General features: G+C 44.2%; 2 protein-coding genes and 2 long non-coding RNA genes across 23 annotated transcripts in view; 1 reads left to right on the plus strand and 3 right to left on the minus strand.

The window, feature by feature from the left end:
- The first annotated feature begins 7,490 nt into the window (after window positions 1–7,490).
- On the plus strand, window positions 7,491–29,549 carry LOC118169630. Its single transcript, XR_004752205.1, has 3 exons — window positions 7,491–7,501; window positions 14,207–14,228; window positions 29,427–29,549. It is a non-coding gene; the product is annotated as an uncharacterized LOC118169630 (long non-coding RNA).
- On the minus strand, window positions 26,665–120,108 carry BIN1 (bridging integrator 1). Of its 18 annotated transcripts, none has more exons than XM_035331039.1 (20): window positions 119,903–120,108; window positions 82,477–82,557; window positions 75,098–75,152; window positions 74,601–74,695; window positions 72,530–72,625; window positions 68,405–68,512; window positions 66,053–66,145; window positions 61,886–61,971; window positions 60,127–60,202; window positions 58,268–58,350; window positions 55,564–55,614; window positions 50,336–50,486; window positions 46,188–46,316; window positions 43,287–43,394; window positions 41,586–41,609; window positions 37,673–37,765; window positions 36,770–36,880; window positions 35,917–36,018; window positions 34,655–34,705; window positions 26,665–32,004 (listed from the first exon to the last, which is right to left on the minus strand). In XM_035331039.1, the coding sequence occupies exons 1-20, from the start codon at window positions 119,984–119,986 to the stop codon at window positions 31,897–31,899; spliced, it is 1,785 nt and encodes a 594-aa protein (XP_035186930.1). In that variant the 5' UTR covers window positions 119,987–120,108; the 3' UTR covers window positions 26,665–31,896. The 18 variants fall into 18 exon arrangements, with proteins under 18 accessions (XP_035186930.1, XP_035186931.1, XP_035186932.1 ...); XM_035331040.1 differs by having other exon boundaries at window positions 55,570–55,614; window positions 119,903–120,106; XM_035331041.1 differs by lacking the exon at window positions 41,586–41,609.
- Window positions 95,296–98,383, minus strand: LOC118169629. Its single transcript, XR_004752204.1, has 2 exons — window positions 97,153–98,383; window positions 95,296–96,564 (listed from the first exon to the last, which is right to left on the minus strand). It is a non-coding gene; the product is annotated as an uncharacterized LOC118169629 (long non-coding RNA).
- A 16,093-nt stretch (window positions 120,109–136,201) lies between the features above and the next one.
- LOC118170322 (cytochrome P450 27C1) overlaps window positions 136,202–144,179 on the minus strand; it is a 17,881-nt gene continuing 9,903 nt past the window's right edge. For all 3 annotated transcript variants that reach the window (XM_035332444.1, XM_035332443.1, XM_035332445.1), the window contains 4 exons: window positions 142,049–142,215; window positions 141,178–141,256; window positions 140,073–140,276; window positions 136,202–138,503 (listed from right to left, as the gene is read on the minus strand). In XM_035332444.1, the coding sequence (XP_035188335.1) occupies window positions 138,387–138,503; window positions 140,073–140,276; window positions 141,178–141,256; window positions 142,049–142,215 (567 nt within the window). In that variant the 3' untranslated portion in view covers window positions 136,202–138,386. The remainder of the gene's footprint in view (window positions 138,504–140,072; window positions 140,277–141,177; window positions 141,257–142,048; window positions 142,216–144,179) is intronic.

The following is a 144,179-nucleotide window of genomic DNA, read 5'->3' on the forward strand; positions in this document are numbered from 1 at the left end:
TAGGTCAGGGCAGCAGTAGCCATGGGAAGAAAATGGCAGGTTTCTGTCAATGTCCAGTTAGAGGATTATCACAGCTCTGTGGGATCCTCTTCCTAAAATAGGCCAGGTAATGATGTCCTGCCTCTGAGGCTGACTGAGCTTCTGTGCAAGGATGCTGCCAGTTGCAATTGGAAGCAAACAGTTACAATGAGGTTTTTTAGCTAAATTAAGATCCCTTCCTTTTGTCCAGCAGTGGATTCTCATTTTCTCATCCTCTCAAAGAAACACCTACATTGGATTTCTAAAGGACCAGCTTTGTGTTCTGCTACAGTGTTCCTGCAGAGACTATTTTTGTTCATTATGTCCCAGTTACCCAGGCTCTCATACCCTTCCATGTGAAAAAGTACTGAGTCAGGACAGCAAGGAAATAGATACTTCATGGAAAGTCCTCCACAAGCTTAACTAAAATACAGTGAGCTGTGAACCTACCCAAGGAACACTCAATCCTAATCACACTCAAAGCTCAGGCTCAACATCAGGTTGGAGCAGAACATCAATTCTGTGATTCTGTGATCAAGCTGCTGATCAGTGCGTTATTACAAAGCAGCTGTGCTATGGTAACTGTCCGCATGCTCCTCCTTAGCCTGCACTAACATCCCAGATAATAGAGCATAGATTGTCACCAAGGGGAAAAAATATAAAAAAAAATAATTTAAAAAAAGTTACATCATGCCACACCGTTCACAGGCTTAAAAAACATGAGCAGAGGGGCAGTCACTAGTGCCTGTCTGCCTCCCAGTCACAGGCTGAGCTGCTTTAATTTGGAAAACGTCCAAGCCCCGTATTTCACAGTATCTGTTTTTAATATATACACTGGAGGCTGTTTCTGATGTTAGGCTCTGTAGTTTAGGGCTCTTTTGCGGTCTTTAGTGGAGCACAGTGTACTATGTTTCCTGAGAGCACCCTTTGCAGGTACGGGGGAGGATCACAGTGCCTGGCATTACTCTCCATGCCTGGAAGACATGCACTGCTCCTCTCAGGCCATTCCCAGACTCTCCAATTGCACAGAAGTGATCCCTATGCTGGTTTATACATTTCAAAGTCTCATTACTACTGACACTTACATTAGTGTAAGTTTCTTATTCTTATTAAAAGGGACATTTAACTCTGAGGTCCTCAAAGAAGAATATGCACATGCTGTAGCCACCAGAAGACCTTCACATATTTCCTATGTGCTGAGACAAATGAATCACTTCCACTGGCCACCCACCTTCATCTTTGTGAGAGTACAGGCTGCCTGTTGAAGGCAAGGCACTGAGGAAAGCCAGAGACACATAGACACTGACTGACTTCTTCTGTACCTGCACCAAGTCGGTACAGACAGACATATTGTCCTTAATCTTCATTAGCACAGAGCTCTGCATCTGAAAGGGAAAATCAAACACTGGAAAAAGACAAGGAAAGCCTGACAAAATGAACACGGCCATCTTCCTACCCCTTTCTTAACATAAGAGAAAAGGATACTGTGATTTAGACTGTAAAAGGAGCCCCCCTTTGAGAGAGATGTCTAAATGAGCTATTCTTCCCTATGCTCCATCTCTCACAGATGCCACTAAATGATAGTAATGGAGAGGTAAGCTGCCATCCTTTTCCTGGGGTGACTTCCAATTACTTTGGCTACATGTCTGGTTTTGGTCAAATTCTGTTTTGTTAAGTGACCTCAAAACCTCTTACAAAGGTGAAACGTACCAGTAACTTTCTTTCAGAGAAAAGAAGAGAAACTGAGACATATCATGGTATGGTATCTTGCTGATGGTTTCAGGGATTAGGAATAGCTGGAGCTGATTTTACAGCCACAGAGTAATTCAGACTATATCATTCAGGCTGGTGCTGGGTAGCTGCAGTTAGCTTTTGTTACTGCAAGGAAACAATTCATTGATCAAGGGATTTCTCATACGCATATATCTTGCATGCACACATGGAATTAATTATAACTGCCTTCAATCTAAGCTACATGAAGTCATTAAAATTCATTCCAATTAATGGCAATGAGCTGAAAACAAGCCCAACACCTGCAAGCCATGGAAGAATCAGCAGTTACAGTAGTTTACATATGCTGCCCCACAGTGGAAACTCTTCAGGAGCTTTAATGTGCAGATTGTGCACTGAAAATAAGGATTTCTCTGCTCAGAGAGATCTTCCCACCTAAGGAAGCAGTGAGATTAGAGGAGCCGATGCCCAGTTAACCTTGCTGTAGCACACTGCATGGCATGGTCCTGAAGCACCTGACCAGGCGACTTTGGAAAACCTCTTATCCTACAGCCAAGGAAAGTGAAGCAGAGAAGGAAAAGCTTGCTTGCAGTTGCTGTTGTATCTGAGTCCCACCTTGAGAAGAGTGTGCACACAATTATTTGCCTGATTAGGGTTGGAGCAAGCAGGCAGAGTCTGCAGTCACAGTAGCCTACGCTGCTTTAGCAGAGAGTTGAGAAATAGGAATAACCTAAAAACCAGGATGCTGATAGCAGGCAGTGCTGGTGGTGAGAACAGCCCAACAAGCTGCTGAGGTCCAGTTGCAGCTCCCAACCTCTGCTTGAGACGTCTATTTATCAACTATAGCTGAAAGCATGAGAGTACACAGATTATTTGCCCACAACACAGCAGCCTCTCCCAGCACTGCACCAGCCTCTGAACTAGAGGGGTAGAGCTGAATACTCTCCACACAACCATTTTCCTTCCCAAGGATCTCCCAAGCCAGCTCTGGACATGTTAGCTCCTTGGGACTTCGCATTATTCTCACCCACAATGAATATGCAAACTGCTATAAAACCACCTTTGCTTTGTGTCACTCCATCATCCATAACCTGGGTTCATGGAGCTTTTGGGGAAGGAAGAAGGAAAAAAAAAGATGAGAGAAAAACTGAAATTCATATGAACTACTGCCTGTGCTTTTGTAACACAGCAGCACTTCAGAGACAGAAGTGCACATTGTGTTTGCTCCCTCTCCTATCTGCAGCATTGATATTTGCTTTAATGATCTTTTTTTTCATTTTTTCACTGAGTGTTCATTGGGAATCATCTGCATCTCTGTTCCCCTACCAGGAGTGAATGAACCACAAGTGCGTTTTGTATTCAACTTAACAGGCTGATTGACTTTAGACTAAGTTTCACTATTTCCCATCTGACTTTCATTACCTAGAATAAGATGGTAAGTCAACCTGAACTGAAAGTAATTAAGGGAGCTTTGGAGGGGAAAAAGAAAAAGAAAAGAAGAAAAAAGCATTCTTTCTTCAAACACATAATTGTATGAAAATAACACAAAATGCAAATGACTTATAGATGCGCCAATCTGACTCTTTTATTGTCACATTGAAGTCAGCAACTACAAAGGGCTAATATTTGTAATCTGCAGACACAGTACTAACACACGTTATTTAGCACCTTCCAAAAACATCTCCTGGGTTTGTCTAACAGTATCTGAAGCAAAGTTAAAAACTCTTTCCCATTTAGACCCCAAAACGATGAAACAAGCAAGATGTGGCGCAGATTCACACAGCTTAAAACCCCCCATCTTGTACTTCACACAAAGTAAAGTAAAGCCTCTTTGTCACCATGACTGGCTGCACAGTCAAATGCAAGTGGCTTTAAAAGTTGTGTCCAAGGCCAAAATATTTTAAATGTACTTTCTGCAAACTGACGGAGGTTTATGGGACAGTATGCATCAGCTGGGTGTTTAAGAGTGCTGAGGGAATGGATGGATGCATGTATGGTTGTATGGATGTCTTATGTTTTACTTACTGTTTGGCTTTTTTCTGTTAATGACATGTATGATCTGCCTCCAGCCCAAAATGAATTGAGCTCCTTCAAAAAAAACCTTATCGTGATTTACCTAGACATTATGTTGCTTAAACCACAAGGTCTCCAAGAAGAGATAACAGGCTCCATATACAGCCCATCACTCGTGAACAAGTGAGAGGTTAGGCAGAAAAGGCAAGGAGTAATGACAGCAAATCCCCAGGAACAAGGCAAGGACTGGCAGCACAAGAGGAGACCTACACAGTACCAACTTGTTTGAATCTTAGTGCAAACACCTGATAAATTCCCACCATTGAGTCAGCTTTGGGTCACTCTTCTGAATAGCACTTCCCATGAAGGAGGAGGCTTCAGCAGACAGGAAAAGCTAAGCTCTGACATTAAAGCCTGCCTTAATTTCAGCAGCAGAACAGATTGAGGATAGAATTTGGGTCAGGGCTTTTCATCAGGGCAGGACAAAGCACAGAGGTTGTCCTCCCCCAAAAATGTGCAAAGTAAACAACAGCCATGGGGCTGGTGCAGCTGTTGTGAGATGTCCATGAAATCAACAGATTTCTGCCCAGTGTTTTGCTCACAATGCATCAACTGGAACCACCGTTGAATGTGCATCCATAGCCTTTGGGGGCTTGCTTTTGGATAACTTAATACGAAAAAACATTTTCTGTCTTGTTTCCAGGCAAGTCTATGTTGCTGGGGATTTATCCTCTAAGCAAGCTCCTCTGTCACATTAAAAATAGTCAAACCTCTTGTATCTTATTACAAAGAAGAATGCGTCTTTAGATAGTGTGTTTAAGCATCCAACATAATGAAAGAGGATAATTTATACATCAAATAATAAGCTGCCACTTTGTTCTGTGATGTTGAATGGTGTGAAATTCATCTCTTGTGATACCTCGCAGCAGGAACTGTAGGGAATATGGATGTGAGAAGAGTGCCCTGGGTAGCAAAAGTCTGCAAAACAGCATCATCCACCAGTTTTCTGTCAGGCTATGAGGCTCCAGCACCTCCTTTAGAGATTTCCCAGCAAGAATTTCTATATATAAGATACAGTCAGGGGATGCATGCTTAGGGTTGTCTGTTCGCTTGGTTTGTTTGTAGGTTCTTAGTCTGTGTTTTTTGCTGGCACCTATGTGCCTTTCTGCCAGGTAGAAGTAATATGACAAACCTCTCATATGCTGGGTCTTTCAGCTGTGCTTAGGAAGGGAACATATTGGAACAAGTCTTACTTGGTCAGGAATGTGTTTTCTTCTGTTTTATCAGGAGAGCAAGATCTTGTTCATCAAAGCTGTTGCAAGGCACCATAAGGGCAAGAACATCTTCTCTTTGAAGAGCATATCAGAGGATATCTCTGGAAATCAAGACTCTCCATTATGTGGATGACCCTGTTAGTCTCATTTTGTGGGAGAATCAAATGCACAGGACTTAAGGTTTTTTTTTTTCGATACAGGAAATCTCTAGCAGCACTGAGAACAGAAGTGGGATCTGTTCACTCTTTGTCACTGTAATGCTCACATATAACAAAGCAAATAAAAACAGTTCATCTTAAACCCTGCCCATCAATACCAGAATTATCTATTTCTCTATTATCCACTGTGAAATGTCCTCCCTGTCTTCAGAATCTTTCTATGTAACAACTTTGGCTCCGCCTTACGTGACACAAACAATCTTCAGACAGCATGCCCTTGATACAACACTGCTTATCCTATGTGGCATGACAATGGCCAAGCAGCTTTTTACCATTCTCTGCTAATTTCTAGTGATGCCAGGTCCAGCTGAGCAAAAATGGTATCAACTTTTCAGAGTTCTGGGTGCAGTGGGGCCACGAGTTGATGTTTTTAGCAGTTACTGCCACGTCCTCCTAACCCTACTGTAGTCTTGTGACCCAAAGGAAAAGCTTAGAAGATTTTTTTTTCACAGTTTGTTTTTGAACTCATTTAGTTCCCTGACCCTGGTCACAGCACTTTTGCACAAGCAGTGGTGGCTGTGCAGCAAAGATAAGGGCAGGAAAAAACAGCAAAGGGAATGGAGGGGATTGAATACCTGACGCAGAATCATCATGAAAGATTGTCTTGGGAAATCAAACCTCAGTGTTCCCACCTGCTTCTGAGATTTTAACAACCCTTTCCTCTCTAATTGTTTAACTGATTCCTGTAATTAAATCAAAGTAGGACAATTGTGTCTAATGTTTATTTACCTGAAACTTTGCAGCTTCTATTTCAGGCCCAAAGAAAGGCTGTTATGCCTACAAGCTTCTTTGATTATATGTATATATATATATATATACATATTTGCTCAATGTGGATCTTGATTTAATAATAAGAAAATATTATCCCTCTCTGCCAATCTTGTCTGGACTATTTATGATGATTATGCTACTAGGTGCTGTAGAGTTACTTATTTGTCAATATCTACTCACTAATTTATTTGTTTGTAATATTTTTCTTAATTTACCTGCAAGGCTGATTTTCCTCCATCTCTATTTCTGTAAAGCAACAGATCTTCCCTTATGAAGAATGGGGGCAGACTCAAGGCCTTTGGGATGACATTGGAGGTTCTGGGTAGGTCTTTTCCCAGAGCTGCTAGGAATCTCAAGACATTATGCAAATCTTATGCAGTAAGATACTGAAAAATAAGCTTTACAAAGGATTAGTCAAAAGATCTTCCTCCACCTTCACACCTCAGTGATATCTGTGCCACACAAGGAACTCATGGGGCTTTCACAGGCCAGGGCAGGGCCTCTGTCTGGAAACAGAAAACACAGGAGGGAGGGGAAAACAATTCTTTCAGGTTACCTAAATTGTTCTTGAGGCAAGTACATACCTCTCAACTGCAGTGAGTTTTATCATCCGTTCACTCCATTGAGTCCCCAGCAGCTGGCTCTCCCTGCTTGTTCCTCCTCCACTCGTCCTGGTTTTCAGCCCAATGGCCAGCTTGGCCATTCAATTATTTTTCAGTGCCCTTTCTGGTCCTGCCACCTGATATAAGAGAGGATTTTAGACAAAAACAGTTTAGTGGAAATACTGTCCTCTGTATTTTTTCAGGCACAAAACCAGAAGCCCCCAAAACCTTTGATTTGGGTTTGCTTTCAGAGGACATTTGCATGTCTGTAAAATGCTGCTTGAATGGCAGGGTGGAGTAGAATAAATCCACATGTTGGGCAATTACCCAACTGTTAATTTTGATAAAAAGACCAGCGTTTCATTTGAAATGCACTGAAAGCATGGGAGTCGCCAGCCACATTCAGCATGTACCAGAGCAGTCATTCCTTTAACTTTAGAGGAGCTGTTTTATCTCAGCACCCCAGCAGTGAGCAAGTGGAGGAGCCATGTCAAATGTGAAATAAAAATGAGCAATGCCTATAAAAGAGAGATATCATGAGAATCTGCCACTTGGGAATAATGAAAGGCTCGAGCAGGTTGCGCTGATTGTGCAACCTACTAGAGGCCTGTCAGCTTTGATAACAATGGCAGCCATCAATTCCTGTAAAAATGGCAACAGCATGAATTGGAAATTGTGAAGCACCATTTAGGGTCGAAATGAGATTTTCTTCAGAATGCATTTGTCTGCGTGTTCCTACTCACTTGAAAAGCTCTGGACAGATCAGAAGGAACGTGAAGTAGCCAGGGTTGCAAGGTTGTTGTTTTGTTTTTTTTTTATTCCTCCTTCATACAAAACAGTTTTAAATGCCAAGAGCTTTCACAAAACAACAGCAGTTTCAAATCTGCCAAAGGGCAATTTAAAAGTGAAAGGTATTCTCTTTAAATTACCTTGGAAAATGATACATGTTATGAAAGGGGTTTACTTTTTGGAGTGTTAAAGAGATACCAAAAATCCAATTTTATTGTCAGATTACTGAGGCAGGCAGTGGCGGCGAAAGAGCTGCGTAAAATTGCCTGAGCTCCTCTTTATACTCCACATACGCTTACTTGCCTTTCACGGAGACCTACACGGATGTAGCACGCCGGCTTGAAATAAAGATGTGCTGTGACTGTTTGGAAAGTCTTTTTTTCTTTTCCTTTTTTTTTTTCGATTATTCAAAAAAGAGGTCAAAACTTCCATGAATGGTACATATTAATAATGGTGAGAGCACACAGCTTGAGACAATGCTGGTCAAACTTTCTGGAGAGGCAGCAGTCATGAGCAATTTTTGTATTGTCTAAAGGAAAGTTGAGCCAGAAGAAGAAAGTCAGTCTGTGAGTTTTCATGCCTGGTTCTGGCTACAGTATTTAGGATGTGGATTTTTGCATGTTTTATATCCCCCCCCAACCCTTTGGCATAATGAAAGGGTTCTTTTAGCTTTCATTTTTCTAAACACCTTCACACCTATTGTTCCCCATGGGAAAGAGCAAATCAAGTTGGCCTCTCAAATGTATCTCTTTTAAGATTGGCTGGATGGAAAATAACAGCACAGGCCCTAAATAAAATAAAATAAAAAATAAAATAAAACAAAGTAATAAAAATAAAATAAAGTAAAATAAAATAAAATAAAATAAAATAAAAAATAAATTAAATTAAACTGAATTTTAAAATAAAATAAAACAAAATAATTAAAATAAAATAAAATAAATACAATACAATAGAGCCTAGAATCTAAACAGGATGAACATAATTGTTGCATTCAGTGCAAACCTCGGGACTGATTTTCTCCCAAGACAAGCAGTGAAATGTAAACCAAGGGATGGGATCATTCATATGCACTTTATATGCAATAGAGGCTCTTTGCTTATAACTCCCAAACCTATTTTCTTTCTTTTCTTTGTTCTTGAATCTCTTTTGATCTGTCAGAGAAAGAAGAATTGGTAAAAGGAGGTTACATCCTGAAGAGCCTCGCACACTTACTGTCCAGCCGGCAGACTTTTCTCCCTCGGAAACTGCAGAAGGCTTCTGCCTTTTCTTCCAGGCCAGAATAGCCTGTGACAGCTTTGTCCCTGTGGCTGGAGATGACGTTCATCCACCCCAACCTGAATGTGACAGCAATGGATGTTGCCCTTATCCAGTTTCTAAGAGACAAATTCTAACTCAAGGAAAGCCGAGCGGTCAGATCTAGCTCCCTTGGTGCTCTGCTCACTGATGTTAGTCCTGCAGCGAGCACCAAGTTATCACAGATGTAGAACTGGGAAGCCTTTTCCATCTTTCCATCCAAACTTCTTGAAAACAGAATGCCACAAGGCACCCTTCCTCTCAGAAAGTCCCTCCTCAGGTAGGATCAGATCTCATGGCGTTTTCCTATAGGACCGCCCCCTGTGTTCCCCACCTCTGGCCTTGGACCTGTGCAAAGTCACAAGGTCTGCTGGAAGTTTTCAAAGCAGAAGGGCAAAAGTTGGCTTTGTGAGTTCTTCAAGCTCCAAGACTTGCCTTCAAGGGACAGAGACTGCGGCACTACCCTGTGTGAAACACCCTGTGTCCTTATAATCTGGGATATTACCAATAATCGTTATGAAAAAACAGCTTCAGACAGCAACTCGCTGCTGGCTTTTAACTTGTGTTTTCCTTGCCAGCTTAGGTTTATACAGACGCACTGGCCTTTACCAGAGAATCTTAAATCAGAAAGACTGACAAGAGAAAATATATATATATATTTTATTATTAATAGGTTTTTTTTTTTTCACTTCCCCTTGTTTCTTGCTTGCTTTGCTATTTGAACTGCAAAATTCTTTCATCAAGTAGGCTGCAAACCTGTGTTTTCAAAGTATGAGGTGGACATAGACACACATACAAAGTTTGAGTCCACTGCATCTCTCAGCTGCAGTGGGCTTTTTTCTCCTGTGTTCTTTGGAGATGGCTGGGGACTGTGTTCTCCAGCCTCCGGAGAAGTAAGCAGTGATGTAGCTGAGATAACATATTCAGCCTAAGGGGGACTGAAAACTTGTTTAGGAATTTATCACATTAGAAAACAGTGTTAAGAGAATGGAAAATTTAAAAAGCCAAACACGCCAAAATAAGGCATTATGTCCTTCTTAAATCCTAATTTGCCATCATATTGAGAATAAGGACGCACTTTCTAATTCTGGGACTGCATAAAGGTCTTCTCTTCACAGGACCCAAGTCTCATTACAAACGTAAAATGAACAGTGCTCCTGGAGTGCTCAGTAGTGGTACATATCTAAGGAATATCTGTACACACACATATGCACTTGAGTATCTTCCCACCACCAGACACTCTGATTGTATCTGCTCTTTGAAAACAAAGTTTGTCAAGAGAAGTTTCCAAGGATAAACACAGCTCACTGCAGGAAAATGGCATTCATGATTCATATCAGTGGCAAAATTGCTTCAGCTTGAGGGGCTGGGGGCACAGAGGGGCCATTTCCTCATGGGATAGTGAAAAGCAAGATATTTGACTATTTGTGGCTTGCCGGGGACTTTATTTTTGAGGGCCTGAGGGCTCTCAGCCTCCCTGATTACTTGCTGTTCCTGGCCTGCAGCTGCAGCTGAAGCAATATTTTTCCCATATTGTTTTATCTTCAGATGCTGGCTTGTCAGTCATACCATGTGTAGGTAACAGATGTTTCTCTTTGTTATGAAGAATATGTTTGGCCAGGTAGAGAGGGCAGCCTTGGAGGAAAGATCAGCGTCTCTTCCAAACAGAGCTCTCGGGGAGCATTTGGGGCCAGCTGGAGCCTGGGTACCCACCTTATGGAAAAGCCCAGAGAGGCTCAAATGGCAGAGATGGGTCTAGGTGAATTCACACAAGTGAATGCATTGGGCTGTAACAGGGGCTGTCAGCACAGCAGTGATGGCAAGACATTGGCAGAAGCTAGGGACACATGCTTGTGCTGCTCTGGTTGTTGTTGCATATTGCAGCCTTTCCCCAACACATCTCAATATACCCTGGATGTCCTGTGGTGTGCTTCAGTTGTCCCTTTCGGGTCACAGAGTGATGCAGATTCAGCTCCCTTCCTCTGCCAAGAGATTTCTATTAATTTTCATCAACTCCATGAGCCATATTTTGGTGATTCATTCCCACTAGAATCAAAGGGTTTAAGTTTCCCTTCGGCCCTCGCTTCCTCATTTATCAGCCTGCAGTGGCACTGTGATAATGAACGCATTAGAGGCTGGGAGAAGTTCACACTCTTGCTGGATGCAGAAGGCTGGCAAAAGCTAATTTTGACAGGCTGGGAAACAAAAGCCTTGAGAACAGCTTCAGGCTCAGTGTGTGCTTCCACAACAATGAGGGCACGTGGTACACTGCTCACCCATCTTTGATATTCCACTTCCATCATCGTCACAAAGAAGTAATCGATTAAAAATTAATACTCCAGCTCCAAGGTAGCAGTATTATTTCCCAATAAGTTTCTTGCCAGCCACTGCAAGGCAGTAAATCTGACATGACATGGTCATAAGAAAAAAAAAATACATATATATTAAATTTCACCTTTTTTTTTTTTAATGTCTGCTCAGAATTCACCCCCATGCTCTTGGAAGTTTCCTAGTGTGGAGAATCTTGCCCATCCTTTTTAAGCGATGCAAGGAGCACTAGTGAACAACAGCTAATTGCAATATTTGGCCTGATGAAGCCTTTGCAGTGTTTGGCAACACTCACATCATTAGAGACCCCTCTTTCCTCTAGGGCACTTAAGCCTGTTCATCACATCACCACCTACCCACCTCCTTAGAACTTTTGTGCTAAGCTCTGACTGCTTTAGAAGGCTAAATCTGAAGTGGAGAAAGATCTCATACCTGGGGTTACCAGCAGGTTCCCTGTTCAAACACTCTTACTCAAAATTTCCTTGCCAACACCATTCATAATCTGTAACATAATTTCACCCCGCTGTTTCTCCTCCCTAATGTCTCATCCTTCCCACAGAAAAATGATGCTGGGAGCTGATATGTTCTCACCCCAAAAGCTTGGTGCTGACAGCTACATCAGTGTTTATCTCTTACTAATCCTGCACCACCCCCAAATTTAACCTCCGCAGTACTTGGATGGACTGACTTACCTGCCACGGACCCAGTGACCCAGCGCTTGGCATCTTTAAGCCATTTGCCAAGTGTGAGCAGACTCTGACCAACAAAGGGCATTTCTAGCTGGAGAGGGGATTTAGCAATGCAAGGAAGAAACAGCTGCAGTCAAATAAAGAAAATATCAATGTCCATTATGAGCTGACAAGTCTAACCATAACCAATAAAGTTCTTCTCCCCAGCCTAAAATATCTGGTTTTAGGTTTAACTCATAGCTAGTCAACCTTTTTGCCTTCATCCCTTTAATGTTTAATACAAGATAGTAAAACAGAAAGCAACACCCGCAGCTCTTTTTCAAGAAACACTGTTAGGTAAAGTATGTCATAATGTGTCTCTTGATCTTTTCACCAAGGGAAGCTTTCCTCTCTTTCCTTCAGAAACTTTCCTGGTAAACTTGTACTGCCGATGACTTCCTGCTCTCTTTATCATTTTCTTCGTGTAATTATTATTTTTGCCATGGCCTTTGTGCTCTGAGGTTCAGCCCCAAAACTTCTTACAACCAACAAATACCTGTGTGTGCAGTTCCTTTCTGAAGAAAAGTGCTGGAGATCTTTGTTCAGCTCCAATACCAGGCAGAGAATAAGCTGGAAGAGGAGAAACCATCCACAGCTTTTGGGAGAGCCCTGCCCCTCGCGTGAGTGCATGCACACACATCTGGTGAACTCCTTCATCCAACAGCACCGTGGGCTCCTCCCTGGCTCCTGTTCCATGCTGGAAAGTGGCAAAGCTGAAAGCAAAGACAACCAAGGGCAACTCAAGCACCCAGCTTCCCAAGCGACAGCTGAGCTGCAGCAAGGCAGCACGCCAAGCACAGGGCCCCCGTCACTCAGCCTTCTACCTAAACCACAGCGCTATTAAGCTAATAGGCATTAGTGTATGATTTTTCCCACAGGAACATTTATTTCCTTGTGTGGTTAACAGCTCCGTCTTGTATTTCTCACTGCCATTGCTGTGTTGGCATTCTGCAAATCTCCTTATTTGTTGTTCTTTGCCCTTTCCTCTTGGGTTTCTGTCTGCTCTGGGATTGAGGTAGACGGAGGCTTATTTCCTCTTGCCTGCTGCAGTAATGATGTTTGCCATGAGAGAAAGGGTTTGATCAGGGAAAAGGAGGGGGGAGGATTTAGAAGGAGAAAAGCAGCAAAAGGAACATGAAGGAAATGCAGCTCAGACAGAGAGGAGAGATTGAAAATGTTGATTTGACATCTGATGCTTCAGAGAAATTCTTGGCCATGTCTACTAAACAGGAGCCTTTGTGCTCCCTCTCCAGCAGCAGCAGAAGCAACACAGCAGCAGAGCTGTTCTGCAGAAAGTCTGCAGAATCCCTCATCCTCAAAAAAAAAAAAAAAGCAAATCTTATCTCTACGCTGAAGGATAAAATGCCCTGCATGGATTTTGCAGGATTGCAAATCCTACAAAACTGCTTGGCTCCATTTTACACATTGCTAGTTCTCCTCATTCTTTGTGCTCTGCCTTTTTTTTAATTTCAAACCAGAGAGTCTCCAGTGCCTAGACAAAATATCCCTGCTGGTTTATGCTTAGGTGAGGTGAATACAGAAACAGAAAGTGAGTCTTCTCTCTGATGGTGTCTTTTCCCCTTGGGCAACACCAGGTTTGGCTCCTCATAGCCACAGGGTTGTAGAAAACAGGTCTGGGAACAGGTGAAGATGGTCGTCCACCACCATGACCAGCTCTGCCTGGGCACTGCTGACATTCTGCTTTATAAGCACACTGCTTCACCCCCTTATGGCTCACGGTTGTTACCCCACAGTTCAAAGAGGAAATGCAAGGGGAAAGCAGGTGGCAGGGGAAGCCTCTGGCTGGCTGAAGAGTAAAAGTCGTGATTCAAAAACCAACTAGCTGTCTCGGGCATTGTGAAGGCCTGGGGAAAGCCCCATGTTGCCTAGTGGAGATGTTTTTCTTCCCAAATCAACAGAGATTCATGGATATTTCAGGCCTTAAATCTGTCATTGCACCAGAATAGGATATTGCCTTTGAGACTGGAATAATCCTGAGTGATGCATTACAGAGGGGAAGCAGGCAGCTCTATATACATACTCACTCACACACCATACCACACAGCAGGATGCCTGCAACAGGACACCTTCCTGAAGTTCCCTGCTACAAAACTGACAGCCACTGTAAATGGGGATGTGTTTGGATTTATGATTCATATATAGACATATAAATTTATTTCTATATCTCTTTATATATCCTGAGGGCTGCATTATTTCCATCTGGGAGCCCCAGGACAAATACACATGCTTTTAAGTGCACGGGCCACAGGTTCCACATAAACTGCACAGAGCATGCACACAACAAATCTGCTGTTCATGGGAAATGGAACTGTATAACACAGGCACTGTAGGTCAGACCACACTGAAAATCGAGGAAAAATACGGCAAATTCTGAAAATCAACCTGGATGATGATTTCTGGACAGAAGTGGACAAGCCTAGGAAAAAAAAAAAAAAAAAAAACGTGGTGTCCCATGGCCTTCTTCCCTGTCTATACAACTGTATCTAACTAGCTAGGAAGGTAGATAATATTAGATAGATAAATAAATCGCATAGATAATAAATTGCACAGGAAAATAAATTGAACATATTTAGCAGGCAGATTTTGCATCTGTACCTCATCTGTTTGAAGTTTCTTAAATGCATGAAGCACTGGCTGTCATCCCTGGGAGACAGGACAATACTGAGAGCACAGGTGAACCAGCAACCAGTGCACCAAACAGCTGGGTCCATACAGACACTTGTGCCACCGCCATCTCCCAGCCAGGTGATGCAGAGTGTCCCTCAAAGGCTGTTCTTTCCTTTGAGAAAGCTAACGACTGGTGGCTTGGCTTTTTATCCTGCTCCTTTCTGATGCTTCCTACAGCTGTAATAAATTTTTCCTCTCTATCAGTTGTAGCGGAAACGTGTGTTTGGCATGTGCAGGCACTCCAAACACAGAAAACAGAAACAGCCATCTCTTCCTACAGGGCAGTGATTTTATATTGCCAGATGTGCGCCCAAACTCAGCCTTGCCATAAAGCCACTTGAATTCCAACACACTGTGACTGCAGAGAGGTGTTACCCAACAGGGACTTTATCAGTGTGCCCTTAATTAAACCCAGCATGGCAGGGCACAGCTTTCTGCAGTTTGCATCTGTGTCTTTTTCACGTGAAACCCCTGATGCTCACTCTAGGGATACAACTCTGTGCATCAGCAAGAAACAGATATCAACCCAGGGAATGGTTCAAACCACAAGGCAGCACTGCCACCCTGAGCTGTTCCTGCAGATCTGCAGACCTGAAAGGTGGAGCTGTTTGGCTGACAGCAAGAAATTTATCAGCATAAGGCAACAGGATCTTTGTGTTTCCTGGCTTTGGCAGCAGCTCCTGTAGCCATAAAGAAAGCTGTCAAACTCCTTCTGGCTTTCCTCTCCACATCACCTTTGGATTACACCGCAGATGGTGTGAGACCCCAGGAATGATGCCTCAGTCCCCATGTACTTTCAGCAATGTGGATGTACTCAATGGCCTGGCTACTCACAAATTGCAGACTCTTACGCATCTATGTCTGTAGGTTGGGTTGTTTCAGAGTCCTGAGCAGGGATTGTGCCCCTCTTTGTATATCCCTCTCATTCAAAGTCATCCCAATACCATGCATCTAATACTGATGTGGCTGGTCTCCTTCCCTCTGAGGGTACATGTGTATGACATGCTCAAGCATGTGTACGTACGCGATATTTCAGTTGAATAGATCATGTGGCTGAACAGGAATGCAAACTGCGTGATTAGAGGTCACTTTTCTCCACTGATATCAAAGAGAGCTGAAGGGGAACAGGTCTAAATCTGTTTAGAACTGGATGGATCTGACAAATCTAACTTCTGCTTTGGTCCTGTGCCCACAAATGTAGTGTGACTGCTCTCCTGTTTTGTGCAAATACATGGACTTAAGAGGGCATGGAGGTGTCATCTGAACATGGGAGACTTCAAATCTCCTTTAAGATCGTGGAACAACTCAAACAATTTGTGTCGAGATATGGTACAATTTTGCACCCCACACTTAACCCAGCCCACCTTGCTTTATCTGTGCTAACTGGCTCACTTTTTCTTCTGTCAGTGAGGACAATGTTATCAGGTCTACACCAGACATCTACCACCAGACAAAAGGTATTTTAACATACAGGTTCCTACCCCCCCCCCCCCCCCCCCCCGTGCACTGGACTGCTAGGTTTAGCTGTAGACGTCTTCTAAAATAAGTTTCTAAGGTGAATTAGATGTACGTCATTCCTAACATCCAAGTCATATGTCAACCAGACATTGCACCCATATCTGCGCTGTCTGAACAGAGCTGTCAGGTGTCAGCTGTAACACCAGTCCATCAGTCCAGATTCCCTGGTTGCTCTGCACAGGCAGAAAGTGAAGAGGAATTGGAAATTTGGCAGAGATTTGTGCAATACCCAGTACACTGGACATTTAGGAATTCAGGAGCAAAAAGAACGATATTCTTTAAAATGCACAGGTCACTGCCATAAATTTGTCCTTTTATACATGCCTGATTTGATCAGCGCCTTTGCTATCTTTCACAGCATGGCTATAACCAGTCTTGTGGCTTTCACTCACCACAGGGTTTTGCAAATGGACTACATTGGACCAGCAGCCCAGGCACTTTTACACCACTGAAATTTGTTTTGTCACAGAGTCCATTAAGAGGAAATGGTGCTGCGCTGCAAAGCAACTCTTTTGTACCCCTGTAAAATCATATAAATCCACCAATCTCACTGCCGGGAACGACTGCAAACAGGCTAAGGGACTTCTGCAGGAAGCCAAGGCTATTAAGTGCTACCGACTGGACTTTAAAACACAGGCCACTGCTGGTTCTTTTAAACTCTGTGTTAATGACTGCAACATACTCTTCCCAGCTCCTCATCTCCCTCCTTTTCATTGGAAAAAAGTAACCTTGTCTTCTATCTTTTTCTGTAAAACCAGCCCAGCTATCATTATCTCCTGCCCTCCGTCATCTGACGGCCAGGCCACACTCCTGGGGCTGACCCAGCCTCAAATAGCAAAACTTTTATCCTCTGAGGTGCAGGCATCACAACTTGCTTCCTTGAAGTATGAAAGCAGGAGTGAAAACACAAAACTGGCAGCTGTAGGGCTTTATCCTAATTGCAGAGCTCATTTCCCTGGCTGAGATGAGGCCTGTTAGCTTTCTTCCATCCCAGCACATAGACCAGTAACACCTGCAAGACAATTTCCAGCCACAGCATGAGGCTGAATGTGAGGACTGTGCCTTTTACTGGGGCTCTGCATCCTCCCTCCTACTCTGGTGGTTTTTTTCCCCGAAGCCCAGAGCTGGGCTGAGACACTGAAAGCTGAAAGCTGCATGGGACACTTGTATTGAAGAAAGACAGCCATGACATGGCAGCAGCTCCAGGATCATAGCAAAACCCCCAAAGGCAGTAGTTTTAAGTCCTACACGAGCTGCAAAAGAACTGCCTGTAAATGAGGACTCATCTTTGTCAAAGCCCAGCTCTCAATTCAGCTATGTCCATGGCTGTAGGAAGAGAAGAGCGAGATCTAAATGTTGGAAGCAAGAATCAAGTCTGAAAGATGCCAGAAGAGGAGGATGCCGCTAGTTCTCTGTGTCTGACAGCTGAAGACCCTGTAACGTCATAGCATAAGAAGTGAGGTCAGATAATGCTGTCTCTGGTAATGCTAAAAGACATTTTATCCTTTCTGCAATGTCATTTACTAGAGATGCATGGTTCTTCCAGCCTGGCCTGAAAGGAAGATGAACCCCTAGGAGATTTCCATTAGCCTAGCATGACAGTGGGCCTTGTGACAGGTTTTCTGCTGAGAAAACATGGACAGTATCACTTCTGGAAAGTAAAAGAAACCCATCTCACCCCACCAGAGGCCCTTGGCTACCGCACAATGACAGCCATCAAGAAAGCAGGGTAATCATCGCCCTGCAACTGGCACCCACAGCAGAAGAGGCCAGTTACACCACATCCACCTGAATTAAAAAAAATAATAATAATAAAAAAAAATTAATGCCACATGGGGCCATTGTGGAGGTACGTGACCATCGAGGGCAGGTTTTTCACGTGCCTAGTCAAGCCGAGTCCTGACAAGGGGCTGGGCTTTCCCCTGCAGACATGAGGAACGGGACAGGTGTAAAATCTTCCATAACAGAAAAACCACATTTTATCCAAGCATCTAAAGGAGACCGCTGTGTTACTAACTCTTGATGGAAAACAGACGCAGTGGCAGTCAAAACCTTTCTAGGGACTAAAGAGCACTTCAGGTCAGAAAGCTTTAAGCCAGCATCAGCCAGCACCAGGCCCCCTCAAGGGCCTGGGCCTCCAAAATTTCCTGTCACCACACAGCCAGTCTGGGGGACGGTGAAGACCAAAGTCAGCTGTCCTCAAGATTGCTTCAGCTGAACTTTCCTTCCTGATCCATCTACCCTTGCTTGTAGATGATCTCTAAGACTTCAGAGGCATCTGATCCAAATCCCTTTTCAATGGCATGGCGCTCATCAGGTTATACATTTATTTTTTTACTCTGCCTTAGCATGAAATATTTTTGTAGTTGCCAGCTCTCCATGAGAGACCAGGTATATTACCAATGTTTCTTCTTACAAATGAGGCTTTCCAGAAACATCTCAGCAGCATACCAAAATGCCCATTGATTTCAGTAAGATTTAGATATGGAGGCTTCTCAGGCATTGTCAGTCCCCTTAGGCACTTATCTGAATCTTCCAGCACGTAAGCACCTTTGAAAATCCAATCCAAACACCACACTGCAGCCTCTCACTAGGATGTCTGAATTGTTTCATAATCGGCATGAAAAACCGGCAGCCTCCATGCAATTATCCAGCTGACAGCTGCTTCCACTACAGCAGTGCTAACATTTGCATGACTGAGTATCAAAGTGGGACAGCTTTTGTGCATCAGTACAGGAATATTTGGCCAAAAGACGACTAGGCAGCCTATGAAAGCTGATGCATGTCACAACACAGATAAAAGAAGGTGGTTTCCAAGTATGATGCAATGGATTCCTTCACCCTTTTTTCCCCTATTTTCTTTGGCTTTTTTTTTCTTTTCCATTTTTTTTCCACTTGAACAATTGCTTAGAGACAATCTCATACCTGAAAGCAGGCAAAGCAGAAGTGCTTTAGGACTGCTGTTGCTGTGGGACCCTGCATGCTGTGAGAAGCAGTGGTATCTCAAAGACTTACCATCGCTGCCTTTCCTGTAGAGAAAGGCTGCTGAAAAATTGCTACCATTGTGCCTTTAGCCACAGAGAGCCTCACCTTTAGCCACAGAGAGCATAACTTTGACATCTACAGTTTAAGATCTTTCTGCTGAGCAAGTAGGATGGTTTTCACTAGTCCTGACCATAAAAATAGCTCCTCAGTTTTAAAAATTAGACTGAGTCTACATCCTCTGCTCTGCTGGGTTTTTGAAATATTCGAGTTCCTGGTCACACCATGTCTCTGGTCCCATGTAAAAGTTTCTTAGATATAAAATAGCAGCATTCACAGGTGTATGGAGAGCAGAAGCAGGAATGTCTCAATGCCATCTGTGCATGGTGCATCATGCATACACAGAGAGGAAGCACTGGAATCACTACAGCTTCTGTACAGAACACTGCACCCACTAAAGCTAATAGTTTAGGACTCACTTTATTCCTTCAGTGACAGCATCACTTACACACACACACATTAATAAAATGAGGGCTATGGGAAGAAACCATTCCTCTGCTTGTACCAGTGCTTTCACTGGTCCCAGATAAGGCCTTCCAGGAGTTAAAAGAGCAACAAAACAGCAGAAAGTTCAAGTGGGAATGAAGAAAAGTCATTACAGATTTAACTGGCTGTGTAAAACCCCCAAAGCTTAGAATTAAAAGCTTTTAAAAAGCTTTGGCAAGACTCACTGAATCATCAAAATTTAAAGGCAGAAATATCGCTGAGGAGATGTTACCCAGACCTTTAACTCAATAATGGAGAAAGAAGTGGGGCAGGAGGGGATTTTAAAAAAATAAATAAATAAAAGAGAAAAATCCCTTCAAAGCCACTGATAGACTTGGGCTAGTCCAGTTACTGCTAACAGTATTTCTGAATGGCTGTAAATCCCACACTTAATGTGCAGTGTGGAGTATGAGGGAAATGTACAACTGGAAATTACACAGGAAGTCACTTGGACCACCACACAGTCCCCTTCCAAGCAGCTTATCTTATTATTAAGATAATCACACATTTTCCTCCCACCAAATGCCCATTCCTTTCTTCTTCAACGTCTCTTATTCCATTTCTCCAGGTACTCTGTGCCTACTCACAGTCCTCATGTATCTTGTTGGTGTTTGTATGCAAAGCCACCTGTGGTTTGGGCTCCAAACTTTGGCTCCTACCTTTCATAAAAAAATAAACTTTTCTTATAGGAAAAACACTGCTCTGACCATCCCCCTGTAAACTGGAGATTTCCACATTCTTGCTAATTTCTGCACATCAGAAAAACAGAGGATTAAAAATAATATACTTTATTTTCATGCTCCAGCTATTAACAATAAAATCATGAACAAATTTGTGCAGCATTTAAAACCATCTATGGGCTTAACCCAAACGCAGCTGGAATCAAACAGATCCTATTATCCTATTTGGTTTGGATCACTTCTTTAATCCAAGGGCCAAAGGCAGCTGTGGACACTGGAGGCTGAGAAGGCCTGCCTGGTTGTAGTTGTGGCTCTGAACACTGGTTTACATTAATTTTTCCCTGTCCTTTCTTGTTATTTAGCCTAGTAAACATAAGTATTACTGCATTTCAGGTCTGGGTATATCCTTTGTGAAATTAAGAAACAAGCCTCAAAGAGAAGCAGAGGTACAAACAGCCCCAGTTTTGCCACCTGAAAAGTCTCCATAGGAAACTTTGTCTTTGGGGCATCCTAATCCTTATTAAAACGTCAAGGTTTGGTCATTTCTTTTTCTGGCTATTTTAATATGATCACATTTAACTGAGCAGACAATTGCACTTTCTTTCCCTTTGGATTTCTGTACTCTTGCTAGGCCCTGCAGGGTTCCCTCCTGCTGATGGAGGTAAAAATGGTGCAGGCCTGGAGGCCTTCTCCTGAGGAGTGCTCCTCTCACAAGCCAAGGAAAGCTGCTCAGCACTCCTCCAACTGCATCACCTTATGTCAAAACATGTTGATTCAACAGAATTTTAAATTTTTGTATAACTTTACCAACTTTGCTGAGAATTTTTGTAGTAAAGATGTTATGGTCTGTAGCGTTTGGGGTACAGTACAAGTTTCACTTCCACAATAGCATCATGTAACTAAAGTAAGGTAACAGACATAATAAAATGGAAGAGATAAAACAGGAAAATAAAGAAAATAGGAGTTTAGTGTTTGGCAGAATGATATTTTGTATCAGTTCATTGAAACTGAATTTTAACTTTTCATCTCAGTTTGCGTTTAACACAAATTTGGAAGGATCAGGCTAGCCCACAAGTAGAAAACTGCTTTCTGTTGTCTCCAAACCATATCCACTCCTGCAACACCTTCATCACTCAGAATTCTTCCAATCCAGACAATAATGGCAGGGAAAGACCCCAGTTTTGGCTTTTCCCCAAGCTTCCAGCGTTAACAGACAATTCTTATGGATTGAGAAAGTTGCAGTTCCTGCAAAGGGACTTGGAAAATACACACACAGCTTTCTGAGTCTGCTCCTGAGGCTTCTTCACATAATTTACATCCTTTGGCTTGCAACGTGCCCTTATGCAGATCTCATGCAAAGCCCAAATAAGATGATGTTTGTGAAAAGCTTCAGCACCAATGTGAATACAATCAAGTAACAGCACAGGAATCACACCTGAAGGGAGGAAGCCAGCAACTTGGTCTAGTTTCAGGCAGAGAAGACTTCCCGGCTGTCCCGCACAGCCATCAGGAAGCCATTTGTTTATGCATTATTATTATTTATGATAAATGAAGTGTGCTGTAAACCTATGGCCAGAAGAGGCTGTGCAGATGGAATAAGATGCTCCTCAGATGGCTGCTCTGGGGAGACTGAAATGTTTTTGCAGAGCTAATTGCCTCATAAATTGGTTTTATTCTCCTGGCTGAGTCTAATGTCTTCTTTTAAAGTTAATAAAAAGAACTCAATTTGCTGATTGTTCTGGACTCAGTACTAGCAAAAAGAGTACTCAGGGACTCTGGAAGGACCCAGACAATTCCTCAAAGCCATTGCAGCCTGGATGCTAAGTGGTGACAAGCAAGGTGTTCCCTGCTGCTCCTTAATCTGCTTTCCAGGGACACTGACACACTGGGTGCCATGGGTATCCCCACAAATGTCTGTAGGGGAGAGATCACAATTGGCAGTCTCCTGCAACAGACCCCAGGGCTTGAGGAGTAAGAGAGCAGAGCACACAGGTGTGCCAAAACACTATCAGCAGGCATGAGAGAAGCTGCAGTTTCACAGCAGCACTAAAGTCCCAGCCTAGCCTCACGCAGCTTGGTGCACAGCATCGTGGCCTCCTCACACGCTTCCGTTTCAGTCAGATAACTAGCACCCCAGCTGGCAGCGTGCCCCTCAGATAACTAGTACACCAGTTAGAGATCGATGCCCAAGCAACTCTACAACAATTTGTCAAATGGGGCCCATAGAGTTACGCATACAACCAGTGCTCACTGACAGAAACCCACACGCAGAGGCCAGGAAAGCGGAAACACCAGCATCCACTTTGTGGCCCTGGTTGGGTGGGACAGAGTGAGCTGCACCCAGTGTCTGGTCCGTACCCTGAAATACAGAGCGTGAGCCCCTCACAGCACAAACTCCCTGCCGTTATAGCCAGAAAGAAAATTAACTCCTTACCCAACACATGCTTGAATGAAATACCCGGTGAGATGTCATGATCCAGACTTTAAAATCTGTGAACCTTTCACTTGTTTCCAGTATTTCTTCTTTTCTGGTGAACAAAACTTAGTTGGGGGAAAAGAAGTGCCAAAACCCTCTGTCACAGCAATACTTTCAGCAATAACACAAACTGGTTCAGAGCAGGGTCATCTTCTGAGGGGACACCAGGTCAATTGTCAGCACTGCCAGGGCTTTCCTCTTGCTTTAGATGCCCAGATTTCACCCAAATGCAAGCATTGACAGTAGGGAACAGTGACTAACAGTTAAGTTAACCTTAAATTAAATGATTTCAATAGTACATTAACAGTAGGAGAGTTTGGTTAGTGATGGGGCAGAAAAGTTTCCAACGGGCATCTATGAGAAGGGAGATTGCCCTCCCGCTCCCCCCTGCCCCAAACATTGGAAGGGTCAATTCCTCTCCTAGTGCTGAATACAGAGAATTCAGTCTGATGCTGAGCTTAATTAAATAGAAATATGAAGTAAGAAAGAAAGGCTAATTAGATAGAAATGCAGAGTTACAGGATGTGAATGCTGATTAACCTAATAATAGACAATAATGCTGTTAAAGGGAGTTAAATGGTTTGTTCAATGGATGGAATGATCTATAATATATAATATATAAAGTACTTAAGAATAAACATTTAATTGCCAACTTCAGTTGCATTTTTCTTTACTGTGCAGAATAGTGTTTCATATAAGATTACTGGATAGGAACAATTCACAGCCCTGCAAAAAGACAATGTCTGTATCACATGGGAAAGAGCAACAGCATCTGCTTTGCAGAAAGCCTGAGACACAGCTAGCAATACTGGAAGCTGCCAGATAAGGGAGGGAAAAAAAAAAAATAATAAAATAAAATAGCTGTCCTCCTGCCCTGGAACATCACTGCCTCTGTGGGCAGGACATGCAGCCTTCCCCACATGCCTGCCCATGGGAAGGAGGGCTTGGGAGGCAGAAGATGAGCGCTTCCACACTTCACAAGATGGCTCCAGGAGCAACTTGCTGAGGCTTTAGGAAGGCGACCATTTGTCACAGAGAGGCAAAACCAGCCTCTGGTGTGGGTTATGGGGAAAGCTCTTACAGGGCTGAAGGCATCTCTGATTAGTGTGAGCCTTCATGTGACCAGTGAGAGAGAAGCTGTGGCCCAGTGGATAAAACGCCCTGCCTGCTCCCATCATGGATGCTTTCAGCATGAGATTTCCTCAGATTTCTTAAGAGGGGACAGATATTTTGTATGCTTACAGTGTTCATCAGGTGTCCAGGATGTTTTCTATTGAGGTGGGGGACTCAGATTTATTGAGTGCCTTTGTGCAGTAGGATTGCTGCATAGCTAGCGACAGCATCACCTTCAGTGGCAAACACACCATATTCTGCAAAATCAATAGTCAGGACTTTTCTGGCAGCCTCTAATAGAATTGAACTGTGGATGTAAGAGAGGGGGAGTCACACCAGCAGGCCAGCAAATAAACAGTCATCTTTGATCTCAGAGGCTCACACATATCTCTGAATTGGAGATAGGAAAAAAAGGCTAGCATAGGATGCAAGGCAACAGGCTTGCACTGCTGCTCTCACTGGCACACAGGCAACACTGGTCCCATCACATTCATTTCACACCCCAGACTGTGTCACATGGAGCAAACGATGTGAGTGTGTGCAGTTTAATACCTTGCACTCCTGCTAGAGCTCTTCTTTCTGCCACCACACTGCATGCAGCTGGGAGGAGATCATCTGTACGTGGTGGAGCTCAGCCCCTGCCTGAAATGGTCACCCGTGGAGGGGATTGATTCACCCCACTTGGATATCCAAAACCAGTCTCACTCACATATGCTCGTTACTGCATGGCTTTACCCCCCCAGGTACCTGGCACCTGCTTTGCTGTGTGAATTCATGAGGAAGAGCCCAGGCAAGCAGAGTGCACGCAAAGAAACTGCTCAGCCTTGGGAAGTGTGTGTGCTCACAAACGCAGGCAGGACATGGGATAAAGCCACTGCCAGGGAAAGAGAAGCTGGTACATGACCATGCCCTGGCCAGAGAGCGGTGCAGTAGTTAGGCTTGGAAAAAAATCACCTCTGACTGATTTCTGTGCCCCTGTGATTGTGACCTTCAGTTTTTCGCTGTTTTCCATGGCACCATGTTGTTTACCAACTGCTGGGGGCCTTCATGCTGACCACCCTCCTCTCCCCTGCTCAGACATCAGACCTCCAGCTTAGATGCACCTGTAGTCAAGCGACAGATAGGAATTTCCAAAAACAAACAGTGGAGAGAGTTGGGTACCTGGCTTCAATAACTAGCAACCCCCCAACAGATCTATCCCCCGGATATGGAGAAAAAAAAAAAAAAAAAAACTCATAAAATGCCCATCAGCCACACACTGAAACAGCTTGCAGATCCTCCCCACTGCTCCTGGCAGCTGGCTGCCTCCCAGCCCAGCGATGAGCGATGCCAACTCCATTACCTGCACCACAGGGCCAAGGGGAGCAGGCCGGCCATTAGCTGCCCGTGATGAGCTAATTAATCACGAGCACTTGCTGAATTCCTGCTCCTGCACCGTTATTAATGGCCCTGTGGATTGGGGCAGGCAGCAGAGGGTCCCCCACCTGCTGAAGCAGCAGTCCTGCTCTGCGAAGGGCACCGCTGCACCCAGCCAGCAAAGAGGAGACATTGTGGAGAGTGGCCCCAAACGCACATCTCCCCCTTGGGTCAGGGAGGGGCTCCCAGCTCCTCTCCGGAGCACCTGGGCTCAAACTCCCTGCCACAAAGTCCCCGTGGGCAGTGTGGGACATCACAAGGCTGAAGGATGGCCCTGGTGGCAACTTCTCCCTTCACACGGAGACACCATGGAGCAGCTGCATGCTGTGGGTTTGGGCACTGGCACCCCAACCCTTTTCCATGCATTCCCACCAGGCCTGGCAGCACCCAGGCACCCAGCCACACCTCCTGCCTCCTCCATCTGTAGAGGCTCCTGGGGTGAAGCCCAGCTCTCCTGCAGTGTGGTGAGGGCTCTCAGGGCTGACCAGGGGCTCACAAGCCGGTTCCTGCCCCAGCACGCTGCCAAGGCTCATACAGCTGCAGCCTGCACGCGGCCACCAGCCGCAGCAGCAGTTTCAGGGGCACAGCCTGCCTCTTCCCTTGCGCCTGCTGCAGGGTTCAATTCGGGTCCATCTGAGTGCCACAGAGGTGAGGTTAAAGGCACTAAAACCCTCCATGCTGTCTGGAAACGAAGGAACCACACAAACACAGTCTGGCCCACTCCCCGTGCTGGCTCCGAGGTTTGTGCGCCTGCATGCTAAAGCAGAGCCTGGCAGTTCATTCATCAAAGCGCTAATTGGCACCGGTGTGCATCAGATCATATTCCAACCTTTGGCCAGCGCTGGCTGTTTACACGCCATGCCCTGCATGCTGCTGCACTGAGCCTGTCTGGAACCAAGTACCTGAGAGAACGGCCCCAAAACAGTCAGCTCTAAGAGTAAATCCCTCTAATCCCTTCCCTCAGAGGATCCCAAAGCCCCCAGGTTGAAGGACGGAATCACCCCCTTTCTACATATGAAGAAATCACCCCAATAAAGAGCAGGCCCTAAAGCAAGCCTGGAAACTAAGAGCTACCCCAAGAGTGCCAACGGGCAGAAGGGAGCTGGGACATACTTGGCCATATGGGGTAGGACACCCACTTGGCGTCACACTCCTATCGAGGATGAAAATCACATCATGCCGGGGTTAGTAACTATAAAAAGCAAACATCTCCTATCCTTCCCTAAGTTGAATTCATTTGGTGCCTGTCCTTCCAACAGACAAACAGATTACTGCTGGAGTAGTTTCTTCTGCTGTTGAACTCCTTCAGGGGAGGACCAGCAGCACCCTTTCCATCCCACATGTTTGTACATCTCCCAGCATCAATAGCACCCGGACAAACCCAGCTCTTTAAGGTTACTCACCTCTTTCAGGACAAAGAAGTCTTGAATTGTTCTGATTTTTTTCAGGTGAGGAAAATAGAGAGAAGCCGACACAGGACTTAGGATGACACAAATTGTATTTCTGAACATTGCCAAGAAACAAAATGGGACAAATCCATCTAGTACTTGTCACTGGAACTGGGCATCACAGCTCTGAATACAATGGGAATTGTTCAGCGTTGTTTAAACAAAACAAGAATTAAAATAATTAAAAAAAAAAAAATACAACACCCAAAATCCAAACATTTCTCACATCATGGTGGTTAAACCCAGACACTGAATTAACAGAAGGAAAAGAGATTGCCAGCACATTGCCAAAGTCGTTGCAATTTGATTCAGTTAAAGAGAAGCAATAAGCCCAGAACTGCATCTGGCAAGTTTCATGTACGGACGGACCATCTAGGTGAAATGCAGACTAGAGACAGGAACAGCAGAATACACTGTAAAAAACAAGTGAAGGAATTATAGCCAGAAGACACATCAAAATACAAACTCATACAGATCAGTCTTAACAGCTGTAGTTTCTCCGCTTAGTTTCATAAATAATTTCTGAAATGGCCTTCTAATTCTCAGCCTCTATGTGCCAGCACCTGTGCCAGCTTACAAAGGCTGGTGGCACAGCACCCTTCTCTGTCAGGAGTTTGCTACTCAGAGGTGCCTGCACCAGCACCAGCTGTGATAGTACCTATGTGGCATGAAACAGCTTCCTTTGGCAGCCCAGAGAAAAGCTTTTGCTTGTTTTCCTGCTATCAGCATTATCAAGCTGCACTATGCAGGATTTGCTGATAGACACAAGTCTGTGCATCTTCCAGCTTCAGGCTGGTGGAGGGTGCCCTATGTTAACTTCAACCTCAAAGAGCATGGAAGAGGTTGGGAAGCAGTCTGAAAGACACAGAGGCTCCTGAAGTCAAGAGGACCTTAGGCACCCCACTATTTGTGGAATTTTTGCTCTCACCTATTTTGTAGTATCTCTGGTAACTGCACCTCAAGGTCAGACTCTGAGTGGAGCCAACAGCCACGCTAAGGGAACAGAAAAAAAATGCCTTGGGCCCTTTCCTTTCAAAAGGCTGATGCAAAACTGAGCTGACACCCTGATTCCAGGCAGAATATTACAACCTGCTCTTACAACCTGCTCCAGGCTATAAAAGACCCCTCTGACTTGGGGCTGTCTTTGGATAGCGCAATAGGACAGGGTCCTGCTGCTGCGACCAGGGAACATGGAGCCAGTGGTTCCATGAAGTGTGGCAAACAGACCACAAAGCTGGACTACTCTGAGTACCTGGAATGAAGCCTGCACAATCCCTTTTGCTCCATGACCTCCACAGCCAAGAAGTGCAAAGGTGGTAAAAGCAGACAGCTGAGTACTGCCCATGGAAAGCAACACAGAGCATGAGGGAGTCTGGAACAGCGCATTCATCTTCACCCTGGGACCTCTTTCCCTGACTCCACCTAGTAAAGATACATTACTGACATTGCTAAGACAGAGATAAAAAGGGAGAAAGAACAACGCCTTATTTCTCTCATCACTTGGGCAAATGATAATTCCTGCTGCACAATGGGATTAGGCTCAAATAGGAGAAGTGTCATATCTACAGCCATAAATCCATGACCAAACTGAGATTGATAATGAATGTCTAAGTCAGGCTAAAAACCAGTCAATAGCAAGGGCTGAGATGCTTTTATTGTTCACCCAGTAAAACAATCCAGTAGAATATGGGGAAACAGCAGCTTTGCTGGCTTTAGATACCAGGTAATCCTTGAAATGCATCCAGTGTACCTGTCAGTGGAGCAGAACCGGGCAACAGGCTTCTTTGGGTTCTCTTCAGTGGATAATGGATTCACCAAAAAATGCAGTTTGGGGTTAACTGAAACTATTCATCGTACTAAGAAAAAAAGGCAAAGGCAAAAAGACTATTAACCATAAAACATTTTCTTTCAGCATTTGCAGAACAGGTTTCACATTTGCGCTTCAAAGCAACTTTTTATAGCCCAAGTCCTAATGGTTTTAAAAAAGTGAAAAAGCAACCCTAAAAATGAAATGTTTTGTTTTTCTTTTAAAGTATTGTTTTATGTTTTGATTTTTCCCTTTTTAATTTCACTGACAAAATGAAAAAAAAAAAAAATGTCTCAAGGTTACCCTTACAACTTTTTTTTCCCCAGGTTTTTCAGTTCAGCCTGCAAACTGAAAAAACAGTGGGCACAGCCTACCTGGGACTTTACTGCCCCTCTTTCTATTTGAATCAGTCCTAAGCCAAAGAAAATGGGAATTTTATTTCACCAGGTAATACCAACCAGAATCGAGGTATTTAGTAGATGAAAAAATACTGAAAATCAGAGGAGTTGTGCCTGTGATGGGCTGAACATAATCCAGGAGATAAGAGACATCCTGGCTCCAAAGAACACTGCCATCTACAAGCTTCCTGCCATGCCATCCTACTCTCACGTAAGGCAATTTACACAGTGCGGGCCTGATCCTGCATTTTTACAATCTGTGATGTGACGTGCACCAATTTGTGAGCAATGCAAAATCTAGGTAACCCAAGCTACCTGCTCTAAGCAAGGGCTTTTGGGGGCTGAGATGTTGGGGTTGGGGGGAAGCAAACGGGGAAAGATGCAACATCAACCCCACTAGCAATATTTGAGCATCAACTATGTGACCTGAAAACAACATCCCTTTTTTGCAGAGCGTTACCACTTCTGCAGGGATAATACAGTACTGGATAGTTGCTTTGCAAGCTCAGTTAAATGAAAAGGCCTTGCAAGGATTTCTGTTGGGACAGTCATCTGGTTTAAACACAGCAGAAGACAACATCAACAACAGAAAAAAAAAAAAGAAAAAAAAAAAACAATAAATTAGGTATCAGCACAGCTTTCTAAATGTTCTAGAACAATTACTTGCAAGACAAAAAATCACAGCTCTGGTACTTAGAATCTTGTCTTTTTTTAAAAAACAATAATCCACAGGTTTTGCATAAAAATAAACATTTTAAGCTGACAGCATTATGTTCATTGGATTCAACCCGCTTTTTAATATATATATATTTCTATGTATATTTAAATGCATATTTTTCTATGAATATTCTTTAAAGGAGTAATGGGAGTCACAAACGCATAAAAATAGATATTTTGGAAAGAAAAAGTAATAATAAAGACAACCATGGTGAAAAAAAAAAGAAAAGCAATCTAACAGGGCAGTATTCTAAAGCAATGGCTCACCATACTATAATGCGTGGAGTCCAGTCCTTCTGTATTGTGAGCAATCACTCCTAATACTATTGGGGTTTTTAACAGTGATGTACAATACAATTTCCTGCAAGTTTATTAAAAAAAAAAAAAAAAAGGTGGGGGGAGGAAGGGGTAATACAGGACAGATTTTGACACTTGTTATATTGCTGTAAATAACTAACACAGGTCTTCTTCCAAGATGAAAGCGGGAGGAACTCCAACACTTCTTGCATTTACAACAATATACTTTTTCATCAAAATCTGACCCTTCTCTCTGAACTAAAATTAAAAAATAAAAATAAAATCCACATTTGCCCTATTTTTTTTTTCCTGTTGTCATACAAGTAATCAAAGCAGATCAGAAAAGGTGGGATTTTCAGTAGTGTGTGTCAGCATTCCGTGCTTCTTTGACAAAAGCCAGCTCCTAACAGATATAGGAAGATTATTTCCAAGAGTGATCCTGTCCCTTTACAGCAGGAGGCAACCTCACTGTTAAAAATCCCTTCAAGGCAAAAAAAAAAAGATCATGGGGTCAAAGGTGGGAAGCCACTAAAAAAATAATAATAGCCTGACCTGCTTGCCAGCTGCATCAGTATTCAAGTAAAGTTTAAAGTACCTTTGCGGGACTTCACAGAGTCTTGGAGGGTCAGTCCGGCTTATTTTAACAACTGTAATACGCACTTTGAAACAGCTTTGTCATCTGCTTGTTTAAACTTTAAAAAAAAAAACACAACAACAAAAAACAAAACAAAACAAAAAAAACACAGGAGCAAAGAAAAGGTCTAGGAAAGGTCTCAGCATCAGTATTGGACTGCGCAGTGTCTTCTTGACACTGACACTCTGATATTCTTCCTTCCTCTTCTAATGCATTAAAACATTGAGAAGTCATGCAGCCGTTTTAAATGAGTACGTTTTAAATGAGTCCAGTTTTCTTAGAGGTTAACTTGATCACCAGCACAGCACTGGAGAAAGCTGATCTAACAATATTTCACTTACAGAAGTCTTCAAAGGAAAATAAGAAATATTATTCCACAAAAAAAAAAAAAGAGCCAATTAAAAACACAGACAGCAAATTGTTTTTTTCTCAGTGTTTTTTTCTTAGACATTCTTTCAGAAGAAAAGTTTTCTTCCCTTGTCCTTCTTTAAAAGCACATTTTCTAACCAGCCAGGTTTGAGAGCTACCTTCCATCTATGTGAATCTAAGCTTTTCTGAAACTGCCTACAGGGCTTGGGAGGCAGGGGATTCCCTCTCCTAAATTTAAGAGCCATCTAAAATGGCATCTGCTCATTCTGTCTTGTTTATTTAATTTGTTCATTCTCCTTAGCATTTTCCAGGCCAATACACTACCGTGAGAACGTAGGCGCTTGCATTTGAAAGAACTTTGGACTGAGCACAGCTTCACACATTTCACCTCCATGCCCTTACTGTGTAGATTCTTCTGTCTTTACTTGTATAAAATCAGTTTGTGTAACATTGTTTTAAAGGAGTAAAATAAAATGCACACGCACACACACATACATTGTATTGGTGAACACTATACACTAAATATTTTTTTTCAACAGCATTAACAGAAAGTTTGGCCTACTATAGGTTGAACACGTGGGGAAGGCTGATTTTTTATGGTTGCCATGCAAGCCACCTTCAAGACAAAACAGATGAACCCACCCAAGAGCAAATGCAGCTTCTACTCTCTTTTTAGACAAATGCTGCCTTTCCAGGGATCAGACTGACATCTCACCAATTCAGTCAATGCAGTATTTACAGAACCACACCGAGTTGCTCCTGTGTCAGTTCTCTGAATCCTAATGCTGTTAAACCAAAGGGGGAAGAAGGTAATTGATTTGCCTTAGTAGTAGTAGTATTCATATATATTGATAATGCTTTGAATTACAATTTACTTCTGAAACCTTGCCCTTTGAAAAGCACACACCCTTTAAGTTGACAATTTTTTCAGGCTTCTGTTCTGTTAAAATTCTCTTCTTTTCATTTTGCTGCTCTTTTTCAATTCTCTACCAGAAAATTTGCTTTTTCTTCCAGCAGAAATGTGTCTGGTGGGCTTGGGCTCTCACTGCACCCGCTCTGTGAAATTCTCAGGGAAAACCCCTCGGCATTGGTCAAGTTCCTTATGCTGGATCCAGTCAGACTCCTTCACACCCATCAGCCATCCTTCGTCCTAGGGGAAAAGACAGAGATCAGATGCTGAGGAATAAACATGAGTGGGGATTTTTCAAAGAGTGCAGGCCAAGGAGATGTCAAGGCATGTCAAAGCCATGCTCATAGCTGGCTTGGAGATGATCCAGGTAGAGGATGGGGGAGAAGGAGAAGAATGATTTTGTTTTCTTTAAAAAGTGAGAAGGCCACTTCCCCACCAGAGTCAATACCAAAACTCATCTGACCCAGTGTCTGGAGGCAGGCAGTGAAATGTTGTAAACAATCAGCAAGTGCAATAGAAACATGTCATAATTTATACCCAGTAAAGCAGGAGAAGTTCTCTGGGACAATGGGATGGGAATCACCTGCCCTACTTTTCACTACCTAAATATAATCATAGAATAGTTTGGGCTGGAAGGGACCTTAAAGATCATCTAATTCCCCCCCTTGCCATGGGCAGGGACACCTCCCACCAGACCAGGTTGCTTAAAGCCCCAACCGGCCTAGCCTTGAATGCCTACAGGGATGGGGCATCCACAGCTTCTCTGGGTAACCTGGTCCAGTGCCTCACCACTGCAGAGTAAAGAATTTCTTTCCAATATCTAATCTAAATCTACCCTTTTTTAGTTTAAAACCATCACCCCTTGTCCTATCACTACACTCCCTGACAAAGCGTCACTCCCCAGCTTTCCTGTAGGCCCCCTTTAGGTACTGGAAGGCCACTGTAAGGTCTCCCAGGAGTGTTCCTCTTCTCCAGGCTGAACAACCCCAGCTCCTTCAGCCTGTCTTCATAGGAGAGGTGCTCCAGCCCCTTGATCACCTTTGTGGCCCTCCGCTGGAATCACTCTAATACTCCCATGTCCATCTTGTGCTGGGTGGTGGTGGTGGCATTCTCCATCATCAGAAAAGAGATGGGCACCTCCACAGGGCAATTCATTCCACTCATCTTGGGCATGGGTCTTTGGAAAGGATGAATTGTTCCCTGGGAGTGCTCACCCTCGTTCTGGTGAGGGCACATGGATATTTATCATTTTATTGAGCTTACACAGCCAAAATGAGTCTTGTGTGCTATGCTGAAAGTCTAGTCTAAGAGAAATGGGAGCTGAGGAGCTCAAGCCCTTTTCCCCAGACCCAGCAGGCTGTTGGGCTTGACGCACAAGGTGGATAGCAGAACTTTGCAGTCTCAAGTGTCCTCCCTAGCCGCTAATCCCCCAGATCCATAAGCAGGGATCAATCTTCACTGAGGCAAAGCGAGCTCTTCCTGGTAGGACCTGCTCAGAAGGAGAGCCAGGACTTCCCACGATCTCCCTGCTCTCTGCAGTGTGCCCAGCACCAAGATTTCTGCTCAGCATAGGAGAGAGACGAGATATTCGAGGCAGGAAGGCTGCACTGTTTGTAGCTCAGGTGTGTGGCTGCCCTCTTGTCTGCATGCCTAGGAGCTTGCAGATTCCACAGTGCCACCCCTGCAGCTTGCAAGTACCCACTCATGTCAGCCTTTTGCAGTGGGGCAGCCTGTGGGGCAGGACTGCAGCACGAGGCAATGGAGCTGCATGGGGGACCACTGCCTCCAAGCTTAACAGCTTGCTCTGCATCTGCTCCTCTGAGCAAAGTATATACCAGTCTCATTTAGAGATACATCAACACATTTAGCTACATAACTTGCCAGGGCAGAAACGCTCAGGCAACCAGATGCTCTAAGCCATGGAGATACGGGGCATGCATGTGTGCAGCTCAAACAGTTGTTCTCACACTTCTCCTTTGCTGGAACTGGCAGGAGTTACCTGTGAATTTACCCAAGGACAAGCAATGCCTCCCTTGAAACATATTCTTTAAAAACATACCTGCACGGTGCAGGAGTGAAGCAGCCCTCACACCAGGGATGATCCATGGGGCATGCATGGCTTTCCACTGCCATTTTATAGCTTCTGCCCTCTTGTCCTGTTTTCTGTACATTTCACATGGCAGCAGCTCAGACCAGCCACCGTACAGAGCTCCCTGTTCCATGCAGGCTGCACTGGGTGCCTGAGGCTCAGTCAGCCCTTGCTGCTGCCTCAGAGTTGAACATTCAGGGGATGGCATGGGAATGGTGTGAGACAGGAGCCCATCTGCAGCAGCCAATTGCAGGGGCTGCAGAAGGACTGACGTGCCATATATCAGGAAGACAAACAACTAGGTGGCAGGTGCTGGGCTCAAGTGCCTGGAAGGCATCTTCCAGCTAACAGCACAGCAAGCACAAAAGCTCATCCATTTGCACGTAGCATCTGTGCCATACAGCATGCATCACTCCCACAGCATCCTGCTACCAAGGGTCTCCTCAGCTGGAGGGATCAGGCACCAGGACCCAGACTGACCCCTGCCTATTTTGAACAATGTCACTTAAGTGCCAGCTTAGAAGCACTGCCGCCTTTAACTCCTTCTATCAAGAAGAAATAAATCCAGGCCTGCCTGATGAGCACTGACACCTAAGCTGCAAGACAGAGACCCAGATCACAGCCTATTATCCTAAGCTTCCTCCACTCACGTGCACAGCTCATGCACATGTTAACAGCCAACACTGGCTGGCTGGGTATGGTCAGGGTTAGGAAAATGAGCTGTAGCACACAGTACACTATAGGAGGGTTAGAGGGCTTCAGTGCAGCTACAGCATCATGTTAGCAACACTCAGAGCTCACCCTCTGCAGCTTGGAGAGTCTCGAGTTCATGGCTGTTGCACCCACATCCAGCTAGAGTGCAAACATAGGGCATTGAAAAACTCCACTCCACAAATGCCATCTCCTACCACTGAAAGGGAGCTGCCCCTCATTTCCTATCCAGAAAGCTTTCTGAGAAGGAAATGCTCACAAATGTTTATGCAGGGCAGTCCCACCCAGTGAAGAGTTGTCTCCAGAAGGAATCACTGCTTCTTCCCCATACAACCCTTCCCCCCAGAGCATCAGCTCTGTGGGAACTGCCGGCATATCACAGCTCCCATTTCACAAGCATCAGCAAGATCTGTCCCCATAGTTCACAAAGGCAAAAGCTGAGCCACAGAGGATCCACATGTCCTGTGGCCAGTGAACTACACCTTCCCTTCACACCCCTTGTGGTATTCAGATTTTGTCTGGACTTGGCCAAAACCAAAGAGCTGTTGACTTCTGAATCAATTTGGAGAATTCCATTCCTTTTCCAAATAAAAACCTGGAGACTTGAGAATGAATGTTACACAATCACCACCTCTCCCAGGCAAAATAGTAAAGCTGCAGCAGTCTCTATCAGCTGGAAGCCCTCAGACATAGCAAGTGAGGAGGATTTACTCAAGGCTTTCAGAAATAACTAAGATTAAAGAAAAACACTGCCAGTTAAATCCACGTTGAAGATGGACAGGGGAAGTGTTCCGTGGAGCTGGGCATCCTGCTCACATCTTTGGCTCTGCTGCCATCTCCTGACCAAACACAAACTTTTAGAAACAGGCATTGCTATGCTGAAGTGTAGCACACCAACCCTAAGTAAGCTTCTTTCTCAGAGCTTCAGCATTTCTTAAAAGGGGAGAAAAACATCATCACAGGCTGTGGTTGGCTCCGGGCCAATGGCACAGTCTGCACTGCAGTGGTCACAGAAAATGTTCATCAAGATTAGGAGCTAGGTATGGGCTCTGTAGGGTTCCTGGTCAAGAAAGCCATTGCCTTGACTCAAATGCCCTTCTAAGGGCAGAAAGCCACAGCTACTTCACATGCTATATGCAGAATAAGGTCTCCACTTTCGATTCACAAGTAGAGTCCACCTCTGTTGCAGGAAGCAAGGACAAGGACAAGGACAACCGGCTCTCCAGCCAGCTCCCAGCCACAAACTGATGGCTCTGCACCCAGCCAGCAGACTGTTAGTGGAGGAAGAAGCAGCTCCAGAAATCCCTTTGGCTTATCCCAGCCCAGGCACACATCCCGCCTTCTCTGCTCACCTGCTCCTCAGGGTTCTCAAATGGAATCACAAGAACCACGTCTCCAGCCTTCAGCTGCAGCTCATCACTGTCCGTGGCTGTGTAATCATGCATGGCCTGGACCTGCAGAGAAAGGAGAGGAGAGCCACATGCTTGTTAACACAGCCCAGCATACAGTTTGCCACAAAGGCACCCTGGTGACTCACATTCAACTAGTTAGTTATACATCAACACTTCTGTGTCCTTTCCTTCGGAAGGTTGTGTTTCCGTATCGTGGGCCCTGAAGCCTCACAGGACAGAAAGTCTGTATTCACTCAAATGGTGTCCTGTATTGTTTTTGCAGCTGGACTTCAAGAGTATTAGTGATTATAGCCTCCCAACTCTAAGCAGGGAGAGGAAACATAGGTAAGAGCATCAGTTCAAATCTTCAAGTGATTGTATCTTGTCTTGTTGTTTGTTTGTTTTTTTTTTGTATTCATCTTATCTCCTATCAACATCTGTATTACAGCCTTTCTACTTCAAGCCACAACCCTTCGCTTCAATTACTACAGTCTATAATGCTGCCTGTAACCTGTCTGAATTTGATGAGCCTCCTATTGTTCCTCAAAGTTTTGCAACCCTCCTGCTTTCAGCGGATTTCCCTGAAAAAGCAATACATGGACATAACTAAGCAGAAGAAAAGAAATCCTACAGCAGGTTAGGCAAACAAAAAAGGAGAGTGCCATACCTCATGCTCAGGACATGATGCATCTGTGCTGTCTTGCTACCAAGGCCCTTCAATGTGACATAGCCCATGGCCATGCTGAGTGAAAGTAGTTAACTTGTTACAAGAAAATAATGTCAGAAACTCAGTGTCCCATCAGCATGCACTCACCTTGAACAGAAATCCTGGGGGCATGTCAGCTCTTTCAGAGGAAGCACCTCCTTCCACGGTGCCATTGACAGTAGCAGGGAAAGTTTCCACAACAACAGCAGGCAGAGAGCTCTGAAAGGCAGCAGCCAGGGAAGGCAAAACATCATTGAGAAAGGAAAATCCCAAATTGCAGCTCCTAGACCCACCCTGGAGGATACACATCAAAACCATAACCTATCTGGGACTCCCAACACTATCCAAGGATTCAGTGGGTTTTCCCAGCACACTAAGCAGTGACGAAAGCAACCCAAAGGACAGCAAAGGCAGCAGTGAGAAGGAAGGAGAGGTGACCACTGCCCTCCTGTGCATAAGGCTGCAGAAGGGCAGGGGGGATTCAGAGCATTTTTCTGGGACCACACTGCAGGCCATTTCCCATTTACTGCAGTCCTTGTAAAGCCCATTGCAGAACTGACAACTCACATGTGACAGTCAATAGGAACCAAGCAACCAGGAGGTGGGTCCTACTCCAGCCCCTAAGAACGTTGATAGTGTCAGAAGAAGAGAGGAAACCTGGCTAGTCAGGGGTTATAGGCAGAGCCCACAAAACAAATAGTAAATGGTGGGCAAGAAGGGGCCAGACAGAAAACACACGCTTAGTGCAGCACAGGTCATGGGCTGCCTTCATGGCATGGGTGAAGAGACAGTTCTTTTGGGGGATCTTCCAGCTGAGCTTCTCCCTAAGTACCACACAGGGAAAACACAACGGCTATGTCTGGCCTCTGAATAAGACCACTGTAGCTGCTGCAGTGGCAGGGATGTGTTTTCCCAAGCCATCACACACGTCTTTTGTCAGCCCAGCTTCATGTCTGCTGTAAAACAAAAGGACATGATGGAGAAAAGGGACTGCTTTATCTTGAGGCTTACCGATCCTGAATCAGCTTCAGTTTTAGATGCTTCAGCTCCAGCTGCGGCTTCAGATCCAGCTGTTTCAGCTCCTGCGTGGGCTGCTTCTGCGGGCTGCAATACAAAAGCCGTCCAGGTGGAGAGTTACACTCATTACAGCTACGTGTGTGTGCAGAAAGTACAGCTCACTCTGTCCAAGTGCTCTACACGGTTGACTGCTGCCATCTGCTGACAAACGTGTGAGGAACTTCAGGTTCTCACCATGTCTGTCTCCTTAGTTCTCTGCAAAGCCTGCATTTCCTCCCTTCAGCCACACAGCAGGCAGCACTCCGGAAGAAATCAATGCAACCTGCAAAACCTGTATGCCTCCTTCTCTTCAGGACCTAACTTACAGACCTACTCACACATGCACAGTATCTATACTACATCTAGGTTTCCACTTGTATGTGAATACATGGGTCTGCTTACGTGCCAAGGGACAAGATCTCTCCATACGCTATTTCCAAGGATCAAGGAATATTTAAGCCTTTGCATACTCCCAGTAATACAGAGCGTGCTAATGACATGTACAGATCTGCAACTTCATCTGGACCAAGCATGCTTATGACATTATCATTGAATCAAGCAACGGAGAAACGTGACTTTTTTTAATCCAATTAGGTTTTGGGCAGGCCCAAAGAGTCGTGAATTTGGATTCTGTGTAAGAATTTGCTATGACTATCCTGCACAGTGTCTGCAAGGTGGGGAGGGGAGAGTCTAGCACACAAAAGCTACCACCACCAGGGAGAAACATTCTGCATCATCTACAAACCACTGCCTGACAGAGATTTCTACTGGAAGCACGCTTCCAAAACTTCAAGCTTTTGGTCTTTTTCACCTGAAGTCGGGCTAGCTCTGTTCTAACACAAAATTAAAGAGGTTCAATTGCTGCTCCCAGAAATTGCAGCAACACAGGAAATAAATTGGATCTAGTAGCATTAATGCTTCCAGCCAGGCATCATCTGGGCAAACTCCTGACAAGAATCTCAGGGGTCAAGTAAGGGAATGTCTTCATGGCCAATCTATATTTGTTCTCTACAGGTATCACAAGCACCTCTTTGTATAATCTGCGAGATTCCTACTCTATGCAGCACAATAGAGATTGCTACACAGACATCTTCCATTTTTAACACGTGAATAAACAAGTTTTGGCATGCCTACACACCTCACACATTTGGTAAACACATGTGCCCCTGAACACAACCGCACGAGGCATTGTCCTGATTTCTTCATGTTGTAATTCTCATAGTCCCAGCCCTACAGAAGCATTTTGGCCCAGGTTCAACTGATCAGTGAAACCCTCAACTTCCACCTCTTTCCCTGGGAACCCAGGTAATTTGGTTGAACCTGGGTTCTGCAGATGTTCCAAGCCATCTCACAGTGACTGAAGCCCAGACACTTGGTCTGTGGACTGATCCCAAACAGCTCCCTCAAACTCATCTCTTCCCCTGATGAGAACACTGCCCAACAGGACGATGCGCAGATCTACCAGGTTTTAAGCCATGCTCTGCATGAGCACATTCTTCCATCATATCTGGGCTGACAGCAAGCCAAGATATGGGTCTGTTCCTACACCTGAGCAGATGCAAAGCACCAGTCAGGAACTCCAGCACCTCCTGGGTTAACCTGGCCAGGCCAGAGGACACACACTGTGTAAAGCAGCAGCCACAGTAACCCTCAACTCCACACCTGTCTGGCTACTAGCCACACACCCTCCAAGTGGTTTTCTAATAACAACAGAAACAAGCAAGAAATAAACACCTTGATTTAACAAAAGGCCATTACATGGCCTTCAGCTGTTCCAACAGTGCCATTTAACACATGCCTTCCTTTCCTGTCACCTCCTTCCTCATGTCCCCCCATCACTGCGCCCACAGGCCTATGCTGCCAGCAGGTATTATACATAGCAGAGCTGTTCCCATCCTGCAGATGATTCCCAGAGCAGCTTTGGCAGTACTAAGGTAAAGGTAGCATATGAAATGCTACCATGGCTTCTCCTGTTTAATTAGATTTGTTCCCAGGTTGCTTTCTATATGGATTCAGTGAGACTGGAACAGATGCCAACCCAACTCTATCTGATTGAGCATGGTTTTTATATGGACAAGTGAAAAGGAGTTCACATTTAGCCATGGATTTCTTAAATCAGCTGATTTGCAAAAACAGTATTTAATAACCAAAGAAATGGAACCTCAATTAATTCCCGGGATTTCACAGGGCATTTCCATGTCAGCTACTTATTTTTCTATTTTCTGTACCCGTGGGCATGCCAAAGTCTATGAAAGTATTTACAATCATGGGAAGATACTACAGGGAGAAGAGGGGCAATTGCTCACTGCTGTTGCCAGGTTTGAAAGCTTTATTTATTCCAACAGCAGCATCATACACAACAGACGCAAGTTTACTGGTCTGCAGAACTAAGCAGGTTCTCCAAGTTTCTACGCAGTTGTTAACCCCACAGCATATGGGGCTGTGTACCCAGGCAACAAAATCTCTCATCAACAGCTAGAAATAACATTAGAGCAAAAACACTTCTGAATGCTTGAGGAGCAAGAAGGAGGATTCCCCAGCTATGGGGAGCTCTGCCCTTTAACACTGTATGGGTTGTCAAGGTGAGAACTGGAATGGTGAGAGCATCTTGCCTAGTACCATTCCCCAGTTACACTGTCCTTCAGGTTTCCAGAATGGGAGAAATGGCCCCAAACTGGACTGTAAGCACAGTTCAATCACACACAGTCATACATCACGCGCTGCCTGTCCACATGAAAGGCATGATGAGATCTTTCCTTGCTAAAACACAGACTTTTCTTTCATTTTAAGACAGACTGACAATGCACATAAAATGAAGTGACAGATGTTAAACACTGATGGCTGATAAAGCACACAAGGGCAACATCTTTCAACAGGACCCAGACTAGTGTGAAGGAAAGCACTGGCCACAGTGAGTCCTTGGGCCAGGCTCTCAGAAAATGTAAAGCTGTTTCCTCCTATGCACTGACTCTAGGTGCTGATCTGGCCTTTGAGAATGGAAAGGTTGGCAAGACTCAGTCCCCTGGTGTAAGCCAAGGACACATTGCTTCCATCTACACCATGGATTACAGCCAGCTCAAGTCACAGGCTTGAGTGCCCAGACCAAGTGTTTTCTGTGCACACTGCTAGCTGTGCAGAGGGGCTCAAAAGCAGCTGTGCTTCGTTTATCTCCACATGGGCTCAACTGCAGCACTCTGAGACCTTCCCAGGCCTGATTTATCTAGAGGGCATAAATGAGCGCCCAGCTTAGGTTCAAGATGCAGAGCGTGTGTAGAGTCTCCCTTGCCAGCAAGCTCCAAAGCTGGGGTTGTGGCAGGTGACAGGCAGCTCTTAGGCCTGCTCTAAACATTTTGCTTAGACACAGGCTGGTCTATTTCACATCAGCCTGACAGGGATGGTCAATGAACAGCAAGCACTGCAGAAAATCCCAAACATGTTTGCATACCCAATGGTACAGGTAGTAAGGACCAGGGGCACCCGAGACGTTTATGCATCACACACAAGACCAACAGGACATACAGAGATTAGGAAACACTGGCGGGATGGAGGGTGAGGATGATGCCGCAGTGGGATTAAGTCTGGGGAGAAAGTCACAGCATCATGCCATGGGAAAGATAAGTGAGTTAGCAATGGAGTGGTTTGGTGCTGGAGGCATTAAGTTAAAGTGCCAGACCTGATTTGCAAACATGGCTGCCCCCAGGGCTTCACAGAAGGTGCAAAAGTGGGTTCAGCATTACACGGAGCAACTTTGGTTTGGGGGATGCATGGAAGAAAAGCAGTGAGGGAAATGGAACAGATATGCACAAAGAGATGGCACTGGCACATGCACAGTACATGATGAGAGATGAAAGCCATATGAAGTTCTTACCTCCCATAAATCCCAAGGTAAAGACTATGCATGTCAAAGAGCAACAAAAACAAAACATGTTTATATGTGATTATTTCAGTGAGTACAAACATTACAGACACTGATCAGTCTGAAGCAGGCATATGCATTCAACAGCACTTACCTCTGCATGTTTTAAAAATATTTTTTAATGCCTGAATGTATACACTCCTCCCCATAGCATATCTAGATTAAATCCCAAGGCATTTGAGTGAGGGTTATTCCTACGTTTGGAATGAAAGGAAACAGACAAGCCACATTCAATTGTAAGTGGCAGACCACACAGCCAGAAAAAAATCATGAGTTTGTGGTCTATTAGAGCTGAATATGCACCCTTATCTCCCCAGACAACACAGTTAAGAATGATTTCGGATCAAGACTTCAGCTGGTGTCTTTGGATCAGCAGTGAAATATTTTAACCTCCCTGCCATACTGTCTGCCCCACAGGAAACAAATTTGACTCCTTTGAAAACTGAGTGGTTTGTGCTAGGTTTTAATACTATGGTTACCATTACAATTATTAATTTCAGACTCTTTAATGACTTCTGAAGCTAACAATAAATATATTAGAACACCAAATAATCTATTGTTGAGCAGTTTTGAAAATCCTACTCAGTGTAATATTTGTTGCTTGCTGGAAGGGTAACAAATAATACGTTTTTTAAGTCAAATTTCTACTAATACCTAATATCAATATACCTGATTATCCACGTTATAACTGGTGATTCAGACCAAAAAAAAATTCCAGTAAAGGAAAAATAAGCGTACTCTGGGGTATGTAGTTTGTTCAGTCAGGCATGCAGTCAGGAAACGCCACTCTGCCCCAAGTTAGAAAAACTGGCAGTTTGGCACAATGAGGTGTATTAAATTATGATAATAACTAGCATTTTGTAATGTAGTATTTTAATTTAGAAGACTCAAATGCCTAACAGAGATCTTATTGCTACAAAAATTTGTTTCAAACAGGTCTCTTTGACATTGTGATAATGGAAAAATATAGTAAACATCCCAATTATGTTATTACCAACTTTAATGGAAAACATTGGAAAAAAATACCCATTTCATACATATGAAGTGGAACGTCTGGGTGAAAGACAACAGCCAAATTCAGGTGCCCTTCACAGCCTCCAGCCATTTAGAAAGAAAATGAAGCATGGTCCTCCTGGGACAGTAAGCAGGTACAGGCCAGAGCAGAATTAGGCATCTTCCTTTTTAATACTTCACCGTGTTAACAGTATGTTCAGGGAAGAAGCTAGTACTTTACTATGAACGGAGGCTGTTATACCCAGAAAAAAAAAAAAAAAAAAGCGCACTTCATGTTACTTGAGTATCTGTCTACAGCTTTATTCATCTTAAGTAACTGCTATCAAAGAGCCTGCTTATAAAAAATCCCTTTGAGAGCAATTTATAGCAGGCACACAGGGCGTAGATTGAATGCCTATCCACAGGGTAATGGTTTAAGTCCATACAGCACACGGTGGATGCCAATCTACAGATGGATGAGTTGAGTGAGTTGTCAATCAGTAGATCCTCAGAGCAAAGCACAGGCACCTAGTGCCAGCCTGTGGCCTAGCTAACAGCCACCTCCCTCTCACTGGACTTACAGATCCAGCAGAGAAGATCAAGGTGACCCTTGGCAAGAAGTCAGTTTTGCACTGAGAGGGAATGGTGATATGAACCAACCTGGGAGGCAGGTGTGGGGGTCTTCCCCACAGTGGCATCTGGTTTAATGGGATCAAAATCCAGATCCAACAGGCTGGCTCCCTCCTGGAAGGGCCCAGGGGCATCAAACTTGGCAGCAGTGAGGAAGAAAAGCAGGACGAGCATTAGACACACACACACATGTGCACAGTATATGGTACGCGATATCCAGGAGCTAAGGCTGTAAGCACAGAGATGTTGCGGGGATGCAGACACCTGACGTGACTCCTGACTGCTTTGTGCCTGTAACTGCGGGCAGGAAGCATGCCTTTGCTATCAGCCAAACCTGGGCTTTTTCCATGATTTTTTTCTCATCTTCTCACCTGACCAAACAAGCTCACATGGCATAAGCACCTGACCTGCTACAGGCAAAAGGATCACCACCACTGCCAACTCGGGTGGCCTTCTATGTATAGCTGTTCCTCACAGCTCATCCAGCTGCCTTTGTGCAGAAGGCCCAGGACAAGCCCCCAGCCACATGCATAGGAGCTGCCATCCTCACCACTTATCTCAGGAACAGGGATCTAGGCAGAAGAACAATGACACTTCTGGAAGACAAGTCTGAGGGACCTGATTGCTCTTAAATCCCTCCAGAAACAGAAATACAGAATATGGCAGCTCACCCTAGCTAAGGGATCTGAATCATTTCCCACTCCAAAAAGCTGCTTCCAATGCCTTCCATTTCAGGACATCCCATCAACATGCACACACAAGACTTCTAAAACATCTGAGAGGCTTAGCTACTGTCTTCAAAGTCAGCAGAATACCTTTCTTTGATTAATGCACTAGCTAAAGATGATGATGACACATTCACTGATTACCACTAATAAAACAGTCACGAAGGAATCATTAGTACTCAAAACAACTACCATCACATCTGGTTGTCAGATTTAGCCTAACCACAACAGCCTTCCTATTCAGCTTCAGAGGAAGCTGCAGTCCAGGAGGATTTCACCCCACTTCCACTGATCTTCCAAGCTTGCTTGCCCTACCCCTTCAGCTACCTGTCCAACAACACACCAAGGCTGGCAGCTTGGTCTTCATTTACATCACAGCCCCAACATGGAAGAACTTGTGGAAAGAAGCGAGACACAATATAAGAGAAAGCCTTCTGCATGCAACACATACCACCATCATCTTCACCTTCTCTAATTTCCTCTTACACCTATGCTCTTTTAGATTTTTCCCTCCCTTATGAACATCCTCTCTTTTTAATATCCCCGGTTCCAGGAAGGCAAGGAACCAAGTTCACCCATTCTCACAACAATAAGCTAAAACCAACTGGCATTCTAGTACACTCCCCCAGCACGCTGAGGCCATTGGAAAAGTTCAAACCCTAATCTGTAGCTTTTTTTTTTTTTCGGTGGTTGGACACCAAAGGGTCCGGTCATGGAAGAATCTTACCTGACATTCAAAACTTACATGCAAGGCCTAGCACCCTTTGCCTTTACCCAGGTCTCCCAAAAGAAAGCTCACTGGAGCCAAGCCTTCTGACAGGAACAGCCCTGGGCAATGCACTGAACAATAGTGGCTGCTGGGTGCTTCAGTGAAGATTGTTCTGGCAACCATAATCCTCCCTCAGAAATCCCATCCAATTGCATGTCACAGCAGATCCCATCCTGGGTCAGGGCACTGATGAGGTGGAGAAGAGTATGTCTGGCTAAAGGCAGGCATTCACATGGCAATATATGATACAAACCACAGGGCAAAGTTGTCCAGTATGATAAAGGAGAAGACACAGAGAATGAAAGAGTTGCTCAGCTGCCTGTGGTCTCCCCCTTCCAATACTGCAGTCAGATCATCTCTCTGCTCTGCAGACTTAAATCTATTGCAATGCATGATCTGACATTGACATCCTTCCCTCCCCACTCCACCTTGGCTCCTCACCAGCTGGGTGGAAGGTGGCAAACCAGAGGCAAAGGAGCAGCATGATACAAAGAAAAGTTAGCAAGGGAGTCACAGATGAACACTGATAGACACATTACTTGTGCTTTAACAAGCATTTAGGAAAAATATATATATTGTATACATGTATATATATAAAAAAATAGAGATGCATGTGTCTCATGATGCAGCCAGAAATCTGGTCAGGCTCCCCTATACATAAGGACCACCATTCTCCTAGATCCAACACAGGATTCCCCATTTAGGCATCCTCTCTTCCAGCAATGTTAATAAAAAGGAAAGCGAAGATGAAAAACACATTGTTTGAAAATGTTGTTCCATTTTTAGGGCTTCAAAAGGTGCCACATGACTGGAAACACACATTCTGATGGGAACCGCTGGCTGGTGAAGAGTGACAGTGTGTGTCAGGAGTCCTGAATTCACAGCAGGCACAGTCCTGCCTGTCTGTACTGCTTCCACCAATTCCTGTTGGTCTTTCCAGTGCAGGTATGGGCTTTAAAAGTCACCACAAAACCCATATCTAAAGGCACTGAGATGGTACAAAACTGCCTTCTCCCACCACTGGCACAGCTGCCAGTGTCACCACTTAGGGATGTACAGGAGCAGAAAACACATCCTTCACCAACACCCAGGATCTGTGGGCCTGGAAGGCACATATGCAAGGTGAGCCAAGCCAAAATCTATGTGCACTGTTGCTGAACACAGTGATAACTTTCTGGTATCTTCACCAGTTGCATTTCTCACGTTTCTCTATGAATTAAAGCTCTTAAAGGGCAACACGTTGGCCAAAGCTCCCTTCTAGCCACCCTGCCCTCTAAGATGGCCTCCCATCTATCCCTTTGCCTCCTGAGGTCCCATGCCGAGCTCATGCTCCTCCTTTACCTGACCAGGTTTCATGGCTTGACACCTCCAGAGAGAATAAAGATCAGAAGGAAATTTCAGAGGCAGACAAGTATAATGCAGGGCATAGCAGCTAACCTGCAAGGGGGTTGTCACACTTATCTCAGGGACAAAATTGTCATCAAACAGACTGATGATGTTCTCCTGCTTGATCTCCTTGGAGGGGGTGACTTTTGGAGGCGGAGGCACCGGAGGCCCTTTCCTCAACTGCATGCAAGTGAGCACACGGCCACAGCACAGACGGCGACACCCAAAAAAACCAGAGACAGGAACCAGGTTAGCCACAAAAACTGAAGGTGGGGAAAATCACAACCACAGGCACAGAGAAGGGTTCTGTCAACTCCATCTGGAGAGAGGGAAGGAGAAGGGCAGAATGAAACGAAATAAAAAAACAACCACACGCCTCCAGAGAAGGTTTGGCATCATTAGTTACACTTCAGCCGTGGGCAAGTTTCCCTCTGCAGAGGAGAAGCGTAACACAATTAATATGCATCGACAGGACATGCATACATAATTAGAGCATGTGCAACCTTCCAAAGAACCACTGGGAAGGGAGCAGATCACTTACTGAAAACAGATTCAACAGACCAGGCCAGTTCTGCCACCATTTGCCATACTTACCGTACCTAATGGAACAAGAACCCAGACTCGATTTGTCTTACTATGGGATGCCCATGAGGCCAGATTCTGATCTGCCCAGCAATGTGTTATCGGTATACCATATGGAAAATCAGAAGGAACCCTTCATGGCATCTTACCATATCTCAGTTTTGGGCAAGAACAAGCCCAGCTCCTGAGAAGCCACGACTGCTGTGGGCCCAACTCAGCTCTCAGTTTCACCAATGAGCACTGACACTGATGAAGTCCCAAGCGCAGCCCAAATGGAGATCCCAGGGAAGGCTCAATGAAATTTGACCCTGTGACTCTAACCCAACCTAATACCCTCTTATCATGCTGGAAGACCCAGCCTGACAGTGCATCCACCCTCAGAGTGAAGCTGTGGTAGACCCTCCCTAGATCAATGGGTTTTATATTTTTCTGTGTCTAAGGCTCAATCCTCTTTTTCTAGATCAAATCAAACTTTGAGGAGCTGCTTCTGTGGTGGAACAAAGCAGCCATACAAGTTCTCAGCACCACAGCAATACTCAGGAGTGGTAATGGCTTTGTTTTGGTTTTTAAACAGTTATTTGATCTTCTCACCGTACCTAGGACCTCAAGGCAGAAGATTCAGTGACCTGACAATGGGCACTCAGTATATCAGTGTCAGGCCTAGACTTGAAACAAAGCAGTCCCTGACTCCTAGTCCCATGCTCACACTCCTCCAGCAGATAACTGAGCTCTACAACACATTTATTCAGATTGCTGAGACTATGTCCAGTTCTCTAACGGGTTAACCTACTTTAGACAGTGTAAGTGAGAATGCAAACACGCATTTTCCACTGAATGGCTGGCTAGAGGAAATAATGAAAGTAGTGTTTTCACTCCCAGCTTTTCAATGTTTGCAGAACATGATGCATCCGTATCACCTAAAAACAATCTCTTACTGAAAATCTGCTTGCCAGGTGCAAGAAGAGACCAGAAATTTCAGGGAAAAGCTACTCTCAGAACAGAGCCACCACCTGCAGAAACGGGAAGCTGCAATTACAAACCCAAAGCTAAAAAGATCCCAACTCTTCTGTGATTTACTTCTCTAAAATATTCCATATCCTGCCATCTTCTATGCATTAGTGTCTTAGAGACCAGCACTTCCACATTGTCCAGCATTACCTCAAACAGCCGTTTAATACCACTTCTCAAAGACAACAGGACTGCACACTGATGTCAGGTTATACCTGGAACTGCATGAAGCATGAAGAACTACTTTGTTGACTAGAATCAAATAACCCCCCTACAATGTTCCTGCTGATTTGGATCCCACAGAGCTTGATCTCTTTAAATTCACCACAGCTGTGCTGTTTTCAGCAGTGCCATTAGTGTCTGTCAGTGGTGTAACTGAGAGCAAAAATCTGACCTTTACAATTTCACAGCCCCTTGAAGTCCTGTGTCATCATCAAATTACTCAGTGCGGAGAGTTGTGGCTGCTTCTTCCAAAATATAGAAATTCCAAAACAGCTGTTTCCAAGAATTAAAGGAAAGTGACAGTAGAAGAGCTCCTTTTTGACACAGGGAATAGTTCAAAATCAAGTCAGTATTTATTTGGTCTCTCCCGTTTTGCTGTCTTTTTCTCTATAGCCTCTGCCTATGATTTGCATTAGTTTTTCACACAGGGAAGAAACGGGTAGAGAACTACACTTGCTTGTTGCTTTTTGTTCTGGCCTCCCCTACAGTAGGAGGCCCCTTGCCTCCATTGGAGGACCCTAGAGCAAAACACTTACCCGTAGGTCAAAAGTAATGACACCTGTAAAACTGAATTGGTGTTAAGCACTGTTTACAGACACTTGTTTCTGCCGGCTGCCTGCCAAGCTGACACAAGGCTGAGTTTCTCGACCTTGCCATATAGGCACCAGGCTTGGCTCTGAGTACAAAAGCCCTGACCTTGCCTTCCCTCCCTCTAAAGCAAGCTCCATCTCTCAGCACCTAGTGAGAACATGGAGAGGAGCTCTTGCTCTTCACTGTAGTGAGGCTTAGGAAAATGAATTAAAACATACAATGGGAAAGAGCGGCCAGACGGTGGCAGCAGAAGCTGCAAACACCATTTCGGTCTTGCCTTTGACCCATCGGAGATGCCAGCTGAGGCTCTGCTGGAATATTCTGCTTGCTCAACAAGGGGTGCTTCCAGCCCCATTCCTGTGGGCAGGAAGGCAGCAAACGAATGAGCAAGCACTTGCAGCCTGGCAAAAACAAGGCTTATGTGTGGTATTTAAAGGAAAGGGAAGAAACCAAACTCAGCAAGACAAGTCCACAGGCAGCACAAGTGAAGTCTGCAGTGAAAGTTCAATAGATCTGTACAATTTCTTGTTCCACATTTCCATTTAGTTGTGGTGATCTCTGAAAAAAAAACAGGAAGGCAGTTCTGGAAAAATATGCACTATCCTCTCTCCTTCTATCCACAGACCCCACTCCAAGGTCCTGACCTGGAGGGTGGTGAAACCACTCCAAGCTGCGCAATGCTCAGTAGTGCAGAGACCCTGGAGAAGTCCTCCAAAGACATAGCCAGACATCCTCATTTCTCAAAGGCTGGAAAAGACCTTTTGGCAATGTGAAAATATCCCTTTTTGTCCTGCTGAAAATTAAAATCACAGGGGAGGCAAAAATACTGTGAGAGATTATTCCAGAAACAGGAGACAACCCTGCTCCACAGGCCTGGATTTGGAATCACACTGCTACATATGATAACAGCAAGGAAGTTCCGGGTTACTTTCATCATTTTATTTTATTTATTTTAGCAGCAATAGGTATTTTCTTACCAGTTTGACCAGAAAGCCTCTCAGCTTTAATTCTTCCTGAAAGACTCCTCCTTGGTATCCCACTTATTGAAATGCAAGGGCTGGCACCAGACATGAATCTGGCCTAGTTAGTTTGTCTCCACTAAGCTTTTCCCCTACTCAGCAGTAGGGGAAAATATGGAAAATTTAGGAAAAGCAAATGTTTTATTTTCCTTAAATCCCAAAGTGAAACATAACATATGATATGCTAAGTAGCAGCAGCTACATTTCCTATTTTAAATATGCTGCTGGGTGTCCCCCATGTAAGGGAAGTACTAACAAAGGCGATGTGGAAGGTATCAGAAACCACATAACAGTCTCCTTCCTGCTACGTACCTAATTTCCTCATAGCATAATATAATGCCTTTATTTTTAATCCCAAGGTAAAATACTAGGCTAAAGTAAAACAAGGCAAAATAACAGATGATCTCCTTATCCATATCAATATTAAACTTTTTTCTTCAGACCCTCCTCATTTACAGCAGTTCTTGGGAAGAGGCATGACCACTGAATTCCACGGGTTATTTCAAGTGTAAGGAACAAACTTCCTTGCCTTGCTACACCCTCCCTGGATTTTCTTTGCCATCCTACTGTACAATACGAAGAAAATCAGTGAACAACTGGCATCCTCAGAAACCTCATTCTTGCCCACACTGATGGAGAACAACCATCACGTTATGTTCTCTGCGCTCAGTAGCAGGAAGAGGTCCAAAAAAGCAACTGATGGACATCTGACTCACAGAGCACGTGTCCTCAGTGGTAATAACAGCAGAGACATGGTCAATGTCATGGGGACGCTACCTGAGATGGTGACTTTGGGATGCTTGCCCCAGGTGCTTCCAAAGTGGACGGTTCCAGCTCATGGTTGACAGTCTTGGTCTCAGGGCTGGTGATGGGAGATCCATCTGGTGGAGGCGAGGGGCTTTTATTTGCTTTCACTGGGGTGCTGTCACTGAAGGAAGGGGAGAGACGGAGAGAAAAGAGAGAGAGAGAGAGAGAGAGAGAGAAGAGAAGTCTGAGGAGAAGTTGTGCTAACCAGCACAGATCATTGGCCTCCTTTACCTCTTTGCTTCACTGCCCAGACATGTGATGAAGATATCCGAAGCCTCTATAAACTTTCTGAGAAGCATCTTTGCTGAGTCACTTCCAGCCCAACACAATGAAGTAGGATTACTGGGCAGCAGGTTCCCAATAAATTCCTACTGCATTAATACATTTTGGGGGGGGGGGAGAGGGAGGAGTGGAACAAAACAACAACAAAAAAAAACCCACAGGCATCCTTAATTCTCTTAATTCTAGTAGATCCTAACTCATTTAATTTTATACATTTTACAGATAAAAATTTCTCTGGGTGGTGTTGTACTGTCACCCACATGGGTTGTGACCAGCAGATCCATACGCAGATCTCCAACACCCGAACTAAGGCAGTAATAAAACATTATCATGTTACTCTACATAGTACAAACTGGCTGAGCGGGAAGATGGGAAAAGTAGCCCAAAGTTTCACAGATCATTCCAGACAGCAAAGAAACAGTGAGTTTTTGGCTACTAATAAACTGTTCCCTACTGTGGAAAGTTTCTTCAGCCTGTTTTCTATGATGAACCCCTGCTGTCTTTGTCTTTCCAGCTGGTCCTTGTTCCAGGAATGTTTCTAACACAGTCAAGAGGGACTCTTCAGGGAATTAAGATGCAGGAAGCATATGCCAATGGCATTTTTTGGTTCATAACTTGGCCAGATTTGGATTTTTAAAAGGAATGGCAAGAGGCAAATGCCTTTCCCTAAAGGTACGCCCTGGCTGAGTGTCAAATCTGTGCTTCAACCTGTGGAATAATGAGAGATTTAGCTGAAGGCTGGTTAACAGAGAGTTTCAATAGGGATAAAGCTAAACTCATTTTCCCAGACTTATTCTCAGGAATAGCTGAAAAAATTTGGCTGAAACTCAGCTCCCTAAAAAGCACCCAATCAGCTTATCTCAAGTCATGCAGAAGCACTCACACTGGTAGAGGCTGTTTTAGCAGAAGTGGTTACAATTTGGCAAAACTATGCACAGCTGAACACAGAATATTACAGAATATTTCAAAAGGGCTGTGCAGCCTCATCTAGAGGGAGCGGTATTTGCCTCCACTTATAAAGAAGGGAGAAGGCTGAAAAGCACAGATCCTTTCCTCCAGCCTGAGACAATAAATCCTGGCACAGAGCCACAACTGCAGCCATGTAGACCTGGTTCTAAGGAACACACATATTATTTCTTTGCACTGTCCCAAGAGAGCCCAGAGCTCTGGAGGTGTACGTCCATTCACACCTAGATGCCCAAGGTGTGGTGGTCATGGAATAACATGCATAATGGCCTCATTCCTAAACACTCACAAGGAAGGGGACAGCGAGAGGAGGAAGGGACAGGAAGACATTTCAAAAAACCTCCCCTCCCAAGCAAGCATCTCCCCCTGCTCAGCATTCCAGCTTTCAAGCTTCCCACCCCATTCCCTCTTCATTCGCTTTGCCCTCACCTATTCCCCCAAGTTTCTCCCCATATCCACACGCCCCACACACCTTTTCCCACAAAGCGCTTGCTCTCGGGTCCACATGCAGGTCAGATGTTTCTGACGACACTGACGCCAGCAGCACTCCGACATGATGCAACAAACCCAGTGATGTTTTGTGCAAGCAGCTCTCAATCGGGTACACACGCCAAAGGTTGAGAGGAAGAGGGAAAGGGGAAGAGGAAGGTCTAAGGAACACATACATCGACCTTTGTAGCTCTCCAGGGTGACTGCACATGCCTGGTGTCCTTCCTAAGATGTCCCCCAAGTCACTTCAACACAGAGGGTTTTGCAGGAAGGATTCTGTGACATTGCCAAGGCTGTGCTACAGATTAAAGGTAATAATGGTTGGAGTGAAGGTAAGGAAGTCTTTCTTGCTCTAAATGAGAGTTACCAGGGAACAGCAGGCTCCACATAACATGTTCACAGCATGGAAACCTCAAAATGATTTCAGGAGAAGCATTATCTCAGTACTATTTCCATGGCAACACCATTTACAGCACCACATGATGACCTTGCTGAGCCCAGCCTCGCTGAAGACGCAGATCTTGCACCCCAGTGCTTCACCTCTGGAATCTCAAAGGGGGACCTACAACACCTCATGCCAGTGAGGGTTGCTGCAGACAGATGAGAGTGATAGCAATGAACTGCCTAGGACTGAGAAACGATCGGCACAGAGAGGTGTCCCAAGGCATGGGCAAGTGCATGTGAAAGGCTTCAAACCTGACGAACAAAATCAAGGAATTAAGCTGGGGAAAACTCAGGAAGAGCTGAGGCAAGATGTTCCTCAGTCTGTTTTGCTTGTGAAGATGTAAAGGAAGTATCTCCTGGTGCTAGAGCTGAGGAAAGAAAAAATGCTACCCTCCCTAGAGTCTCTTTGGAGGAGATGGAGAGGACAGAGACCTGCAGCCGGACTGCCAGGACTTCTCAAATGCCTGGACAAACTGGGGAGCCCTGGCTACCAGCTGGGCTACCAGCACTAGTGTACATTTCTCCAACTAAGCACCTGAAAAGGACTTTTCTCCTGGCAAGAAGTGAGTTCACGCTCATTTTCTAGAAGCCATGAAAGAACTTTTTGGTGACTTATTTGTGGTGTCTGGCAATGGCTTTCTTTGGAGACATTGCTGAAAGACTCCCACGTGAAAGGCAGACCAGTTTCTTCCCCTCATCCTAGAAGGGCTGAGAGGGCCCCACACTAAAGCCCTCATTAAGTCACTGCTATTTACAGCTTGTTTGATGTGTTGGCTGATCCTCATAGGAAAATGCCAGTGCTAATTTTGACTGAGCCTCTACCAGCCCCCCAAGCAGCACCTTCATTCCTGCACTTGCTGCTCTGCACGCATTCAGCAGCTTGGTGACCAGCACCAGGTCAGCCCCTCAGCAGGATCCTGGGGCCTCCACAGGTCCTAGGCGAGCACACGTTGCGTGTCCTGCACAAAGCAAAATCCTGTTTCCAAACAGACCGCTTTTCCCTATGTTCCTGGAGCAATCGAGTGTGGGGTCTGACCAAATGTGAGTATCGCAGAAAATTGTCAAAACAACACCTTTTTTTCTTCTTCTTTTTATAAGCAACTGGAAAGGGGAAGGGAAAGGGAAAGGAGAAGGGGAACAGGAAAACCACTCTGCTCTTTGAGAGCTAAGAGCAAGGTCTAATGCAGTTACTACATCTGAAGGAAAACTGCAAATCGCCCGGCCTCTCCTAGTGCTGTTAAGCTTCCAGACCCTTCACTGGGCTGCCTCATTTACCCTGGAAGAGACAACGAAAATCTGCAGATGGGGTTCCTATATGCTAGTAACAATCCTGCATTAGAGGATGGAACCAAATCTCCAATACGGTAAGAACAGACAAGTCACCTCCTGCCAAGTTCTCAAGTTAAAAAGAAAAAAAAAGGTTGACATCTCTGCTAAGTCTCAGATAGCCTCTTTTAGCCCGAAGTAATTAGGTTGTTTTTTTGTGGTGTTTTTTGTTTGTTTTTAACATCAAAGCTGTCTGAACACTAGAATTATTTCCACTCCCCAGAAAAGGAGGGGCAGAAAAAGAAAAAAAACCACCTCCATATCCAGGCATCCAGTGACACAAACGTACATTTTTGCTGCAGATCAAAGAGCAACCAAGTCCCTGACCCTCTTTCCCTGCACCAGTTTGTGTATTTCTCTGCTCCCCCTGCAGCTGCTCTGGCAGCAGAAACCCCCAGCAGTGCCTGGGTCAAGCACCTTAACCACTGGGCCAGCAGGACCTTGTGTGGAGGATGTTGTGGTTAGAGCTCATCCAGATGAGATTTCCTAGGCTCTCCCTCCGCTGTAGCATCCATAAAGGCTACAACGACTGCAAATGCTATATCTCCTGGTGCAATCACAGCAACACTGCCCAGCCAAGGTCAGACACAGACATCCAGAGAAATACTCCTACAAATTCTCCTTTTTCACAAGACATTCACTCACTACTTTTCATTTGAGGAAATAATTAAGATCTGCCCATCAGTTTCCCTGTGAAATTGCCATTCTCTTCCCTCCAGCTTCCCATTTTACACAGAATGCCCAACAGAGACAAAGAGAAAGGTTGTACAATTAGTCAGTGGGAAGCCAGGATCAGAAAGCAAGAACCCCAATTCACCAGCACTTGCTTTTATTGCTGGCAGAACAACATCTTGAGATTTTAAAGGATTTTTTTTGTTCCTATAATGACCCCATGGAAGGAATATCAACACAAAGACCGAGAAAAACAGGAGTTAGGGGAAGTTTCTATGCTGTTATGCAGCAATCCCCACTTTGCCCCAGAGTACATTCTTGTCGGAGTCCTTGCCCTTGGCTATGGGAACTCTGAGCACTGGAGCAATCCAGTTATTTAATGCCACAACTGTCTTGAAGGGCAAGCTGCTGCTGTTAGTCTTTATACAGGATAACAGGCTTCCCTTTCCTTCAGCTCTGCACAAATCTTAAATGAATGGAGCACAACAGTGAGGATCTTAAGAACAGAACAAGTGAAGAGCAAAGCCCTAGAAGTGTCCTTCTCCCACATCAACATCCTCCCACCACACTGGGTAGATAGGGCAGGACTATATATGAAATTGGTCCTCCCAGGCCAGGCAGGGAATGAGAATGCAGCATTTCAGAGCTGTTCAAAAGGGCAAGCCTCACTAGGTAAGACTAGAATTTGTTAATCACCAAAACAGCCCGTATTTCCCCTGTACAACCCAGCACCACGCTTTTAGTCACCACAAAAACAACCGAGCAGACGATGCCAGAGCTTTCCTAGTGCCTTCTTACGTAGGAAAGGAAGCAAGGATTCAAACCAGACACACAAGCAGTTAATGGGATTATCCAGACACAGAGACCTCAGCAGGACCCAGCAGGCCATGAACACACATCATGCATAGGACCCCTCTCCCATCACAGGGTTAACACGTGCCAGGCTGTTAGAGTCCAGCAACAGCCTCTCCAGTTTTAGGAACTAAATCAAACACGGATCGAAATGCTGCTCTCCGTACCGGTACCTGCTCATCTTTTTCCTCAGCCTGGCGAACAGTTTAGTTTTCTTTCTGTTGAGGACGGCATGTAAATCATTTCCGTTACAGGATGGCACAGCCAAACCAGCGAGGAAAAGTTAAGCCTCCGAGCGTTCATTCACTTGGTGCCACGAAACCCACAGCAATCCAGATGGCACGCGCTCCTCTCGTACTCTCACAAATACACACGGGAGAACACACAAACACACTCTTCCCTTGCTTCCTACAAAGCTTTGGCCTTTGGAGAGGGTGGGAGAGGACTGTTTGTGCCTGTCAAAGATTTGCAGGTATGTTAACAAACTAGATTTGTCCCTGTTCCTTGGAATATGGGGCTAGGGTGCACATGGATAAGAATAAAAAAGAAACTGCATAGATCAGCAGTGACACTGGTGCTTTTTTTCCCCCTCACAGGTAATTGCAGCTCCTCACTCGCCCTTGTAAATGCTGGTACACAAGAAGCAAGCTCCCCATTCTCCTTTGTGCCATCTGTGCATCAGTCTTAATTTGGAACCTAATCAGCAGTTTTCCTATTATGTTTTTTTCCAATTTGTCCAATTATATTAGGATAATACTACAGGCCTCCTAGGTTTTCTAGGTATCTGACAACCCTGAATGTTCAAACTCTTTCAGAAACAAAATCCAAACGTCTCTAAAGTTTCCTGAAATGCATCTGTACTACGCAGCCAGCATCAGGTTTGTCAGCCATAGTGATATATGAGGATAATTGCATCTCTTCTCACACCTCCTCGTTCATTTCCTGCCATTGTACCCATCTCCAATCCTCTGCCCAGCAAAGAAGGATGAGGGAAGCATCTGCTCCTACCCCAGGCCACCACGGGCAGTCAGATCAGTGAGGGATATTTCCTCCTGCACACACTGCCCCAGCCCTGAACCACAGCGAGAGGCCAGATGTGGAGGAGAGACACAAGTGCCTCATGGCATTTCCTGATCCCTGCAAAACACTTACAGTCCTGGCAGACCTTGGACACATCCTCCTACAATATCCTGTTCCACTTCACTCAGGGGTATCGCAGTTGTTTTGGGACAGGTCCGTCCTCTCAGCTGAGGTTTGAGCAGGTGATGCAGCAGCACTCAAACTGCTACCTACGTAGGATCCTCTGTGTAGGCACTTGGGTTTTTGTTCTTTTTTTTAGGGCCAACTAGTCTCTTCACCAAAGAGCACAGAACTGCAACTGAGACACCTATTACCTCCCCACATGAGACTAGCAGTCTGTGGGGCAGAAGTCATGAGAAAATCTAATTAATTCATTGGAAACTCTTTCAGGCCGGAAACTTCATGCCAGAGCAGCATGTCTGGGCCCAGCTGTCACTACAGCCTGCCATCACTTACTTGAGCAAGAAAGGCAGGAGGAGGAAGGAGCTGGCAAAGTAATGGCTCTGGCCTTCATCCGTCCTGTTACCTCATCCTCTTCCAAATGCCCCACTGGATGCTGCCATCAGCAACAACATGGTGCATGGCACAAGAGGACTGGCACCGTGGCCTCCTGCATCAAGCTTCACTCGTGGTGGTGGGGATCAACAGGCACCATGTGCTGACTTTGGAGGAAAGACGCTTTCTTCACAAGATGCATTGCTACTAGCATCTTGGGAATTTGGGATTAGCAACCCAAAATTCAGGGGCCAAATTTGATTCAAATTTCCTCTTTGGCAAACACCACACACACAGCCAGAATGAGACCCAAAAAAAAAAAAGTTGTCTATGCATGAATGTAACAAGAGGTTAAACTGGGAGGAGAGACAAGGGAGCACAGAGGTGTCAACAGCTCATCTAGCCCTTCCAAATCAGTGCACTCAGACCGCAGCTTGCCCTTACTTCACGCTGACTTCACCTCCTCCCTCCATCAATACACCAACTGGGGACCTGGGTTGTGCTCCTGCTCACCCCGTATGTGGGATTAGTGGCAGCTGGAAGCCAGAGCCCTACATTGTTTCATCACTCACACATTTGGATGGGAGCCAGCTGCAGCCTCATCCACAGCCTGACCTCTCCCTCCCCTCTCAGTGCTAGAGAATGTGCAGCTTTGCAGTTAACCTAAATGGACCGGACCCAGCTGAGCAAAGAAAACTAAAGTACTGGAGGACACACACTCCTTGCATACACACAGATTGGAAGTGCTCTGAGATTGGAAAGCCTCATATTAATGAGACTGCAACTACATCCATAACACATACAGGCAACACACCTTAGTTTGGTGCACAGGAGGGACACGGGGCTATAGTGAACAAGTTTGGAGGAGGTTGGAAAACAAATGGGCTCTTGGGTCCTCTAGCTCACAAGCTACAGGTATGTGGGGGAAGCTTTTGAAGGAAAGAACAGGACAGGTGCTGGGCAACCAGACTCAGAAGGAAAAGAAGCTCACTGTTACAGCGTTGGTTTATGGAATTCGACTTTTAAAAACAGCAGAGGTGAGTCGGTTGCCTAAATATCAGCAAATAGTGAAAGCTGTGGCCTCCAGTCGCTGTCCTACGAAGGTAGGAGGTATTGCATTGTGTCTCCCAGCCCCAAGTGCAATCATGGATATCCTCTAGGGATTCTCAAGGCTGGCTATGGGCAGACAGTCAAATCACTCTTCAGGTGGCACCATGCAGGTTTCAATACCCTAGCAGAGACCCCCCGTCCCTCCTCCCCTGCTGAGGGAAAGACATTGCTCCCACAGTTACTCACCTGGGCTGTGCTTTAATGGGAAAGGCATTGCCTGAATACTGCTTGTCTAGACCCAGCAGGACATCATGGAGGTTTTGGTTCAACTGCAAAATACAAAAACGAAAGAGAGAAAAAGAATGAGAAGAGAGCCCCAAGTGCCAGCAGAGAGCCTGCACTGGCCAAGGCAGGCTGACCAAGCACTGACTTGTGCAGTCATCTGTCCCATGAGAAAACAGCCCTAGATCTGTTTCCACTCCTCCATAGGGTAAAGAACCCTACATTCAGACTACTGAAGAGCTGCTGGCACCTCGTGGGAATGCTCTGTCTTCCTAAGACACCATCCTCTTTGCTTCTGTGTCACCCGCCCCAACTTGTGTGCTGCCAGGTACTACTGCAGTAGCGGGCCGAGTGTTCATCTGAGGGTCTTTTGTTTACTGGGACTGAAGCTCCACTCTAGATTTGTAGCCAAAGTTGCTCCTTATACCTCCTTATGAACCTGGGATATGCATTTAAAATGCAGAACTACAGGCAACTACAGAACTACCAAGTCAACAGCAAGCCTTCACCTCGCAGGCTGCCTGGGCCATCCAGGTTTAGGCAGGACCTGGATCTCTTGGAAGAAATGCAGTATCAGGGGTTAAAATTTTCCCAACACCAAAGGCTGAAATATTCACCCTGGACAGTCCTGTTCTGAAACAGCCAATTCACAAACAAGATGAGATGCCAGATTTATCATCGGTAGGAGGAGGGATCCAATGCAGTCAATGTCAGAGGCATCGTGCCGGCAACACCAGCAGTTAATTGGATGCTAGTGCAGTAATAAGAAACAGATGGCTTTCATGGAACAAAGCTAAAGGCCTGCTCTCACACAAAAGTCACAGGGTAAGAAAAATCCAAGACATGACACAAGAGCAGAATTCCTTTCTAGCAGGCATCTTTCCCATGTTTTGCTGAATGTAACTTAACAGCAGACTGATAATTATAATAATCCTCCCTACGATACGTTCATTCCCCAGTGGAGAAGTGCAGGCCATTAACTGGAAAGGTCCCATGAAGTGTCAGCAGGGCTCCAAACTGATGCATTACACCAAGGCAGTGGGCCCCTGGCTGCTGGGAATTGAATGACTATAAAGTTGCTGGTTGCTTAGCGGCTGTCTTGTTGTTAGGATGACATTGGGGAGGGAGGAATACAAGAGTTTTCCAGATGGACTCTCATTTGCTCGCTAACATTTACAGAGAGCATGCATGTGTTAGGAGCAGCGTATAGACCTAAGGAACACAAGACTTACTGAGTTTTTAGGAGAAGTAACTAACAATAGAAACGTACCTCTAAAGGAAAGTGGCAATGGGAGCATTTCCCACAGCCTATTTCTGAGGTCTCTGCTGTGTGCTGGCACACCACCCAAATCCAGCCTGCCACCAGGTTATGACACTGCTTACTGCCTGATTCCCAGCCCATGACCACCAGGCAGCCCATGCAAGAGCCATGCTAAGCATTCAGATGCTTTCTTTTGCAAACAGATGCCAGGCTGAGATGGCTTGGTTATAGGTTACAGATCCAGATTCTGGAAGAACTAGAAAAGGGAGCAAGATAGGCCTGAAAGTGGCTCTCCTCCCCTCTGTGGATCTTCAAATGAGCAAAGTGACACAAATTCCCTGCAGCATGCAGTGGTACTCAACCCTCTATGCCCTTACTCCATCCCTTCACGTTACTAACTCAGACAAACCCTCCCCCACGTTGCTTGAAAAAGTCTGAGTGTTAACATTTTGCTCTAATATGGGGTAAATGGTTTCTACTCCAGCCATATCATTCAGGTTTTTCAAATAGCAGTGATGAGAGAACAGGGTGCATTAGTAGGCCAAGCTGTTAATTGTCTTACCTTGCTCATTTCTTTATGGAAGTTTTCTTCTAGGCCTGCTATACTCTGGAATGTGTTGACGTAAAAACCAACACGACTGCCAAATGAAAAACAAGAGAAAGAAGAACTTAATGGACACCATGCTCTCCCAAAAGCTTTCAGCTCTGCCTCACCTGCTATCTCCCACCCACCATTCCCCATTTGAGCTTGACTCTGTCAGGCCTGGCACATGCTGGAAGAGAATGGCAGCAAAGAAGTGTGGAAGGGGTGGTGGAGCAAAGGCCAGGAGGAGGCCAGGTAGGGTAGGATCTGAATTTGTAATTTGTGCTGGCAAAAGGGATAGGGAGGTGCAGGAGGTGGGAGGGAGCACACACTAGTGGCAGGGCGATAGAAAGCAAAATGATGGAAGTTGTGATGGAGTGTGGGGAAAGCTGAGGGAACTGGCAGGACAGAGATTAAGTCACTCCAAAGTCCCTCAGCACCAGGGGAAGAACAAAAAGTGTGAACTCTGCTTCTAAGGGCAGAAGAGTAAGAAAGCACAGGATATGCACAGAGAGCAACAGGAATGCAAAAGGATCAGCCGGACAGCAGGAGCCTGTGAACAACCTGTGGCACTTCAAAATCCCCACAGCTGCCTGCTTCCTTGCTTCCTCTATCCAGCCTGCCAACAGTTCCCAGTGCCCAGCTGGAGGAGCAACAGCAGGAGTGAGACACTCTCTTCCCTCAAAGGCCAGCAGCATCACCATTCCACACATGTAGCCACCAAAATGTCTGCATCCCTCCCAACTGCTTCCTCAGCAGGCCTGCATGCTGCTGCATGCAAACAGCCCAGGCTGGGAGGAAAAGAGGGGTGAGGGCAGATATCAGCACTTTGCTCCCCACTCTGCTGCTGCCCACTCTCTTCATTTCCCCCAGACTAGCACTGCCAACCCAGATATGGTCATTGTATTTAAAAATAGGGAACTGAGACGAGGATTTGGCTTGCCTTCCCTATACATCAGCTCCTAGTCCACTCCAGTTCATCCTCCAAGCTACCTGTTAGTTAGTCTGCTTCTCCTCTCCCCTTTTTATCGTCATAATCACTGGTGTGGCAAAACCCTGATCTATCAGGTCTTCCATCTTTTTTCAACCCAAGCTACGTTTTGTTAAATAGAGCACCACAGGAGGACAGCTGTAACCACTAGTTCTTCACTAGGTCCTGTGCCACACAGCCAGGAGCACATTTTATGGGATTGAGAAGGCAGTCACCACCAGGATCCTTTCCCCTGGCTTTGTTCACCCAACTGCCCTAACCTGGAAGCAGCATTCACAGATGACATCCCACCTGCCCTCTCACCTTCCCTGTTGTTTAAAACCTGCTGCTTCATTGAGTGCTCATAAGCTTACATGGTGAGACACAAGTGAGCAAGGCACCACCTCCTAGCCCTCTCCAACCACTGTCACTGTATAAACCTCTCAGGCTTTTCATCAGCCAGCTGAAGTACCCAGCCTGCACTGTCTGATGTCCAAAGCAGAAGCTAGGGCAATGCCTGGGAGAAGTGGACAGAGTTGGTGGGGAAACACCATTTCTCTTCGTGGTAAAAGAGTTTGTCATTAGGATCTTGAAACAAAGTGAAGAAAGACCAAGGTGAACCCAGGTGGGGGGAATCTTAGGACAGACTCTCTGAGATGATTCAGAAACCCAGCCCAAGCTGAGCACAGTGATACAGGAAGGTCCGTGGAACAGTGCGAGGTCTTTGCGTCCTTCCAACCAGCCCTTGGGAAAATTTCCAGCACTCACCTATTCCATAGTGAAGGCAGCTCCTCCTGCAGATCAACGTTCATCTCTTCAAACACCTTCTGAGCCTTTACTAACTCTTCTTCAGCCTTAATAACAGAGAAGGAAGAGAGTAAGCTCCAGCACATACAAGTACCCTGAAGGGCTGAGCTAACTGTAACTCTTGACTTTGCTGGGAGAACAAGCAAGATTCTGGCACGGGGTAGTCCCCATTCCAAATGAGTCTCCCAGGAACCAGGGTTGCACAAGTGAGCTGATGCCCCTTAAACTTGCCTGCACTGCCCTCAGGGTTTCTCTCAATGGATTTCCCTGTCTGGATACTCAGAAGAGAATTCAAACATCCACTACCATATTTTAAGTCCTACAAACTTCCCTGGCTCCCAAAACTGAGTGGAGCTGGTCAGGCAGTTCAGCCTCCAGTTTGGACACAGATGAAGACTGAGAGGGCCCTGACCCATGTTGGATCTCTGAAAGAGATGAAACCTATCCCAAATGGCACTGAAGAAGAGACCTCCCTCGATAGGGAGGTAAGGTTGTGCCAAAGCACTGCCTCTTCTTGGGAAGGGAAGAGGTCTGCCTCCTTCACTGATACATCTCTCTCACAAAGCAAAGCAGAGAAAGCAAGGAGGGAAACAAAGCATAAGTTGTGCCAGCAGCAGGCTAGGCTGGAGCAGCAGGTCTTGGTCTCAGCAGCCTCACATACTCTTATTGGTGAAGGCCTAATACAAGAGAAACCCCGGGGTGGCTGCTGACTACCAACACCAAAGGAAATATCCCTCATACAGAACCTCTTACTTCCAAAGAGTTTAAATTTGATCTGATCCATTTGACACAGACTCTGACAGACCCCAACAACGACACGTGAATTCTGGTGCATTTCAGAGACAGAAATGATGAACCTGGCTTCTGTTGCTGACAGCAAGCATCAGCAACATGCACATTCCCCTTCCCATATCAATCCTGGATGGCCTCTTCCCTGTTTTCAGTGCACTGACTTAAAACTGCAAGCTTGCTAAATAAAATGTTTACATTCTCTAGTTTGCAACAGCACAGCACTCCCCTGCAGCTGGATGCAGGACAGCAAACTCCTGCATGTCCACTTGGTGATGCTTCTTAGCAGGAAACTCAGCACCAGTGCCTACCTTCATGTGTGGCAACAGCAGGAATGTCACAACACGCTCCGAAGAGCCAGCAAGCCACTAGGGACCAGGTCTCTCTTCGCACCACCAGTTAGATTCTCACCCCTTCTATGAAATGAAATTTTATCTTCTTTGCACCATCTTAACTAAATAAATCCACAACTTGCTGCTCCTTAATGCCAGGTCTGTGTAAAGACAGGACTGATAGGAGAAAGGACTTAAAAACATTGTGGAGTTCAGAGTCCTGTTCCTCACAGTGTTGTGTAGGATCCTTAAATTCTCCATCTTTCATCCGACTTAGGAGCCAGCCACAGAAGCTCCTAATTTCCAGCTAGCTTCACCTTTCAGAGTGGCACCGCTCATCGCTGCCAAAGGCTCTTTGTACTCAAGATCAGAAGACTCTTTCCCCCAGAAAAAGACACCACAATTAGGTCTTGAAAATTTAAGCAGTCCGTGTAGGAACAGGTATGGGGAGAAGGGATCAGGATGTTGCCATCCAGAAATCCCTGGATTTGTTGCACTTGTTGCAAAACCCATCACTTTGAGAGAGTTTGCACCAAACAAACAAAAAGTCCGTTTAAATGGAGACACAGTTTACGCTGGATCAGAGCTGATAATCACAAAGACTCCTTCTGCCTTAAAATCCCTCCATGACCAAATGTTTCCAATGCAGCCATTTTAAAGGAAGAGAAAAAAAAATCCCAGTCCAACCTTCGGTTTTATCTTGTACTAGCTTCCACTATAGACTGGAACCACAACCAACCCAGGAGACGGGATAGCTGGGATATGAGGCACCATTGAATGCTCAGTTTTTCAGATATGTTGACCATTAGTAAGTCTTTCCCTCTCTCATTTACCTGTTCAGAAGGCCAAAGAACCTAGAAAGCAACGTGTCAATACTGTGACATCCTGAGGCAAAGGCGAAGTCAGCAAGAGGCAACGTTCACTCTAAAGCAGCTGTAGGAACCAGCAATCCACAAGGCAGGGGTAAGGACAGCTGGGCACCCCACGCCAGCCCCATCAGTCCCAGCCAGTGCTGCCTCTTCCCTCAAAGGGATCAGAGCCCTGGGCCCAACTCGTTGGCTCTCCCCTGTACACAGAGACACTGCTCCGTTGTCACTACAGCACCAAGGATATTGCTTTCTGGTCTGAAGTCAGCATTTCAGGGATGCCTAGCAAAAAGTCAGGAATTTGCTGTTCTAAGCTATTTCCCTCTTTGTTTCAAAAAGCACAGTCACCAGAATTTGTAACTGAGAGCTCACAACAGCAAACCTCCCAGGAGACTACAGGAACGCCCCTGTATTTTTGTTGTTGTTGCTAGTATCTGCGAAAGGCCCAAAAAGCCAGCAGTCTGAACACCAGAGGGAGGGACTTTTTCTTTTTCTTTTTTTTTTTTTTGGCATTAAAAATAAGTCTTGCTGACCCCGTTTTTGCTTGAAGGTTATATAGTAATAGGAATTATCAGACAAGAGACAGCAACACAGCTGCTGGTACATAGAAGGAAATTTTGTTAGGCTTAATGTTCTGAAGCTCTTCAATAAATGCAGTGTCATCAGCCCTCCTGCTTTTCCCATGAGCTTAATGAAATTTAGGGTTGCCATTAACACCTTCAGTCTTACAGTCATGTGAATACAAAGACTGAAGCTTTCTTTTTTTAAACCCTCTGCCTGCTGGTGTTTGAGAAGAAAAGCTGGGAAACCCACAGGTTCAGAATACAAACTGATCTTCCTCCTTAGATTTTTAGGTTAGTCCAAATCAAATTTTTTTTAAAAAAAAAGCCTCACACAATTAGAAACAAAAATTTGAGGTTAGCAATACTATTATTTAAGGAATACAAGAGGAAACACTTAAAGGAGGACTTAAATTGATTTTACAGGGTGAGTGAAAATACTAATGCCACTTAGCAGGAGATTAAAGCTCCCACAATACAGCTGCTAGAAAGATTACATACATCCTTGTTATCTGCTTTGGGGCAAAGTCAGCCAGTAGAGAGAAATTACCAGCTGACTCATAGCACCCTCAGATCACAATGCGATGCATGAGGGAGCCCTCATGGGTACTGCTTCTGCAGGTAGTGTGTGGGAGGTGGTATTTCCCCCAATCACTCCAGCCAGTTTGAAAAGATAAAGAATGACCAAGACCTGAGTTATTTGCATGTGGCTTGAGAAACATCCTGCACCTGCTTTCTAGTCCTCCAAAATGACCACCAGGCAAACAGATCAGTCAAGATCCACAACCAAATGGATCATTTCCAGCACAGTCAAGGCACAGGAAAAGCCTCAGAAAGCCTGTCAAATGTCCTTCTCCCTTCAGTCAAGAATGAATACTTATTTCCTCACTTTGCTATGCATCCTAAGCAGGGCTGCTCACAGCTATTCATTCCCAGGCTTTATTTATATGTTAACATAGTATTTTCCCTGATCTTCCATCATAAACTGACTGTGAAAATCCCAGGTGCTTTATACGGTGAGACCAATTATGTTTCCAAACACCAATGCACTCACTGATAAAGAATGTTAAAAAGTACAAGCTTTTGTACGAGCTTTCGTGACCTCAACCTGGAGCTGTTCATATCTCTAACGAGGGGTGCGAATTCCCTGCTCTGGTTCCTCCTCTCCTATGCAGACCGAACCCCTGTGTACCTGGAAAGGGCTCTTTTGGGCTAGCAGAGCCAGGCCAGTGACAATTTCAGAAACTTGTATTTCACCACAGGTGTGGTAAGGAATAACTGGCAGAACTATGCTACATCCCCTCCGCGTTGGCATTACTCCAGAGCCTTTCTTCATCCCCATTTCACTTTATGGGGAGAGAACAACAGCCGAGCATTACCACACCTGGTTAGAAATCAATAGGGCAGGCACAGCTTCAGCCACAGGTCAGCGATTTCAGAGTGTCCGCTGTGGCTCAGGAGTACCAAGGACATACTAACAGAAGGGGCTAGAGTGAACATTGCCTAGAGATTAGTTGCACAGTACAGTCTAGAGCCCGAAATAGCGCATGCAGGGTTAGAGGCAGGTAGATCAGCAGTCACCTGATTTCGGAGCAGATTAGTTTGCGCAACGAGGTGAGCTTGGAGCTTCCCTTGACACCACTGAGGCGCAGCTTTCTCAAGCAGTGAAACAGGCTGGGGGGAGGGAGCATGTTTGAGTGAAAAGAGAAAAAAATAGAGAACAAGAGAGAGACAAACATATACATATATATATATATTTTAGGATTAAAAAAAAATTAAAACCACAACAGAGACTGTATTTAGAAGCTGGACCAAACCAGTGTCACCAAGGCAAGAGAAAAAAAAATATCCTGGGACTGATTGGTTATGAATCCTTTGAAGCATGCCAAGTTTAGCAGTAATTAATGCTCCAGTGTGGGTTTGGATACTGTAGGCCAGCCGGGCAGCTGCAAAGAGCAACAGATAATAGTTGTTAGTGACCTAGCACACAGACAACCCTACTCCGAGTCATGACTGTGAAGTGGGAGCTCCTTGGAGAGAGGTCAGGATTAATTAACCATTGCAATTATTTGCATGCAACAGCTGAATGTCTGCAGCACTTTAATTTAATGGCAGGTTGTGAGTTTAGCAGTAAGTGGTGGGAGTCCTGGGTGGGAAAAGAACACTGTAAATTAGAAGAGAAGAGAAAAAGAGACTGCATAACCCCCAAAAGTATTCACAATGCTGTTTGTATTACTATAATACTGTGAAACATCATTCAAGTCAGTTCATGATTGTATGCTCAACACTTCACTTTCCAAACCATAGTTAATGCATGAAGAAAATAGTAAAGAGCAACAACAAAACATCCCCTGATAAAAACACATCTTATGTGAGCAGTTGGGGCAACATGGGTGAGCGCAGCGATGACAAGGGCCAGCCTCTTGGGTGCAGATCACCAGCTACCAACCTGAGCAAATGAATTCTTACAAACACCAGTGCCACTGCAGCAAAGATCCCAGAGGCACACACCAAAAATAATATCACATCCCATGGAAATTCTGCTCTCACTCGTGAACACACTGAAGTATGGCTTTCAACAGACAACACAAGTCTGTTGTGGGCCTCATGCCTTGAATACACAACCACAAAGACACAAATAATGCAATGACACCTGAGCCATCAATCCTTCCCCTCCTTGTTTGCCAGGGTTAATCACAGTGCATGCACCAGGAGAGCAGATGACTGATGACCGGCAGCTTAAAAATAAAATTACTTGTCAGTTGGCTAGTAAATGCAGATTTTTTTTGCTTGGGGAAAGAGAAGCATCCTTATTCCTTCCATGTCAGAGACATACTATTGATTCCAACATAGCCTAAATCCTTCCTACCTGAAATAATTGCAAAGCAAACGATGACAACCCTTCTCAGCCTTGTTAAAAGATTAAAGAGGCTCAGGCTCTTTTTTTTTCCCCTGCACTCCTCTATCCCCAAGAGTCCTGATGTGCCACAGTCTATATTAAAGAGAAATGAGAGGTGTCTCCCAACCACTAGACTTGTCATGTCAAGATCTGTCCTGTGGTGTGGAGGATGTGGGTTCAAATCCACTCAGGGTAAAGGAGTAATCCACAGCTCATTTTCTGGGCTATCCTAAAACTACGAGCTTCCTCTAGAACAAGGTTAGCATTACCACCTTTCTTCAGCTACAATTAAAAGATAACCTAAATTCTATTTCTAATGAAATTTACTTTAATTAAAAAATAAATTCTGCACTTGTGTGTTGGGCACGCCCCAGAATTAACACTGGGTCATGTTGCTCACTAGAATGAAGGAAGCCATGCCTTAGCAAGACAAAATTCTAGCTTTCCTGCTTTCGGCCTTACTTATTTTCTAGTAATTGTGGTCAGCAGATGACAGAACAGAGTCATCAAGAGCACAGGGTGCATTTGCACCAATAAACTTGTAACTCTCTCTCTTAAAGGCCTCCATCCTAGAACATTATAGAACTTCACAAATACCACCAACTTCAAGCAACACTCACACTTACTATCACTGCTGATCTACGATGGGGAGACAGAGTCCCAAAAAGCAGACAAACTGGAAAATTTTGCTGTGGCACTACAAGCCTTTGCTTCCCCAGAGGCGAACATGCTTTTTTGACAGAGGTTACTGGTCCTGTAGCATCTGAGGAAAAACACGCCTAGGCCTTGGCTGCTGACAGATGCTGGCTGATGATGGTGGGTGTGAACTAAGACACCAGAACACGTCATGCCTTCTAGGAGAATTAAACAGGTGAGAAGAAAATAGCTAGTCAAACCCCACCAGTTCACAATATGTCTCTGAACAAAGCACACCCAGCAGAGAGGTACAGGTGTGCTTTACACCTGCTCACTAAGCAAAAGCAGACCTCCCCAAAATGAAAGGAGAGTTGCACATCCTCTCTTGCTTGCTTTACCTTTGCAATTTTAGTTTCGTCCTTCTTCTTTGCAGTTTGCAGGGCTTCAAAGTGGTGTCTGGCGCTGTCGTAATCCACGAGCTTCCTTCCTCGCTTTGCTATACGAGACTACAAAAGATGGAGAAAAGAGTCATGAAAATCTTACCCGGCAGCCAAAACCACAAAGACTGTCAGGAGCACCCTCGCCTCAGCTCCACCCAACTCGTACAGCACTGCATGCTCTGCCTGCACAGGGACACCCACTGGATACCCCACACAAGCTGCCCAGAGAGGATTTTTCCCATTTTTCATTTAGCCTCACCTAAGCCTCTGCTTTTTCATTTTCCCGAGGGTCGCAGCCAGTCTCTAGCTAACCAGCTCACAGCCCTAGTGCATGCAGAAACTCAAAAGATGAAGCTGAACACAAGAAAGCGTCACTGCCAGCACAGCAGAAACACTCCTCCACATGCTCAGGATATGCCTAGGACAGCATTTCAGACCCTGCAACTGCAGATCCAGACAGAAGCACTGTGTTTATCAGCTGATGTGACCACAGTCACAGCCAGTGGCCCATTACAACTAGCTATTATGAAAGAGAAGTGTGAAGGAGAAGCTGTGGCACTGTATCACAAATATACAACATCCACCATTTGTCCCAAGCTGCGACAAAGGCAAGGAAGGAGCCAGTTGCGTACCAGGCAACAGCTCAGGAAAAGGATCCTTCCTAGTCCATGGGTGAGAATCCAGACCTCAGAGCATCACGGCTGTGGCCTGTTACTCTGTGATACCTCTGTCACCCCTCCTCTCCTGAGGTGCCCTCAGGCCCTCTCGCCCATCAGTTTCACCTCATGGAGGCTCAGACCCACCGGGCAGCCTTGTTTTAAGAACCACCAATCCCTCTGAGACCCATGCCCCCTGTGCTTTCTACAGACACCCCGGCCGATCTGGGTAGGAGCACTGGGCTTCCCAGCGTAACCCAGCTCAGAGAGCCTGGTCCAGTGTCAGTGATCTGCAGCCTAGAGACAGACTGGAGAACTTGAACAAAAATGACACAGAAAGGAGCCAGAAGGGTTTCTAATTAACCACACAACTCAGAGAAACTGAAGAATCAGCACTGGGATTTACTTGCAAAAGCAGACTCCCCCCCCCTGCACTTGGCAAGGAGAGGTGGTCTCCTCTCCCGAGGCTCCTGCAGATAAAACTGCAAAACCACGCTCAGGGCTGATCTTTCTGCCAGAGCAGCTGGGACCAGTTTGCACGTCTCCCACACATGCTCCTCTGCGCTTTCAGCAAACGCTGGTGCAGCTCCGTGTGAGTCACCGAGGATCTGCAGGATCTCAGCCGCACGCACACCAGCCTGATTTCAGAGTGCTCAGCTCGCTCCAGGAGAGGAATCACGAAGAAGCCGAGCCACTCCTCAGCCAGGGGCTGTAGAAGACACCTCCCAATACCGTGGGGGCTGGCTGCCCTCCTGGGAAATGCTGCCAGCTGGGCACAGAGACAGATGTAGGAGGGGGCTTCCAGCAGCATTGAAGTCTCCAAGATGTGAGCTAATGCATCTTTCACACGCTCCAGATCTGGGATCGAAGGGAATGAATATTTCCCTTACGTCAGGCTGGCAGAGACAGCTGGAGTTTAGAGGGGTTTTGCCCATCGCTGTCACAAGGCAAACATCCACTTGTATGTAGTTCCCTTGTATGACTCCAGGAGAGCTGCCCTCCCGGAGGTGCTCTCCAGGAGAGCTGCGTCTGACCACCACCACCTAATGGCAAAAGCCAAACTCAAAGATGTTTTATTCCTTTGCAATATATTCCTCTTAATTTGAACCTCCATTTAAAATAGATAAATAAATAGATCCTTACTGATGCTTGCTTTCAAGCCTAGTAGAAACAGCGCCATCAGGTTCGGTGGAAGATAAATATTTGCCAGTTCCACAGCTACTCAGAACTCAGGTTAGGGTTCACCTTCCCTGAGCTCACTGCAGAGACCTGTACCCTCATGGTGTGCTCTGCAACCCCAATCAAAAATTCACTCTGAAATCTTTATTGATTATACAAGAGTCCTATTCCCGGAAGCTACAGATACTGACCCACAAAGAACAGATAAAGTACTTTTTGTGTTCCCATTCCTCAAGTTAGAAAAGACAGAGAGGATTTGTTCACTCCCCCCTGCCAAACTTGAAAAATGTTTCCCTTTAACTTAAATTCTTTACTAAAGGAATACTGTGTTTTCACATTCCTGCTGTGGATCCTGTTGGAGGTCCAAAAAATTCAAGGGAACTTTTCCAGCTTTCTTCAGCAAAAGAAGATTCAGAATGTGTTAGAATTTAAGAAACAACATGCATGATCTAACTTGTCACACATTTGAATTACTGGGCCATTAACAAAAATCAGGCTTTCACATAATTCAGTTAAAATCATCTTCTCTCCATAAATCATTTTTTCTCATCATTTTAATACCAGAATTCCAGGGGAAGGAAAGTTTGTTTTTGCAGACAACACAAGCCAGAAAACTATTACCACAACAACAAAAAAACACCAAAGTATTCTATTAATTACATATGGCTGTTTTCTCTTTCTTGCATGCCACCCTCAATAACTTTAGTTCCTTACTTGAAGCCAAACTATACTTTCGTACAACTGTACAAACTTGTTGAAGTTTGGCTTCAACTCTCAACAACAGTCTAACGGTTGCTTCTACCAGTCAAAGAAACCAAACTGGATCTGAGCACTTCTCACCACTCTGTGATAAGGAGAACAAGACATCCATCTGAACTACCAAAAACCATATTGACTTTTTCAAATTCTTACCAATGAAAAAATTAAACAAATGGCCAACTCAGTGAAATATATCCATATCTTACTGTAGGAACCAACAGAAAGACAAATTCTCACTCATTTTAGGAGGAAAGGTATAGGTGAGCAGTGCTCTCTCTAAAGCATTTGTTTCAATTGTGCACAGAAGTGCTTTAACTTCCCATTTTCTAGAGTATCACCTGAAGACTGAGAACGCGATATCAGTAATAAGCACGGAAGAAATGTGACACTGAGGTTACCTAGTGCACAACCACAAAACGCTGGTAAAAAACTAGTCAGAAGCAGCGCAGAAGTCTGAGTCTACAGAGAGCCTGAAATAAAACCTTCTGCTAAAGAAGCAGTGCACAAGCCTCTGAACAGGCTCACGCTATGGGCTGTGATCAGCACTACATACAGCCTTCAGCGGGTTGAAATCAACAGCAAGCCTCTTCACCCTTCCCCACCTCGAACTTCCAGGAACAGAGGAGGCTGGAAAAATGAAGCAAAACCAAGGAGCCCCAGGAGACAATGACACTGCTGTTCAGGGCTTATTTTCAAGCCTGTGACCTGCCCTGCTTTGATACAGCAGGAGCCTCCTGGAGCAACAAATATTGACAAACGTTTTAAGAGCCATGTGGTGGGGAAAGGGTTGTTTTCACTGGGAAGAAGCCAAGCTGATACTTCCCATATGGTGATATCATTACTAGCACTTCCATATGGCGAAGACATTTCCTGCATAACCTTCTCAAAACGAATGGAAAGATGACAACAGCGGAAGGGGAACCTACAGGACATCATTCAAACCCAGGTCCTTGGATACGACCTCTCTCCAAAAGACATACATTCAGCATTCCCCTTCCTGGCAAAGAGCTGATAATACGTGCGGCAGGACTTCAGGGAACACAGAAATCTGCCTTCCACACCAGCCTCTACCTATAAAGCACATTTGCCACTAATTGCTTCCTCAACACATTGTACTTACAGGGAAGTTTTTTAAAAAAAAGCCACAACAAAGGACTGAAAAGAGAAACTGAGAGCTTGTGAGCTGTTGCTGACACTACCCTCCTGCACTGTGACACAGCAGGATTTTGTATGGATCCTCTAGTTTTGTACTGATGGTTTTTCATCAGCGTCCTTCCCCTGGATTCTTCACTCTGTCACTTCAAGCCCAAAGGACAACATGGCATTTTCACGTGAACCAGGAATGCAAAGATCTTGGCTGCTCTAAAAGCAAAGTGTGCAACAGCACAGCACACACATCCCCATAAAGAACATGGGGATGCAAGGAACTGATTCTTATGGGTCATCATCTGCTGTGACTCTAGATCAAAAGGCTTAAGGAGAATCTTACTTTAATATCTGGAAATTGGCCAAGGTAAGTATCCATGGTCAGAAGCGCCTGATCCACCAGCTTCTGATGGAAATCCGTCCAGAGGAGGTCATTGTTCTGAAAAACAAAAGTAATGAGCAAACTGTTAAAAGCACAGAGCTCTGCATTCATGCCTGTCTCAGTGAGTGCTACAGATAACAATTTCAGTCCCCAGAGCTCTTAAGAAATAGTCATTTCTTAGGAAAAACTAAGGAGCAGAAAAGTTAATTGAAAACATGGCAGAAATGTAGATACAGAAAAGAAAGCCTGATGCTGCTAATTCAGGCAACCTCTCCATGGACACAGCACCCTTTGTGAGCCTTCCTTTGAGGGCTTGTCTGTTCCTCTACTGTGCTAGTCCAAGTCCATAAGGCAGAATGGAAGATGGATGTCAGGCTGCCTTCACCTCCTCCTCCAAGACCCCTTCCTCCAGCAGCCACAAAAATGGGACATCTGACACCACTGGGCACCATTTTCTCCTTCACTCTAACATAGCTTTCTGAAAGATTATGAATAGCAGAAAGCTATTGTAGCACTCTTCAGCCCTCACACCACCTGGCTCCATGGAGGTTGTGTTCAAGGCTTGTACCCCCACCCTGGGCATACTTCATCTTTTCTCAGCCACGTTAACTTTCCATCAACACCCTGGATTAGGTGGAAATTGTCACTCCCTCCCCTTTTCCCACCTGGTCAAAAAGTTTTGACTAAACTAGTCGAGAAAAAAAAGTCCTCTATGTGGTGGAATTTCAGGGTGGTTTTTTTTGTTGTTGCTGTTGTTGTTGGTTGGTTGGTTTGGTTTGGTTGTTGTTGGTTGGTTTTTTTGTTTGTTTGTTTGTTTTTTGTCAGGAATAGCTCTCATCTCCCACTCCTCTTTTCCCAGATGAGAGAAAGGCATTAAATGGGGAGATGGTGGCTGGAAATATTCCTGCAGACCCTCAGAATAGCTGCAGGCACTTGTCAGGACTCATGTTTCTCTTGAGTTCTCTGGCTCAAGTTCTTTGATGGGACAGTCTCCCAGGAAGCAACACAGCAGCTCAGTAAGAAACAAGGACAACAAAGAATGTGAAACCAAACCAGTTGAATTACAACTTTGTTATTTACTGCAACACCACTTCATAATGGAAAGTTTCCATGTTAATGAAAGAATTGACCTGGAAACGTTCAGGTTTTGTTTGATCTATCTGCTTTGAAGTCAGTATTTCTTGGGTAAGACGTAAATGTTATTTCATGTGAGAATTCTGCAGGGAAAGAAGAGGAAAGGGAAGAATCCTTCTCCTGCTTTTCTCCCTATGCCTTCCCCACTGCTCCAACACCATGAACAGCTGCAGATAAGCCCAGTCCTGCAGCCTCATGGCAGATGGATCCACAGAGCTGAATTACCACAGCTGCTGCTCAGCTGAACAGCTGAGCAAGAGAGCAGAGGGTGTCTGCTTCCAGCTGGACCCACCGCGCACACAAGCCAAGGGGCATCCAAGCTGTCAAATGACAGGCTGTGCCCTAAGCTCTACAGAAAACACCTGGGCAAGTTGGACAGGCATCACCTCACCGAGGGATGAAAACAGCAGGTTGGGGTGAAATATGGCTCAGACAAACAAGATGGCAAGCAAGATATGGCAGCTAGCGGTACTGCTGTGAGTAGGAGGGTGACTGCAGCTACACAATGGCTGGCTGGTCTGACCGTGATTTGGGCATAGATTTTAGGTTTCCATTCCTCTTGAATGAAGCATGAACAATATATCCAGTTGATTCTATTACAGACTCTCTTTGGCATCCCCTGGCCCTTTTTAGCCACCGTTGAGAGAACAAAGTTGCTTGTGGACGTAAGTACAGGGCTCTTTGCACCACTCAAGCACCTGGGAACAGTGCCCCACACAGACAAAAATACAGGCCACATCCCTTCAGCTTTCCCTTATTCCCAACACTGAGTTTGTCTCTCTGATTACTGCTGTAAAGCTGTGTGTCTGAAGGAATTTAGCTCACAGACACAGCTTCCCAAGCCCATCTCCTCTGACAGACCAAGCCTGGTTAGCCCACATCCTGGGCTGAGTCTTACCTCTGCTATCTTATTTGTGTCATCTCTCCCAGGCCAATCCGGCTCATAAACTTCCTGCAAACACTCCGTCAGCTTCTTGGAGGCCTCATGCATAGCTAGGAAAGAAGAGGTAACTGCCTCAGAAACACGGAAACGCTTCAGCCCTTATCCTGAGGAACGGGGACACAGGAGATGTTGAATGGGTTACAACAAATGCTAGGCTGTTCCTTATGGAATGTCTGCCCCTGGATAACACAGAAAAGGAAGGTAACCAGAGGGAGAAAGGATGCAGTCACATCAAATCCTCTGTGTTCACACCAGCCTGGCATTAAAGCACAACCCCATCCCACCTCAGCAAATCCTGAAGGATTCTGAGAGATCCCCCACCCAGACAAGGCGGACCTTTCCTTAAAACTCCTGCCTTGGGATAGGAAACACCAGAAAGGGGATGGCTGCAAAAGCCTCGCTGCACAGGTAAGTCTTGAGCAGAAACAGTTTTCTGCATATACTGATCTTACCTTTTACAGAAGCCAAGTAAGTTCGGAGATCCTTCTGCAGCCTCGTACCTTCTGACTGTGAAAATAAGAAAACCACCAGTTATCCTTCCATACAAAGACAGTGTAAGAGGGAGGAGTCCAACATTTCTAAAGAAAGAAAAATCATCTTGCAGATATGCTAAACATCAGCACTGTAACCAGCCTAAACAAATATTAACAGGGAAACCACACAGCCCTCCAACCTTCTTCGTAGGTCCACAGCTGGTGACCTGCATGCATGTTTGGCCAACAATATCACCAAACTACTGAGCAATTTGATGTGGGTAAAGTGTGATTTGCTCTTCACAGCAGAGCCAGCTTTAATATTTTAATTTCATACGGGCAACTAGGCAGTGTTCAAAAGACAATTAGTTTGTAAGCCAAGGGCTAGTAGGTCTTTGCAACAAGTGTAACTGAAGGGTGTCTGTAGGATATGGGAGATAAATGTAATTGTCTTATTTTGAACTGGTTTGGGAGCAGTTTAGCTCACCACTTTTTCCTACAACACTGGGCAAACCCAAAGCCCAGTGCAAAGTAGGTACGAGGCCTCTGACCTGCTCAAACATCCTGTTTAAACTTCAGGGCTTGCAAATACAGGATCAATCTTTTTTTTTAGCCAAACTGTGGAGGTGTGGCCAGCATCAGACCTCACACTATGGATCAAAGGCTTAAAACCAGAAGCTAGGCTGAGTTTTGACTGTTTGAGCCTTGAGACTACGCAGAGAAGTACAGCACAAGAACCCAGATTGAAAAGGTCACGGAACTTCTTACAGCAAAGTTGGCTCAGACGCACAACCATGCGTGCCCTCCCCATCCAACCACTCTCCCACTGCAGGATAAGCACAGCCAGGTCCGTGTCCCCTCTACCCTGCAATGTCATTGACAGTGGTACAAACCAGACAGGGAAACATTCCCAAATCCAGACAGTGATATTATACAATCAAAAATGAAAGAGAACAACAGAAAGACCTGAGAATTCGACCAACACCACCATAGAGGATGTCAAAGCATGAGAAGGAGCAAACACGGAAGACCACCTATACAGATACAACTGCTGGGGTGTTCAAGGAATACAGAAAAGTTTGAAAGGCAGAGATCTCTGTTATAAAAGGATTTCCCTTCCCCTGTGGGATCTCACTGGATCCTCACCATTTCCCAAAGTAGCTGTAAAAACAAGGACACAGGAAAGCAACAGCTACATCTCACCCCTTCCTCACAGCCTGCTGCCATGCCTACCTTTCCTTCCCAGTTTGTCCCATGGGGGGGCCTCCAGCACAACTAATTTTGACAGCTGAAGACAACTCTGGAGACAGGGAGCTCACAGGACTTCTTCGACAGCTGCCTCAGAGCTAGCAGCTTTACAAGCAGACGTTTCCCATCAGCCTTCCCCACCACTCAGCCACCTCTTCCCTCAACCGAGCTCATGCCCTGATCCTCTGGGCTCTCGGTGCAGCTGTGCTCTCTAAGCAGAGGCTAAATCTGCCCAGCTGTTGAGGTGGCAGTGCTAGCATGTCTTTGTGGAGAAATCCATCTGCTTCCAAACACTACACCTGATGTAAGTTCCTTGCCTCAAAAGTTTGGATGAATTCACATTTGTTCATTTCCTACTGACATCAACAAAGGAAACGAGGGATGGCAAAGAGCTGACTGCCTTTATAAAAGGAAGCCAGACTCCTAGTTGGATGGAGAAGCATTGGAAGGTGACCCAAAGAGAGCACAAAAGGAAAGGGTGACCATATCTGCTGCAAAAGTCCTAGGAGGCCTTAGAATACAAGAAGGCAAAGGTAGAGATCTTTAGTGGCTTAAGGTCAATGGGGAAACCTGGGCAGATGAAACTTCCTCGTGGTGCAATCAGAAACCACCAGGGATGAGATGCCAGTAATCAAATGCACAGAGGAACATCAGGGAGGCTGAGCTGACAAGCAGTAGTATGAGTTTGTTTGTGGCCAAAACAGCAAGCAAGAAGGGCTTAGAGAAAAGCAGTGATGTCTTTGCCTAGAATGGGTCCACACTAGAAACCACAGACTGGAATTAGCAAGGTCAGCTGTCACATCAGAAAAAGAAATGGCACAGAAGAAACTACCATGCAAAACCCCTCAGTTCTACACGTTTTCACCCTGCAGCTGTGTTGCTTTTAAGAATCACTCAATTCAAACACACAACTTTGAGGTTATCAAAAACTCAGAGGCAGGGAAGGTCCTCCTGCCACAGACAGGGAACCTGCCTGCCACACTCTTGGGGACTGCAGCATCTTAAACTGTGAATGAAAATTATGGCACCTGAAATCAGAAACCACCTTTAAAATTGTGCCCATACATGCCTGAGTCCTGACACAGCAGCATATGAGAGAACCCCCGCCCTGGGACTCTTCAAGACTCAACACCAGGCCCAAAATAAGGGTAACAAAAGGACCTCTGAGAGGTCGACTGGCACTGTAGTTGAGCATCAAATCAACAAGGGCAGATTTTTAGATAGGTCACCTGAAAAAACTGCAAGTCGGGGCCCAAATACTGGACTGTGCAATTACAGCCATGCCCAGGTAGTGCCATCAGCCGGTATGCAGTGCTGTACCCTGTAACCACAGGGGTCTTTTCAGTCAGCCCTTGCTGAAGGCTCTCCAGGGCTATGGGGTTTACTTTCAACGTACTTAGCCTGCAAAGACACTGAATGGTCTTCATAGCCTGTAAGATCTGTAAGCAGAACAACTCAAAGAGAGGCCCAACTATCAGTTTTGCCCAAGAACCCCAGCTCTCCTAGACACCTGGCTGGCTTGTACCTGGAGTTTCCCTCCAAGTCTCTTTTTGGCATTTCCATTGTTTTATTTCTTGCCCTCAATGCAGCAGCTCCCTCCCTCGCTGCCACAAGGGTTTCTCTTCATTGTTTTAAACATGAATGCTTTCCCAAGAAACTCTGGCAAATGCTTTCTCTCCGTGTGTGCAGCACCTGCTTTCTTCAGGCTAAAGCAGGCTGTCACGAACAGCCACAACTCTGCATAAACAGCTCACAAAGTCGTTAGGCACGGTCAAATGCTGTACAGAACAGAAGCTTTCTGTACCCTTGAGTGCACATACAGAAGATGCTTTAGAAGTAAAAGTAGACAAGAGAGTGAAACTGGAATCTGAAAAACGAATATAGCTCCCAGTTATCAAAGAACAGAAGGTCTAAGGGTGTGCAGGCCAAGTTATAGAGTATGGTTGGCCCTAAAGATGTTCGGGAAAGAAATGTCATACTGCCATGCTTGCAATCGCAGTGTAATGCAACCCTGTGAGCCTGTAACAAACACAGCCAGGTATAACATGAAGGGCTGTACGTGCAGGAAGGTGCATATTTAAACACAGAAGAGCTATACTGAGGCAGCTGGAAGAGCTCTCTTCAAAGCCCAAATGAATTACGTATTACTTATAACTCAGTGAAAGAAAAACACAAAAGTATTTTGGGGACTTCTTGTTTTATTGGGGGAGTGTGTGTGTGTTTAATTTATAACACCTTTCACCCAGCACTATTTATGTGTGTAATTCTCAGTAGAGCTGTTTCTTGGTAGAAGACAAGTTTCCAAAAACATTCTCTCCTGACTTCTAAAGAATAGATTTCGTGCCAATTATTTTTACAACAGCAGACAACTGTTCAAGATGATGCTTCTCACCCCTCACTCTCTTAAGCAAGGAGGCAAGCACAGAGGGCCCAGCAGACTGCCACGGCTCCTTATCACAGGGCAGAAGAGGAGAGTGTCCCAGCTTTCCCAATGCTGCAAGTCAGATCTTGATAGCTCTGCACATGAATTAGCAATTCTGGGCATTGTGCCAGATGTCCTGTAACCCTGCAATAAAGTATGGCCATCTCTGCAACAGGCCACAGGCTTTGCACTGAATTTGCAAAGCCTCAGAACTGAGGCATCAATCTTGCTCTGTCTGAACTTTTCTTGGCCAGCCTTTAACTTTGTTTTGCTTGGCTTAGCTGTGACGAAAATTTGTCCAATTGACTTGGTATTTATGGCTGCTTTGCTTTACTTTTAGTTACCTTTGTGTGGTACAGCTATAAGCATTTCTCGTGTTGTTTTTTTATTATTTTTTTTCTTTGTGTATTTTTTTATAGATAGCAGTAACAAGCAGTTATTCTATGTTGCATGAGTTATGAGTCTCATAACAAGACTCACATGAGAGGAATACAGGTCTCTAAGGATAGCAGAGGACTTGAGAAATTAAGACATAGGATATGGCTCAAAGGCACTTTGGAAAACATACAAAAATGTCGCCAATCAGATCCTAGAAAGAGAATGATGAAACTGTCAAGATGAGCATTATACTGCTGACAGTGCAGGACTTCAGATGCTGACGGCTCACTCCAGCACCCCACCACCGCCAGAACAAACACTGACCTTCAGACCCAGAGGAGCAGCGGAAGGGCGAGCACAACACCAGGAAGATGTGTAGAAGTGAAGCATGTCACTGTTTTAACTGCATTCTTTTTCTCTAACAATTCAGTTTGGACTAAATAATGATTTCAGTTTTACAAACCATACGTTGTTGGATTTACTTATGTACATGGCGTGCTTCCTCTCTGCCCATAAACAAGGTTTTAGGTGTAGCATCCACAGCCAAACCTACATTGTGAGAGCAAAGATTAAACCCGGCACCCCGCAGGGATACCCAGAGCTGTGCTGCCTGCACCGAGGCTGAGCCGAGCACTGCGAAGCAGGGGCAGTGATGGTGCAGCCCATGCCAGCAGCAGCTTCTCTCTCGGGCGCTTGTTGTGAAATGCTGTAAACAAACCCAGAACTTCCACGCGAGTGACGGCTCCCGAAGGTATCAAACCCAGAGGCTGTGCCAGGCAGGAACACGAGGCGGTGCCAGGTGTAAGGGCTGCTACCAGCCTCCCCCTCGCTCACTCCCTCCCGGGAGCATTTCAAGTGCAGGGGAAGAGAAGCCAGTGCTTGGCACATCTCAGGTGCCACAGCTTTGCAGCAGGTCTCTTGCTCCCAGGTCTCCAAGGACAATTTCCCTTTGTGCTGGTGCCTGGACACAAGTGACACAGGGAAAGGGAAGGAGAGGAGCCTTCCAATGACCTAGCTGGGAGGCTAATTGCCAGAGATAACCTGTCGTGAGGGAGTAACATGTGGGCCAACTGTGCTGTTTGGTGCCTCCAAGAGACACAGGGGAGCCCTGTAGCCCTGCAGAAGCATTGTTATGCCCAGCTCATTTGTCATGTAGCAAATCCATCTGTCTGAGAGCTAAAAAGCTCTCACTATTCTGAGACCTCAGAGCAGCGATCTCATATGAACCTGAATGGAGAACACTCTGGAAAATGCAATGCCTTCCCTCGTGTCCACTCATCCACCATTTGGGAGAACCACAAGATGCCCTAGTTGAAATAATAACCTATTTTTAGAAGTGTTCCCCATTCATTGACAGTCGTCCCCCCCCCGGGAACGTGTGTCAGTGTGACCCAGAGCAGTCATTAGAGTCAGAGGAGCCTCCAACCAACTGAGCAAACAAGGCCACTGCCACTGAGATATTTTTCAAAGCTCCCTTCCTGTTTTAATAACCCTCTGGTTGCACCCCAGCCAGTTCCCCAGGAGAGCTATTCTGTTGGAGGCGTGCAGCAAAAGCTCACCTTTCCTCCAGGCTTAACACATCCAACTGGAGAGCACTTTGTAAGGAAAGGGCACAGAGCTCTCACGCACAGCCATACCATACACACGTACTGCATACACATGCAAATGGAAGCAGGTGGGTTTATATGCACATACAGCTAACGTTTTTTCCCCAGTCTCTTTAGCACTTTAATTCCTGGTCCCTAGATAACAATCCAACTAACTCACTTTTATGTAGATGCCCTGTAGTACAGGCATTGCCTGCATTTATTTTACTGATAGTGAAACCGAGGGCCAAAGCAAAACCAAGAGACCACAAGCAGCAAAAGCACAGCAGCCTCTGGCTCCTTTGACAAATTGTTTGGAGAGTTTAGCTCATGGCCTGTCCCTGCAAGATGGCGAAAGAAATTGAGCTGTGAGGGGTACAGAGGCAGTGCTTCTTTAATAGGCTTCTCAGTGCACCATGGGGACTGATGGCTTTGGAAACTGAAAAGCCATTCTGGAAACTGAAAAGTCATTCAAACAGCCATATCAAGGTTTGAATCTGAGTTTTTCTTCTTAAAAATGAGATTCCCTAATTGCTGATAGCTGGTCTCAACAGTGATACGGAAAAGTCACAACTGGTAATGGCATGTCCCCAGAAGGAAGCCAAACTGTATTCCTGTGTGTACTAGAGAATACCATCGGTAGACAAGCTATAGTGACATTGCACGTACTTCTGAAGCAACAGCTACTATTGCTGCCAAAAGAATGATCATTATTCTCCAGGAATCTGTAGTCAGCCTTGGTTAGAAACAAGTCCAAGTCAGACTGAAAGATTTTCATTATATTCAGCTGTGGCAAATCCCGGGTCAGCCAATTTTGGGGCACAGAATCACATCTGCTGAGTCCTAACAGACATGATGCAGCTGCCACTAACAGCTCCAGGAAAAAAAAAAAAAAAAAAAAAGGGCTTTAGATATGTCAGGAAACAAATGGTCTAAAGGTTTTCTTTAGCACCACCTGTGCTTTGGTGTTGCATGTACTTCCTGCCATGAAACAGAAGCAATGCTTCCCCTAACACCAAGCAGCGCTGTGCTTCAGCCAGCCCTGTAAATTCCTCTCATCTGGGTGGCTGAAAGTTCCAGTTATAAAAACACACCCAGGTCAAGAATGCTGTCCATGGCACGGGGAATTGCTACACTATTAAAATATTTGTGTGCTACAATAGAAGCAAGAAGCAGACACTTAAAAGAATGATGACTCAGGTTTGACACAGGGATTGTGCAAAGATGGAGAGGAAGTTAGATTTAGATCTTATCCATTGAAGGGCATTCCCTTTTCACCATTTGCTTTGTTTGCCTCTCTTTTGCTATTCAGAAACTGAATCTATCCTTTTTCCATTTTGTTTTTCTTTTTTTAATCTGTTTCCTCTCCTATCCATTTTTCAGAGAGGCAATGTTGCTCTTAGGCCTATTTCCAGCCCAGCAGGAAAAAACTACACTGCACAGCAGATGATAACTGAAGAAAATGTTCTGGTTGAAGTATTTTTTTCCCCCAAACTTGGGTCCGGAACAAGAATTAGTTTTTAGCATATGCTCACTCACTCCATGGTAGCGAAATTGGAAGATACAGTGTGAATTCTTGTAAGCAAACAGTTAAAGAGTTGTGGGTCACTCCAATACGACCATGGCATCATTTAATTTCATGTGCTTTAATTGCATATTGTAGGAGATGATTAGAAACTAATACTGAAACCCGGGGTGTAATTACATATCTCCAATTATCTTACCAGCTGTTTGTTGAAGTTCTGCACACACTGCTCAAACTGTTCATCTTTCGTTTCATCTGCTTTCCCAAGCTTCTGAAGGACCTGCAGAAACAGAGAAAAAAGACAGGAGACTTCAAACACAGACATAACAAAGCAAATGCAAAGAAACAGTTGCAAGTTCTTGTTCATGAGGTTGAAACAAGGAAGGTTAAAAAAACTCTCCCTTATTCTTTTACTCAGAAATTCTAGAGTATTTCTCTGCGCAGTCACAACCTGAAGAAGGACTTGCTGATGAATGCACTCAGATCTCTAATACTCTGCTGTGCAGAAGAGCACAACTCAAGTTTGCTCTTCACATGTCTAACGCTTTTTGCAAACAAGGCAATAGCGACCCAGTTATCGATCTCCCAAACCAACCAGAAACGAACTGCATCCCTCATATTCCTCATGTTCTGTGGTTATGCTCATCCTGGTTTAACATGAGACCAGTTCAGACAGGTTGGGATTTTTGCTTCTGGAACAGCTGGAGCATGCTGCCCTCAAACACATAAAGCTGTGCAGAGACATCCTAAGAAAGAGAATATGGATGGCGCAGTCAAAGTCCACCTTCTTTCCTCCTTTTCTCACTATGCACATGCTTAGCAGGAGCTGGCTGCTGAGAGCAATTGGGGACCTCACACCATGAGTCTATGGGACACTCTGTGTCACATAGGAGTGTCAGCAGCCAGCCCTGTTCCTCTCACCACCTCTCAGCACAGCACAGCTCCCCACAGCCTGCAAAAAAACCTTATCAGACTACTTCCCTTATCACGTTTCTCTTTTCATAATCTCTGTGCAGCTAAGTAGGTCGCTCCAGGGCTTTGAACAAAGCACTTTTTGGGCAGGAGGGCAGGTCCCATCACAACAGGGACAGACAAACTGCAGCTGCGGAGAAGGGCAGCAGTTACTTGCTGTGCCCCAAGCAACTCTAGCAGCAGGAAAACAAGAATACGCACTACAGCTGGTTAAGCCTGATTAAAACACATTTGTTAATCAAAAATAAAACCTGATGATGCCCAAAAGAAAGCCTGGTCTTGCAGAACCAATAAAAATGCAGAAAAGCCTACCCAGTCCTCAGTCAGAGGAGATTCTGGGGAGCCAAAGGTAGGCAAGAAAGGGTGCTGCAGGAACACTTGGACAAGAAAGGGAGTGCTGTCTGGTGAGAGCGTGACTGCCAGTGAGGCAGAAAGCACTGAAAAGCAGAAGTCTCTCTTGCTCTGCTGAACACAGCAGGCCTTTATCCATAGATCTCAACTGCCATGTTCAGAGAACCCAGGAGCAGGTGCAGGTTGTTGCCATCAGGTCTACAGGGAGGCCACTAATAAGTGTCTCCAGCCCCTCTGAGGGGCTGACTGCCAGGCAGCTGTGACAGCCACCTAAACCAGCTTCTTCCAACCTTTTGCAACCTGTGGATCCTTTCAGAGAACATAAGGAGGGCTTTCTTCCTGCAGAGCAGGGATCAGACTTCTACTTTCAGTCCCCAAAATGGCACTGAGAAGGCCCATGAAATGGGGTGTAATATTCACCTACTGGCCCACTCTCGCCTTAGTGCACAGGCAGGGTGGAGGATGTTTGTGTTATGTCTCTGAGGCTTATCTCAATTCCCCTCTCTCTCGTATAAACACATTCCTCTGCTTACCCATCTGCAGTAACTGCCTCTAAAGCTGCGCGCAGTAAATCAGCATAGCCATTCAGCTCATAAATCCCCTTATTTAGGCTAGGATTGAATGTCCAGGAGAGAATCAATGATTTTCATTCTCCCCATGTTCAGTGGCCTCTCTTCAAATCCAGGAGTCTTTGAGGTATTAACGTGGCAGTAAAGGATGAGGGGGAGACGCATGTGCATGAGGACTGCCCTGTTTGTGACTGAGGACTGACCTGAAAACCTCCAGCTAGAAGCACAGCTCTCTACAGCTCAAGTGACAGCAGCAAGCACTGCAGCCTGAATGACTAATGCGCTTGGTAAACTGTCTACACAGCAGGATGCAGACAGCATGAGTATTCGCATCTTCCTCCCAAGCCCCTGGCACACACAAACTTGTTGAAGACTGGAAGAAAAGCAGAGCAAGGTGGAGAGGCAGAGTCCTATACATCAGCTACTAGTGCCTCCTTTGCTCATGTGCATGCCACAGGAACACTGCTCAGGCTACACATTTCTCTGCCATTCCAACAAGGGAGAAGGGTTCAATATGGCTTCATCTTCCCCAAGCGGCGTGGTGAGCCTCTTCTACTAGGGATGTTGCTCAAAGGCCCCATGGTCAGCTGTACTCCCCTGGGCTACCAGACCCATTATGGAGCAAGAGTTTCCCGCCCGCTGGGTGACTTTCTCTATGTCCAGCACATGAAGAGAGCCATCACACCAGAAGTGCCCATCAGCCCTGAGTGCCCAGCAAGAACATGAGCTGCAAATTGCAAAGGAGAATGAAGTTCCCAATGCGAAGATCAAGAGAACTGATGTGAATATAAAGGAGCTTTTTTATGGGGCAATACATCTGTCTGGCTATTCAGGAGATGTGATGTTTTCAGGCCTGGAGGGAAGGAGACTGTTTAACTCAAAGGAATCTGGAGTATGTTGCCAGGGGTCAAAGGTTTAGAGCAGTCTCTGTGCATCTATACCCACAGACCATTCATTGAGATGGCCTGCACTCCTGCCTCCCACATGTCCAAGAAGTTAATCTGCAGTTCCACTGCTCCCCAGGGGACAGGCACACCGAGTGCAGGGTCAGCTGGCCAGCTGGGAAGCTCTTGTACCACTGTGCTGAGGGGCTCTGCGCTTGTCCTGCAAAACACTCGGTACTGGAATGGGCTCTGAACTCACAGGCTGGCTCTGCGGAAAAAGCTTCTGCTGCACCAGTGATGCTCCGCTGAGGAGCAGCTCTGAATGGGGGAAAAGGCAGCCTCATGCAGTCTGCTGTTTGCCTCATTACTTGCTATGATATAGCAGAGACATTTCTGCACTGCTTCATGGCGTGGATTATGTTCTCTCACCACCCTCTCTCAAAAACAGATCTGCCTTGTACAATAATATAAAACTCATCTGAGCAGTATAAAATGATGGCTCCACAAGGCTGGTCATCCAACCTGCTCCCAGCTCTCCCAACGGAGCCATACTGGCGAGCTGTACTAACAGATTCCTCTGGACCCCCTAAACCAGACAGGGATGGAGCAAATGGCCCTGGGTGTGCTGCTGACTGCAGGCATGCCTATTCTCTCTGCTAATAGCCCGTGAGCTCACAGGACAACTCCCGTCCCCAGGCTGGTACGTGCCGTCATAGGTCAGGCTATTCCGGGTGAGCCACGGCTGCTCCCTCCCTTCCCCTGTGACGGTCTCTAATCCTCCAGCTCATTGCAAAGCCAGATAAAGTTCGGATGGAAACTTCAGGCTCTTTGATAGCTATTAATGGAGCAGATTTACCAGGGTAGGAGTCAGAACCCTGCCGTGGCTCCCAAATCTCAGGGCGGATCAGGGATGGTGTGATCTGTCAGCTGCTGTCTGGAGGCAAACCACACTGGGCAGCGACGTGGATCTGGCATTTAAAAGATTAAGCAGCAACCATGGCTAGGCTCCTTGGTCTGCCCTTGACCTGAGAAATCCTGACCCTGCATAAGGAAAGCGACCGTTTTCAAAAGGCGGAAGATGAAAGCTCAGATGAAGGAGGGAATACTTTTCATGAATGAGGTGGTTTAACAACACGCATATAATAACAACACACCAATAAATCCAACCTGTGGATACCAAATGGAGATAAATCTCCATCTGAAATACCTGAATTTAGGCTGGTCTAGCCCTGATGAAGGGGGAGTCACTAAGCTCACAACTTAGTCACTAGCTCACAACTGCAGGGAACCGCACAAGCTTTTTAAGCCTGTTTTGTCCTTTGCCCCAATGAGATGCGTGTTGCTCAATGAAGAGCTTGGGTTTTGTGTTCAGGGAGAGGAGCAGAAGCCCCCCGCCTGCCCCCCGGGAGCAGGACGCGCTGATGCCTCGGCGCCTGCCTGTAGGCCCGGGGGGGACAGCCCGGCCTTCTCGTCCCAGCCTGGCACAATCGAGCCTTTCTTTGGGACAATCAGACAACGGAGGATGGGATGGACAGGAAGAAACTCCAAAGGTCTTAGCACTGCATTTTAAATTGAGAGAATTATTCCCGGGGCTGAGCAATCAGCAAGATCACTGGAAAATGGGAAAGGGCAGTGTCAACCTTAGTGCAGACAGAGCAGCTCTTGTTTGCCTCTATTTGCTGGCAAAATTCAACAGATCCTGCAAAGACAGGACGCTGGGAAATCAGGGTTCAATACAGTGTTTTGTTAGAGACTTCCTGTATAACCTGGGAAATCCACATCCGATGTCACTTCCATCCAGCTGAAAAGGGGAGCATTTGTTCAGCATGTCACAGGGTGACCACAGTTATCCCTGACATCCCCAGCTGGCAAACGGGAAACAGGGGTGCAGAGAGGTGGGGTGACCAGGGTTTTGAGTGCTCTTATAATTTCACAGGTGTCCCTCTCACTAAAGCCTTTAAGAATTTGCATTTATTTCCCATATTCTAAACCAAAATACAGCTATATATATAAAAACAAACAAACAAAAATATAACAACAATAATTTTCTGGTCACACTGGACGTTCTGAGACTTCAACAACAGCAATATAAAAATATGCTAACAGTGACGAACTTAAAGCGTTCAAATAGACTGGACTGAATGGAGATCCTTCGCTAATGGCAGACTTCCAAAAAAAAATAGACAACTATTTAAGGTGTGATTTAAGCAAGACCGCATCCACTCTGAACAGGGGAAGGATCTTGCAAGGCCCTTTCAGAGGTAGTTTCCAAATCCCAAAGATGACAGCAACAGAAGGTTAATCACCTGGTCTCTGAATACCCACTCCAAGACCTCACTCCTTCTTCTGTCAGAAATGCAATATACATCCAAACGTGACTAAATAAAAATGGCAAATATGGCTAATCATCAAAGAAATCTAAGTCTCTGTCACCTTCCCTAAATGGCACTATACTGCAAAATATCCCACAGGAGCAAGAGTCACAGTGCACTGCTTTCAAGGCTCATCTCAAATATCTGCCTCTGACAGCTACTAAGGAGCAGTCTCACCATGACCTGCACCTTCAGGACACACCTCTCGAGTTTAACCTGACTGACTCACTCTAGTTTAAACTCAAGTTTAATATGACTCATGTCATATTGGGTTGCCTTACAAGGTTCATCCTCCTTACTCTACAGCCAATAAGAAAAAAATCCAGGAACATCACTTTCTCAATCTGAATTATTTCCCGGAGAAACCTGCTACCCCAGAATAGGCTCAGAGATAGTTCAAGGCAGCAAGTTTCACCAGACTGAAGTTAGCATCTGAAGGATATAATCATGTTTCTGCTCTCTGCATGCCAGGTGTAAAGTGAGATGTAGAATTACACACAGCAGGTATGGGACTTTTTTTTTCAAGTCTTGTGGCTGGAAATGATAGTCCGCTTATCCTTAAGGCTGAGTCATAGGTAGTGAGTAACACCCCCAAGAAAGGGGTACACAAAGGACCTGCCCTACTTTTGTGGCTGCACATTGCACCATCCTAGTCTAAGAACACCTGCTTTATTTCAGCACTTTCCTTTCAATACTCTTCTGAAAACTTTATTAATTTTTTTATTTTTGGTGAACCATAAAAAGGGGATTGCTTGGCTGCAGCAAATTTTCGTTTAGGAGCTACAAACCTCCATCCAAACTCAGAGGCTTTAACTGAAGGAACTGCAGGGTACAAGCCTGTAGTGATAGCCCTCTGAGGATAAGCTATTCCTAACTGCATCATGCACTACACCCAAGACCTCAAGCAAATCAAAATTACTCTGCTCAGCTTCTCCCTGTAGGATGAGGCAGCTAGTATCCAGTTTAAAACGCTGCAAAGTCTCACCCAGCTGCTGCACTGGAACATCTCACAATGCTTATAAACAAAAGCAGAAAGATGTAAAAACTTGTTAATCAACAGTACTACCGGGAGGATATTATTTTGTTTTCTTACAGTAACAGCACAAGAGATGTTTTGTATTTCATTCAGCCCCACTGCTGCCAGACTTATAGTACTCAACTTTTTCTGAGGAAGGTAGTAAGGACTTTACTTTCAATTCCAACCTGTGATCAAATCACTTTTCTAAATTGGGCTTTGACATTTCCCTGCCTTAATGTCACTCACTCTGGAAAGCCTTGGTTACCAGGATCTGCTACCTTCTCCAGCTATAGTACATCATCAACATACAAATTAATGGAAGAAAGTAGGAAGGAAGAAAAAGGAGCAGCACAACAGGATAGGCTAAAAGCCCCATACTTGGCTGGCACAAACTTCCTTGCAAAAGCCCTCCCTCTTAGAGGAAGATGGTTGTTGAGGACCACAATCTCCTGAGCACAGCATTTTCCTCCAGAAGCTGACATTTCCATTTCCAGAGAGAGCAAGTATGGTGAATCCAGCAGACAGAAGTAACATTCACCAGCCTCATTCTGCTTCCTGCTCCCCCAAATGAGGAAAACAATTCCAGAAACGCTGATCTTGGACATTTATCCAGGTTGGAAGCTTCTCCTCCACCACGAAAAATAATGATATTCTGCCCAAGTAGCCTTTCCACATTACCTACAGGACAGGCAGTACCTTTCCGCAAGGTCAAGTCATGTTATTCAAGTGGTAAAGTGCAACTGCTCCCAACATCACAGGTGACACCCAAGGTTCTGTATGAAGGGAGTCTCCCTCTAAGATAAAACTCTGTGTGCTGTAACAGTTCATCACTACGAGGGTGCCCGTGTTGCTTAAGTATTCTGAATATGTGCATATTCACATGCATATAGTTCTGGATAACTCACACTTGAGGCACCTAACCCATGTGAACCACTGTCGGTAGCTACTGAAAGGTGATGCTGGAGAAGCAGTTCAGAGACCTGCTGCACATATGAGTTTAGTAAGTCCACAGACTGTATTTGCTGCACTGAAGAAGGCATTTATTAGTGTGAACCTGAGAAAGGTTATGCAAACTGTTACGGAAGGCAAAGCCATCAATACTCCAGCTTGCTATGCAGAATAATGCCGACTTAACATTCAGAGCATTTTTACACATTTATTTTATCTAGACGGTCTACAGATTTCAGAAAGACAAATCCCTCCAAAAGATTGCAGAACCTGGCAAATCCTCATGATCTAGGAACGAGCAGTCATATATTGCAAACATTAATCTAGGAGCCCTCTAAGAACTCTGAAATCTCCCATCTCCTAATATCTAACAAGTTTATTCTCCCCCTTTTTTTGCATGCAACTATGGGCTGCTACTTTGGGGAATCCTAAGAGCCCACCTACCAAGAGGTCTGAGCCCTGGAAATCAGTTAGTTGTCTGCGGTTTATGCACTTAAAATATAAACCAAGACCCGCCTGCAACTTCCATTTTTAGCTATTACCCACTAGAGAGATGTTGTTTTTTTGTTTTGTTTTGTGTCAAGAAGCAGGGTGTTTCCAAAATAGCTGTCTGCTGACTGATGTCCCTGATCCTTCTCTCGAGGCGTAGGCTGGAGTACCTCTTTGTTTCTTTAATCTACCACACCGCCTGGAGCAATAGGCCAACAGCTTCTATCTCATCTTTCTCTGAAACCTTCGTGCTTACAGCTGCAGTATCTCTCAGGCTACTACAGCCTAGTCCTTTTTATCCTCCCATCTTTGACCATACAAGTACAGCATATCCATTGCTATTTGGCAAGCATTACACAAGTAGGGAAGAAGCCAAGGTTAAAGCTATCAGCTACACGTCCTGCCTCCAGCGGCCAAGCACTCCTTGCAGCACTTCAGTTTCCTACAGCCACTTTGTGAACAAGCTTGAGTTACATGTTAGAAGCATCTGATCAGTGAAAACATGCACAGAGACTTCTGAAATTTGCTTTTATTACAATAAATATGGGTTAAAAAGGAGCAGTGTAGTATTCAGAATTACGGAGGTATTTTTTGCGTCGAAGCAGAAGGTCATTACTGATCTAGTCCTCTTCTTATCTTCAGGAACCTGAACTAACAAAGTGGTTATTCTACACCTCTTATATAGGCTCTCATATGCTGGCATCCAGATCGCTTGATGAGTGCCGTGCAGATAGCCAGCCAGCACGCTACCAATTCCCACAACACTGGGCTACAATGTCTAGCCCTCGGCAAGTTTGATGGATTGATTCTCAGCTTTCCGCAGGCCAGCGGTGGGACTCCTTCTCCAAGGCACGGAATCAGTTCTGAAACCAAAAGTCACAGGAAATACCGCGCAGTTAATCTGTGCTAATTCCAGACTCATACAGACTCATTAGAGAAAGAGATAAAGATGACATTCAACTGCAAGCAAAGCCCAAGGGCTCAGTCAATTTTTGTGGCATCTGCCCTGGCAAAAAGCCTGTAAATAACAAGGTCTTTGAAGAAACAGGCAAGTTCTCTAAGCACTCCCTTGCTTTTATTAGGGAAAAATGTTGTTCATAGTACTTTTGAGTGGATCTAGCTACATTTTGAAGCAAAACCAAAACAAGCAGACAAAAAAACAGAGCCTAAAACACAAACCCTCACATCCTCCCAGTACCACTGGGATATATTTAAAAACTATACCACGAACACATTTTTCACCTAAAATGCCACATAACTTTCAAAAAAAATACTTTATGAATATAATTGCTCCCCTAATAGTAGGGTATCCTATATATATATATACATACACACACACTTTTTTATTAACTGTCCTAGGAAAGGTTTGAAATCCTGGCAAGGAATGTTAAAATTGATAACATGGAAGCCTTCTTTTATGAGAGACCCTGCAGCGACACTCTATCAGTGGTTAACTGTGAAATGACGTGTCTCAAAAATCATGTTCTGCTGATCAACAGGCTTGACATCAGGTACTACAAACTAGGTGCTACTTGATGTTGGAAGTGGGGAGAGTTGAGCCCTCTCACACCTCCCCGTCCTGGCTGCATCAGGCACGGACGTATGGGCAATGTGAAAGGGGAAACTCTCCCCTTGCTTCCAGCCATGTATGTGCACCCACAGCAGGTGATGACACTGGAGTTCAGCTGCTCCCTTTTCCCAGCTGGCCACAGCTACATCTCAAGTGTCTTTTTCCCATGTGGCAGAAGGTATAAAGGCCAAGCTGGAGAGCCCAGCTCAGCTCCTTTGATTCTGGGGAGGCCCCAGCTGACAATGTTACCTCAGAAAGGGTGCTGTGTAGCAGCTCTGCCACACCTGCACCAAGCAACAGGGTTTGCTGAACACCTCTATCTGCGAGTCTGACACACAAAGACATTTTAGCATTAAAAAGGCAGCTCAGAGGGATATATATATATTTTTTTTTTTTTAAGAGGAGCAGAAAAGTAAGAGTTCCTTCACATGCTAGGGCAGTGCGAAGTTTGCAGAATCCTTAAGCAGGGCACAGAACACAGCAATCCAACGAAAGCAGTTTGCCTTGCTCATCCTCCCCTCTCAAACCTGCACATCAAGACCTCCCAACCAAGTCAAAACATTAAGTGCCCCTAATTATCAGCCCAGTCGCTTCTGTCCTTCATGCAGTTTCCAGTTCTCAGATAACCAGATCTGATTTGAGCTCAGCAGCTTTTATTTTTGACAGCGGTCTCAGAGTTCAGTTACCAGCCTTGGACAAGCAGGCTCTGCGCTCAGCTCTGGGCTGGAAAGGTGTCGACAGACGCTGAATATATTACACGCAAGTGGACATGAGCTGTCACTGCCAAAGGAGAAGGAAAAAGGCACACTGAGGAAACTTTTTCACTGTAAATCAACTGGGGGGCTGTCTGTTACAAGAACTTCAGACCACTTTTGTTCCTGTGGTGCACCATACATTCATCAGCTTTAAAAATAGGGCCAGGAAACAATACGGAGTGATCGTTTAGAACTGCTGCAGAAGATCTCCAGGAGAGCATAAACAAGGTGTGCTGCTACTTGGAAATGGCTCCAAGAATCTCTCTTTAATCTGATGAGGAATTAAAATAAAGCTTCCCATCCCATCTTCCTCCAAGACAGGTGGTACCAATCTACCGCTCGTGTCTTCACAGGTGTCACAGAATGGCTAGAGATTTCAGCACTACTCCATGATTAGCTATTGAAATAATAAGATACCTCAGGTCGGCAGAGATCTGCATCTTTCATGTCTCCATCTCACCCACACTTGTGTAACATGACCCAGAAAATCCTGAATCCAGGCAGCAAGTGGCTGATTGCAGCATCAGTGCAGCTGCATGCTTGGTCTGCCTGCAGCATTACTCATCGTATGCAGCCTCATGGCAAGAGCACCTTCTTGTTCCCGAGGTTTGATTGCAGTGGGATCCTGACCTGTCATCAAACCCCTCTGCGTAAGTCACTGTTAGTGCTGTCCAAAGTCACAGCTGAAGGCTCCAGGGTCACTGCTGAAAAATTCACAATATTCACTAGCCGCCAGAGTCTGCTTTTCCTCATAATCCCAAGGGAATATAACGAGCAAATCCTTCATGCATCTAACGGAGAATATAGCATCCAGCCTTCAAGGATAAGCCTAAAACGCAGTTATTTCTGTTTGGGTTGCATGACCTCCTGCCACATCAGGCCTTGGAGAAGACAGCATCAGAAGTCACGCCCCTAAAAGAAGGAAGGCTCACCAAGGGTCTGTGATCGGAAACAAAACCATTCCCTTCTAGAACATTCATCTGAAATAGGCTTTTAACCAACAGTGACTGAAAGCTCTGCCCCCTCAGCCACCATTCAACAGCATAAAGCTACAGAAAAGCTCAGGACACCTCTTGCTCAGTCATCACTGGATGAGGATCTGATTTCTCATCTGCACAGACCTTCAGCACTGGCAGCCTGAACAGGACAGGTTTCCCCAACAGTGCTTGTCCTTCAAGGCCGGGCTGAGGAGCACCTTGCTGGCTCTGTTCTGGGCTTGTCTGCTGCAAGGGAAGGGAAGGAGAAGGGCTTGGGGTTGGTTCTTGCTGGTAGCGGGCTGGAGTTTTTCGTTCCTCTCTGAGGAGAGGTTCACTAAGAGAAGCTTTTGAAGGAATAAGATGGATGCATGGAAAGACACGAAGTCTCAGCAGTCAGCTAAGATCAGATGCTGTTTTCAGATGACTTAGGGACATCCATCCACAATACATGTGATTAGCTGGGCACAGCTGGGGCTGAGGCTACCAGCCAGCTCCAAGTGCAGCTTGTCCCCAAAAAATAGAGAACACTCTATCCGACAGCCCTATGGGTATTAATATTTACCACATATTTCATGACAGCAAAACAAAAAAGTGCCCAAGCAGGTAATAACCCCCAACACCTGGGTATCTTGAACAAGGATCCACAGCAACCAGACGGGGAGAACGCATGCAAGTTGAACACCTCCTCCTTTCAGATCCTAGCCACGGTTTGAAATTCCCGTTTCATTTTTATTTGCCAAGGTCCTCTCCTGCTTTATCATCTTAAGCACACGCATGCAGACAAACACAGAAATCACCATCTAAACTTAGACTGGAGAAGTCAGCTCTGCTGTAAATGTCACCAGGTTTAAGCCATGGCTGGGAGGAAAGCAAGTTTGTGTCACTGTCAGTCAAAAGTCATGCAGAGACATATTGCTGTATCAAACACCATTGTCAGCTGTCTCCTCCAAAGCAAATGCAGAGTCTATTCTCAGAGCCCGTGAGTCCTTGCAGTGGCCATTAATAACCAGGGGGGCTGTCAGCAGCCTGCAGCCCTCCCCAGACCACCACTCCACGTTACAGCCTCGCTCAGAAAGACTGAAAACTGTGAGGGGACTTGCATCGCTCCTGGAAAAGGAGAAAATTTTCTGTGTGAATCGATGCACCTGCCTCTGGGCTGCAGCACGCTACCCAGAGCGCACGAAGCTGGGCCTGAATTCAGCTTCCTGGCTTCATTCGCTCAGATGTGTACCACAATGAACTGACATTTGATTTTCACCTCCTCCCCACAAACCGCATCCTATTACAGAGTGGGAGAGAAGCAGGCCTGCACCTGCAGCCTTTAATCTCTCAAAAGGGCTCTCAGAGAATATCTGATACGTTCAGAAGCAGACAGATTCACAGTGACCTGGGAGCAAACTCCATCGCTTTTGGCTAAACGATTCCACGTTCATGTGTGCTTGCAGACAAAACCCGGCCCCCTCACTTTTGTTTGCATTGCAGACACACAAGGTGCAGGGAAGGGGAAGTCTTGTTATACATGAAGGAGCTCAGATTTCCAATACAGACCTTTTAAAGCAGAGCAGAAATAGCTCATGGAGAAGAAGCCGGGTAACTGAAAGGCAGACGTGATTTTGGCTTTCTGCAAAGGTGAGCAGTAGCTAACAGAGGGGAGGTAAATCCCTCACCCTTTTCTCTACGTGTGTGCATCACAAACTACAGCCTGAGCACCTGAGCGCTCCTTGCCCACCCCATTAACAATCTTTCTTGTTTAGCCAGCATTTGAAAGTCACCCACTGAAAAGCACCCGTATGTCTGTAGATGGCACAGTCATTCCTGCAATCCTTCTGTCATCGCGTAAGGCTGATACACGTATCAGGCAGAGTCGTGAACGTTGTTATGACACCCACAGGCTCGAGTGATGCCACCCAGCTCCTCTCTCCTGGCCTCTCTGGCTCTGATCTCTCTGTTCACCACCCTCACACACTTCTATTACACGCAAGTCCCGCCACGTGTTATAACCAGCACAGTGATAAGCGATCCCAGCTCCTGCAAAAGAAGCGAGCACGCACTTCTCACCCTTCCGACGCGGATGACTTAGCGTTTCATGTGCTTTCTGAAGAGGTTCAAGGAGTTTTTTGGAAATTTGGGGTAAACAAGCATCTGGGCTTCTTCATCTTCTGCAGCAGTCGTGCAAATTAACTCTCCTTTAAACCTCTTGAGCTGTTATGAAGCAGACCCATAAACTTATCACAGCCAGATGATAAACAAGAGGGGAGAAATTAAGAGTTACAAGGAGGCTACGTTGCCTTGCCAGAAATTATTAACTCCAGTCACATTCTCATTAACAAGCCAGGATCTCCACTTTTAAAATGCAACTCCCTTTCCCATGCTATCACACTATGTGATAAGATAAAGCCTCCTGGTATTTATTTACACAGGTTACTGTTTCTCATTAAATAAAAAATGGGGAATAATTTTGCTTCAATACAGGGAACGTTCCAGAACATTTTCAAGACAACAAGAAATAGATATTTGCAGGGTGGCTCTCATGCTATTTTTTTTTTTAAGTGTGCCAGTTGCCTTATTTACAGGAAGCTTGAAATGGAAATGAAGGTGTTCTAAGGCTGGAACCCAGGCTGTGCCTACAAGAGGAACAAACCGCTGCGCACACCACACTTGTAGCACAATCAGAGGTAATTAACAGAAAGGGGAACGTCTGTGCTGCAGCATACACTCCTTTAGCACAGATTTCATTTATTATGGGTATTCACCTACTTACTAATACTATAAAACATTAAGTCTTCATGCTGGAATAATCATGAGCTCAGTCAATCATTGCAACTGGTAAGTACGTGAGTGAAAACAGCCCAAGGGTCAGAAAGGAATTGGCCTTCCAGAAGAAAATCTGGTGCACCTTGTAGCTTCAGCAGTGATCCTCCGTTCCACCCTCGCACCTGAAGCTCAGGGCACAGGGCTTTGCCCAACCACCTCGGGGTTCATCACAGAGCTAAGGAGAAAGCACTGCTTTCGCTCTCACCAAAAACTTCAGCAACAAAGTCCTTTTCATGGTTTCTTTACAAGAATTTTCAGCTTGATGAAAAAAGAAAAAAGAAAGAAAAAAACAACACAATAAAACAACCTTCCAAAGCTTTGTTTTGATTGAAGAGTTGAGTGACAAAAGAAATGTTTGCTGTAGGAAGACCCAATTTTGTCAAAAGTTTTCAGCCATGCTGTCATAATAACAAAGTTGCTTTCATACCAACCCAATTAACACCACATTAAAGACCACCTGACTTGTTCTGAGTCATTTGGTGCTAGCATTGTTACACAGGCTAGCAAGAAAGTCAAAAATGTCTGTCCAGAGCCTAGAGGCCTCGCTGACCTCTAGGTTAAGGCATGTCTGTGTCCATGGCCATGCAGCCCCCACGGGAAGAAGGCCCCAGCTGCAGCCAGTTGCTTTCAGCCCCTCTTGCCCCAGAGTTTGCTTGCAAGGGTAACCAGCATGCAGCCAAGCACAAGCCCAGGTAAAACTCAGGCCCACTGCTGGACCACAGCAGGACACATTAAGTCTGAGGTTACACAGGCTGCAAACCCTCTTTACTCTGTGTTCAGGAAGAACAGGGTGTTCTCACACCTACAGACCTTCGTGATCTACTTGGTGCTACGAAGCTGCCCCACGACAGATGAACCAACTTGTCCCTGTACCCAACGACTGCTGTACGAGCTCGCTGCCTGCCCAGGACCCAGGTGCCAGGAGCTGCCCCCATGAAACATCACTTCAAACTCTCAAGCACAGAACCAGCACTTGAACCAGCGAATCCCACCCCGTGGCTAAGAACATTCACAGCCATTTAATTTTCTTTTCACATTCCACGTGTTCAAAGTGACACGCAAGAGGCTCCTTGCACTACGCTGGATGACGACCAAGAAGGACGCAGGTAAGAATGCAGCCTACTTTAGAAGTCAGACCACGGGACCTGCTGATAACCATCTCTGGTCCTGGCCTCAGCCTGCAGCGATACGGACACCCATGTCTCCGCCACTCACAGAGCTGTGTTAGCTCTACTGGGAAGCTGGACAGACTCCTTTTTTCTTTTTTTTCTTTTTTTTTTTTTTTTCCAAGTGCTGCCACAAGGCACGATGGTGCTGTAGGAAAACAAGGGCCTGGCTATGTACATTGGAACAGCAGCAAATTTGGCGGGCCAGACTCTTCACCTCGTACTTGATTTGATGTTACAAACACAACCACTAACTGGCCAGGCTACGCCTTGAGAAGCTGAGCTATATTCTGCACTGCCAAAGAAAAGCCAGTTCACCACCACAGTGACAAAAGCACCAGGCTGTGATCTTGAGGTAGATTCAGTAGTGGAGCTTTTAAAATGCCTGTACGCCATTCAACTAGCTCCACTGTCGCTCTGGGAGGCACACACCATCACTGCCACATCACCGTCACTGTGTGAAATCCAAATAGCAAGAAAGGAACACTCAAGCTTTTGTGCCGCTATTGTAAAGGATGCATTTAAATACCTTTTTAAAAGCTAACAGCACAGGTAATCTATTCTGAAACCTGCGTAATTTAAACATCAGCTGTCTGCAGACAGCCAAGTACAACTTTGGGTAACAATTGTTGTCCCAAACAGCTTTTGGAAAAGCTTCTGTCTCTGGAATGGGGAAAAACACATTTGAAAATTCACAAGAAAGTCACCATTTTAAATGCATATTATTCCAGATGATTACGTGCAAGTCAGTTTGTCCTTTCTCATCCCACAAGTTAAATACAGCAGGATTTATTTTTTTTCCACTTGCCCAATTCCCTGCAGCAGATTTGGTCCATTGTTAGTGGTAGATCTCCTTTTTGCTTTGATATAACCAGTCTTACCCTGGTGGTTCCCCATTCAGTGCCTGTTCTTGCTGCTGCTGCAGTCAGGATAAAGGCAGAACCAGCAAAAGAAGGTAACTGAGATTTCAGTGACAGGAGTGATTTAAGGTTTTGTTCAGCTACTCAAAAAACTAAGCTCACAGAGAACAAACCCCACAGAGCCGAGTCCAGATCTGTGCTGAAGGGGAGCAGGGAGGGCAGTGACAAACAGATCAAGTGGGGCACAAACAGCGACAGACGCTCTGGCTTTCCAGGAAGCAGACGAAGTTGCTACAGCTGACACAGGAATCATAGAATCACAGATCCATTAGGGTTAGAAAAGACCTCCTAGATCATCTGGTCCAACTATCCCCCTACTACCAACGTCACCACTAAACCATGTCCCTAAGCACCACATCCAGCCTCTTCTTGAACACCCCCAGGGATGGTGACTCCACCAGCTCCCTGGGCAACCTGTCCCAATGCCTGACTGCTCTTTCTGAGAAGAAATATCTCCTCATTTCCAACCTGAACCTCCCCTGGTGAACGTCCTTCTTGGCAGCAACAAGGAGAGGAATGAGGGGAGCAGCCAGTGCACAGAAATCTCACCGCTCTGGTACCCACATCACTGCAGGGACTTCAGCTTTACCCATGTTTGAATGGGACAGTGACAAACCCTCACCACCATACTGTGCTTCTAGAGGCTCTGTGCTGCCTGGTTCAGGGTCACCAGATTTTAAGCAAGGCAGTAAGGTAGCAAGGTAGTGCAGGTAGTAAGCCAAGTATGTCCAGGAGTACAGAGGACATGCGAAAGGCACGTTGTCAGCATTCACCTAACACCTTCAGAGTGGAAAGAGCCCCAGAAGGGTTTCAGATCATCACTACCGTTTCAGATCATCACTACCAATGGATCTGCTGCATCAGGTGGTGAGCACCACAGAACTGGGCCAAGAGGATCCAGATGCAGGAGGCAGCGCTAGGAGCCAAGTTTGAGTCTGAGCTCACTCTGCAACAACCATACTAGGTTTTGGGGTAGGGGTTCAACCATTCTCAGTTTGCAATCCCTAAAAACCTTTCCCCATGAGGGCACAAACCCTCCACAAGCTTCCTATACAGCTATCTGTTGGGCAAAGAAAAGCCCAACTCGAGCAACATTTCACAAATCCCTTAAAAAAAAAAAATCAACCATCCAACAGCAGGAACTGCGAACTTCAGCCTCTCCATCCCTTGGTGTCTCTGCTACAATGCCAGCAAGTTAGCAGGGGGGATGAACTCAGCTGATGCATAGGGATAATCCCCTCAGACACAAAACGTGTTAGCTTGCATTCTTCACACGCCCAGGAAAGCAGGATTCCCCTTCTGTTGGGTGCCAGTGGGAAGTAAGAGGAGGGAGGAAAACACATAGTGAGCTAACGCTGAAGTTACGAGACACATTAAAAGAAAGAGGAGCCCAGGAAAGTGCACTCCCACTCTCCAGCACTCCTCTACCATAAGGGAGTTTTTCCAAAGCACGCAGAGTTCTTTAACATTCACCTGGCATCAACACGGAGCAAGAAATACAGGGCTGGTCTGGGAGAAACAATCTTTCTCCATCCGTGCTGCAGAAGGCACCAAGTGCTACGAGAGCTGGCCGGACAAGGCCGGAGGAATCACCCCATACTGCCCACAGAAGGGAGGCCTGTCACTGCCACCACTAACTCCCACCCAGAGGGTAAAGGGAGCCTTCCAGAGCATACTCGCTTAGTATCTTAAAGGGCAGAAAGCACAGGGAGCTAACCAGGCGGTAAGGCCAGAAGATCACGGGTTGAAATTACAGATCTGGTAATTAATGTAGGAGAATATTGCAGGACTTTCAGTATGCAGCCTGCGGACTCCAAGGCCCACAGAGAAGAACCATGGAGAGCAAGCCGTATGTCTGACATTTAATGAGGAGAGCAAACCTCTGGAAAAGAAAATTAAGGGCCCCACAATTCCACAAAGAGTTTGAAACCCTGCTGTAGTCCATCTCTCAGGGGCAGGTATGAGACATTTTCATGAAGCACATTCCTCTTTATTTTAAAAGGCAGGGAGGGAGGGAACACAAAGAACTGCAGGGATAGGAAGCTTTATTTCCAAAAACCTTACAGAGGTCTGGTTTCTTACAATTCCTGGGAAAAAGTCAGGGGGGAAACGAGCAACCTCCCTTCCCTGCTCCCCCAGCACAGAGCTACTTGAGGCATCTGAACAGGGCCCAGGCTGGTTATGTGCTCCATAACTCCCCGCAGCCAGCCTCTGACCTCCAGGCGCTGTGGCCATGAGTGGGCGAAGACGTTCCTCCTTCAGCATGCAGGGCGTCACCAGCAGGATGCGTGCTGGCCCACGCAGATGTCTTCCCAGCACAGTCACATCAGCCTCCTGGGCAGCTCCTATATTCTAATTTTGGCTTGGCATGACTCTAATAAAAATGAATCATGACAGCAACCAGCGAGAGCTCCATGGCTGCTGCTATCCACACTGCTACATCAGAAAAATTAATGCCACACGTACACACTGCTCCGTGCCTTCATTCCCGCGAGGCAAGTGCTATCACCTAAATATTTCTACTGTCACCTGTGAGAAAGAGGTGCAGGCACTGAGGCTACCATCAACAGCAGCTGCCTGGTTCCCCTGCCACACTGGATGATGCTGCAGGTATCTAGGTGGCATGCAAGACAGTCTTTCACAGATTAAACAGAAGTTTTTGATATCGTTACCAAGAGATGTGCTCTGCCACCTCCCTTCCCCAGGGAGCCAGCTACGGACACAGCATAAAACCTCCCTGATAGACCTGCCCCAGGTCTCACTTCCCCCTCCTCAAACAGCCCCATGACTGCAACCAAGCAAGGAGAGGAACCAGAGAGCTCCCACCAAGGAGAACAGAAAACCAAACCGGGAGGAGAGTTTTTTCTACCAGTTGGGTGTTCCTCAGCTTGTGCCCCTGCTCAGCCTCTTCCCCTCAGCAACCATTGCACGCAGGTATTAATGCTGCTTGGCAGTATTATTAGTGCTACACACCCTGCGAAAGTATTAAATGCTAGGAATGCTTAAACAAAGACAAGTTTTAGGAAAAAAAAAAAAAGATTTAGCTATATGAAGCATCTTTGAGAGCAATGATAGAAGAGAATGGAGAACAAAGGTTGCCCAGAGAAGCTGTGGATGCCCCATCCCTGGAAGTGTTCAAGGCCAGGTTGGCTGGGGCTTTGAGCAACCTGATCTGGTGGAAGGTGTCCGTGCCCATGGCAGGGGGGTTGGAATTGGATGATCTTTAAGGTCCCTTCTAACCCAAACCATTCTGTGAAAGTCCCTTAGACCCTACCCACTCACTGCTTGTTATCTGCACCTAACAGTTTGTTATCTGCACCTGCCGATAGAGGGTCACATTCGCACAATATTTAGATTCCTCTTGTGCAAACCTTTCTTCTCTTCCCTCTCCCAGAACAGGGTGATCAGAAACACCCCTGGCTGGGGCAGCAACCCCAAGCTGAGGGACACGCACCCCGAGAGGCAGCGCTATCACCGCATGATACCCCGGGGAAGAGGCAAGTGCTGAGACACACGTCCACGCGCAGGGCTGCAGCTCCAACAAAAGGAGCCTTTGTCCACGGGTGGCTTTCAGCACAGCCATGCCAGAGTCAGCAGGGACCCATTCCAGCAGTGCTTGGAAACAGGATGGGGGGAGAAAGGAATGGGCTGCTCCCAACCTCTGGGCATCGCTGCCTCGCACAGACGGGCTGCACAGAGTCTTCAGACTCTGAAGAAGGGTACCATGTATCCTATAATATAGGATATGAGCCTTCAGGCACTGGCTCAAAGATGTAGAAGTCATCTTCTGTAGTGGGCTTGTACACGAAGTGTTCAAAACTACTGCCACCTAATTGCTCCCTGGGGAGAGGGGCTGGTGGTTGCAGCCTCCTGTAAGAAACAACAGGACTCTCCTTAGAAGCACATCCTCCAGCAGAGATTGATAGAGCATCTCCTCCACCCTGACTTCCAGAATGGAGCCGTGCTGCTCAGGGATGAAAGGAAGCTTTGCCTGGAGGAGACTTTGCAGAGGCCACAGTTTCATGAATACTTCAAGTTTTCCCCAGTGTGGCCACTGAAACAGTCACATTTCCGACTCCCTTTCCTGCCTCTGCATCACTGTTGCTCCTTGTGCTAACCCAAGCACTTGAGTGGCCACATGCTGAACAGGATTGAGAAACAAACCTCAATTAAAAATAGCAATACCAATCTGGGTTTGAAGAAACCGATGGTTTCTGATTTCCCAATCTGGCTCACAAGCGGTGGAAGTGATTTTCCCAACAGCAGTGCCTGCCTATGCAAAGCGTTGGGCCATTGCTTTCACTAAGTCACACTGACTGAGGATGGATCTTCGGCTAAAGGGCTGGATTCAGTGTCCGGGCAGTTTGAACAGAACGTGTCCTGTCTCTGTGGGTGAAGTCCCTGGAAAACACCAAGATTTAGACTTCCAAACTTGTATTTCAACAGAGCTAAAAATTCATTCCCGTTTCTAAAGAGGAAGAAATGCAGCCAAATCTTTTTATATTCAAAGACAAGCTGATGAATTTTGGTCTCGGTATTTAAATTTAAGAAAAAGAAAGAAACACAACCAAAAAACACTCCGTTATGCAAGGAAGATGAAAATAAATCAGCCGGCCACATTTTCAGGCAAACTCACTCAACCTGAAAGTGTTTCAGGAACTAGCTTATTTACTGAAAACTTTGGCTTCACTCGCCAAGAGTTTTTGGCGAACCTCAGTTTCTGCACACTTTCTATAATGCCTCAAAGGTTTCGCTGAGACTCAACTGAGTTAGAAAAAGTGGGAATCTCCTGTTCTAAGCCACATACAGTATAATCCAAAATTATGCAGATAAATATGTAATGGCAAAATTCCAAAGTACTTTTTTTGTGCCTAGCTTCCATCTAGCTGCCCCACAGAAAAAATAAATGCCAATCCATGACAGACACAACTGTTGGATCATCTACCAGAAGGCAGATGCTGCCAGGAAGAAGGTTCTTAAGGGAAGATGAAACTCAGAATCCAGAGACTTCACAGGCATGGTAAACTCAGTGTCGTATCCAGCATACACCTTTCTCTTAGTTATAGTAAGTATGAACAGATACAGGCATTACTGAGCATGAAGCCTGTTCCTTAACAATGTGGAACAGGAGGACAATGCAGTGAGAAACAAACCTATTAACATCCTCAGTCCTTTTTGGTGGCTCAACCCCCCCAATACACAGAAGTGTTTGTCACTGAAAGTAGGTAATGTTTATTGGTGGTGATAAGGGCTCATCATCACAGAATGGCTGAGGTCAGGAGGGACCTCTGGAGGCCACCTAGTCCAAACCCCCTGCTCAAGCACGGCCACCCAGAGCAGATTGCTCAGGGATGTGTCCAAGCAGTTTTGAGTATCTCCAATAATGGAGACTCCACAATCCCTCAACTTGGTGTCCACCAAGACTCTCAGGTCCTTTTGTGCAAAGCTGCTTTCCAGACAGTCGGTCCCCAGCACGCGCCAGCGTGTGGGGTTGTTTTCTTCCAGGTGCAGGACTCTGTACTCAGCCTTGTTGAACGGCACGAGGTTCCTTTCAGACCACTGAGGTCCCTCTGGACGGCAAAATAAACTTCCAGCATATCAGCCACTCCTCCCAGTGGTGCATCAGAGCAACCTTGCAGAAGATACATTAACAAAGACACTAAACAGAATTGTACCTAGTATGGACCGCTGTGGTATGTCACTAGACTCCATGTATCATTTATGGATAATCACTGGTTTCCAATGACATAAATGCAGGAAAAATACCTCCAACAAGTCCATCACCACATAATGGCTTGTGGACACACAGAGGGGCAGAGGAGCCACCTCTTTACATGGCATTGCACTGCTGGTCTCTAACATGCTCACCACTCACTCCTGCTGCATTTTCTTCCCACAGACCACTTAATGCCACTACGGTCCTGGTGTTCACCCGGGCCTTACACAGATACCAGCTCTGCAGAGAGCTGGTCTGGCCAAGGAGCATTTTGACATTTGCTCTGTGTTGGCTTTGTCAGAGGACTGTGAAATGGAAGCAACCAAATGAGCAGGAACAAGACAAAGAGGCAAAACCCAAATTAATTCCCAGAAGTGCCTGGTCTCATCGTTTAAAGGGTCATAACAGCTGAGACACACAAGTGTCCAAGGTCCCTAGTTCTATACAACCGCTCCAGTGCACAGAGACTATACTGCCCTAATCTCTCATTAAAGTTCTGAATGAGAGAAGAGCCAATGCGGCTCAACGTGTGATGTCCTCACTCACAACCACAGCCCTATTACTAAATGCAGGCGGGATCACAGAGGCAGTGTCATTGGATTCTGGCCTGGTTGCAGAGCTGCCGCAGGCAAAGGTTAAAAATTATGTGAAGAAAGAAAAAAATACAGCAAGAAGGACCTAAAATAACCACTAAATAAAACATTACTATGGAACAACAAGGATGCTGAGAAATAAGCACTAGCTTGGAAGAGGTCAGGTTGTCTGTGTTTTGGCTGGTCTGGAATGAGGGGAAAGAAAATCCAAAGAGTGAGTTGTTGGAGGTGACAGCAGGAAAATAAGATCAAAGCAGGGGACTTTTTCCTACAACGGAAGGGAGCTGGGAGCACAGCAGCACGAACGTGTTCCTTGGGGCTCCCCGGATCTCCCCAGGGGAAGCCCTCCTCATTGCAGGCTGCCCGACGTGGGCATCCAGGCCCGTAAGCACTTGGCTTCCTACCAAGTCCTGGGGATTACGGAGTGGAAGAAGCGACTGAGAGGAGGAACTTGAATGATGTGCGGACGATGTTCTCAAGAAGCACTCAGGTGCTTTGCTAAGCAGATGAAGGGAGAGAAATATGTGCAGGATGAACACTGAGCACCAACACCCCGTGAAGGACAAGTGTCCAGGGGCAGCTGTTTTTCCCCCCCATCGGCGCCCACCCACTGGTACATGCGAAGTAAAAGATGCCTTCCTCCCAAACAAGCACAGAACTTTCCTCCGCATCGGAGGAAACAATGCGCCACACACAGCATTGGTACTGCCCAACGCGCTGCCAGCACAAAACAAAACACTTGCTTTCTCATCCCAGGCTCCAGAGCAGGGGCATAAACAAGCCAAAGACGCTTGCTGAAGGCAGGCAGCCCGTGTCTGCGACCTTCAGCACCACACATAACACAGGCATAGCCAATTTCTGCTGCAGAGAGCAGGACAGTCTGATCTGTATTGTAGCAGGGCTGCAGAGAGCTTGATGAGTCTGATCTGCATTGTAGCAGGGCTGCCAGGAGAGCAGGCAGCGTGCAGTGGCTCTGTGCACTGGGCAGCGTGCACATAGTCAAAGATTTTTCCACTCCAGCACAGAATCACTTCCTTTTTACTGTTTGTAGATGTCAGAATGAGATCTCTTGAGAACAAATGACCCGCCTGTGGCTGTACAGCAGCGTACAGCAGGAGTAAGAAACAAACTTAAATTGTATGTAGGTCAACACATCAAACATTACTGAAGGGACGGAGAAACTGTCACAGCTCCCCTTAAAACCAGGAAAAGCTGCACTGAAAATGTGCCTCTGTCACAGACGCTGTTTGGGTTCATGCAGACCATGTTGCCTTTCTGTATCAGTACCTTTCCTTTCTATCACAACAGGGCTAGCATTTTCACCAAGCCCCTGAGGAGGCACGATAAAAATCGAGTGCACGATTCCAGAGCTCCTAAACGCTGTTCCTTACCACTGCCAAGACCACTGCGTTATCAGAACACGCTTGCAAGATAAGATTTCTGACACAGGCGAGCCCAGCTATTGCTGGAGGAAACAAAGACGTTGATTGTGTTCCTGGCTCCCTTTCAGCCTCCCAGGCTCCAAAAGCTGGGTGATGGCAGGATGAAAAATACAGCTTACTTTTCTAACCTCGAGTCAGCTTTGCATAGTGTGAATCTCAGCCACACAGCATCCTTTCCTTCCAGAAAGCAAGGACATGAAATGTGCAGCGAAAGCCAGTCTGCAGGGTTCACAGACATCCCAGGTGGTAATTCTCAAAGTGAGACTTACTCCTTGAGAGAGACAGGATTGAGGCATATGGGATGCATAGCTATTAGTCCCAAGGTATGCTAACGCAGGTAAATACACAGCAACTTCCCCAAGCCTCTCATTTTGTTGCTGTTCGTGTATTGCTGGCCACAACTAGTTCCAAAGCCCCAAGAAATGAGCCGCATTAGTCCGGTGCACTTCACTGCCAAACCAAAGGGCAGGGGAACTGGCCGATCTCATGGCAGCTCCTCCTCTTCCTCCTGCAAGACCCTTCCAGAGCAGCTACAGCTGAATTCAAACGATATCCTGACTCACACCTTTTCAAAAAAAAAAGAAAAGAAAGCCCTAAATAAACACAAGCCATCCCTGACTGACAGCTAGAAGAAACACCAGGGAGAATGACAGCAACAAACAGAAAGCAGATCAAAGGATTTGGCTAAAGCAGCAGCAGAGCCAGGCTGTGAAAGCACCAGAAAGCATTATACATTAATTTCCATCTCTCAGCCTGTTGCCATGAAAACAGATGCTGTTTTCATACATCTTCCTCAAGTTTCCAGCCACTTGGTAACGTCCCTGCTTAGCCTGGCCACAGCTTCAGGATAACACATTAAAAACCTATTAAGGTTGGTGCACGCTCAGAGTTAGCAGAAAGCCTACCATTACCAGTGGGGATAATATCCTATGATTAAAAATCATCTTCAGAAGGTTACTACAGTCAGAAAATTAAAGAAGGTTGTTAAAGAAGAAATTAAAGGGGGGAAGAAATGAAGGAAGAATGTGTCTCATCACACACACCCTCTTCAATTTTTTAATCTTTTCATCCACTGACCTCTTACAGGTGAGAGCTCAAGGAGGGCACAAAAGCCCACAGCTCTTTCAGAGCCCAGGTTTGCCCTTCCTGCATCTCCCCCAGCTGCTTCACCACAGAAAAGACAATCTCAAAAGTGGGAAGAAAAAAGGCTTAGATACCCGCTCCCAGTCCAGCTCTGCTAAGCAACCCTACAATAACAAACCCGAGGAATTGAAAAAAAACCATTTCCTGAACCGGTTTATACTCACCCCAAATTTTTTTTTTTTTTTTTTTTTTTTTTTTTTTTTTCAGGATGAGGGACATTAGTCAAGTCTTTAAGTTTAGAGGGTGCAAGGGAGCTGAGGTTTACATTAAGAAGACATCAGAGTGCCCCAGACCCAGCAGTAGCTCAAAGGAGAATGGAGAAGGAAGCTGGGGAGGCAGCAGATACTGAGCATGACAAATGCACCTCCAAAAACAAGCATTTGTTTCTTCTGATAAGGAGGAAAAAATGCTTTCCTTTCTGTTCTCCACATGATAAAACAAGGAATTAATAATTCCTTGACAAGGAATTCCTTGATCCTCAGCATGGTAGAAGTGAAAAGAATGACTAGGCTTCTCTCTGGGCCCTTCAACCCTTGTCCCTATTCATTCTGTCCCAAAATATCCCTCTTTGCTTTTGATACCCTTCTGCATCCACGCCATGCCTGGCTTCGGAGCCGTGCCGTCCCCGGGGCCTGAGGAACATGCTGCAGGGTGCCTGTCCCAGCCGGGCCATCAGCTGTCCCTTCTCCTCGGGCTGCCCATCAGGGCGGCTGGCAGGCAGGTCCCGCAGGCTCTCGAGCAGCATTTTGTATCCAAGGCCTGCCACTTCTCCAGCCCCCTCAGCAGCCCCGTCCTGCTTTTCATTCACAGCCCCATTCACTATGGTGAACTTCCACTCCCCCGAGAAAGCAGCTCGTGGTACCGCTCCTGTGCGGGGCCAGGGGCACAGGTAGTTGTGTCCCAGGGCTGGGAGGGCAGACGCAGCGAGCATTGTACGCACAGCCCCTGCCTGCCTCAAGGGTGGTGTTAAGAGCTCATGCAAGGGCAGGGCTTGGTCCCTGTGAACACATGCTCCCAAAAGACTACAGTGGTACATCCAGCACCACTACGGTTCACTTAGGAGAACGCGATGATGCGGCTTCGCATGTGGACCTTGCTGCCCGCCTCCCCCAGCCCCACAAAGCAGGAGGGTCCGACCAGCCCAGCTCCCTCGCCTCGCTTCTGCGCACGTGGCCAGCGTTGCTCTGCGTAACAAGTCTGCCGACTCAACTTCGCCTCAGAAGCACCTCTCCCTTCCTCCTGCTACCCATCAGCTGCCGTTAATCCTCCTCCCAGATAATCGGGGTAATGCTCTTTAAACACGTAACTGTGGCAGGGCAGAGCCACTCTGGCTGCAGCCTGTGCTAGAGGGCACGGCGACCCTGCAGGTAACGGAATTGGGAATATTACGCCCCAGACCCTCCACACAGCCTGTTTATGGAGTCAGCTCTGCAGAACAGAGCTGGAGCACAGCAGAAAGGGCACTTTTGCTGGAAGAGTGTCCTGGCATACCCTGGGACACCTGGCTGGATAAGCACCTTACTGCGGTTCTGCACCGACACGTCCCCTCCCCTCCTCCGCCCACTCTGTGCATCTTCTCGCCTAATTTAAGAGTGATTTTGGATGGAACATTTATTTATCCCTGTGTGGAAAAATCATCCTGAGAAGACCTAGCAGCGTCATTTTTCCACTTTCCTGGCAAGCTGTTCACACATCACTGGCATCCATACGGCACTGTAGATGTCAAAGCTGGTACTTAGGACACTGGAAGAGAAGCCAGGACTTCTTCCCATCATAACAGCCTGCATTTCTGAAGGTTACCCACTCCCAGCAACGTTCACTTTTGAGCACAAACTGAAAAGGAAGGTTTGGGGAGAGGGGGCGGGCTCTGGCACCCATTGCAGGAGAAACCACCCTGGTGCAACACGAACCAACAGAAAAGATGCTGCTAGCACCCAAACACCGTAAAATCAAGGTGGCAAGGAATTGCTCTATCATTTTGCTTTCCCTTTTATCCCAGAAAGAGGATCGGTTAAATTTCACTAATCTGCACAGCCGTAGGCTCACTCCTCATTCTCCCTTACGTGCGTGCATTAAAGCCCCAGCCAGTTTACTACAGGCACGACAGCACTGGGTGAGGTTGTACCATGTGCAACCTGCCAGCCTGACCCCGAGGCTCGCTGGGAACTCAGCCTGGTAATCAAGGATAAAGACGCCACTTTTTCATTTGAGAGTAACAACGTATTTTTGCTGCCACTTATATTACAAGTGAAATAAAACCCATAAGGAAATGGGGGTGATGGGAGGGCCTCACCTGTTAAGGCAGGAGACTGACATTGAGGATGTGGTTTCTTAACTACAGCTAAAAAACCCTCAAGTGACTTAACAAAATGACCAAGATGTAGCAAGAACCCCTTTGGAACTGCTCTCACAACAACATATGGGACGGTAAGAGTGAAAGACTGGTGCAAAAGCACATCAAAAAAGTCATGGAAATTAGTATTAGCTGGTCAGTCTGAACTGAAATCTGAGTATAAATGAAGATTAACTTAGAAATCTGTATCTCAATACATATATTATATATTAAATACATATATTGTCTATTATAACACGTTGTTGCAAGAAAAAATTAAACCACCTTCTATATTTCTAATATTAGCCTTCAGAAGAACTGTCTCCCATGTGAAAACAGCCATACCAGAAGTTAAGGAAAATACACAGCACATCTCCGGTATGCAAGAGCTATTTTCCTCAAGGCAATTCTGCAGCTTGTTCACGAGAACACAAGTAAATCGCCAAATCTCAGGATGTTGTGCAAGCATTACCTCTCCCCGCTTCTGTGTGGGGCATATCAGTGGAGCAGAAGTTCTCTTCGGTACGTAACCACAGGCCCCAGCCAACCTCTTCCCCCAGAGGGCATTAAGAGGGACAGCTCTTGAGCATGCACATAGTACTGACCCAAATTCTTAAGTTCAAAGAATTTGCATGTGACGATTTTTAATCCCCTTGACCATTTTCAACATTTCAAATAGTTTCTCCTTTTACCCACAGTTTTTGCAGTTTAGCTTCTCGCATCTTTCAAACCTAAAGTGATGATGTGGCAGGACTGGCGCTGTGACGGCAGGGGAAGGCCATTTCTCGTCTTGCCGACACGATGGCGTGGCTGGGTCAGTGCAGGCACACCGTGCTGCTACCTACACTCACATAACTGCAGCTAATTGTCCATTCCTAAGCTGTTCGAACAACTCCAAACCCAGGTTCCTTTTAAACACTCCTGGTACATTAGCTGAGATGTAGATGTCAAATCAGAAACCAAAAAAGCAGACAACTATGGAGCTGGGTTGTAGCTGCATTGAAGCTGGGTAGCTAATAACGCCAAATGGCAGCACTTAATTCAGCTGGCATCAGTGTGACATTCCAGGCAACAGGACTTGAGCAACATCCACGTCTATTACTTGGGTAAGCATTTAACATCGCTTAATTAAACCCTATCTATAGCCGACAGTAACACTAGTAAGAGGAACAGATAACATAAATAGTGCTGTTTGCTCAAATCCCCCTTCTCATGTCCTCCGCCTCCTCCCCTGCAACACTCATTTTAAATGCTGATACATTTGCAAGAAGTATTTTTATTTTTATGCCAGCACTGATGCAAAATGAAGTAACCAAATCAGGACAAAACACAAAAGGCATTTGGGGCCATGCTGAGCTGAAGACTGAAATAAAGGAGCAGGTGTGTGCTGGAGGAGAGGGGGCAGAGGAGCTCTTATAAGGCAGAGCCATGGGCAAAGGGACTCCAGAAGCCACAGGCTAGACGCAGAACCCTTAAGAGGCTAGGAAAGCTCCTGTAAGGGTTGCTGACTGCCTTGCTGGACAGGGATGAGAATTTCTGAAATGCAGAACAGGTCTGGAACATGTAATACATGGCTGGGCAGAGGGAAAAGGCACAGACGTCTGGATCAGCAGCTGGATCTCCCTGAGTCAGAAGGAGACAGCAGCAAAGAATCAGATGCAGGAGAAAGGCTTAGGAACGCTGCCCTCCACGGCCACGCTGGGATACAGGATGTGGCTTGTCCAGCAAAGTGGGAACATGTAGAGCAACACAAATGGTCATCTCTTGCTGCTTCTTCCAAAGCAAGTCACATGTTATCCTCTAGTGAAAAAAATTTGGAGTCACAGACTACAAAGAGTCAGAAGGGAGCAGCTTTTGAACAGCTCTTCCTTTCCCCCTGAGAGGACTGCCTTCAGAGGAGTTGAAGGATGAGTAACAGTAGATTTGAGAACTTGGCCTGATGGACAAAGTTCTCCTGCAAACAGGTGTAAGACCACTGGCTTCCTTGCCAATATACCTGCTGAGAATTTGTCCGTACTGTCATCGGAAAGGAAAAGCCCCACGATGCCTTCCCACAGTGAGCCTCCTCAAAAAGTCAGACCTGAGCTGGAGATACGGGACGGGCTGCTTCCAAGACACCCCAGTTAAATCCACCCACCCCAGCTCTAAGGAGCTTTCACCCAGCAGAGCAGCCCAGCTCTTTTCACCTACTAATACCCACAGCCACATCGTAATGTCATCCAGCCCTGGTAATACTCACTTCCTTCCGCAATTATTTATGTTCGCTGAGGGTCAGGGAATGAAGAGCGAAAGCCTTCAGCTTGGCAAAAAGTTCTAAGTCCAGCAACTGACTTCAGTACCCATCTGCAGACAAGCCCTAGTCTATAAGCAGTCTGGTTGCAGTGCACTGATGCAGCATCCACGATCGACTCATCACATCACCCCCAACTTTCTCTGACCTTGCCCTTCCTTCCATGGTCAGCCTCCTAATTCTCCCCTCTCGGCCCCTTGCACATATAGCTGCTCTTCTTCTCCAAAGAAAGCCAGTCTCTCTTCCCAGTTTCTGTAGCTCATGTATTTTCATGAATTTTCCAATGTTCAACAATAGCCCTGCACCCTTGCCTACAAAACCGCCCTTACTGAACCTCTGTAAAAATTATCTAAAAAGCAACTTTCAGTGTGCTGGGATATGGAATTCTGCTGAAATAAAACAGAAGCATCTTAACTAATCGAGGCTGTCCAGTATTTACTTTGGAACAGATTCAGGATGGGGAACGTCCGTTTTCAGCAACGCCTAACGCGATCGCACTGCGGGTACTAACAAGCAGTCACGCCGGCTGCACGGCACAAGGACAAACGTTATCAGCAGTTTCTTGCAGTGGCTCACGTTCATTAATGCACTCTGCCTTTTGCAATGGCTACTCAGCTTAAGGAGGCAAAAGAAAAGAGTCCCCTTGAAACATGCTGTCCCCTGCCACAACAACTCGCTCTCCTTTCTGGTCCTGTGTCAGAATCAGTATTTGGACCGGATGGGCCATGTTCCACCACCCTAAGATGATGGGATGAAATAATCTCCCTTGGACGCCAGCCTACTGCATGACAATTCAAAAATCATGCACTAAGCATGCAAATGACAGAAAATTAATTCCCTGCATTTCTTTTTTAATATACTATTTTCTCCCCTCAGGGTTTTGCTCCTTTTATCCCTCATAATGGCTGAGGAAGGAGGGATAGAAATAAGTTCAGTCCTTCTACACTCAAGACTCCTGGAGCTCACACTGTCACAAGACTTACCACAATTTACAGGAATGTGTCACGTGCAAGGGTACTAGAGAGCTGCACCATCGGCATTTCTGTTAAGGAAGAAGATGCAGAGATCTACATCATCTTCATATCCCAGACATTATACTTCATAATATATGTGTGTTCTGCGTACGTGCACATCCACCAGTGGCACCATTCCCAATGAACCCGAGGGGATACAGCCACTTACTCATTCTGCAGATACCAACCAACTTTGAGCTGAGGAGGTTAAGTCACACGTTATTGTTTCTGGCTTTATCAAACGTGCGATCATGCCAAATGGCATGAAGACCAAAAAAAAGAACCACGCTTTTAGCTCTGTTTTCAAACACTCCACAGTCACTATTTGAAGTTCCCTTTCCCTTCCTGCTGGCAAGCAAGTATTGCACTTCTGTCTAATCCAGTTTCAAAGTAAAGCGCTAGGAAATGCCCAGCGAAACGTGTTTGTACTTCAGCTATTCCGGCCCCTCATCTCCCTCCTGAAAACGTAACTTAGAAGAGGGCTGGAAACTAGCATGGCTCTTAAGCAATTCTAACAAAAAGTTCTAAACCTCCTTAAAATGCATAAAACCAACGTGATCAACAAAGAACTGGCAAAAAATAAAATCACTTCCAACAGGTTTCCAGCTTTCTGAACCTGCACAACAAATCTTTGCAGAGAGGCCAGGCTTTGATATCTGCCTATCATCAAGAGATTAAATGCAGCCCATCGTTTTACCGCAGGATTAGATGCTGTTAAGCACTGCTTTCCTCCCTGTTGGTAAAGTTTGCACTCTCCATCCTGCCTGGCAACCTATATTAAGAAACTGCCACCCAGACTTCTCCTTTCTACTGAGGAAAGGGGCAAAGAAATGCAGCACTGTCTAGCTTTTGTGACTCTCTTAACTGCCTCTCAATTAATGTGTCCCTCTAGGAGTGCTTAATCAAAGGCTTTAACCTACCAGCCCCAGGGCTGCGCAGGCTTACTCCAGCACATCCTAAATAGTAAAAAAATAAATAAAAATAAAAATCAGTTACACACATGTACTTGTGTAGGCTTTTGCAAACATCCAACCTTTTCCTCAGTTCTTAAAGGTTGCCATGGCTTCTTCAACATGACTTGAGAGACCTGTCTAGGTCTGTGTAACACCCTAAGCCCTGGCTTCCAAGAGTCCCTCAAGACATAACCAATGCCCAAAACCCTCCTAAGTGCTCCCAGCAGTCAAGGAGGAACTTGGGAGGGAGACGGGTGGGGGAAGACAGAATTAAACTGTGAAAACTGTTCAGGTTGGGCTGCTCCTATTTGCATTTACCAAGACAGTTCCTTCAGAGCACAGAAGTGCAAATCAAAGATGTGCTTTCCGAGCAGCAGCTAAGAAACTACACAAAGAAGTTGGCATAATAAAACTGCAACCTCAATCAAAAAAGATCCATTAACGTTATTTTCTGCTAATTACCGTATTTCCTTTTTTTTTTCCCTAGGAAAGAGGGACTGGACCTGTCCTGCAGCACTTGCCAGCTTTGTGAAGATCAAGCAGCTCCAGAGGCAGCAAAGCTAGGAGATGTTCCAGAGGATACCTGAACTGTCTGAGAGCCATCAGTCACTCACATGCACCTGCTGAAAAACCACCTGCCAAGATTCATCTATCCCTTGCACCACTGCCAACAGTCCAAGCGTTTCTGCAGAGGTCCCTCGCTCCTGTCCTGGCAACATTAAGTACTCAACTAATAGCGTGTTTAAAATAGATTTTAACTAGCAGGACAATGTAAATGACTCTCTTCTCTCTTCCAGTCCCTTCCTCTGAGAAACAACCCCTTTCAGCAGGAGTATGAACACCAGAAGGGTATTGCTTGCACTCTCACATTCAGCACTGCAGGTGTTGAAGAAAAGCAAACACAAAGTCCCTCAAGATAAATCTAAAGCACAGGCTGACGTCAAAACGGACCTTGGTCCCTACTCCACCTGCCAGCAGCTCTCCTAGGAAGCTTTATTCATACTTCAGCACTTGTCCCTGTCTCATTACTTGCAGGTGGACAACGCAGACTCCTGGGCAAACCCAGAGCAAGGCAGCCTGATCCCAAAGCAGGTCTGCGCTCCCTGGCTTTGCCAGCCCACTTAGGAAGCCCACGTGCTGAGCCCTCAGGCTGCAGCCAGGTGAAGAAGACTGGGTTGCAAGAGCCTGTTCTGCCTGGGCAAATCGAGTGTATCTCCTTGATACCGTCAAGCTGCCGGCGCGCACTCGTGGGGAGGAGGCCGGACCCCAGCACGCACAGGTAGGCAGCCAGGACTGTAAGCTGAGCCCTGCGAAGGGCAGGACTCACACGGCACGCGGCTCAGGTGTCCTGTCACCATCACAGAGGGGAAAAAATAGCCTCGCCGATGGCTGTCAACCTCAGTCACCCTCCTGTTTTTCTGAAAGTTTCTAGAAGAGGAGCTTTACGACACGTTTGGGCCCAAACAACAGGATCTTGTCACTCTGTCCAAAGGGTCAGGAATTACAAGAAAATCTGCATTTTTTGTTTCTTCTGCCTTCCACGCCAAAACCCCAGTCCTACAAGACAGCAAACACCTCAGGCTGCTTTCCCGAATGGTTTGGCCAGTTACGTGCCAAGAGCACCTGTGATGTTGCAAAAAAAAAACATTTGTGGCTGGAAAAATCAGCATGCACAAGGGATGGAGAGGACAGACAGGCTTGAAGGCACCTACCTGACTGATGAGCTCTGCAGCACTAATTCTAGTCTGCCTAGAGCCTCACCAAACCTCGTCATTGAAAAAGAGATCTCACAGCCACTTTGTGAACCTGACCTCACAGGAACTGTTCTGAAAAGGACTGGCTGTCAGATTAGAGCTCATGGGGCTGAGAGTGAGTAGGAACACGTCTGGGCCTTTTCCAACCAAAAAAATTCATCCATCCATGAGATTCTGCTTAAAAGACAACTGCTGCCAACGCCGCAGACAGAGGGGCACCTTCAGCAGGCAATGTAAATGCCCTGCCAGTCAAACCATTCCATGGCAAGGAAACATGTGGAGCCTGGTTTCCTATTTCACCTCCTCCCTGCCCCATGCAGATTACCCGATACCCAGTAATGCAGTCTGAGCTCATACTGGAATCATCTGTACGTGAGGGGCATGAATTCAGACCTCTCTCCAGTGCCTGTTTTCCAGCAACCTCTAGACACAAAGTACCTTTGAGATTCTACCTGTCACGTTAGCTTTCCCTTCTCAAGGAACCAAGCCAACATGAAGAAGCCCTTTCCTAGGGAGTTCTCCAGGAGTAAAAGAAAAAAAAAAAAAAAGTTGCATGCCAGTTCATCAAGCGAACAACTCCTGTAGCTTGTCAGGCTGTCTCACGTTTTGTACTTCCCTGATTCAGCAAGGTCAATTACCGCCAAAACATCCTATCCTATGCAAAGCCAAGTGAAAACTGCAGAAGCTTTGAAGCTTTTTGCTGAAGGATAAATCAGTATAGGATTCCCCTCCTCCCAGCCAGGTAGATGTGGTGCTGGCTTCTCCAGAAGAGAGCTTTCTGCATCTACCATGTTTTGCTTAAAACCTCCTTCGTGCAGAACTTGTCTGCAGAGGTTCCACACAGCAGGCAGCCTCCTGACAGCAGGATCCTGCAAACATCTGCATCTGCATGTGGTTTAAGGTTCTCGGTTGCTGTTCCTTGATATAGATTCCCACCTCTTTCAACAGGGAAAAGACTTCAAGCCAGGTGTTCTCACCTGTCATGCTCCAGCCTCTGGTCGCTTTTAAGAAAAAGATTTTTTTTAAAAGTGTTGTTTGAAAGCAAGCCTAAAATGCAAGCCATGCCTCCTGCAAACTGTGTTCCACTAAATTCACAACCTTCTCAGCCTTCTCATGTTCACAGCAAGGGGATATCGAGGGAAGAGAAACAAAGCCTACGATCCTAGGAAAAGATCCTTTCTGGTTGTTGCCTCTGTTACTAAAATTGTTACATGAGAAAAATTAGTTTAAAAAAGAATTGGGAATCCAGGCCACATCAGCCTGCCAAAAGCACTCCTCTGCCTTCCTTCGAGGCCAATGTCCTTGGTTATTTCTCATTGCTGGGCTGCAAATACTTCAGTGAAACCTTTGGTTTACTGGCATACATATGCTTTTTTGCTCTGTAGCAGACAGGGAGAGAGCTGACAAGGCTAGCTCCAACCAGCTATGCTCACAGCAGCCCTGCGAGGCCAGGAGTACAGCCCAGCTCCTCGGGCTGTGCAGCCAGAACCATGCCCTGACAGAAGGTTTAATTAGGGAAACTTTGCAAAGATGCACACGGGTAAACATCGCTGGGATAAAGTGAGCCAGGAACAGAAAGCAGAAGTGACATTTCACAGTAACACAGCAAGGCGGCGAGTGGCAGGGTCTACAACCTCAGCAGCACCCTCAATACAAGGGGGTTTGGACGGCTGAACTTCACCAGGTCCTGGGCCAAATCCTTCCCCTTTGGTGAGGGACAACGAGGGAGAAAAGGGGATGCGCTGGCATGTTGGTACGGAGTGAAAGAACGAAAAAATATGACAGTCTATTACCATGGTAAAAAGAACAACCCCACAGAAACCTGGTTTCAGATCTCTAACTTGGCCCAAACGAAAACAGCAAGCGACCACAGCCCCTGCAGGACACACCAACAGTAGGAAACTGCGATGTCTAGAAAGGGAAACACAGCTCATCCCGTTCTACTCCTCTCCACACGCACACACAAAAAAAAAATCCAGAGGAAAATCCAATGTCAACTTCACAATTTGTCTCCTCAGAAATGTGTACGGATCTCCGAGCAATTCAAATCCCTGAGCCCGCCTCCCTGCAGCCGATACCCTTTTTCTGCTCTGAATTCCCACTGAACCTGCTGGGGGAAAGCAAGGAGCTTCATCCCGGGACGGGGGCTCCCACTGCCAGCCCAGCAGCAACAGCCCGGTCCATTTGCTTCGTGAACTCAACCCACTTCTGGACTCTCCCAGAGGAAGCACCTGACACCAGGACTGCATCAAGTCACCGAGATGTGATTTTATTTTGTTTAAAATAGAAACGTTTGTGTGTGTGCAGATTCACACATCCAAGAACGGGACACTCTTCAAGAAGGATGAGAACTGTGTAAATAGGGGGGATTTTTAACATTTTCCAAAATATAAGATAAAAACTGACTAAGGAGAAACAATTTTTAATTGAGATTACAGACATAAAGGAAAAAAAACTTTCAAATCCTTATTGTCAAATACTCATTGGCAAAGTTTACAGAACACGTAAAGACTAGGCTCTCCAAGATACCATGACACTGGAGGCATTAAAATTTTACTCCATTTTAAGAAGTTGAGAACCTATGAAAGGCTCAGAGCTCAAAGTCCAGGTCTGAAAATGATTCAGATAACTATAGGATGAACAAAGGCCAACTCACAGCCCAGATCTCCTGGCTGTTGAGAAGGACGATGTACAAATTCGCAATGATTGCACGAGTTCTTTTGGCCAGGTACGTCTCAACATATGCATCAACTTACTGATACATTTCACTGGACAACGGGCAAATTTTGGCCAAGTATTACAACTTGAGGCTACATTTACATAAAGAGAGGGGTTAAAAGGGTGCACCACCCATTTGCAAACAGCATAGACAACCATTCTGCCCCATATTTCCTGTTGAATCGAGAAAGTGCCTTCCAAAAATAGCTTATAGTTTTGCTGAAAGGCTCAAAACAAACAGCACTTCTGAAAGAATATCTTACATGCTTTACATAATAGCCATCTCAGAGGGGAAAAAAGGATGTGTACAACGTTTCAGTGTGAATTCTGCATTGAACAAAAAGACATCATTCTTTGCTTAACACAAGGCTTAAATTCACCATGAAGGAAATTGCCGAAGTCAAAGCCTTAGGGCAGAAGTTGGGAGGGAGATAGCACTCTGAAGGAAAGAATTTTTATCCTAAATTCGGACTGAAAGAGGATATGTAAAAGGAACACTGCCAGCTTGTTTAAGCCTCAATTTATACTTGCCTCAAAAAGGAAAGTTCAAACTCATTTAGATTCCCTTCAGAAAAATCCAGTATTTTTTTAAGCGCTTAGTCTGTTGTGCACCCAGACATACCTCTGCAGGTTTCTGCTTAGCCTTTTCTCTTTTTTAAAGACCTGGTCCTTATCTCTAGACATACGGTTTACCCTTCCTGCTAAACAACAGCACATATCTACAGTTTCAGATCAAATGCCACAATACCAGTATCATGCCATAACCACCGACGTCTTCACTCCATATTCTACCGTGCCTTTCCTTGCAAGTTGCGAGTTTGCATTTGCGTACTTGTCTTGGTGAAAGCCTGTCCCTTCAAGACAAATGTAAAATACCAAACACTCCATAAAAGAGGATTCGTTAGAGATGAAGTGCCAGCAGTATGAAGGAGCCAGTCTGATAAACCACACAATGCCTTTTTTCTTCTTCTTTTTTTTTTGAAGAACCCAGATAGCAAAGTTGCGTCGTTTGTATTCGGATGACAACAGCCAAAGGGCCTAGAATTTGCGTTGGCTTATTAGGCAAGTGCTTTGGGTTTTGTTTTCTTTTTCTCCTTAGAGGGAAACTAGCTGCGCTTTTGCTACGTGAAGCGACAAACAACCGATTCCACATCATGTGAGTCCCCTACAACACGCAGCAAAGCTCTTAATCCGTTCCCATATCCCCAGTCACCATCAGGGAACGAGCAAGGAAACGCGATGGACTTCCAGCTGGGAGGACTTCGTGGAAAACTCTTCCCTTGGGAAAAGAACCTGCGTGTGTTCAGGCAGGAGGCAGGGGAAGGGCCTGCCAGCCGCATCGATAAACGCAGCAAGTTCAGCAGCAGGCCAGGAGCCCAGCCTTCACCACCTACCTTAAAATTAACTAAAAATATGGTTGCCATCTGGTGGCTAGCGCAGGTCAGCAGCCGCGAGGAGCTCGGGGTGCACCGGCTGCCCACCGGGAGCCAGATTTGCTGTCCTGTCACCCCCTGGAGCTGCAGCCAGGGGAAAAGCCGCGGACCTGGCTGCTGAGCAGGGCAGGCAGGAGACAGCCGCCAGCGCAGCCCTTCACCCAGGGTATTTCAGAGCAGCCAGGGGCGTCCAGAACACATCTCTAGCCCAGCAAATGAGCCTAAGCCCCTGGGAGCAGCAGCACAGCATTAGGCCCGGGAGGCTGAGCTCGTCCTTCACCCCGGCACCATTCGGGGACCCAAGCCCTGTGGGGCGGCCAACACAAAATCCCCCCTGCTGCCGACACGGCGGGGGGGCTGGAGGGCAGCGAAGGGCTCCGGGAATCCCAAACCCACCCCATACCGCCGCCACCACCGAGCCTCCCCCTTTCACCTTCTCCTGCGCCCGGGTCAGCTTCTTCTGCACGTTGCTGGCGATCTTGCCGGCCGTCACCCCCTTGCTGCCCAGCTCGGCCATCTTGTGCTCCGCTCCCGGGCGGCTGCGAGCGCCGGGCCGGCGGCGAAGGGGGGGAAAAACCCGGCGGGAGACAATGGCCACTGCCGCCGCCGCCGCCGCCTTTTAAAGGGACCGAGCGCGGCCGCTCCGCGCCGCCTCAGCCCGGCCGCCCCGCCCCGGCACCGGGCCCGAGCGGCCCCCGCAAGGCCGCAGCCGGGCGTGGCGGGGGGCCCCGGGTCCCCACCGTGAGGGGAGAACCGTCAGTAAACCCAGCCCGAAAGGAGGGATGCTGAGGGGGCTGCAGCTGTGCCCGGTGGTGCGCATCGGTCAGATTTGGTGTGACAGCCCCGTGAGGGACGGTGCTCGGACGTGGTGGCTCACGGCCACGCGGGGCTTCTTTAGTAGCCACGGGTTCAGTGCCGTGTGGTAACCAGCAATTCATCTTACGCAGCCAACAGTATGATGCTGCTTTCATCCCGCATCAAAATGGCCTTCTTGTTTTAAGAGAGTAGCATCGCTAATTGCAGTCATTGACTGCCCGTATTCATCAATTTGTGATGCTACGAAGATGCTTTTCAAGTTGTACCTTTGAAAAACACAACAAGAAAAACTGATATTCTTGAGGACTGGGGGTTAAGTGAATAAACCCCCCCCCCCACGTAGAAAGCGAGCTGAAATTCCAGATTTCATCCTGTAATTTTAACTGTGCCTCACGTGACAGCTTACTGTGGGCCCCAGGTAAATGCATCACCTCAGCCTTGTCTCTTTGAAAACTGTAAATAATCAGTTGGCCAGTTCATTCACAGGAACATTTGGGTGGATAATTAGTTTGCACAGAACTTCCAATGTCCTGCAGTCGCAGCGTTATGCTCATTTTTGGTTTTGAACAACAAACTGGATCCAACGTGTCTGCAGGTGATGGCTGCTCCCACTGGGGAGTCGCCACGTTGCTGGAGTGAAGCAGCACTGCAGAAGACATGGCAGTGACAGGGCACCTACCAGGAGAAATCCAGCCATGACTGCTCAGAGCACTACGCTCACCTGGATTCCCCCGAATTCATGGGACCTCAGCCTGTGTGGTGTTTTTCTTCAGCTGGGACTAAACTGCTTGCCATTCCCCAGCCCAAGTATGTCTGCCTCTTACCTGCAGTAAGCCCGTGCTTCCTGGCCATGTGCACTGCAGCTGGCATTGCCAGAGGGGCTTCAGTCTTCTCTTGCCTATACCTACCATGCAAATACTTTAATGAAACACTGTTCCTTTACAAGATAGAACAAAGTTCTGTTTCCTGGAGCACAGGAAGCCACCTCCGCGCTCTTACTCAAATCCTCACGCTCAGCACCAAAGCTTCCTGCAGTTCCACATGCTGCAGCTTGGTCAGGCAGTGGGGAAGCTTCCTTCCTCATCTGCTTCTGAACACTTATCTTAATTTTGCCTGAGATGGCATCTGCTCTGTGCACACCAAATAACCAGTACAGCATCAACCAAAGCAATGCTCTAAACTCAATTCAGGTATCTAAGGAATTTGTGTTTGTCCTTAAGATGGAGACTTGCATCTCTCATACCTATTCTAACTGAAAGATGGTAGTAAAACCTACCTGTATTCCAAGGTGATTTCATAGTCTTAATTTTGCCAGATGAAAATCTATGGCGTTTCATATACACAGGCAATAGTGTAGCGGTCACTACTGCAATTTAAAGCAACAGAAAAATGTTGGCAGTGATTACTTGAGAGCTAGGCCAGATTTTTCATCTTACATTTCATTTATTGTTTCCCCTTTGTACTATTTCTGTTCATTGAGAACTTGAAATAAAAACAATTGTCTTGCCAGAGCCCTTAGAAACTGTGAGCAGAGAACCTGTCAACACCTCTTTGTGAGGCTTCATGATATAATGCCTCTGCATTTCTTATCTCTTGTGACAATAGCATTTAAAAACAAAAAGTAAAAAAAAAAAAAAAAAAAAACTAATTCAGAAACTTGCTTAAATCCATGCTGTACCTCAATTGTGTTAGTAGGGATACTATTCCTATTTAATAAAATACTTAGCCATGTGTTTCAGTGGTATATGCAAATAATGCAGTGATACATGCCATATTCAGACTCAAGTGTGTGCTCACCTGTGATACCATGCTGCATTGCAAACTACAATTTTATTAAATTCCTTTCTGGCTTTGCATTTAATGTCCATAATTGAGTCTGTTTTTCTGTAGATAGGCAACTGTGTATTTGGCCCAAATGCATCTTGTTTTGCCCACAATTTCAGCCTTACTATGTATCTTCATATTACTTTTCTTGTTTACTATTATTGATAGTTTTGCAACATCTCACTGCACAGTATAATCTGGAAAAATAATGAATATGTGGTTTTCTTCATTTCTTACTTCGTACACATCCCCATCTCTTCCTCCTCCTCAACCCAACTTTTAGAGAGAAAGATACACATGTGGTTAAATATCTGTGACATCAAGAATAAAAGAGCAGATGTTTCAGGGTCAGAACAGCATTCCTCTGCATCCTACCTCATATATTTGCTTCTCCTGCCTCGGTCTTTTGTTCAGTGAAACTGGTTTTGAAGGGATTTTTGTCTGATTACGTCTTTCAAGTGAAAAGAGAATGAGATTGCAGCACATGAGCTGAAAAGAAAGTCCATGGCAAACATCAGAAAACTGTAAATCAAAGGTGACCAGACACCCATATTCACCATAATGAAAAATGATGACAAACTGTGTACTTTTTAAAAGCTAAGATTATCAACAAGCATCCACCATGAGTCATTTCTCAGTTATTTCTGTGCTTGATTGGATCAGCACCAAAGCTGCAATGCATTTGCCAGGCTCCAGGTGTGGCACAAAAGGCATTCCCCTAGCATGACCCAGTGAACATCACATACCATGACAGGCCAAACATTTGAACGAATTCCACATAAACTGTTTTATCCAGCTGATATATGCTAAATGCTATTCTTCTGAGAACAGGAGAGGTTTCAGTCTCACATCTATCCACACTATTCTGATCTCAATTTTACTAATACCGTTTTTTTGGTTTTTTTTGTTTTTTTTTTTTTAATGCACACTTACAAATGTTAATAATTTCACATATCAAGAGACTGCATATAAAAATAAACATACTGATTAGCAACTTAATGCTTTTATTCGCATGAGTTTGTCACCATGAAGCACAGCAGTCTGACTTTTTAGAAGCCACTTTTAGTGGCTAATTGAATTTCTCAGTGACAGATTCTGCACAAGCTGAGTTAAAAGAAATAGAACTTGATACATCAGACTCCTGCAGTGAGGCTCATTGGGTTCAAGCACACATCATTGCCCCATTTATTGTAACACTATGACACAATTTCACCTAATTGTAACTGGCTAAACATGCCTAGTCTAAGTTAAACTGAGGTCACATAGGCTTCCTCTACAGTCAAAAGAAGTGAGTACCTGAAAAGCATGAGTCAACAGATAAAACAGCTTCTAGGAATGTTTCCCCTCCTCCTTAACTACAGAGGGAGATGAGATTAAAACCTTAGATAGCTGAAGTTATGAAATCCACCTGTAGTCCATCTCCCTGGTGACAGTATGATTTGTTTGCACAGTTCATAAGCAAGAAACAAGTATGACAAACACAACATGTCAAATGCACATATTTAAAGGGTATACCTAACACTGCTTTTTTTATTATGTTCTAAATTGATTAATACTCCAGTCATTAAAGCTTATGTTATGTCTAAACCTCATAAGTGCATTTCACTTAAGTCACCTCATTAAAGACAGATTGAACTGCTCACCTGTTTACAATTAAGCATATGCTTAAATGCTTGGTGGTTTGGAGTCTATTATTTCATGGTTTAGACAAAATTTATTCCCTTCATTGTACAAATTATTACATCTCTCTCTATCTTTTTATTCCTGTTTTTGCCAAATTTGTCCATCTGGGAACAGGATGTTTTTGCCAGGACTACTAATTTAAATAGGTATAAAATTTTAGTTTGTATAGAGTGATTTCAGTGATATATCTTCATATTCTCTGACTTGAACCTTTTAATTACAGCTTGTGCATTTAGAGCTGCAAGCTGTGACAACCAAAATATGTCTGTTTTTCTGCTGCTTGTGGCAAATTCTTTAATGTACAACACAGTTCATTTATATAAATGAATTTTTAAATGGCAATGGTACTGTCCTCTAACATTCATGCAACTAATGTATATATTCCTGGTTTCAAATAATCCAAAGAAGAGTAAAACTCAGTAAAATTGACTTTTGTTTCTCTACATCAAGTTCTGATTTTAAGTTCATAATTGTTGTGGTTTTGAAATGTTTAGTAGAGCTTGGTTAAGTAAAAATGTCTGAATTCCTAAAAATGCTGTATTCGTGCTAAATAATATTATTTGCAATAAACTATTCAGACACCTCTAAAACCCTACTCTCCAAGTACTAATATAACACAAGACAGATCTATTACAAAACGCAATTCCTTGTTTGTATTCAAAACCAAGGCTCGCATTTTTAAATTACCTGAGAGATTCTGGCTGCTTGGAGCCATAGGCTTGTCTCTAACTCTAGCCCTAACACTAAAAGTCGGAAGGCCTAACTCATTGCCAGCACCGCTCCCTTGCTTTATGATGCCAGCTGAGGGATTAATTCAAGACATCAAGTCCAACACATTGAAAAGAACAATTAGCACAAAATGTATTATTTAGCAACATCTAATCACATTAACACAGCCTTGCTTGCTCTAAACAGTCTTAACTTTTTAAGTTCCATTTCCAGTCATACATTCTTCTGTGACAACATTTGGAAAGAACCAGCCAAGGGGACTTCTATCTTACCCTAAACAAATATTCTTATCAAGTTAAATGGAAATTCAGACATCAAATTCACCATTATCTAGTTCGTCTTAGCATTCCTTTCTGACTATATTCCCATGCAAACTCTTCCTTTGTTCTCTTGTAGAAAGGTGCTGGGAAGGATAAGGAAGTTTCTGCCATAATAATTTGAGATAAGACATTACTGATTATGTGCTCTGCCCCTTAAAACAAAAACAAGATGAAAGTATTTGGATTTAAAAATGGTGTCTAGAAGCTGTTCTCTCTCCCACATAAATTCACAGCTTCTGTTGTGCGTTTCTCCACTGTCATGAGGATGAGAAACAGAAGATGATATATAAATGACTCTCTTTGTATCCAAAACACAAAAAAAATCTACTACTACAGCATAGGGAAGGCTCCAAACTCTGCTCAGTTTTGCCAGTCTAGTTCAGACAATCCCACTCCCCTCATAGAGGGTGGGAGGCAGGAAGTAAAACAACATTAAAACTTTGTCTCAGAACTCACTGAAGCCTGTCCCTTGATTACAAGCCTGCCAGAATTCTTGGGAAATTGTGTATTCATGATATATCTTGGACCTCAAAACTATAGCAGATTTTTCAGTGAATTTCAAAATGTAAAAGTTTTTTCCATCCATGTGCCATTTTGGATGCTTGATTCAGCTGCAGGTAGCTATTTTCTGTTTAGTGTCTATGTGCATTTGGCCACCACAAAGTCAGTTTGGGCCCTGAATTTGTGACAGATTAACTTCCCTTTGCTCACAAATGAGTAAAGAGTGGAAATTATTAGTAAGCTTTGCATAAATAGACTTCTAAGAAGCTTACCAAAATTTCTATGTGCTCCACCTTGTAGGAAAAGACTTAGCAATTATTAAATATATATTTTTATTTTTTCACTATCACCAAACAGCAAGCGAGTAGGTAAGTGAATCACGTGCTTGCTTTGGAAATTATTCTGTAAATTCTGGAAGCCTTCTACTATTTATTAAAATATCTAAACAATTTAATTTAATTGTAAATCATCCCACCTATTAGTCTCTATCTCACTCTACAGCTGCAGGAGAACGCATGGGCCACCTGATGGAATCACACAAAGGATATTATATCACCAGCACAAAATATCAGTGAAAGTGAGAAACATTTTATACAGAACATACAACCTTGGGCTGTCACACTGGTTACAGCCATACTATGTAAAATTATGAAATAGTAACAGATGCCCCAGTTGCAATGTCTTTCTCCCTGCTTCCATTTACTGATAACCTCGTTTCGTTTTCCCTGGCAACAAAACTGAGTGACTCATTTGCTACAAGTAACTTATGAGAGCTATCTCACCTTCATTCATTATAGACTCACCATCCCCTTCAGATCTGCTCTGTTTTCAAAGTATCCAACGCTGCTTGTAGGTATTTGGGATTTGATTTTTCAGCAAATGAGGATGGGCACTTTCTGCTTTGGACACGAACAGTATTCTGCACATATTCAATACACCATTACACTCTAAATAATAATTACTGAAATGTAAAATAGTGTTTTCCTAGTCCTAGGTGAAGACTGAACTGCACAGACAAATGCAAAAAATTATACTTACCTGTAACATCTCAGCCATCTCCACCAGTTGGTTTTGTCAACTCTGTAAGATTTTCATAAAGATTCAGGGAAAAACAGAGAAGACCTCAAAAGGAAAAAAAAAAAAAAAAAAAAAAGCCACAGTAAGTATGTTAAAAGCTACCTGCCCCAAAAAAACCACTGCTCAGAGTCTCTAGTTTTTATTAAAGGTATATCAACACAATGTATGGGATTTCTAATCAAAAAAAAATATCTGATAAAAACAATGCTTCTGGGTATTATATGGACTTCAAGGAATTTTTCAAACTGTGCACATGCCTTTTATCTTCAAACCATTATTCAGTGCACACCCAAGAGTTAATTTCTAGTAGAAACAAAAGAATAGGCTAAAGAGAATTAAAGTAGATGTGTATTGCTTGTAAGCTTCCATGCACTGGAATCAGTTATATTACCAAGCTGCCTCTGCACCACTGAAATAGCCCATTTGAAGAATAATGCAGGTCCCATGCATTGTGAGAGCATATGCCTAGAAAACCAAGAGTGAAGTGTCAGCTTTTCTAAGGGAAAACAGCAGATGATCCCATCAAAATGGCTTTTAATGTGAATAGCTCTTTGCTATTCCAGCCTGGATTCTAACCTGAATTCTAAACGCTGTACTCAGTTACTGCAGTTTGCTGCAACTGATCCAACTCTTCCCAACTTGGGTAAATCAGTAGTTTTCTTTTATTCGTAGATAAATATTTGATCCATGATTGACAATGAAATGCTATAGAGATTTAGATGTAAAATTAAGGGTCAGTAAAATTAAGGGTAGATGTAAAATTAAGGGTCATGTGGATGTATTTCTCTTCTCAAACAGATTATCTGGCATTTTTACATGTCATAGAATACTCTAACATCTTGAAGTGTCCCTGCCAAATTTAACAGACAATATTTAGAGTCTTAAAGTAAGCATCCTTGACGGTTTAATGAGTCACAGCCTTGTGTATACAGATATCAGGGTCATCACCATGCTAGAAGGAACAAACATAAATGTCAAACTACATTTCTGCTTTGTTTCCAAACTCTATTTTGAAACAAGGCAACTCTATCAGATAAACCAACCAAACATCTTAAATTGTGAAACTTTTTCCTAACGTGTGTCACAGGGTAAATGACAGCAATGCATGCTATTTCTTCTTTTCTATCCTGAAAGCCAAAGAACAAGTCTGGAAATGTTGCAGCACCTCAACATTTTTACCTGGAATTTTGCAATGCAGGATGTTCTCTCAAAACCACACCGTCTGGAATCACATTCATATGTTTCAAGACAGGAAAAAAACTTCAAATTCTGAATCAAAAAAAAATCAAAAGCAAAAGAGGGCAGGTGGAATTAAGCCATCATTTCAATGTTTTCATTCATTTTAAGGCATTTGTTGTGGTTTCTTTCCCAGCATACTTGAAGGATAGTGACATCGAGTCCTAAGCTAAAGGAAGACACAAGACATGATACTTTCCTATTTGGATACAAAGGGAAATTTACTCTCTATACTATAAAGATATGCTGCTTGGAAAACTACTTCTTCTCCCCACTTCTCCTACTGTGTTAAACAGGAACAACCTCCTTCCATCACTTGCACGTGCAAGTCACTGCTCCTTTTACTGCATGAAATCCTTAGATGCTCCCATTTTGCATCCTCTCACAGAGACTGCTTATAACTATTGCACATTGAGGCCTGATAGGTGAAAGGGGATCTCTTTCCTACCTAAGAGTGTCAGAGGGGTACGGTCACAATCAGCATCACCTGTCTTGATGTTTTTGGCAAAAACATCCCACAAAACCACACAGTGATAAAAAAGGCAAGAAAGAGCAGCACAAAATGAGGATGCAGCCTTACAGCTCCACATCCAGCAGATGTTCCACAAAACTGAAGTTATCTGGTCCAAAACGATTGCCCAAATAACTTCGTTTAACCTGCTAATTCTGATAAATCAGAACAAATTGTCTTGTGCACAGCCCTGGGCTGTGTGTGATCTGAACTTGGAATTGTCTATGTTAGAAGCCAAAAGGAGAGAATTTGACTAGTCAGAAGTTTGCTGAGCTTCTCAAAGACCATTCTTTACCAAAAAAAAAAAAAAAAAAAAAAAAAAAAAAAAAGTTTTATGAGTTTCAATGCTCACATACACAGCTCAGTCTAAATAACAAGCAAACAACAAGACCAAAATAGATGAACACTTCATGCCCTAAGGGAAAGGCTTTGTTATTTCCATTCCCTGTCACCATGTGATGATACCTTTGAAGAAACAAAGGAACGTGCAAGAAAATACATGTGAAATAAATTCTTGCTTTCAACGGGAACCTTAAACACTGAAAACAAACTGAAGACTAATTTCAAGCTACTGTTAATGTTCTCCTCCTTTTTTTCAAAAGGAGTTTTTTCCACCCAATAATTCTATCTTATATGCAAAGAGAGGAATGAAGGAGAAACTGCTCATTGCAAATATTTTATTTCAAACAAGCATCCACAAAATGTCTGTGGTTAAAATGAGCAAAATCATAAATCCATCTAATTTTCCCTACCATCTGCATAGCTTTTGCATTTGCATTTTTCCCCAGATGCCATTTAGACCAGTGTTGTGATTTTAGAAATTTTGAATGTCTTATTTAAAACAATCAAACAAAAAATTAATTTATCATAAAAAATATCATGATCTGATATTTTCAAATCCAAATAATTGATTTCTTCTTTATTGTAGTTATGGGGATTTGGAAGAGACTATTCTTCATGTGCTCCTGTTTCGTTGAGGCATTTAGTAGACCTGACATTTCTTTTATTGGAAGCAGTAGATGGCTTGCTTCTACCTCTCATATTGTTGTCACACTACCATGAGCAGCCGTAGGCTTCATACCCACAAATAGATACAAGAAAACAAGCCACTATAGACTGTAGCTACTCCTAACTAGCTTCCAGAAAAGTAAAAAACAGAAACCAGAAAGGCAACTATTATAAAAGAGCAATATTTTTGGCCTACAGAACACTAGTCAGTTCTACCACAGGAAGACAAAGCAAAGTGCTTTGGAGAGGAATAATCTTGCACAGCATTATCCTCTGGATGTATATATGTTGTCAGATCTTCTGACGTCATAGATTAATTAAAAAAATATCCATTCTGAGAATGCCAATACGTTCCAGATTTACCAAGACTTAAAATGGTAAACATTGAGCAAGGCAAGCAATCCTACGTTCCCTAGACAGAGCTACAGAGAGGTAGGAGTCAGTTGCAACTCCTATCAATACAATGTCTATTCATAGCCTTCTAGGGATGTGATAATCCTAGAAGCCACACAATTCTCTCGTACTGAAATTTTATATTCCTATTCTATATAGCAAGGTTGTTTGTTTTGGTTTTGCCTTTTTTTTTTTTTTTTTTTTCAAATAGAGGAAAACAAGAAGGTTTGACCATGCCATTAATGCCGGATTTCCTAGGGAGTATTTAATTAATCATCCTACATACAAAATTCACAGTAAGCAAGTCTTCGTCTTCTTATATAAATAACCATATATATATATAATTATATAAATATCAAAGAAAGATAAATATACACACACACAATTTTTGTTTTTATACCATATGGGATGGAACTCTGCCCTAAGCCTGTTTTGATGAAACTATAATAGTTCAGCTATGTTTTTTTTTAAAAAATATTTATTTTACATTCTCATTGATGTGGAAGGGTAGAGAGAGTAGTTTGGACACAAGTAGTAGTCCCCTATTCTCTTGCCACTAGAGGTTCCTACCCATTCCATAGGAATGTCCTACTGCTCATGAAGAATATGCTGAATTATTGCTGTCTTTGATATTTGTTTCACTTGGTTGCAAGAACACCAGTCAGAATCACAGAAACCAACAAAGGAAAATATCTTCTAGCTAGCAGTTCTTACCCTTTTTTGATTTGCCATCCTCCTAATAATTGCTTTGTAAAAACATTTAAGCATGCACAATAGGCTTCCTTTTCTTGGTCCCCCGAGGCTAAAAATCGCTCTTCCAGTCAACTTGTCCAACATAAGATTTCCAAACTTTAGATGTAAAGGACATGTTGATAATCTGAAATTTGGAGGTTAGTTTCAGTTGTTGTATTATCTTAAAGACACCTAAAATTAATGGACTTTTTTCTTCTACCTTTTTGCTAACACTATGCAGTTACAAACACTAATCATTAAAGTAATATGGCCTAGGAAAAATTTTCTCCAGTGAGATGTAGCCCAAAGAGTGGAAAAGCCTTAGGACCCTGACCTAACCTATCATCTGGAAAACATGAGATTATTCCTCACCATACATTATTCTGTAATTTAATTCATCTTGATTTTATCTGAATCTAGCAACAGACATCTTATCACTTCTGGTGGAAGAAACTCATTAACAGACCATTATTTTCTGTACCAGTAGAATGAGCATAGTATGCTATCTGGATTTTTTCTTCTAGCCAGATAGTTGCATAAAGTTTCATTTGTTCTCTCCTTCTCACATAGTATTAGGTGGTAAAATGCCAACATCAGGTGTAAAAGTAATTATAAATGTACTTAATACCAAATCAGACATTGATATAATTGCAGTAATTACAGGTACTACTCTTGCATTCCTCAGTGGCCCCGTGTCACAATAGATATAAAAATTAATCTGTACATGCTCCAACAATGACATTAGCCAAGAATTGAGACAAATGGCTGCCTGCAGTTTCTGGCACTGATAACCTATCTACACTGCAAAACCAAGCTGACTAGTAACTTGTAAATGAGTCACCATTCCTAGGGGTGTTTAAAGAAACGTTGGATGTGCTACTTAGGGACATGGTTTAGTGAGTAATATTGGTGGCAGGGGGACGGTTGGACCAGATGATCTTGGAGGTCTTTTCCAACCTTAATGATTCTATGATTATTTCTTAGACAAATTTGGTGCTCATATTCTGTGCAAAAAGAATGTTATATCATACAGCTTCATCTGAAAAGAAATGGTGTTTGATAGAGTTGTCATGATTAGCAAGCATTTTAGTATCTGTGAATTTGTGTGATAACATAAAAGCATCTATAAATGTCATACTGAAGCATTGATTGCCTTTGATTGCATTTTCAGCAGTATCTTAGAAGAAGATTTTTTAACCAAGCCCTTCCAGATATGTATAACCCATTCCCCACTTACCTTTTCTATTCCATCAGCATCTAGAGTTAATGCTTCCTTTCTCCATCTGGGATGAGGCTATCTTTGCAGTATTTTGGAATCTTCTTGCAAATACAAGTGGTTGTCCCTGTCTGCATTAAGAAGATAAAGGCCATTGAGCTACTGAGAGTAAAGGAAACTTATTTAAATGAGATTTAAAAAAAAAAATCTCTGTCTATACCTGCAATTGTAGATCAAGGTAAGCACTAATTCAGTTAGAAAAACAAAGAGCTGACAACTGCTAGCCAACAGGAAGCTAGCTGCTGAAGTAAATGTGACTGAAATCTTAAGATACGACTTCAAAACTTTCTTCATGAAAGTTCCTTTCCTAAGCATCCTTTCTTATCTGTTTCCCTTAAATCCAGGTCAAAGGTTTCCTTAGCTACTAAATTAGTCTCTTTAATCAACATTATACATGTTCCATTTATTTGTAATCCTAGATTTTCCATGTTACAATTTCTTTCACTCTAGATAAACCATTATTTGTTGCTTTGTTTAGGACTAGATGACTGTAATTGAAGATGTCTCGATGTTGATGTATTACACATTTCTCCATCAATCATTCCTTTAGCATGTTAGTCATGTTCTGTCTACAGTTCTTTGACATTTCCCATAAACATTTCAAAAAATGACCTTTGTATTTTGGCATGCTTTCTAATTTTAAGACCATCAATACTTGCTATTGGGAAAGACAACGCATGATCTTACTTTTCAGACCAATTGTAGCAGTTTCTTGCTTTTATATGATTTTTTTTTCATGTCCTGTATGAAATACTTCCATGAAAGCCTTGCTTTATCTCATATTACTATACCTTTTCAAATCTATGTTCCAGCCTACACTTTAAACTACAAATTTCCTATTAATGCCAATATTCAGACAAAGAATTAAGATAATGCACATCGAGTCAGTTTGCTAATTGCCTACGTGCACATTCCTGGATCATGGTGATGCACCTTTTATTTTGGTTTATTTGGTTTGCTTTTCATATGACAGAGTCTAAGAGCCCCCACAAACGTTCTGCAATTCAGTTGACAAGCAGCAACTTGAATTCAAACCCTTTATCTGCATTTTGCAGATAAAGAATTTTATCTTTCATTAAATGTATCCCCCAAATGCTACTATTACTCACTGGTTCTTGAAGAACATGGGCTGAACAAGTTATTTTTTGGACAAATAATGGTTAACCTGAATGAAGCTGGGCAATTCTGTAGCTCACATCCTGCATACGGGAAAGTACACAAGGTTTTGCCTTTATCAAAAATGTTTCATTCCTATTTTCAAACTACTCTCAAAAAATATAGAAATAATGCAATCTGAACAAGACGATCATGTCAGCCTCTAATTTAGACACAAATTCTGTATTTGGCAGATTTGAAACATTAAAATGTTAAAAGTAGATCTTACCCTGAAACTCAACTGCAGCAAATATTCTCTTGGAATTGTTTAGCCCTTAGACAATTCCTTCCAAAATCCCTGGTTCCAGCCTTCCCTTTATCTGAGCAGAGTGGGCTGATTGGGTGAGTTTGCACTTCAATTTAACTGTTTCCCAACTAGATAAACACTTGGCAGCAAACATTTGGTTTCAAACTTTGCACAGATTGGTACAATACCCTTTAAATGGTGCCAAAAGACCCACTGTTTACAGCAATGCAGGACTGAAATTTACAATGGAGCCCAAAATAATGCAAAGTATCCCCCTTAATTATTTCCTGTCCTCTTTACTCTTATCTCATCTAGACTGTAATCTCGTCAAAGCAGGGCCTGTCTTTAATTCAAATTTTGCATGGTAACAGGTAGATTGTCAAAAATTAATCATTAGCAAACTCTGTTAAAGAAAAACCTCAGCAGAAGGTCTACAGGACTGCAAAGGCTGGGATTTCTCTGAGGAGGCCTTTATGAACCTTTGAATATACCACCCTATTAGTTGTTTGTAAACTATTTTAAGCAAGTATATGCAAAAATGAACACAAATTGAGCACACGTACACATTTACATATAGAATGGCTGGGAGTCCCTGTCAAACAGGTTCTTGAAGATAGAGGAATTTTGTTACACGTATATATAATAAGTACATAGCTTTTAGTTATTTCTATTATTTTTCCGTAGATATAGAATCACTGACTTTTACTGAGGAACACTAGAAAGGCAGCACCATCTAGTGGTACAAAAACCACAGCGTAGGATTTTGAGTGCTTTCTTTGAGGAAAATTACACTTTAGAGAATATAGGGAAAACTCTCAGATGAAATTCTTTTTAAAACAGCTGTGTGACATACCTGTGTTGGTTGTTTTTTTCTTGTCGTTGCTGTTGTAGGTTTTGTTGTTGTTGTTTTTAATTCAGAGTAAACATCAATAAGCCATGGGAAATAATCAGACATCTGCAAGTTCTGTTAGTAAGTACTAATTGAAAGAGAAAAAGATACGACTCCGTGCAATAATCACAGAGGATAAAAAATATTTTGTGTGTGTATACATATGTACATATACATGTGTATCTGGCTTTAAAATATTTATTGCTCACATCTTCCATCTAGCTTTATTTACTATAGTTGGTGTAAAATAGTAAACACACACATCAGGTGTCCAAACTGCTCTCTTGCCTTGGTTCATTTCTCTCATCCTCCCCCGTCATACAAACAGTCCCCAGCTGACCTCTACAGATCCTTTGCTTTGATCTCATATGCACTTCCACAGATTATATACTTGGTACGGTCCCAAAGCTTGCACTCTGGCCCTCCTACTCCCCTTCCCAACCCTGTGCACAGCAGCACAATGCTTCTGTCTAGCTCCCAACGCACCCTCAGTGCCTACTTCTCTATGCTCACAGCTGCTAGGCTTGCTACTCTCCATCTTCACAGCCACATCAGCACTGGGTACTTAAGGAGCTCTTAAATTTCATTCACCACTGGAATACAATTTTGCTGTAGTTGTTACTACTTCGACATAGATTCCCTCCAGACCTATGAACCTACAACAGAGTAATAAAAATAAAAATAAAAAGAAAGAAAAAAAAAAAAAAAGAGGAACTCTTAAAAAGCATATACATTTATTTAAAAAGGGAATCTTATGTTTCTTAATATCCAATTGCAATGCTTTCATGAACCCTTAAACTTTTCTCGACTGTGTACATACACCAAAGCCTTTGCTTTCCCTTCTTCACTCCAAAGTACCCAAAGAGCAAGATACTTCTAATTACACCTTGAATCTTTAGTATCTGAATCTTGATGTTTTTGCATGAGTTCTTTTCAAATTCTGTAACTGCTGGTATATGGCTATGTTCTTCAAAATACTTATAATCACTACTGCTTTGTAAACCAGAACAATTTGCATTGATTTAAAAAAACTTTAAAAAATATGCAACCGCAATCATTAGTCAAGCAGAAGGTCACAACAGAAATTAATAAGATAGAAGAGTTGACCAGAATTCATTATACAATATTTATAACCAAAGAATCACTTTATATAATTCTTTTCACCATGTTCAATCTTTAATTGCTTTTTTCCCCCCGTATCATTTCTCACAGTAAATTTATTCAAGCCTCTCATTCTCCTGATGGCTTGAAACCTTTTACATCAGTTTACTCATTACTAGCTGGTGATGCTTGTTTTGGGCAGCATTGTCCTCTACCTTAAGGAGTAAACACCTTAACTTGAACATATTTGAAGAGAACATTTATCTCCTCTCTCAATATTCACCTTTCTAGATTGACCACATGAATATTGTGTTGAGGATACATTTAGTCTCTTGTAGACATCCATTTACCTTTACCTCCTACCTAATCTAACCAGCAAATGTGTAATTAAGCTAGCACAGCCGTGTGTCCACAGAAGCAAGTTCTGCTAAGCCTGTGGTGGCATAGCTTTCAGATGTGTCAGTGCTGGATCTGCAAGCTTCTGGTCTGCTTAAGTCACAGGCAAGCTGAGTAAAAGGCATTGTAGATATAAACCCTTTGTCCACTCATAGAAACATTCTATATTGTTCTGATAATCTTAGTAGCTGCCTCACCTGTTCAAATCCTACTCCATTCCTGAACACATAACCAAACTGTACATAGCACTACAGATGTGGTCTCACCTATTCTTCCCTAATCTCTACCAGACATGGTCATCGGATACATTCTAGGCTGTAATTTTCATTATTCTAACACCCTTGTATTTTATAGTCATTTAGGTCTTCCTCTACGCATTTCATTTTCAACTAGTGAGCTCCCAAAATAAGTTATTTTCATTCCCTAGATAGATTTTTTATTAGATTCCATCCTATCTTTATTACTACATTCTAGGTTCTGTTTTTCATTTTTCCCCTACACTTTTTGACTTTAATCTTTATATTATTTATACTCTCCTATGTATTAAGCAATTATCATTAATCAAAACATGACATTAGAATCAATCCCAGGGTGTTGAGGTAACTTTGCCAGCAACTTTCCTCCATGATGACGGTACTCTTAATGATATTTTCCCTCCTTCAACTGGGTCACTGCACACCTTTAATTCTTGTACTAATCCCCATCTTCTCTAGCCAAGCAATTAATTTCCCATGCAGTAATGAACCTTCCAGTTCTATCCAACAAGTCAGAAATTTTAGGACACTGAAGAAAAATACAATTATAAATAGCAATTAAAATGAGAAACAGGACCTGTAAATTCTGTATAAATACTTTATTATGTGTAAAAGACAACTTACATGTTCTATTAAAACAAAATTCTATAAAACAAAACACAGGTTTACTGTTTTCATGAAAAGGTTCAAATCCTTTAAAGAGCATTTAAGAATGTCTCTTCCCTCTTCCACAGCGGTCTACTAGTTAGGAACTGGCATCAAGTAGAAAATGTACTGCAACATAACAATGGCTGGGGCTTCTAAAGATGCTGTGACAATGTGAAAAGAAGGCCCTCTAAAGAATCAATATTTGGATTTAGGGCTTGGGCCTTTGGTCCTAAGGTCAATAAAAACCAAGAGAGTAGTTCAGTCAAATACTCAATCCACAGACTTGAACAAACCTCTGCAAAAAAATAAATAAGTAAGAAAATCTCCTATTGGATGTCAGCTTGCTCCAGCAGATACAATTCTGTTCATTCTACTTAAGACTGAAAATAACAGTGGGACAGAAAATAAATGGGTATAATGTGAATTCCTGGAAAACAGCATCAGAAGGCCAGCTCATTCAAGAAAAAAACCCTCCACAGAGCACCTGCTTTTCCTATAGTACAAGTATATGCTTAGTACAGGACTAACATTTTAAAGTCATGTAAACATTTAATCTTCCTACAGATGAGCTTTGTTTAGTATTATTTTTATATAAGAGAACCATAGGAAGGAGACGATTTTTTTCTTTTGTCAAGACTTTGAAAAGACACTACAAAAAGTAACCAAAACACTATAAAAATGTGTTAGCTACATAGAATTTCATGAGTACCATTTTAATTAAAGTGTATTATTTCATTCATAACTTATCTTTGACATATTATAGCTAGATGAGAAAAGAAAAATGTAATATTAAATATTGCGTTGCACAACTTTTTCTAACTACATATGTCTGAAACTTTATCACTATCAGTATGTAAACTACCTCACAAACAACAGTCAAAGCCTGCCTGACATGTAAACAGTTAACTATACATTATCACATAGATAATATCATGTTAGGATATGCAGGTTTGAGCGTTGTTCAAGGCATAACACGGTCCCAATGTATAAGGTTTCTCTCAAAAATGAGAATGTAACATTAGTGTACAGTGATACTAAAGTTATCTAAAGACTGAAGTCTCATGCAAGAGACTTTTGTTAGTTTTCACAAGAAAAATAAAGCCAAAAAAAACCCACCATCTTTCTGGTATCCCCTCTTTGTATTAGACACTAGAAAAAAAAAAAAAAAAAAAAAAAAAAACAACACGTAGAACATCCAAATATTTCAATAACCACACTTCCATCCTACAGAAGGCAACTGGGCACCTGCCTATGGGAACTACATGTGAAGTTTATCATTTAGTTAAATGATAAAAATGTAACAAATTCTTCATTTTTATTATTTACACTTGGTTTTGGCATAATATTAGCTAGAACACTGAAAGTGGCTTGTGCTGTTCCACTCAGCTTTTGCTTTGGTGATAAGAACAATGTCTAGGTTCATGACTCTACAATATGACACTTGAACTCTTAAGATTTTTATTTTTTTTTAATCATCTGGAAACTTTTTATGGGGATTATGTTTGGATAAATTGGAAATTGCTCTGAATTTTGAGTCTAGGCAAATTGAGAAGTTGTATTTTTTTCAGTCATTACTTTTCATATCATTAAATATACATAGTGTAAATGTTTTTACAGATGAGAAAAAAATGATCTCATAATTTCAATATTATGTGGAAATTTTTAAAATGCACACTGGGGGACACGAAACAAAAACATAAACTCATAAATGCAGCTAATTTGCATATACCGTAGAGTAATCCTCTTGCTCTCAAACAGACTCATATGAGTAACTAACTTTTATTACAAAGCAGTGTAATAAAACTACTGAAAGACACCACCATGTCTGAATTTCACTTCGTGTTTTTCAATGCATGTGTTGTTACAGCTCGAAATAAAGAAAAATAGGGAATTTCAGTGCAAGGAGGAATTATTTTAGCATGTATCTTCAAGTTTTTAGCATGTAATTGTCTATCATAGGAGAGGTAACTTCTCTTATGTTCTGCTGGGTCTAAGGCAGAGCATAATACTTGATCATTTTGCCAAGTAACTACAAACCAGAGAACACACACAATCAAACATCCCTAAGATACAAGCCTTTTTCCACAAAAAGCACACAAGTATTTCCAAAACAGCTGAGTCTCACTTCCTGTCAGAAAATCTCACATTGATGGAGTCTCCAGGTGTCAAAAGTCCATGGGTTTTGGCATGAACTGGTTCGGTTTTGGGAGAAACTTTGATTTCAAAATTCTGAAGCAACTATAAAGACAAATAGGACAAGTATTAGAAAAGCTGCAAAACTACAGATGAAGATTAGATGAAGACTTCAGAAAAGAAAATATAAGAGACTGTCACAAACAAAATTTCTGTTGTCAATTTATGTCTTCTGTTCCACTGAGTGCTGTGATTCCTACACAGAAAAAAAAAAAAAAAAGTAAAAAAAAAAGTTGAGCTACCATTCTGAGCTACAAAGAAACGGAGGTCTCCTTCAAACCTCACGAGCTTTCAAACCTCTATATACTTTTGATTTCAATTCCTTTACTATAAATCAATATGTACAATTATAAAACAAATAAGGAAGCCCCAATTCCATTGCATGCATTTATCTTCCTGGGCAGATGCAAAAACAAACATGAAACAGGACTATCCAGTGCACCAAGTGAAATAATCATAATAAGGCAAGGAAACAGATACAAGATCCCTTCCTGAATAGAACCACTCTTATTCGTGGTTCACTTGCAAACATAAATCATAGAAATGGTGGGCTAAAACAAACCTCAAGAGGTTCTAGCCCACCGCTGTTTGAAGCTGAAGACAGAATATTTCAGGTACCTGTTTATTTATTTATTTATTAAAAAAAAAAAAAATAAAAAAAAAAAAAAAAACCAGCTCTGCATGCATTTTATAGGTACTTTCATCTGGAAAGTTTTATTAATTGTTAGAATAGGGCATGTGAAAAAGAGGCAACTACGTTTGCTTTATTCAGTCCCCTGAGAGCTATCTTAATCTGAGTTGTGAAAGACAGTTGCTAATTGTTTAAAGATTGCTTTAGGTGCTTACTTAAGGAAATTTAAAGGCAAATTTAATCAAGTTTTGCTTTGAATAGATAAAATGTGGCTAAATACAGTTATAATTAAGTAACTATATACAGTTTCCGAATCCTTGAGTTTTGACAGCACAATCCCATTTCAGAATCTGAGTTAAAGGGAGCCTTGTAAACAACAAAAACTGGAGCAGCTGTTGGGAAAGCTTTAGGTCATGAAAACAATGGAAAACAATATATATTAACATGTACTATTTACTTATGTAACTATATGTGTAGCTATATATAAAATGATAATAAAGTTAGAAGAAGAAAAAAGAAGGGACAGAATAACTACAGAAAATAGAAAAAAAAAAGAATTTAATTTCACTATTAATCATAACACAATGGTCAGAACAAGGATATAAAAAACATTTCACCTCTTCTTATGTATTGAGTTCTTTATAAATAAAATACTGTAACTGAGCAGGTAACCATCCTAATATACATTAAAGAAGGCTTAGAAAAACCTTCTGTACTAAATCCATACATTTCCTTAATAATCTTACCTTTAATTTTATTTCATTTGCATTATAAAGATTTTTTCTTCTGCAATGTAGTTTAACTAGTATGCTACCCTTCAAGCATGATTATTTTCAATTTTGTAAGCCTTTGCAGAATGAGCATGCTAGACAACATTCCAAAACAATGTTTTTCTGCACAATAAGATATCCAGAAATGGTATACATAGAAAAAAATCATACCAAAACATTTTTCTTCATCTAATGCTGTCATACATTTCTAACCTGAATCAGTGCAAGATGAATTTCCAGTTCTGCAATTCTTTTTCCAATACAACTTCGAATGCCATAACCAAAGGGGATGGAACCAAAATTGTCTACTCTGTCCAAATTATCTTTCCTCAGCCAGCGCTCAGGTCGAAACTCATTTGCCATTGGGAAATTCTCTTCACTGTATGAAGTAGCATAATGACAGAGTGCCAGCTGCGTCTAAAGAAATAAATGTTATTTATACTTATCTAACTCCAATACACACACACACACAAAAAAAAAGCATTTATACTTTTATCACTTTAAGGTTATAAAAATTAAGTATCTTTGTGTAATTCCAGGAAAAAAAAAAAGAGAGACGATCAATGAGGAAGGAGGTTGGAGCAAAAGTCACGGGAGCTGGGAATTGTCTCAAAAAGGTATTATGAGAGAAATGGAAAAGACACAGGATAATGCAAAAAAATATAATGGAAGAGCATTAGAAAACACCTCAGGGGAAAAAAAGAAGCAATAATACATGTGATGTTTCCAAATGAGTTCTAAGGAAAAAAAAAAAAAAAGGAATATTTCATTATATTAAGAATCCTGAATGTTTCAAAGCAGTGTTGCTAACACAGAAGAGGACTGTGTAGTCAACTGGAAAAGCTACACAGTTATACCTTGTTCTCTGTGAAGTATTTGAGAAATAGAAGGAAATACCCATAATTTGAAAAGGAAATCAAAGTTTCTAAAAAGGGAATTAATAGAAAAACTGGCAAAAATGATGAAATTCATACTTTAAAAGAAAAATAAAAATAAAATTCGAACATTGCACAAGGATGTTTTCAACAGATTCCACCCTCAAGAATATCAAGAACAAGCCACAAGGTTAAACTTAATTAGCAGGTGATGAACCAAACCTATTAAAAAAAAAAAAAAAAAAAAAAAAAAAAACAGCAACAAGTCAATTATAAAATCAATTTTTGTCATATATGTGGGTATGGTTATAACATTTTTGTCCTAATGCTCTAGGTCAGTGAAATCTTTTGAAATCAGTGAAGTGTAAATACGTTGCAACAGATTACAGCTCAGATACAAAAAATAAATCCTGTTCTCTCCAGAAAACTGCAACAGAACCTACCCCTTTAGGTATCAAGTATCCTCCAACAATCAAATCTTTCTGGGTCACTCTTCCATTTCCTGGCAATACTGGATATAACCTAGAGACAAATATTTAAGAGAATTTAAAGAGTAATAACTAATACAACGTAAAAAGTTTAGTTTCCAATCTAACCTGCATTCAGAGCGCAAAGGTTCTTTGAAAGTACAGATCAGCTGGGAGATAAAAAGACCTTGAAGCATCTGTGAGAATATCATTAATACCTGAGACAAGTATATAAACTAGTAACAGGCGGTTGAGCTGTTTGGTCAATATGTTTATTTGCTTTATACACATACAAACGTGCAATCAGTTGGTCAAGCTGGAGGTTTTTCTTTTTTCTTTTTTTCTTTTTTTCTTTTTTTTTTTTTACAGAGAGATGAAAACCACTTGTTAATGCCTTCTTTAACACCCTCTTACTCCTCTCACCTCACTATGAACATTTGGTATAAACATAAACAACAAAAAGAAGCACATTGCATGCCTTCAATTTAAGTAAAGAAGCTTAAAATGAAGAAGCAAAGTACCACTTCGTAGTGTGGGGGGTGGAGGAGACTAGGTTATTACACTCCTTTCTACAAACTAATACTTAAAAGGCCAAAATAAAACTTTCAATTACCCCCCTTAACAGACATGTCCTAAATATGTGATACTAATTTCACAAAAAAGCATTAAACATTATATAAACTATCATATTTCATTCCCTGGATATCCTCGGACACAATACTGCTACAGTAAGTAAAAGCAGAAGGAGCAAGTAGTAAATATCAAATACAAACATTAGCATTGACTCAAAACTCATTACAACAAAATGGATTTATTTTTTTAAATTATTGATTACAAAAACCCTTACCTCAGGGTTTCTTTCAGCACAGCTCTAATCAAAGGCAATTTGGGAACATCAAGAGCAACAGGAATTTGGTCTTTCCCCAGGTTATTGACTATTTCTTCATAAACACGTTGTTGAACCTCAGGGTGCTTTGCCAACAAGTATGTCGCCCAGGACAAAGTAAAAGAAGTCTAAGGAAGAAACCACTACCATCATCATTAAGTCCAACAAGAGTAGATTAAAAACAATTTCAAGCCAAGAAAAGCAAAGTTTTCCCCTATGTGTTTTATGTTTATGGTTATAAAACTGACTGGTAATGATTAACATCTGGATTCAATGGGATGTTGTCAGACTCCACTATCTCCTCCTTCAGCCCTTTTCTGCCCAAATATCCTCCATATATCAAAACAAACCATGCTGATATTTTCTCAGTGAAATATTAAAAAGTAACAGAAAAAGCAACTGCAAACAAAACTACATAAACAATACTGAAACATAAACACACTAAACAGCAACCTGTGTTGTTCTTAGCATCTTACAGCATTTAAGACAGATTGTAAACTCTACCTTAATTTTCTTGAATAATTTTAAAACGTGTTTGTTTTTCTACTTGCATAATGAAGATAGACAACCAGTTTCACTTTCCTAACCGTAAGCAGTTTCATTTTTAGCTTCTCACTCATTGGTACAGCAAAGCTGAAGATCACATTGTATGCGTTAAAAAAAAAATAAAAATAAAAAATCTGGAAATGTCTTATTTGGGGCTTGCATTTAAGAGCAATTTAGAATGCAAATTCATCATGATGGTAACCTTTTATATCATGTTCAAACTGGGGTATAGTGCTAGAAGTAGTTCTCAGAAGCTTTATTTTCTTCTTGTAATATTGAGTGGTTGTCCCCTGCTAAATACAACCCTGCCCTATTCCTCTCAGAGCTCAGAGGAGCTGGCAGTTGTGCCAAGTGCATACAAAACTTCCTGTGATGTTTCTTCCCTGGTTCCCAGCTCCTTCATAACCTCTTAAAAATTAGCACTTTTCCAGGGACAGCCAAAATGCTTTGTAGCCAAAAGCTGCCTAACAATTTTGTTGAAAGCTCTTATAACCCTCTAAACCTCCTTCATTTTCAGTGATAAAATGAAATCCGAAATGACAGCAGAAGGGAATAAAAAAGGTTCCCTCAATTTCTGTCTTGTGCTGGGAAATGAGGAAATCACAAGTCCCATACTCTCACAAAATTGTTGCCAGTTGAGAAAGCTGCGTCAAATGGAAAGAAAAACTCATTGGCATGAACTTGAACACTGTCCCTATAACTTAATGAAAACTTTGTCACACTAAAAATGGAAAATTAAAGGTCTGAAAGATTAGAAAATGAATAGGAAGAATAACTGTGCTTTACTTAAGAGCCAAACATCAAAAAGCTCTCTAAACTCATAAGCCCGTGGAATGTTTAACCAACAGAATGACCTTCAGCATATAAGTTTTACATATGCTCCTTACTTTGGAACTCAAAAGTATTACCGTTTTGTTTTGTTTTGTTTTCCTTAGAAACCTTACAGACTTTTCTTAAATTAAAATAAATAAATAAATAAATAAATAAATAAATAATCTGTATTCAATTATCAAGTTTTTTTTTTAAAAAAAAAAAAAAAAAAAAAAATATTAAGAATATTTTTACTTAATCTTTTTTACTTTAAGATTATTAAACACAGTCCTATGTAGCACGCTATTAAATACATAAAGTTTTTTTAAAAAAAGTTTACATTCATATGTTACAGTAACACTGTTCACTGATTCTCTAAATCCATATATATAGCATGTACAACACAGTAATTCTTATTTTCTTATTCTTCTGATTGCCTTGCTGCAGTCAATGCTAAGCTGCACTGATTCCATGTAACAGGACTGAGAGGAAGGGAAGATATATACATGGCTTTTAGATATGTCTGGATGACAAATCCATCATTTGGTCTAGCTTGGCACACTTGAAATGTTTCCCTAGGGGTAACATACCTCATACTCCAGTTTAATTAATGCTGAGCCCCATCACCATGACTCTTTGCCTCAGACTGGCTGACTGTTGCCATCCCAAGTAGAGGTAGAGTGAACTCATGCCTGACCTATGTCAGTGCTGGGCTAACATCCCTCTTCTGTGCCTG

This window comes from Oxyura jamaicensis, chromosome 7 (assembly GCF_011077185.1).
Source record: "Oxyura jamaicensis isolate SHBP4307 breed ruddy duck chromosome 7, BPBGC_Ojam_1.0, whole genome shotgun sequence".
Classification (NCBI taxonomy): Eukaryota; Metazoa; Chordata; class Aves; order Anseriformes; family Anatidae; genus Oxyura; species Oxyura jamaicensis.

Bases quoted from the DNA above. Each gene is read 5' to 3' on its own strand.
- BIN1 (XM_035331039.1), bottom strand. From the start codon at position 119,986: ATGGCCGAGCTGGGCAGCAAGGGGGTGACGGCCGGCAAGATCGCCAGC. The intron at 74,696-75,097 runs GTAAGATCAGTA...CTTCTTTCCTAG, and splicing joins TTACTTGGCTTCTGTAAAAG to CTATGCATGAGGCCTCCAAG. The intron at 36,019-36,769 runs GTGAGTGCATGC...CTTTCTCTGCAG, and splicing joins CCCCAGGATTTCTGTTCAAG to GTCCAGGCCATGCATGATTA.